General features: G+C 37.7%; 4 protein-coding genes across 11 annotated transcripts; 2 read left to right on the plus strand and 2 right to left on the minus strand.

Annotated features, from left to right (window-relative positions):
• Positions 1 to 3595: 3595 nt before the first annotated feature.
• RAB5A (RAB5A, member RAS oncogene family) lies at positions 3596 to 25015 on the plus strand. 2 transcript variants are annotated; one of them, XM_025165194.2, is made up of 7 exons: positions 3596 to 3823; positions 8143 to 8235; positions 13999 to 14250; positions 18469 to 18620; positions 19805 to 19927; positions 21833 to 21926; positions 23539 to 25015. In XM_025165194.2, the coding sequence occupies exons 3-7, from the start codon at positions 14088 to 14090 to the stop codon at positions 23655 to 23657; spliced, it is 651 nt and encodes a 216-aa protein (XP_025020962.1). In that variant the 5' UTR covers positions 3596 to 3823; positions 8143 to 8235; positions 13999 to 14087; the 3' UTR covers positions 23658 to 25015. The 2 variants fall into 2 exon arrangements, with proteins under 2 accessions (XP_025020962.1, XP_007425904.1); XM_007425842.3 differs by lacking the exon at positions 8143 to 8235 and having other exon boundaries at positions 3597 to 3823.
• A 61-nt stretch (positions 25016 to 25076) lies between these two features.
• PP2D1 (protein phosphatase 2C like domain containing 1) lies at positions 25077 to 33335 on the minus strand. Its single transcript, XM_025165198.2, has 2 exons — positions 28605 to 33335; positions 25077 to 25975 (listed from the first exon to the last, which is right to left on the minus strand). Exons 1-2 carry the CDS (start codon positions 30028 to 30030, stop codon positions 25077 to 25079), a joined length of 2325 nt encoding a protein of 774 aa, XP_025020966.1. The 5' UTR covers positions 30031 to 33335.
• A 7692-nt stretch (positions 33336 to 41027) lies between these two features.
• On the plus strand, positions 41028 to 110720 carry KAT2B (lysine acetyltransferase 2B). Of its 7 annotated transcripts, none has more exons than XR_015797890.1 (18): positions 41028 to 41899; positions 54018 to 54144; positions 55352 to 55497; positions 55675 to 55764; positions 57360 to 57541; positions 60558 to 60749; positions 73527 to 73633; positions 81505 to 81630; positions 83321 to 83457; positions 85365 to 85576; positions 87981 to 88107; positions 90176 to 90286; positions 91005 to 91148; positions 94021 to 94135; positions 94628 to 94664; positions 106196 to 106256; positions 107512 to 107671; positions 110602 to 110720. XR_015797890.1 is itself a non-coding variant. In XM_088150771.1 (18 exons), exons 1-18 carry the CDS (start codon positions 41552 to 41554, stop codon positions 95932 to 95934), a joined length of 2544 nt encoding a protein of 847 aa, XP_088006897.1. In that variant the 5' UTR covers positions 41028 to 41551; the 3' UTR covers positions 95935 to 96319. The 7 variants fall into 7 exon arrangements, 5 of the variants coding, with proteins under 5 accessions (XP_088006897.1, XP_088006898.1, XP_088006900.1 ...); XM_088150771.1 differs by lacking the exons at positions 106196 to 106256; positions 107512 to 107671; positions 110602 to 110720 and adding exons at positions 94871 to 94934; positions 95015 to 95099; positions 95741 to 96319; XM_088150772.1 differs by lacking the exons at positions 106196 to 106256; positions 107512 to 107671; positions 110602 to 110720 and adding exons at positions 94871 to 94934; positions 95015 to 95099; positions 95741 to 96319 and having other exon boundaries at positions 85368 to 85576.
• Positions 98894 to 110689, minus strand: SGO1 (shugoshin 1). The gene is made up of 9 exons (XM_025165195.2): positions 110551 to 110689; positions 109070 to 109219; positions 108791 to 108987; positions 108409 to 108513; positions 107484 to 107551; positions 105328 to 105476; positions 101030 to 101857; positions 100361 to 100538; positions 98894 to 100199 (listed from the first exon to the last, which is right to left on the minus strand). Exons 2-9 carry the CDS (start codon positions 109209 to 109211, stop codon positions 100058 to 100060), a joined length of 1809 nt encoding a protein of 602 aa, XP_025020963.2. The 5' UTR covers positions 109212 to 109219; positions 110551 to 110689; the 3' UTR covers positions 98894 to 100057.
• Positions 110721 to 144179: the final 33459 nt, after the last annotated feature.

A 144179-nucleotide genomic window follows, 5' to 3' on the forward strand; every position in this document is an offset into this window, starting at 1 on the left:
TCCCTTGATAGAGATTAGTCAACTGTTGAGTCTTAAGGATTTTGAAGTCCTTGGGGTTCTCTGAGCTTGGTTGTTTTCTTGCAAACGTTTCGTTACCTGGCTAGCTAACATCTTAAGTGCTAGAGTGGAATGGGGTTTGCTCTCTGTTTATATACTGTGGCATGCCCTGCCAGTTCTCTTCTATTGGTCTTAAGGACTTATCCACATCCCCTACATATCCCAGTATTGAGATGGCCTGCTTACCATTTCTTGAGGACATGTCCTTACAATAGAGACTCCTTCTTGGTGCTAGCCTGCTACTCAGGCAGGCTACAGCCAAATCAGGGCAATCTATCAGGAAGTTATGTTTTCCACTGGAACATGGAACAAACCCTCCACTGTGTGAACAATGGCCTGCAGAGCTGTAACTGACTTGCTGCTTTCTCCCATCTTAATGCAGGGCTCTGCATCTTGGTCATTTCTATTCTGGCTGCTGGAAAGAGCAGATCCACTCCTGATCCCTATGTTCTTTTGGGTTGGGGAATATCAACCTTCTTTCCCTTTGGTAAATTCCTTGCCAAGAAAGCAGCACTACAAGCTCACAAGTAACAGCAATGACACTGCCACTCTCCAGATAGCTGCCCTGATCCACAAAACTCAATGTTACCCACCAGAACACAAGACACCCAAGGCCATGCTGCTGCCCATGCACTGTGAACCAATGGAGAAAAGAGCAAAGGGCAGCAACAGCAAGTAATGGGACCCCCCCCCCCAAAAGCATCAGGGCTCATTTCAGTTACTGAGGTTGACAATTAAAGGAATCTTATAGTGAGGAATCAATAGCTACTTTGCTGACCCCGTACCTTTTCTGTTCTTCCTTCCAACATGCCATCTGTTGAAGGACTCCTGCCCTAACTTAACCCACTCAGAAAGAAGTCACAGTAAGAAGGATGTTGCGGGGACAGCAGTTTTCCAGCCAACATACCTTCCTCCAATCTTGAGGAAGAAAGCAATAATCAGGGGTATGTGAATCAACCATTAATGCCTCACAAGTATTTAAATCAAAGACCAGTTATCTCTTTCAACTAAATAATACTATAATTCTGTTTCTGTAATATTCTGGAGATAGAAACAGTCTGAGACCAAACTAAAAGAGAGGAAGAGGGAGAAATAAGGGAAACTGGCTTGCTTTCAATAAAGGATGTGAAGATAATGGCAGCCCTGTTGCAAATTAGTTGTAGAAACAGTGTCTATTGGTGTGAATGTGAATTATGAACCTCAGTCTCTATCCTTGTAAATTTTAGAGCTTCCAGACATGGGCTGCAAAAATAAAGAAGACTTCACTACCTCTTCATTTCCATCTATTGGTTGTCCAAAGTTCTGCAGCTGAGATCAGACAGCTCTCAAATATTGTAAAATTCCCATAACTGTTTTCTAAGGGAAATGAGACTGCTTTGAGAACTGACATGATATGGCAGAAGTTAAGCAAGCTGGATGTCAAAACAAACCATGAATATTACCAAGAAGAGAAGAGTAGCCAAAGCTAAGAAAGATGAAAATCTTAACAAAGTGTTTCAAAAAGCTGTTAAAAGAGACAAGAAAAATCTGTAAAGACATCAGAGATAGAAACTCAGATTAGGGTGCACTGTTGAGAGACCAAAGGGACAGATTGGGGAGAAATCATCCTAGAGAAGATTTATCTCTGTAGTCACTAACAGTCAACACTGACTTAATGGCATATAATCAAATAATTATGACATCAATGTTACTACAACATGAATAGAGCAAGATGCCAATCTACTATTATCACAAAAGCTACCTCATATTATTGTTATTTACAGGAAGTACTGCATGATCTTGATCATTTGTTTGAGCTCCTTTCCTCTTCAAAGTTTTATGTAATAGTTATCTTCATTTTAAATAAATAGCACAAAATATATGTAGCATACTGCCTGAATACTGCAAAATGAAGTATAAATTTGCTTCTGAATATCTGAAATATTTGTAAATATATTATGTGAAACACAGATTCTCCTCCCCCGATTATGTTGCCTTTAAAGTTAAAGTGTTTAAAAATAAGGTATGGCATCAACTACATACAAGGGGAGGGATTTGAATCATGAATAAACTTTTATATCTATTTAAACATGCTTTGTATTACCAAATGTAATATAGATACTTCCAAATAACTTGTCAAAAGCAACAGAATAAATCAGTTTTAGAAAAGAAAACAAGGATATTCTGACTTGAGAAGGCATCACTAAATATGCAGTCCAATGTGTTTCAGTATTACCAGCATTGGCAGACTTTAGGCTTATGCAAATTCTATTGTATTTATTTATGTACTGTATTTACACTGGTAGTTCTTGAGTTTCCCCAGTCCAGTAAAAAAGGCAGAGACTGTGATTTTTTTTTTTTTTTTAATGACCAAAATCCTTGCTGATATTTTGAGAATTAGTTGATTTGGTCTGATTCTATATACTCCTGACCCATCCTAGTGACTGCAATTTTGGTATGACATGGAACATATAATCTTGAGTGCTAACTAGTATAACTTGTTAGGCAAATCTCTAGGGATCTGCATTCATCAACAAATGTTTTCTCTTGTTTTAAATCAGTTGCATCACTAGAGTCCTCTGTGCCATGCACTATGAAAACATGACATTGACTATTGTGTTTTGTCTCTTCCATCCTTCCCTCCGTTCTCCCTCTCCTTTTATTTTTGGTTTTCCTGAGGGAATTAGTCCAAAATACCCTGTATTACATAGCACAGTCAGTCTGTCCATTACCAATGCCCTTGTGTTTGAAAGTCTGCAAAACGGATACACTACGTCAGTAGAGGTACGCAACTTCTAATCTGAGCTTGTACTAAGTGGTCACGTGATTGGTAACTTTATAACACAAATACTTTAATAAGCCCCATGGAACATCATCCCCCTGGATCCTAATGGCCTTACACAAGGCCGACATGATTGTGACACCAGGCATGGGGATCTGGATGCATAGCGGAGCCTATGCAGTGGTTCTGTTGAGTGTGGATTGTTTTTAGACTCTAGCTGTAGATTTTGTTAATTCATTTGTATTGGTTATATACATTTTTTATTGGTTTGACTGAATTGTTCTTTGTATTTTTAAATTGTTGTAAGCTGCCCAGCATTGTTGTTGTTATTATCATTATGTATTAAACTTGTAAGCTGCCCAACTCCCAACGACTCTGGGCGGCTCACAACAATCAAATAAATTACAATAATCTTGTTACCTTGAATATCTCACGCAGTTGAGATGGGCGGCTATATAAATCAAATCAAATCAAATCATCAATAAATAAGAGCCTAGCTTTGAATGTCAGTGGTGAAGTATGGAGTGAAGGCTCGGAGTGGAAATTTTGCGCCAGCTCCGCTGGTCGCATCTGACACTACAACAGGACACACAACCACAACCGATTCTTGGCGATTCCTCTCGCTTCCCACAATTCCCAGCGCGAGTCGGCTGCTCCACAGAAAACGCCCTTAGCTAAGGTCTCGATCTGTAACAACGGCCTGACTAGCACGTGACTGTCTAAAGCGGAAGTGGTATGAGACGAGTGCGGTGACGTGGCAAGAGGCGGTGGCACGGCCAGAGGAAGTTGCGTGTTTGTGTTTTGGTCCGGGAGTAGAAGGAGGAGGAAAAGACGGAAGTTGGAGGCCGCGTTCACCCCATCGTGAAACACGGAAGAGCCTCTGTTCCTTGTCCCCTGTGCCATAAACCGCAGGACCAGGCGTTTGGCGGCATCCTTTCTTTTCTCAAGGATTCGTTCGCGGGGAACGGAAGTGGCGAAGAGGCCCCGGTTTTCCGTCACAGCCAGGTAACGATACATCAAAGCCGGACCTAATGGGGGAGGGGTACAGGCCGGGCTCGAACAAAACGGGTAGGCGCCTGCGCTGCACGCGCTTCCCCCCCCCACTTTTTTTTTGAGCTGCGTCCACAACGCCTCGAATCGGCGTGGAAGTGGAAGGAGATGCGGCAGAGACGGAGAAGTGAGCCGTTTTCCCTTTCACCCTCAAAATGGCGCCCCCAATTCTCCCACTTCCTCTTATTCCTGGGGCAGGGCCGCTGAACAACTGGAGAAATACACGGAGAACGTCGATGTCGTGGGGCAGAGGGGATTTTGGAATGCAGGGAGGGCATCTTTTCGAAGAGGGGATGAAACACGGAAGCCAAGGAAAGCGACGGCCTCTGTTTATCTTGGGGTTCCCAAAATGTAATTTTCTTTCTTTGATGAGGGAGGTTAGAAGGGCTGTAGGTATGCAGAATACCCTAAAGGAAAAAGCATTATTCATGAGCTTAGGCTTCCTACATTTGCAGCAAGGATGTACTAAATGTGACATGGAATTATACACAGGTAGAGAGGTAGCACAAGAATGTTGCTTGCCGACTCGACATGCGCGTTGATGTGTTTTTTTCCCCATCTAATTGCCCTGTGGAACTGATCTGAGATTCAGATGATTGGAAATGGAAGATTTATTTAGTTCTTTAAAAATATATATACTGATGCTTTCATTGGTCGTCTCTAATTGCTTGTGCATTGCTGGTAACTTCTGTAGTAGATTAGAAGATGAATGCTTTAACTTCTACAATATATATGCATGAATACTGGTTTCAGATTATCTTTCTACATCTCAGGTGATACTATATTGTATTTCTGTTTAAAACAGGCAAATTGGTATTTTGATTCAGGCAGTTAAAATGCATTGAATTCTGTTTTAAATTCTTTAAATTCTTATTATTATGACTGCCTACCTAATTATTAATCAGTAGGTTTTTTAGTTGTATAAACAAGTAATTTTCAGGAACATAATTGTAAACTGTAGTACCATTCAAAACAACTTCACTGATTTTTTGGAGAGAATATATCTTCTGAATGCCCCAAGACTTCCATTATTTTTGAAATAATTTGTGTTTGAACCTGAAAATTTGGTCTCATAGAATAATACAAATCATATTTATTTTATTCTAAAGTAGAATGTGTGTTTACATATTGTATATATGCATATTGTAATTGTCTCTTTTTGGTTTGCTTGAATACTTGGTTTTGCTATTTTGTTGTTTTGTATTAATGGAGTAAAATTTACTATAAATCAGGAGAGGGATCCTCTGTTCTATTAATAGAATTATGTTAACATTTTGTAAAATGATCTTGAACATTTATTTAGGAGTAAAATGAGTACGTTACATGTTCATTCATTTTTACAACCTAGGTAATGTTATATTCCAAACATTTTAAAATAGTAATCTCATTTTTATTCAGTACTACAGTTTGTGGGGCTTGCACCTTAATAAAATATTAGATGTTAGAAATTAAGTTTGAAATAAGTGGTTCTAAAAATAGGTGCTTTTAGACACAGTATGATTTGTTTCTAAGTAAAAACAGTTGAATAGTGCTCATGGGAATACTTTCCAGTGAATAAAAGAAGAAACAATTGCTGAGTAAAGATAGGGAGGTATCCAGTTAATTTCTCTTTTCAGGTGAATGGCTGGTATCCATATAGTGGCTGATACAGGAGCTGTTTTAAAATAAAAGTCCCCATTTATTTTAAAATCTGCTGCGCAATGCTTCAAGATTTGGGTGCATTGAGGTAAAATGAGAGAGAAGACCTGTTGAAATGTGTTCATGCACAGGATGGTCCTTATTGTGTTGGTATTTGTGTGCCAATCTTGAAATTACAGCACCCCTTTCTGACATAAATTCATGTATTATTTTTTCACATAAGAACTTATTTGATAGATGTTGTAATTGAAAAGCACCTTAAATTATGTTGATTTGATATATCTTATGATACATCAGTCAACTAAATGTCTAAGTCTCATTCTTAAAATATTTATACTTGATATGGTCAATAGACTAAATCAATAAAGTTGAAAGTTGAAGTTCTTAAAATGTTATATTTCAAAATCAAATTAATAGTATATAAAAATAAATGATTTTGATAAGGTATAAGAGTCTTGGGGCACTTTACAATTTAAAGTGCCACACATCTTTTATGATATTGTTCTGTCCTCAGGTTATATGAAATTAGGCACAAAAAATGCTGCACATCTGGAAATTCAGGTTTTATTTAGGATACTTAATATCCTGATACTTAAGTATCCTAAATAAAATTAAATTTAAAATAATTAAAATGTACAATAATATTTAAATTCTACTTTAATATTTGTATCTCATTAGATATTGGTTAGGATCGGTTTTCTATTGATTTCCCAAGAGTCTGCTTTTTTACCTCAAAGTTTTCATAATCTTAATTTACTTTATTAAATTAAGTAGGTTTTGTAGTTTATTAATACTTACTTAACCTTTTCCCCACGGTACAACTAAGGCAATTTATACATATTCTAGTTTCTTTCACTTTCCCTACTTTTATTTCTGGATTATCAACAAGAGAACATGAAAAGATAGGAGAGAAGTCTCAATTTTTCCTTTCTATGAAGAATGAAAACTCAGGCAAAATACCAGAGTAGATGACATTGATAGTTGTGCTTGTTCTGTTCTAGTTTATAACCCACAATGAAATTGGTTCTAAGTAGCTTTTGGGGTGGAGGAGCGGGGAGAGGCTAGTGAAACTGTAAGTACAGTATATTTGAGAGTGGCACTTACTAGCATAAATGAATGGAATTAAATTATCTGTTGTATGCATTTAATGATGGTACAACTGTGCTTCTTTAAATTCTAAAGGAGAACTTTGTGAATGTGCTCAATATCTAGACTAAACAATTTGTAACCTCCAGAATACCCAGTACAACTTTATAATGTCTGTTATAAGTAGTAGTAATTTTAAAAACTGTCTTTTCCTCATTTATACTTCTTTATTTTTTGTTTCCAAGTGAAATTTGCACATGCAAACATTTGACATAGAAATATATTTAAAATAATTCCTAATGATCTTGATATAGCTGCAGTTGTCCATTAGAAATGCATACCCCTAGAATAGCTGTGTTTGCTTGAATAAGTGTAATCTCATGGGAACATTGAACAACTTTTTTAAGAAGCTGACTCTTAAAGTAGCAGGATCTTTTTTTCAGGCAAAGAGGTTCTGTCTTTGCACAAGTCACAAAGACATTTTACTCTATAGTTTCAGTGAAAAAAGTAGCAATTGCATTTTGTTCGATGACGCTTGAGTATAATTAATTTATATTAGAATAACATCTATATTAATTTCTTAATACTTTTGTTTGTGTTTTAAACCTTACATTTTTGTTTTAAGAAGGCTATGTAAAAAGGAAACTAAACTATATGATTTTAGTTATTCTCCATTTCTCTAGTTTTTAACACAAAGAAGGAATTAGTAAACCAATACTTTTTAAACAGTAGGACCAGCAGGCGTCTTAATGCAAATTTAGAAGCAGAAATAGCAAATCTAAGAATTGTCTTTTTGTGGTCTGTTCTCAGTGCTGAGGTAGTAATTTAAGAGATCCTTAACTTTCCATAGTAATTTTTAATAGGTTTTGTACAGTAGTACATATATATATTAATGCAGCAGGAATAAAACAATCTGGTCTGTTCAGATATTTATGGATTACTGTTTCTCTTTATAGGAAAATTCTGAGATTCAGAAAACAGTGTAATTCTTTGTAAATTGTAAATGGCCAATACAGTAAGTGGGGAAACAACCAGAGTCATGTTACACCCATACTTGGAGTATCAGTTTCATTTTACCCAGGATACAGAAGGTGGTGTTGAGCTGAGTAAGAACTGATTAATATATAACAGGATGTGAAGTAGTTGATGATCCAATGAAGTACTGAGTAAATCATCTGACTACTAAGCAGCTAAATTGGATTTGTAATGCAGTATACATGTTTACTTACAGATAAATTCCACAATATTCCATGATCTTATCTTTGAAGTGCACTTAGGATTGAGCCTTAGTGCCAAACTATGGTCTAATATTAAATATGTGATCATGATAATCATATATTTTTAAAGGCAACCAGAAATATTTTCAAGCTTAAGATCAAGGGGCAACAGTTTCTTCTGTCTTTCCTCTTCCAAAATATTGCAGCTTGAAACTTCATCTCCTTCAATATGATTTTAAATCTATGAAGTTATAGAATTTCTCTTTAAAAACCTGCCATTAAAAATCCATATGTTAAATGTGATTATTCATTTTTTTCCCACTAATACTTCAGCAAAACATTTTGGAGGAGAGGAAGCTAACACATCCAGATTATAGTTATCTTGCTCACTTGCTATTATGGAATGGAGGGAGATCTGGGGACAAGGTAGGCATCAAAATAATAATTTTTAAAACAAAATGAAAACTAGAGTAACTTAGGAAGTTACATTTTATTTATTTCAGGAGTGTCTTGGATTTTAGAGTGTATGATATGGGATTGCAGTTTCAAGTCAGAGCATCTTTGCTTGATTTTCAGAGCTACAAAGAGGCTGGTATGAAGACTCAGTGTGGTGTAGTGGTCAAGGTGTTGGACTAGAACTGGGGAGAGGAAGTTTTGAGTTCACCCTCAGCTATGGAAACTCACCAGGTGACTTTTGGTTAGCAGTGCTCTTAGCCCAGTCTATCTTACTGGAGATTTTGTAGGAATAAAATGCAAAAAGATCCAACATAAACTACCTTAAGTATCTGGGGGAAAAGTGGGATATAAATCTAACGAATTATAATTTAGATTTAGATTTTTTAATCCCATTTTTATTATTTTTATAAATAACTCAAGGCGAACATACCTAATATTCCTTCCTCCTCCTATTTTCCCCACAGGAACCGTATGAGGTGGGTTGGGCTAAGAGAGAGTGACTGGCCCAAAGTCATCCAGTTGGCTTTCATGCCTAAGGGGGGACTGGAACTCACAGTCTCCTGGTTTCTAGCCTGCTGCCTTAACCACTAAGCCAAACTGGCTATTTATTCAAATTCATGGGAATTTGAGATCAATGAAAACTAGCGTTTTCCTTAAGATTTTACATAGGCTTCATTGGAATCCAGATACTCTAGGCCAGGCTTGCACAACTTGTAGAAGGGAAAGGACCACATCGATACCTTAAAAATAATTGTGGGCCACAAAGGAACAGCTGGCAAGCCAATCAGTTGTTTGGCAGCTGGAGGTAGCGCTGGAATGGGCAGTGTTGGTGAGGCTTGGAGGCACTTGGCAATGTATCTTTTGGGGCAGAGGTGGCTGCTAAAAACTAGGCAGTGGTGATGTTTGGCAGCAGTGGATTTGTTAAGTTTTCAAAAAATGCTGGTGGGCTGCACAAAGCTGCTTGGCAGGCCCCTTGTGCCTATTGTAGAACATCAAGTTAAATACACAATGGTTTGAGTTAATTACACAATACTGCTTATACGTTATTATACAATAATACTGTTCTGGCTTACATACAAATTCGAGTTAAGGACAGACCTTGGGAATGACCTGTATAAGGTTATGACTGCTCCTTTTTGAACCTATTATAATAATAGTTAACATGGTTGCCTTTGAATCATCCTCAACTCCTAGTGACTGCCTGGACTTGTCCCTACAGTTTTGAACTTATTCTTAAACTGGAGACTACCTGTATGTTTTCAGCAGTAGACCACACTGGGAGAATATTCAGTTGTAGTAGTGCTATAGTCAATTTACTGATAGTATGAATTTGTGATAATATACAGTAGTCCTCGACTTACGATCACAATTGGGACCGGAATTTCTGTTGCTAAGTGATGCGGTTGTAAAGTGAGATGTCAGATGACTGCATTGATTAGCGATGGCAATCCTGGTACTCCCCATTGACGTCGTTAAGTGAATTCCACCAATCATTAGCCGAGGACCCACCCCAATCCAAGCCATTCTGGGCTTGGTCCCTCCTAGTGTTGAGCCTCAGTAAGGTAAGGGTTGCCTCCAACTCCCCCCACCCACCTATCTCCTCCCATCTCTGCCCTTTTGGCTGCCCCGCACCCTGCCTCGCAAGGCAGCAAGCAGCCCCAGAACCATGTGGCTCTGCGGCTGCTTGCCATGCTGTGACTCAGGAGCTTCTTGGCCCTCCTTCCCCCTTTGCTTGTGCACATGCGCCAATGTCTTCCTTTGCTTGCTCACATGCATCATGCCGTTCTTCACTTGCATGCACCAGCACCCTCTTTTCCCCTTTGCTCACTTGCATGTATGCACTGTACCTTCCTTCCCTCCTTTGCTTGCTTGAGGACTCTCCAGGGGTTCTTTGGCACATGCTCTGCAGCCCACATTGGAAACTGCTGGCCATTTGTGAGGCTTTCTCCTTCCTCCTGGAAAGAATAAAGGGGGTGTGGTGTATGCAAGCGAAGGGGGAAGGAGGGTGCTGGTGCTTGCAAGTGAGCAAAGAAGGAGGATGCTGGTGTGTGTGAGCAAGGGAAGGAGGGCACCGGTTCATGCAAGCAAGCAAAGGGGGAAGGAGGATATAGTGCGTGCAAATGAAGAAAGGCCAGGGTGGGTGGGAAAGACTTACTCGAGTGACTTGCAACCTCCCCTGCCGGCTTCTCCATTGACTTTGCTTGTGGGAGACTGGTAGGGAAGGTTGCAAATGGCGATCAAATGATTGCGGGGTGCTTGGAACCAGTCGTAAGTACAAATGGGTCACCAACTGCCCAGATCACAATCATGTGACTGCAGGGGCACTTCAGCGGCCCTAACTTCGGAGACCAGTCATAAGTCCATTTTTTCAGCACTGTCATAACTTCGAATGGTTGTTGAACAAAGCTGAACAAATGGTTGTAATTTGAAGACTACCTGTATATGGAAACAGGCCCTGAGCAAGGCAGTACTGTTGAATCAACTTGCCAGGAGACCTGAAAAATGTTATTGCTTAGGAAGTTCAGTTGAACTGCACATTTCAGTGTGGAAAGAGGATTAGTTTGAAATCTGTATTTTTTCAGTTCATATTTTCCACATGTTCTAAAAATTATGTTTCCTCTGCTTGGAAGTTTCTTGGAACATGGTTCTCTTTCTGAGAATTGGTAAAATTTCGCTTCTGTTTGTGATATTGTATTGAAAATAATATAAAGAATGTAATTTATTCAGATGACTGTATTTTATAACTTAAGAACTCAGGTGATCATTGAAGACAAACACATGTATCCTTGTGAACTGAAAGCCATCCTTGTCCTTTGTACTGTATACTGGGTAGTGAGGGAAAGTCAGAATAAAGCCTAAATTTGGTATCAGGTTACATTTAATTGAAATGATGTTTAGTTAATAAGATTATTCTCCATTGATGTATTTACTAATCTTCCCATTCTGTTACATTAAAAATTGCCATTTGTAACAATGTTTGGTGTTTCTAGTGTGCTGCTCACAGCAATTTCACTATTTATTTAACCAATTTTTATAGCTGCCCATCTCACCACAGGCAAGTCTGGGCTGTGTACAACAAAGCTAAAAATAGTCAAATACATTAAAAATATTTTTTAAAAATAATAAAACAGAATAAAAGGATGCAAAAATAAGGGAGCCACCTCACTATGTGTGTCAACTATACATAATGATTAGAAATGTGAAAAAATAAAGATGTTGAGTAATATGAAGGGAAATGAAAAGCAGTCAGTCCTAAATGGAGAAAGGAATGTAGGTAGTGGGATCTGTCTTTAAGATTGTGTTATCAACCTCATTCTCTTCTCAGCTACAAAGTTATGAGGAAAAGTAGGTGTTATTTAGGCACTAAATTACCAAGAAGCATGGAGCACTTTAGCATTGGATTGAAGACACAAACCAATGCTCTTTTTAAATGTAAATTCAGCCAGTCCTCATTTAGCAACTGCAGTCCATTCCAGCAAAATAATCGCTAAGTGAACCACGTGACAGAGAGAGAGAAATGCTGTGAAGAGCACTGGTTGTTGCCATCTCTTTCAGATAAAGTTCTCTTGTGCAGTAGTGCCAGAGTTACTCTCACTCTAGTGTTTGTTGTTGTCAGGTGTAGAAATTTGGTTATAAGTATGCACATTGGTCAGAAAATTTTTTACTACTGTTTACTACTGTTTATTACCGTAGTGTTTGTGAACAGTTGCTGAGGTAGCCACTAAATGAGGACTGGCTGTATTGCTGGAGTCAGCTTTGGCCACTACACTGGTGAGACATCTGGATTACTAATGCAGGGCTAAAGCCATATTTCTCCTCCACTGTTTTCAGTTCTAGACTTAATCCTGACTTAGATTAGCGGATTTAAAATGGATGTGGTTGTGATAATCACAAGATTTAGTGTGGTTAAATTACCATAGCTAGCTGAGTATTTCCCCTCTCTTTAAAAATGTTCACGGCTACATACTTTACAGATCTTCATGATAGAATTTTGTGAAATGAGGGACTCAAGGGATTTCCTCTGTATAAGGGTAGTAAAAGTGTTAATCATAAAAAAGATGATGGTAGTTTCTGAAATAGGGAAACAATTACTTGGACCTTTCAGTTCTAACATTTCTGCTTGCTTGTTATTGACTTTATTAACGTTTTGTAAGGCTTTCAGTATAAACAGATTGTGATTAGCAAAGCATTACCATACAGAGATGAATTATTTTGCATTGGGTAATATAGTATTTCTAGGGTCTCTAATGTTAATACTTTGGAGGATATTCTTGGAAATACATTCCAGTATCTGGTTACATTTCCCTGTCCCTGTTTTATATATAAATGTGATTTGCTGTAACTCATTGTTGGTTTATCAGCTATCCAATACATATATGGAATCCAGGGAGAGGCAGTACTAGTAATTTCTTTTTGTGAAAGGGCAGAAGGGATGTTTATTTAAATGTGGTTGCAGTGGAACCTGGGGTGGGAGGTTACCCACTCACTTATCTATCAACTTTAAGGAGAACAAACACTGATTGTTTGAAGGTTTTTTGTACTCAGCTGTTGGCCTGTTTCAAGGCGGTAAGTGTGAGCAATAAATAGTGTTCTCTTTGAGGTCCAGACTTGTAAACATATACAGATGACTATGCTTTTTAATATCAGGGAAAAACATGCATATAATGAAGACAATATGGATTGCTCTTGGATATATTATAAGCTTTGAGAAAGATTGGTGAATATAGGTCTGGACAGGATCTCCTTCTGTATCAATGTGCAGAAATTTAACTATAAGTAAAACTTTATATAGCTTTCCCCCATACTTTTTTTGAAATCATTTTTGGAGTTACTGCAGAACACAGAGAAGACATCATATAGTCATGGATGTGGAGGTCCATCAGGTGAATGGTAGAGAACTAACAGACAAACCCATTCTGTATATGCACTTTGCCCAAGAAGTTATAGGTGCATCCCTGCTGCACACCATTTTCATTGATCTGAGAAATGTATTCTCATGTATCTGAAGAGTTTGAACTCCACCTTCCTTTTTTTTCCTTGCCTATTAACTTATTTTATTTCTGCATTTTTTGTTCTTCAAATCTGTGGTGCTGGGCATTGCAGTGGAACATCCTGAAGGCACTTAGCTCAGTGCTTTCTCAAGTGTTCCAGATGTCAGGGCCAGCTTTGTCTTTATCATATCCAAAGGGGTTAAAGGGAAAGAACATGGTTTAACAGGCCAATGTCAGGGGCACATGAGATTTATAAGGAAGGAACACAGGACAGATAGGCAAAGTCTAACCCAGTGTTGAAAATAGCAATACTGGATCCAACAAGTCCAAAGGTTTAGATGTTGAGTGTTGTAAAAGATCAGATCACATTCAGAAGTATGGTTGAATTAATCAAAATCCTGGGTAGTTTTGCTTTCAACAAGAACACGCAGAAGAGAAATCAAAATCCAGTCTGAAGTTCAGAGAACCGAGCTAGGTTCATCTGCTAATCTATTTTTAATAATGACTGTTTGTCTGCTAGTCATTTTTAATAATGACTTTTTATATATTTATTGTTTTAATTAATTGTTGTACGCTGACCAGAGTCACTTTTTGTGAGATGGGTGGCCGTATAAATTTGATAAATAAATCAAATATAAGTATAATGCTTTGAAAACCAAGGCACCTTATAAAGATAATTATAAATTTTGTATGACTGTGCCCAAGATCTTTTCTAAAATGTGAATGCTATTTTATATTACAGGCTGCCTTGAAGTGAAGGCACATTGAGATTCACATCCTGGAATCTTCTTTTTAAGAATCTGAAACAAGGGACTCCTTTCTAGTTTGGACATGGCCAACCGAGGAGCAACTAGACCCAATGGGCCCAATGCTGGGAATAAAATATGTCAGTTCAAGTTAGTTCTTCTTGGTGAATCTGCAGTTGGCAAATCAAGTCTGGTGCTTCGCTTTGTAAAAGGCCAGTTTCATGAGTTCCAAGAGAGTACAATTGGAGGTGAGAAATGTTACAATTTCAAGTTTAATGCTTTATGCTTTTGAATCAGTAGTGTAAAGGTAAACAAATTATGGCTTAATTGCATCAATTTCTGTAGGCAGTCTCTCCTTTGCCTGACCCTTTCCCACTACCAGTCTAATCACATTGTTCTTGATGTGTAGAAGAGCAAACAGCATACTCTCTTGAAATCTCTTCCTCTCCAATCTCTGTGCTCTGGGGGGGGGGAGTTGAAGCGCCCCTGTGGTTGTAGGTGCAGGCAAGCTGCCAAAAGCCTGAATTTTGATCACATGATGTGGAGGCACTGCAATAGCCATAACTTTGGGGACGTTTTATTCAGTGCCACTGTAACTTTGAATGGTCACTGAATGAATAGCCATTAAGTGAGCAATACTTGTATTTAGTATGCCACCATAGAGGAGGCTCTGTCTCATATGATGTACTTTGATTAATGATAGGAAAATCAGACTGGCTTAATCTTTCAGAGGAGACAAACTACTAGGTTATGGCAGGATTTCTTAAAAGTGGATACATGACATTATGACTATCATAATCTATCCTCTTTAATAAAGATAGGGATTAGCTACTTCCTGAGCCCATCAGGAAGTGAAAGGCAAAAGTGATTTGCAAGTTGCTGCAAGTGGAATCAGTCCAATCTGTGCTTCTGTTAACATGCTTTTGGATCAGAATGGCATAAAACTGGGGAGAAGGCATGCAACAGTGATATTGTTCATGAGAAAATTAACATGCTGTCTGTTCAGGGCATTACTGTTACCACTGTGTAATAGCTGCAGGGAGAGGTCCTGGAACAGTGTCTAGGTGTATTATGGATACCATCCAAGGAAAGATGTTGTCTACAACTGTAGGTTGAGGCACAATTTCAGTGCCTAAAACATGCTAGCTAGCTTACATTAGCAGCTTAATGCTTTTGATTCTAACTAGCAAATGAGTCCCTGTGTCATCTTTGCAGTAACCTTAAGCAATATATTGATGTTAATTCATGATTCCATGGTTGGGAGTCACTGTGTAGTCCATCAGTGTTGTGCACCAATACCTATCGCTGGTAAGAACCAGAAGTCTTTCTTTGGCCATGATGGTGGATGAGCATGTACGAAGGAAGTAGGGCAAAACCTATGTTGCTTCCCCCATTGTAGATGTACAACAGTGATTATCAACACTTGTAATCAATAACCATGTTATGTAATGTAATACAGAATGTTAAATTCCTTTTTACACACACACACACACACACACGGCTGTTATTAATGTCCTTGGGTTTTTCCAACTCTCTCCCCTCCATCCAAAATGCTTCTTCATGGATCAAGCACATGTTTAGGTTTCATTATTCCATTCAGGGACAGTTTGTTCATGAACTGTTTTGTACATCCTTAGTAATTGATGAAATTCAAATGATTTGACATATTTAATGAACAGATTGCCCTTTCTTTTTGAATAACAGTATTGTGTGATCAAAACACTAGTGTTTAATACACAGACCTATGATTATGTAGAGGAAGAAAGCAGTTACTTTCCCAATTTTGGGTTGGCATCAAGGGGTGGGTGGCAACATTTAACATTCAGCCTTTCTTCATGAACTGAAATCTTTTTTTATTAAACCAGTTTTAACACTAAATGGGTGTTGCAGATATCCTGCAAACAAGGAATTGGATCCCTTGAACCTTAAGATCTGATCTAGCTGAGGGCAATACACTGGCTATATATGTAATAGTGGAATGAAAACATACAATCTGTTACTCTAGGACATTGCCAAAGACCTACCATGGTGAAGATTGTCCTGTGAGTTATCAGCCAGTAATCTTTGTATGTGGTAACCAATAAAGTTAGGGCTACCAGATGTGAGCTGCAAAAAACTGGGCAACCAGTAGATGGCAGCAAAGAGATTAATTTTTTTAATATAATTTTTATTAAAGTTTACAGATACAGTGGTACCTCGGTTCACGAACTTAATTAGTTCCACGACTCTGGTCGAGACCCAAATTGGTCGCGACCCGAATCGAATTTTCCCATAAGGTTCAATGTAAATACGGTTAATCTGTTCTGACCCCTCTGAATTTGGTCGCCAACTGATTTTTGGTCGTGTCCCGAATCAAATTTCCCCACAAGGTTCAATGTAATTACGGTTAATCCGTTCTGAACCATATGTTTTTTTTTTTTTAAACCGCAAAAATATGAAACAAAATACAGCACGAAGAGAGAGAACGCTAACCTTGCTCGATGCGACTTCTGGCATGGAGGACAGGAAGGCGGGTGGGGAGGCGGTTATTGCTTGGAGGGAGAGTCCCCCTCCCTACAGGAAGCTGCGACCACGTGTCACAGGAAGGAAAATGGCCGCGGATCCTGTTCATCACCCGATCCAGTGTTCGCGAACGGAGGCAAAATTTTGCAAACAGAGCTGTTCATGAACTGAATTGTTCATGAACAGAAGCGTTCGTGAACCGAGGTACCACTTTAAACCACGAGGTAGTTTAAAGATAAACTAATACAAACTAAGGAAAATATAAAAGAAAAAAGTGCAGAGAAAAAAAATAAAAAATAGTAAATAGTAAAAAAAAAAAGGGAAAAGAAAGGAGTTATATAAAGAAATTACTTCCCCTTCATCAAGACAAGTACAATTTCAGAACCTATCACCTTCTCTAATATTATAACAAAAGATCTCTTCCCATATCTCATCTCTTATCTATAAACAGATTTTAAAGTCATGCAGTTCTAATCAGCAAAAGTCCATTAAGCGTTACCAGAAATAACAACATATATATTTTAACCTTAATCAAATAAGTCAACTTTGTATTCCTTTCCTTTACATTTAACACATAGCTTATCATTTCTGTATCTCTTTGCTGCCATCTTGTGGTCATGCAGACATTTGCAATCTACATCTGATTGTCCTAAAAAAAGTTGAGGTCAACTTTGTCCCAGAATAGAAGCCTATGCACAGTATAGTGTGGATGTTGTTTATTTCAGTTTCCTGGGTCTTCCCAGTTATGTCTGTTGCATTAGATGCTGCTGATGTAAGCTGAAAAAGAAATACATCAATGTTTGGGTTCGCACAATCTGCTAGATCATATCACTTGCTTCAGATTTTTTGCAATAGAAAACACAACATAGACAATGTGGTTTGTAAATCATGATTCAGAACTCCAGTTTATTCAATGACCTATGGGCAAAATAATAATAATTTATTAAATTTATATGCCGCCTGAACTCCCAGCAACTGTCGTAGAGCACTGTGTGCAAGGAAAGCATGTTAAATGTAAACTAGACCACAGTGATGTATTATTGGAATAATGCTCAAATAAAGTTCTACATACATCCTGCTCTTTATGTTCCAAATTTATAAAACCATTGGATCTAATTTGTTCTTTCCCAGGAATATGAAGTTGGCCCGATAGACTTTATCACTTACGATACAGCTCAGAATTAAAGCTTGTTCTCATTTGTTTTATACTGTTATTTCTTTCTTTGTAACATATTGCACAGCTGTAGCAATCTATTACCTCTACCTTGTTTTGGTTCTACTTGTTCTTCCCAGAATACCATATACCTGGGTATAATAATTTTTTCTCTGCACTGAAATCATGTGAAATCAAGAAAGAAATAATTCGCAGTAATAACTAAGAAACTAGAAAAATGAAGTTGGAATTGATAATTTTAAAAACCTGGGACACAGCAAAGTGTCTCATAGGAAGTAAGGAAATAATATAGAACAAAGACCAGCTTTCCTTCCGAAAAAAGGTAAAGTCTTCTTTTAAGTCAAGCTCAGTGCCTGGTGATTACATAGGCAAGATATTAAATGAATCTTCCCCAGTCTGGTAACCTTCAAATATGTGGGAATGCAGATCTTATCATTAATCACCTATGTCCCTTATAGTTTGGATTTAGGTAAGTGAAATCAGCACAAGGTTAGGGAAAATAGATTAAACAGAGTTCTACTTTGCTATATGAGATTGTCTTTTTGTATTTAAATATTATTCATTGAAATTTAGCATTTTAAAAGTTATGAGTTGAATTTGGACTTGGCCTTACACTATATACGCTGATATCAATAGTCAACTCTAAAATACAGCCCTGTGTCTATAACCCACTAAAATAAAGCATTGTTATTATCATAGAATTTTTAATGGATTGTGGCAGGAAAGAGTGTTCTAAGCTAATGGGACCCATGGAGAATCCCAATTTCTGTTCCTTTCTCTTTTTCTTTAGCTGCTTTTTTAACGCAAACTGTATGTCTTGATGATACAACGGTAAAATTTGAAATTTGGGATACAGCTGGTCAAGAACGATACCACAGTTTGGCACCAATGTATTACAGAGGAGCACAGGCAGCTATAGTTGTATATGATATTACCAATGAGGTAGGTAAAGTTAATGTGATAGTTGGAATCTTGGTTCTAAATAGAAAATGTTGATATAGTATTCATTTATAAAATATAAATGAGTATTTTTCTTTTTGCATCGGAACAAATAAGTATTTTTGCCCTACTTTTAACATTTAATGACAGTTGTTCAATAACTTACATTACATTATATTACATTACATTACATTATATTAGTTATTAATTACTTACATTCAAACAATTTAGGATGCCACAATAGAGAATTTTGCCTCTCTTCTCTGCCACTTCCTAAGTATTCAATGTTTCAAATGTAGAATAGATTGTAGGAAATCATCATGTGTTATATATTGCCCCTAAAATTGCTGCTGTTTTTCAGTTTTAAAGCAGTTTGCATTGTATGCTCCTAAATTCTCTGGTCAAAATATTGCAAAGCTCTATTTTATAGCATAGAACATGAAATTGTCCTAGTGTGGTTTTGAACAGCCCGAGTTCTTCACTGGGTGAAAAACATTGCTCTCTGTTATAAGGCTATAGCACAAAAAATACATTTTGAATTTTTTTCCTTCAAAATTCATTAAGACAATTTTATATTTTTTTTATAATATAATTTCTACATCTTTTGTGGGTTCTTGCCATGTTTCCTTGTTCAACATTTTATTCTTGTGTCCATTTTATGTTAAGGTAATGAGAGAACATCTACGTTATGTCTTGTTCTTTCCATGCTTTGCTTCAAGATATTAGAAGAATTCTCAAAACACATGAGTCTGCATTTATTATAGAATAAACTTTTTATGGATTGTAGTCTATTTCATCACATGTATGGAGAATAAGATAAGAGTTTATATACACAAGATATGGTGGAGTGAAATATTAAAAATTGTCAAAGAAAATGTAGGAGTGGTAGACTGTGATAAGCCTTATAGATAGCGACTATTTGCAAAACATTTTCCTTTGCCTATTAGAGGCAAATGACTTGGCTATTTTATAGATTAGTTTGTAACCCTAAAAAAATCTCCATTGATGTTAAGAGTTTTGTAGCAGTTTACAGTTATAGGAGTTCGTGAAATTAGAAGTTTATGTAACAAAAACGGAGACAAAATTGTTAAAACGTAGTTTTTGGCATTGGATATCCAGCCATATACTTTTATTGACATCTTGTAAAATGGAAAAATAAATGAGTTTTCTCTTTAAATGCTTGACAGGAATCCTTTGCAAGAGCAAAAAACTGGGTAAAAGAACTTCAGAGGCAAGCAAGTCCCAACATTGTAATAGCTTTAGCAGGAAATAAGGCTGATCTAGCTAACAAAAGGGCTGTAGATTTTCAGGTAAGTTTCAGCTCTAATATTTGATCTGAAATTGTAGTTTTGCTGAAATAATATATAGAAATGTAAAACACTATAGTCATATTATTACTCTGGGAGGATTCTGCTAGTTAGATCTTTATTTTGTGATTCATATTGTGACTATTTTTAAGCCATCACTCACCTTCAAAAACATCTAAATCCATTTACCAATGTAAAAATAAAATCTGGAATGGCAATGGCTGGGAAGCAACTGATTGTAATTATTTATGCCATCAGAGTAGTATAAAAAGAACTTTCAGTTCTCCCCCCCCCCTTATTAAACAGTGTAGTCATATTTGTTACATTAATTGCAATTGATTAGAGCTGTCGGATGAAATTGAAGATTATAGCTAATGTTATGCTATCATTACATAATTCTAAAGAGAAAGCTAAAAAAAATGTAGTCTTAGATGCTGTCAGAAGTTCTCTGCCTACGTATACACTATGTTGGTTTACCTAACATGTATTAGTTAATATGTTTGAATAAATAGAATGTTGCATTTGGACTATGGAGGCCATAATTTAAATTGTCACGCAGTCTTGGATTACATGGGATGATTTTGGCCAATCCGTAAACCACTTAACAGGCTTATTGCAAGATGAAATATGAGAAAATATATGCATACTTTTTCAACCGACAGGCAGAGATTTTATTGGTGATAGCTATGGATAAAGATAGGACCAATCAGGAATTTTGAGGGCCCTAAATAGTGCAACTCTTTGCACATAAACACTGTTAGTGAAAGCATCTGATGTAAAAGGGTGGATTGAATTGGAAATAAAAATTAATAAAAATAAAAATAAATTGTGCTTGTCAAAGTTTTTAGCAAAGCACACACTTTCTTCAAGCCTATTAGCATTTATATTGCATTCCCTTTAAAGTAAGGGTATAACTTACTGCTAAGAGAATCATCAGCAATAGGTACATATAAATGCTAATCTGAGTATATCACAAATTTATAATATTTTACACAATTTTTTGGTTCTTAGCTATTACTGTCACCAGAGGTTCAGTTGTATTCATTCTACAGTATTTTCAAAAATTAAGACCTTAAATGTCACGGTTCCTTGGTATTTAGGTGTAGTGGGATTTTTTACCTATTTGGAGACTGTTATTTCTTGCCTTCTGTCCCATTCCTATTTGAAGGCTCATAAATCAGAACCGTGACTTCAAGTTTGCAGAAATTCCTATGAAACAGAGGATAGTTATGATAGGTGTGTTATATTTAGCATAAACATGTTTATCATTACAGTATATTTTAGCAAGCACCAACCCAAATAGTATGTAAAGTGCATTGAAGATTTAGAGATGAGTTCTGAGCCTAAAGGTAAACATAAACAAGCCCTTGAGTTGATCTTGATTCCTGATAACTTGTCAACAACGCAGAAATCATTTGTTATTCCCTTCTTCCAGAATATTTTTTTAATTTCTAAGTCTAGCCTGAAAACTAACTCTAAATAAATTCTGTAAAGGCAGGCCTGTAACCATGTCTGTAACTTCTAACAATTTCCCTTGTTAGCACTTGTGTCTTCTAATAGGTATAATTCTCTAATTAGAATCTAATTTTCTTTTTCCTTTAATCACCAACTTTCAGATTGTACCTTTAGAATAGTGAGCATTTATAGGTCCTGAGAAGAAATCATTCAGCAGCCTCATATTTCGTTTCTATTTCACCCAGTTAAAATAGTGCTTTCTTAGCTAATTTCTATGCATTTTTGTTCATTTGGTGCCACTGCATACCTTTAAAAATATTAGCTTTAGATCTGACTAAACTAGACAAATTAAAATTTGATCTTTAAAACACTGTTCTACCTCCAGACACTACTAACATTTTATATAACACAGATTTACCCCAAGAAAAATAAATGGGCATTTTATATTTACAGGAAGCACAGTCTTATGCAGATGACAACAGTTTATTGTTCATGGAAACATCAGCTAAAACATCAATGAATGTAAATGAAATATTCATGGCAATTGGTAAGTGAACTATTACTTAAAGGAACAGTTCAAAAACCTTTTTGTGACACACATTTAAGAGACAGCATTCACCAAAATCATCAGAATACAGTGGTAAATGGACAGCCTGAGCTCTCATTTCTGCTTGATAGTAATAATTTGCCATTCTTACTCATAAAATGTAAAGCAGGTTTCTATACTTTGCAGCTATTCACAAATTGATAATCTCTTTAAAATGTATTCATGGAATGTAGAACATTGAAATAAAGAGTAGATTAGCAAAGATAAAGTTCATTTTGAACACATAACTTGATTTATCTTTAATGAAGCACTTTTGTTTCTAGGTAAAAAATAAAATATTTTCTGATAAAAATGGCGGCAGTTTATGGCCCAATAAATCATGACAGGTTTAGGAAAACTGAGATTTATTAGAGCACATGATTAATAAATGTATTAAATAAGTGAGATCTGAAGGCTGTTATACATGTGGAATGGAATCCAAGGTTAGCTGTACATAGAATGAGCTGTACATAGAATTAAGTAAAGCCTTAATCTGGTGTATCCTATTTATTAGGCCTATTGAGATGAGCCAATTCAAATATGAATAACCCCAAATCCAAAGATATTTAATTCCAATATCTGAGAATATGTGTTAGCTCAATCTTTATTTATTGTGACAAATTCAACTCATTCCAATAATGTTTATTGTGTTTTGTTCAGTTGATTGAAGCTATATCGTGTTTGCTATTACGTTCAGTTGACGTTTTCTTTCATTCTGTTAAGTAAGTAAGGGCCTGTTGGAAAGCATTCCAGCAAAGTGTTTACTTTAAAACTTGCCCCAAGTGGTCTTTGCTGTGTGTACTTCAAAAGCAGTGCAATCCTATATTATTAAGAGTTAGAAAAGAAAATTAGATCTAAAAGTAACCCCAAAAGTTAAGAATTTATGAAGCAGAGAAATTAATTTGAATGGGATTTAAACCAAGCATAAACTATTATTTTATTCCCATGAAACAGTGTTAATTTATTTTCCACTTTTGCAGCATTATTCTGCTATGTTTCTAGGGATCTCAGCAGTTTATGTAGAAAGAGTGACTCATTTAACACATTGTGCTAAGCCATGATTTTTTTCAACATAGTTTTTTAAACAAGCCACAATGAATCATAATGGGCAAGTTTGATACATACAGGCAAGCCATATTGAAATAGTTTCATAATCTTTCAGGATCACTGCCAGCTTAATGTCTGAATGATATTTTGATTCCAGATCTTCTCAGGTCTCTTTCAATATTTTAAGCACTGTTCTGTACTGATTATAGCAATGTTTGTTTTTGTAAGCAGACCATAAGGATTTTTTAGGATCTTTTGAAGAAGGAATTAATGTGTGTTGCCTGCAAAAATAAATATGGTGTGAAATATATGGTATAGTTGTTAGAGTTAGCTGCCGGTAGAGCCAAGTTAAAGCAAGGCATTCTCCAGAAGCATTACGTGAGGACCAGTGAACCTCATCAATTTATGTGGAAGGTTAGGCAGAAGAAAAAATGTTGAATATGCTATACAGTTCTGTTAGCTATGAATATACACAGGAAATGCTTATTTAAAAAAAAATACTATTTTTGCTATCTTTTTTTTATAGCTAAAAAGTTGCCGAAGAACGAACCACAGAATGCAGGAGCTATCAGTGGTAGAGGAAGAGGAGGAGTAGATCTTACTGAACCAACACAACCAACTAAGAGTCAATGTTGTAGCAACTAAACTTTCAGCTGCTTTAAACTGTCTTGAATATTCTTCCGCTTCCTAACTTGTTAATAACAATGGAATTTGGAGTGTTTAACCTGGCCCAATACAGCTTCCAAAATCGAAGAGACTTATGAAATAGTTGTTTCTAATACAGAATGATTTTGTCCTAATTTTTAATAACATGCATGTATCACTGGCTGTTATGTTTCAACAACGGGGTGGGGTGGGGAAGGAAGCTGGATAAACCTGCTTCAATTGAGAGGTTTATAACTGGATCACATGTCATTAGGAATAGAGACTGAACTACTCCATGGATCTGCAGCTAACCAGTTAGTTCCTCAAGTGTTGGATATTGGTTACTGTTAAAAGTGTAATGAATAGAATTTGGATTCTCCATTTGTGGTATGGCAAAAAAAAAAAAAAACCCTAATACACCTTCTGAATTTCCTATAAGCTTATTCACAGTATTTATGCAAAATGTTTATGTGGGTAACTACCATTTAAATATACATTCCACAGTTTCATAATTTAAGTGAAATATGTGCAACATTAACAATTTTATTGATCCTGTGCTTGCAAAACAATTGGTTTTCTTTAGTTGTTACACTATATATAAATTTGTCAAAACCCAGTTTAAAATAAAAAAAAATCAAGCTTCACACATCTTTTCCTGCTTATAAAAGGTCACAACCAATGAATTCAACTTCTAATGCAACAAAACATCTTTCCTAACAAACTGTTGAGACATATCTTACAAAAACTAGGTAGCTGATTTTGATTTTAATCAGTGTTGACCATTAACACAATTACCTTTTCCCTAAGGATAAAATTGGTCAGAGCACTAACAATTATGTACATTCAACTTGATTTTAAATTGGGATGTTAATGTACTGTAAATAGGGTACTGCATTGTAGTCTACATCTGTTTAATACTCTGTACTATTTAAGAGTTGCTTAAAAGTATACAATATGTACAGTTACTTTAAAGAGCTAACATTTTGTTTTCCCCAGATTGTGAGGGGAATTAAGTTCTTCCTTCATGGCTAGAACAGTAATAAATGATGCTCCTGTACCTGTAACATAAGTACTACTGTCTGTCTGTAATGAATTCTGCAACGTTGTTTTCCAAAGTCCATTTTATTTTGATCTGTCCAGTATATTGCACTAATTCTTTAGTTATTTTCATTATATGAAATCTACCAAGTGTCAGAAAAGATGATTTAATCTATTTAAATGTTGAACTGCTAGCAAAAACTTACATGTGCAGATGTAAATTTGCAGTAATTTGGGCTTAGCAAGGAAAATGACAGTTCACCAGTGTTTAGTTTTATATTGAGGTGCTCAGGTTTGAATAAAGTGGTATAAAAAGGAAATCATAGTAATCATTTTTTTAAAATAAGTGTTTATTTTTTGTGTATTTTGTCAGTTTCTTACTCAGTTTTCTCCCATAAGCACACCATAAGTGCTAAAAGTGGGTATGTTATCACATCCATTTAAGAGAGCTAGCAGAACAGAAACATTATTTCTAGAACCTGCTTTAAGAGCAGCTTTTACTAGGTGTTTAGTAATATACTTTGCTGCAAGACTATAAAATGTCCTAGAATCTGTTTCTGAATCTTCAGATATCTGTAAAAATTCATGACTTTCAGATAACAATTCCTCTGCATTTTTTTCTTTTTGAGCTGCTTCAGTGTCTGCTGGAGTGTTTTCTTTTGAAGATGTAGCAACACTAAAAGGTGGTTCTAAAAAGTTTTCTGATATTTGCTCTTCTGTAGAAATAGTACAACAACTTGACTGAAATACTACTTTCTCTTCTGTGCCATTGTTAATTGGGAGCCTCAACTGAAAACTTCGTTCAGTTTCCTCTTTGTTGTCTAAATCTGGTTCAGGAAAAAAATCGCGATTCCTATACCATGAATAGAATTGATCTTCTAACTCTGAAGCTTTGGGTATATAACTTTTCATCAATTGGGCATGTTGATATTTTGCCAAATAAGCAGAAAACAAAGTTAATGTTAATACCACAACCTCACTTTTATCCAAAACTTCCCAAAGCCCATTAGTTGCTATAATAAGAAATTGACATGAGTTATCAACAGAGAAAGAGATTGTATGTGGTACGGGAATAACTCTTTTCTTCACCTTCGGGTTTCCATGATGGCCAAGGCCACGAGTATTCTTTATTAGTCCTTCTATTAGTCCTTTAGGCTCATTACTGCTGAGAGATCCACCATTCTGAAGAACACGTGTCCTTTCCTCTCTACAGTAAGTGGAGTGTTCTTTAGTAAGCCAATAGCTCTTTCCATTTTTGCATAAAACTGCATGAACATTACCTAAAATTTAAAAAATTCATTGTATAATTTTGAAGACAATTTATCCAAGAGATTGATTTCAAGTATTGCTTTTACTGTACCAATTATCTCTGTAATAGCACAGATAATGCCTTTCCACATCTGTGATAAGGCATCATTTTGGGCATAGCAGTATAGATATGTAACAATCTGAATAACGGTACTCTAGTGCTAAACAGTTTTGTGTTTGGGTTCATGTCTTCAATAACATCCTCCGTGGTTCCAAGTCAAATGCTGATTTTTAAAAGCCGTTTAACGTGTTTTCTAAAAGTTTGCAATAGACTCTAAGAAAATGTGTGGTTGCTGTTGAAAAGGGTGTCATGCAAAGGATCTTTGTTTATATGAGGAAATGTAGTTTGCCAACAGGACTGGAACAAAAATAGGGCCACTAAGAGGAGGGTGAAGTATCAGCATGCTTCAGTGAGTCACTGAGGTGTATAAATACAAAGCTACATAATACTACAATGGTTGGCAGTACAATAAATTTACATTAAAAAAAAACAAACTAAGCCTGATTAGCGCCCTGTTTTGAAAAGCCAGAGAACACTAGGGAGAAAGCAACAAAGAAAAGCAGAGGTGGAGGGGACAGGTCCTTCAGCCCTTATAATTTAGTATCTTGATACAGAACAGTGACTCAAACTTGGCAACTCCACATATCTTAGTTGCCGTGTTTGAGAAACACTGATATAGAACAACCTTTGATGTCAGATATTTTGGAGCTGCAACTCCCCAAATTCTCAGGCAGTTTAGGCAACACGTTAGATCAGTGTTTCTGGCTGGGGAATTCTGGGAGTTGAAGTCCACACATCTTAAAGTTGTCAAGGGTGAGAAACACTGCACTAGATGGTACCTGGGTGGGGAAACTTTATCTTCCTTAGTATGACTACTACTAAGATACTACTGTGCCGTGAAATTCTCTGCTCTGAGACAGTGCTGGGTAAGATGAGCATACATTACTCTGTTGTCAGTTATGCTGCATAATGCTTATCTGGCTAGTGTTTCTCAAATACTATTGTGCCCCAAATAAGCAAAACTTAAACTTGTGCATAAAGTGAAAGAAAAATGCTTTGGTTTGAATCCAGGACAAATTGTGTTCCAGAAGTTCTGTTGAACGGTTTTAGCTCAGCTTGTGATTCAAAAGAAATAAAGCTTAAAGTGTTTTGGTTGTCCCAGGCTTTGATCAAAATAAAACCTCAAGGAATCCCAGAGTGATTTGACAAGGCAAGCATGACAAGGCAGATGGGTATCACCCGTTTCAACAGTTTGCAGTGCAGTATATCTCACCAGCTTGACTGCCCACCTGATCTTCCCAGCCGCTGGTGACTATACTGTCCTGCACATCTGTTATTTATTGTGACGTAAAGAACAGGCTCCTAGCATGATTTATCCCAGTGGCCCCCTGCTCTGATTTTCCCAGTGCTTCCCCTCTGTTGCTGCTGCCTTTTCTTCCTACTCTTACCCCAGCCACAAACCACTTCTGCGTGGGACAGCTGTTTTTTGTTCTATGTACAAACCAAAACACTCAGGCCCAGACAACCTAAAAACACCTGTTCTGAGCACCAGATGGCTCCAGCATGGAATGTTTTGCACATCCTTATTCAAAACATAGCTGGTGCTTAATACGGCAGATAAAAGTATTTGAAACATAATGTGCCCCAGGTGCTGAAACGTAGCAATCTTTCAACAAAATATGCTCAGAGCTTAGCAGGTAGGGCCAATTGGATCCCAATTTTTAAAGTTTTTACAACAAAAATGATAGCAAATATTAATTTACTACTGTCACATATCCCACTGCAATCCAATGACTCTTGGCAGGATGTAAAGCATTGCAAGAGTAATAGATGGTACATAGAAGGTACAGCCAATTCAACAACCCAGGTAAGCAAGATGGAAAATTCGTGGGGGCATCTGATTGAAAAGCAATATTTCAGTTAGAGCTTGAAGGGGGTGTCTTTCCTACCAGATTTGCCTATGTTCACATTCAAGTTCAAATATTTATTTTTATATTTCAAATTTGTCACTGCCCATCTCACCACAGAGCGACTCTGGGTGGTTTATTACAACTTGCCTAAGTTTTTCTGTTTAAAATCCTGTCTCTATCCTGGGCAACAAGGTCTTTATAACCACACATATGGTAGGGTTATATTGATTTCCATTTTTTTAAAAGATATTTTTACCAAATCCTTGTTTTCTGATGGCTCAATTTTCCAAAAACACCTTTGGCTAATACACTGCCAGTCTGATTTAAGGTAAATATGATTCATTACAGTTTAACTGGGATCACTAATCAAGTTATGATTTGCCCAGACCGAAGAGTTAGTTGTCATATGATGTAATTGAACTGAGCTGGTAATATATATTTGGAAAAAGATACCCTCATAGATTAAATCTACCCTCATAGATTAAAATACTAGGGAAATTCTGCTGAAAAATTCAGATTGGAACAATATATACAATAAATTACTATTCTAGAATTATTCCCTATTGTATTCTATGAATATTTCACCTGCTAAAAGTCCAATACAGAATTCAGGGGTTAACAATTGTGTACCACCCAGAGAAAAAAATGGGAGAGAGAGGGGTAACACAACATCCTGGATTTTATACATACCAATGTTAGCGATATGCATTAGTCCAACAATTTCATCTGAATTCTGATTGTCTTCAATCCAGCCTGCTTCCTGGATCTCATCTTTACTGTTTGCCAGCTGCTCACTATCTTCTGGCTCTATGATGCTCTTTTTCATTCCATAATTTATTCTTCTAAGTAGCTCTTCTTGTGGATGTCCTATGAGAGAACCTGCCTCTTGTTCTGTGCCATTCTGTTCTTTCCCGTAATCCATTCTTGCAAGTGGCTCTTCTTGGTGCTGTTCTGTAACTGAGCCTTCCTCTTGTTCTGGGCTGTTCTGTTCCTTTCCATCACTTACTCTTCCAAGAGGCTGATCTTCCTGCTGTTCCATAATTTTGCCTGCTTCTTGCTCTGTGATGCTTCTTGTCTTTATTCTGTTTGTTTCAGACAGACCCTCCTCATGTTGCATGAAGTTCTGCTCCTCATTATCATTTATTGTTTCAACTGCTTCTTTCCCTTCTTGGTTTTGTTTTATGTTGCTTACCGTTTCTACTAAACATATGGCAGTTGTACAGCTACTCCAGCGAACTCTGGAAATTTCACTTCGTCCAAGACGTAAAAGCCTGTCCATTCTCCAAAAAGCTTTTGCGCATGCTCTGTGAATCCATTCATACTTGTTTGGCTGTGATTCTTGGCTTCTGACTCTTGTAATAGCAAACATTTTCTCCCTTATTTTATAATCTGTCTTGAAGATAGTGCGAAAAGAATGAAGCATCTTTTTTTCAGCATCACTAATTTGATAGGAGGGATCACTATGAGAAAGCTGGTCAAGAAGTAGAAGAGGAAGCTCATCTGAAGTTAACTGAGCAGCAGAAATTCCATTGCTTCCATCAAAGAGTCCAAGTAAGCAAGTATCTTTCCTGTGCCCATAATTATCTAATACAGTAAATACATCTTCCAAATCTGTGTGCCAAACAGCATTTTTGTCTTGACAAATTGCTATGGCTTTAATCAGTGGATTGCTTACTTCTTTAATATACACTGAACTTTGAGCAACATTATTGATGCAAAAGTATGGAGCAATTTTGATGCTCTCCTTAAGAAGATCAACTGAACAACCAATCTTTTCTATCTCTCGTTCAGGATATTGGGCAGTTTTTCGCAGTCTTAAAATGAGTTGCTTCCTCTGAAGGACAATTTTTTTAATATCTATAGCCTCCATCCATGGACACTGATAATCCAGCACAGCTTGAGCTTGATGGACTTTTTTGTGATGAAAAAGTTGGCTAATGTATACCATTTCTTCACAAATAGAGCATGGAATTCTAATGTCTAGGCTTTCAATTTTCTTCAAATCAGTGTAAACCATCTTTGTTAAATCTTGCTCCTCTTTGCAAGTTTCAACGTTCTGTAGTTCTTGCTCCTCTTTGCAAGTTTCAGAGTTTTGTACTTCTGTTTGGTATGTCATTCTATGGGGGAGAGATAAATAAAATGTGTTTTAGTTATAATTATAAAACAAAGTTAAAAAATATAGGCTGGGATCCAAGAAGTCTCAAAACTAGTTCTCAAACACAGGGAAGTTTCAAAGAAGTCTCACATAGATGAGGCAGGGAAGAAATGTATTGAAAGGGGCTGGGGACCCCCCAAATTCTAAGTCTATTTTCTTGTAACTGAAAACAGCCATTTAGATTACAGCTCCTATTTTATATACCTTTGGCAATCTATTGTGGATTCCAGAGTAATTATGAGTAACTCATACAACTTTGTTATTATATATAGTGAATTGTCACAGAATACTGCAAAACATAACTTCAGATACATGTGCTCAAGATTAACCTTTTACCTATTCTTAAACACTTTGTATATAGCTCATAAAAATGTATAGACTTGATCTGCAAATGCAGAGAAAGGATTTTTTTAAATAATGTATTATTATTGTAATTTAGGAAAAAAAACTGATACAAATACACATCCTTACAGCTCTTATAATACACAATGCCAGTTTAGTGTATTTTGAAAAAATATGTGATTTGGTGATTTTTTTTTTTTTAAATCTCAGGTTGAAATGGGATTATGACTTTCAAGATTTGTTCCATTCTACAATAAATTAATTTCCAGTATTGTTGAGCTTTGCAATATTGATACCATATATTGCATGGAAGAAAGATCCATTCTGTTAATTGCATTTCCAACATTTTGAGGGAAAGGAGTCACTCCTTTTAGTATACATGATTGAGGTAATGTACCAGTGATGAAACATCTTATAGCAGTTATCTCTAAGTATAATGTTTGAGGTGAATTTAATATTCTTTTTCTATTGAAATTCCCACTGTTCCATTTCTATAATTGCATTGAAATTTTACATCAGCTTAATCATGCAGGTTTTAACTTGTAAAGGATCTGAATTGTATTTCACTAATTGATTACCAATGGGCCCAGCTGGTCAGCGAAAGAACAACAAAAACTTTTCTGAAAGATTGGAAACATTATATGGAATTTTACCGGAAGAAGAAAGAAATGAAATGATGATTTATGGATTTGAAGATTAAGAAAGACAACTTCTGAGGACAGCATGGCAGACTGAAGACAGCTCCACTTTTGTGGAGCTGATGGCCACAGTGAAAAGAGGAGCTAGTGAAGAGGTGGCTCCTCGGAATCCCTCTCTGGATTAAGGAGAGGGCAAGGATTGCCCACAAGTTAGCTCCAAACAGAATCTCCCTGCGAAGAGATTGTAAAATAGTGATCTCTAGCAAGTTTGAGAATTCTGGGAGCTGAGGGAAAAACATACTGTCTAAGCTGCAGTTTGGCACCCCTTAAAGTGACACTGGGTTCACCTTCTTCCTTTCTTAAGTACTTTAGGAAGCGGCTTTTTACTGATTTCTTAGAAGTTAAGAACCTTCCGAAGGGCAAGTTTTATTACGCCGGGAGAATCTCCTTCAACCCTAGATGAAAGAAGCTTTATGTAAGTGTAAGGATTAAAAAGAAAAGGTTTACTTTTTGGAAACAGCAGGAGGAAGATGAGAATGTGGATTTTGGACAATTAAGGGGCTAAATGGACTTGAAAGAATATTTCCTGTGGGGTGTTTAAAAATTTATGAAAGAATATATGAGGTTTCTGAAATTAATTGTAAGAAATCTTCCCATGGGAAAGTTTTGTTGACTGGAAAATAAATAGACGATAAGAGGGGACTTGAAAGTTGTCTAAAGGGAACCAGAGAGAACAAACAATTACAATTAAAGGAGAAGAAACCTATTAATACAATGGAGCATATTATTTGACTATAGAAGAAATTAAGGCTGTTTGGGAACAATGTATGCAGAAATTATTTACAAGATTGTCTGATACCATAACAGAGGATATAGATTAACAACAGATTTTATTGGACAAACAGAGATTGAGGCTGATTTGAATGTGGATTTAGAGTTTTTAAAAATGCTGGATTATAAAAGTGATATGGAAAAAGATGCTGTGGATTTGAAAATGGACTTAAAAATGCCAGAGTATAAGAGTGATATGGAGAAAGATGTCAGAATGGATTTACAAATGAAACCAGCTGATGTTATAATAATTAAAGGGGATATACAAATAATAAATTAGAAGAGTGACTTGGAAAGCCTTCTTATTTGGGAATTTCAAGAGGAATGTGTTAAACCAATGAAGCTGTTTCTGAGAGGAGACAAAGAGAAACTACTGAAGTTGTTCCTGAAAGGAGACAAAAAGAACATGATAAAAAAATCAACCTGTGGGACACTATTTGACAGGATTAAAGATTCAACTTTTTAAAAGTAAACAAAAGGTTTACAAAGTGGACTTATTTGACTATGGTTAAAATATATGCTATGGTTTCTGGTAGCTATCAATGGGACTTCTTTTCAGCCAGGATTGAATGAAGAGGTTTTAAGGATTTGTTTATAAGTGGGGAGAGATTTATTTTGCTTTATTTCTTAGAGAAGAAAGGTTAAAATATATGCTATTATTTTTGATAGCTCTTAATAGACTTTTGCTGATTAGGATTGGATGATGAATTTTTATACTTTTATTATTTATAAGCGATGAGTTAGGGGAAGAACAGATCTTTTTTATTTTTTCTTTATTGAAATACTAGAGAAGGTGTTAAGTTACTGAAATTGTTTATACAGTGGAACCTCGGGTTACGAACGCTTCTGTTCACGAACTTTTCGGGTGACGACCAGCTCCGGCCGCAAAATTTTGCTTCGGTTCACGAACTCCGCCTCAGGTCACGAACAGGATCCGTGGCCATTTTCCCTCCCGTGACACGGTCCGCGGCCATTTTCCCGTCCGTGACACGTCCACAGCCATTTTTCCGCCCCTGACACGTGGTCCGCGGCCATTTTTCTGCCCCTGACACGTGGTCCGTGGCCATTTTCCGCCCGACACGTGGTCGTAGGGAGAGGGGACTCTCCCTCCAAGCAATAGCCGCTTCCCTGTCCTCCACGCCAGAACGGATTAACGGTAATTACATTGAACCTTATGGGAAAATTTGCTTCGGGTTGCGACCAATTCGGGTCGCGACCAGAGTCACGGAACGAATTAACTTCATAAACCGAGGTTCCACTGTACTTGTCCGGAGGGAGGGGGAGTCATCTTTTATATATTCTCTTTTTCTTTTTTTCTATCTCTTTGCATTTCTGTTTTTCTTTACTTTTTATATTTTCTTTACTTTGTATTAGTCTTTTATCTTTATATTTGTAAACTCTAATAAAATTATTATTAAAAAAAGATTTAAGAAATTAAAAAAAGAAAAATGTGAATTAAATGGGGGGCTGAAGGGACTTGTATAACATGTAAGAGGGAGGAGGGATAATATGATTATAATTATCTGTTCAAAACAAGGTTGGAACTTATTCAAATATTCTTTAACTTTAGTTTCTTTTTCTTTTTTATTTCTTGCACTTTTTTCTTTCTCTTTTTCTTTCTTTCCTTTTTTTTCTTTCAATTTGTCTTTTATTCTATGAAAAAATTATTTAAATATAAATAAAAATATATATCAAGGGGCCCAGCAAATGTTAAGTATTATAGGTTATAAGATTTTCAAATTCAGTCAAATGCCTCAGTAGTTCCCCTTGTTTCTGTAATTCTCTTGTTGCCATGCTTTTTATTTGAATATTGGAATCAAGTAAGTGTGGAAGAGCACTGTGTAACAAAAGACTCAAGATATCTTAATTTTGTCCTATTAATAATAAAATCTTGTAATCTAAACAGATTGTTGTCTCTAAATTGAGCAAATTTCTTCATAACAAAAGTTGACATTCAGCAAGGAAGCAAGAGGAGGGAAGTGTGTACTTATTGTTTTTTCCAAATTTATCCCAGATGTTCAATAAATTGCTTAATATTGGATAGTCTGTAAAAATTGTTTATTTCTCTATATATGGACCCAAATGTATCAATGTAATCCCTGTGGAAGATCTACCCCTCATAGAGAAGGGTCTCCTCCTCCCTAATAAACTGTGATGACCCTTTCCAGGAAATGAAGCTTTCACAGAAAGTGACAAGTGCTCAATGATTCTGCAGTATGATGGTTAGTGATCAGGATCTTGCATTTAGCCATTTAAGCTCCAGATTCTCTTGACTAGATAAAACTGCACTTGGCTCCATGCCAGCAAATCAGGATTCTTACCCATTCAAACTTTGAGAATAGGCTGAGATTGTTTCAGCCCCAAACCTCCAACCAGATTACAATTTCCTCTTTGTTATGATGGTTACTGATCAGGTGTTATTGAGATACCATTTCTCATGCTTAGTTCACTTTGTCCCTGTGTAGCTAAGGATAATTGATAGGAGAATGGTGAGGTGTCATTTATTCATTCTGAAAATGTTCTAGAACCTCCTATGCTATATTGTTAAGTTACTTTCAAACATCTGACAAAAGTAGCAAGTCACTAACTCAGTGATGGCTGGTATGGTTTATGCATGGATGAAGGGATTGCCCCCTAACTCTATATTTCTTTTGTCTAAATAAGCATTCAAATATACTCAGTTCTTATTTAAGCAGTGGTTATATGTTTTTATTAGCTATGGCAATTGCTAAATTAGAAGCACCATGTTTGCATATCACAGCTTCTACAATTCTAAATTCTACAAGTGAATTATTGAGTGAAGAAAATTATTATTGTAATTTATGTGTTATTATTATTGCTACTATTAAAGTCTGTCATAACTCTGTTGCCAGCCAATGTCATGTGGTAACCTCCAATTATAATATTGTAAGAGAGAAAAGGGCATGTCTCATCTATTCTTAGTTGTCTCATCATATTATCATCTGGTCTTAAAGTAGTCTTCCTCAAACTCAAACTATCTAGATATATTGGTTCGAAACTCCAAATTCCTAGTTGGTTGAGATAATGGCAGTTGAACTATCACATATCTGAAGTACATTAGGAAGCAGAAGGCTACCTTAAGAAATGGGTAATTAGGGTGTTTAAGCTGCTTGCATAATTTTAAGTTCTACTCTTTCAGAAAAAACAAGCAGATCTGTAAAAAGTTCTTCAGGTGTAGCCACATCATACATTTGCCTAAAGATATTACAAAACTTTCTCTTGAATATTCACTTTTCTACCTAACAATTCTTAGGATTGATTCCCCCCTCCCCCACCACCCCCATGGTCACAACACATTGATTTGATATTTTCAGTGGATTATTTATTGTAACCTCAACATTTTATCCTCAGTGCTGGATATATTCAAAATCTAGGAAGTTTGTTTTGTTGTGTTTTTTGCTTAATTCCTATTTGCTAACTTGCTGCCCAGCTATTCAATTTGCAATAATCCCTTTGAAGTTTTCATGATCCTCAGTGCTATGAGTTTCATCTGCAGTGTTCTTGAATACAAACCCTTGAAAGATTGAAGCCCAAAATTTTATATATTTCATGGAGAAATCATCTAAAAATCTAATTAGGTAGAATTCAGAATCCATATATGTATGCTTGTACTTCACATTAGGATCATGGACAGTCCACACTCTGAATTTAAAGCATTTTTGGATGTTTTCAGTGTTTGTAATTATTTAAAATAAAGCACAGGAGCATGATACTTGAAATTTATTCTTGAGACTGAAATGTAAAAAGATGTTAACTAAATTCTGGGAGACAATAAAAGTCTAACTGTTAACTAGTTGCACAATCTACATTTTTCAAAGTCTTTATTTACTGCTGAACAATATCGTACATCACCACAAAAGTAAAATTTGTGCCCAATGAGAATCAGTGTGTGGCAACATCTGAGATTTCCTATCCACAGTCCTAGAACCAAAAAAAAAAAGGCTTTCATCATATAGAGAAGATACCAATGTCAACGGTCTCATCAAAGCTTTGTTTAGGAATCGATAATTAATGGCCTGACCTTGGACTAGTTAGCTGTTGTATGTGCTAACAGAGATTAAAATGCCCAACCTCCTGACTCAGTAATTTAAGATAGCTATTTCAGGAAGATCATGCAAGACAGTGGCCTTATGGAATGTTTCCCTTACTTTCTAGTATGGGAAAACCTAAGCATTATGCTCTATATGTTTCTAAATTATTAGCAGTAAAACAAGTTACCATAAAAGCCATACTCTTATCCTCAAAAATTAATGTAGTTAGAACAGCATCAGTATGTTATATTATACAATGCACTGAATCAAGGATGTACTCAAGTGTTATTTAGTGTGCAAGTACTACTGAGTCTAGCACACAAGATTAAAAATAAAATAAACAGGCAAAACATCAAAAGAAAATAAAAAGTCCATTAAAAAGGTGGGGCACCACTATTTTTATAGTGCAATAGAATTTGTGGTTTGGTTGCTTTTATACTAACACAATCACTCTCCTGAACAATCTTAACAGCTTCTCTTACAAAATTAAAATAAAGAGTAGTAGTTAGGAGAAATAATTTTGTACCAGTTGAGCAGATTAATATCAAAGCAGAACTCTTTAATAAAAGACAGATACTATTTGCAAACAGAGCAGAACTGTTTACTTTAGACCTTAAAATACAGTGTTAAGAAATGATCAATACTGTAATCCTATATCTGTCTGTTTAAAAGTAAACCATTCAGAAGGGATTACTCTTGACTAACTGGGAATACCATTGTATCGTAAATTGTTTTTGCTTTGCATACAGGGAGAAGGTTAGAATATTAAGAATCAGAATATTGAGTATAATTAACTTTCCTTTTTCAATATGATCAGGGGAAAGAGCCTTTAGGGCATCTCTCAGGTAATAATACAATAAAGTTTAATTACATTTAGACATCATGCTAGGCCCATGGTTTGCTGAGCAAGCCACAATTACTAATTTCAATTTCAACAAACTATCAAAAAACAGGTTATGATTTTTTTTAAAAATAAACAAAGGCTAGGTTTATACATTGCACTAAGGCAAGACCAAACAAAATTCATTGTGGCTAAAAGACACCTTGGGGATAATCCCTTTAATTGAAACTTGGCTTGACATGGAGATAAAGCATATCATACTGTATGAAGAGTTGTGGAATGTGGTGCCTAATAGAACACAGAAAATTACACCTTAAAAAGCAGATGTGCAAAGACTTATTCTGGACCAAAAGATGTACTTCATTATAAAGGACTCATTACTTTAATTCTATGTATGAAAGAAGGATATCCTCTTAAAATGTGCTTGCCCTTTGCCGTCTTTAAAGTATTTGAATTATATTTTAATTTATTAGAAGCCATCTTAGTTAATTGAAAGGATTTTTAAAGCAATTGACTTAGCTGATTAAACACTCTTGTCCTGGAGAAAATGAGGAACAAACATGAAAACCCAATAGGCAACAGACAAAATATTAATATAAGTTGGTTGTTTTTAAATAGAACAGCACTGATACTATTTAAGAAGCATGAAAAAAACATTAAAAAAACAATAATTAAGCCGGGGCAGTTTTATAAACTAGATGAAAAATGCATTGGTGCTAGATCTTCTTGGTGGAAAATTGGCTAAAACTATTATATTCTTAATCTGTGTTTTTGCTACAGAAGTACAGGGAAAAATAGTTATGAAATAGGAATTTTTGAAGATAGAAAATTATGCGGACTTATGGCTCAGATGGGGGGGGGGCAAAGGGGAATCAAGCTTACAAATCATGCAAAGGGGCCCAGTGTGAGTGTCGAAAATCACCCAATGAACTTTCAAGGCAACTTGAGAGTCAAACCCAGGTTGCTACATCAAATAAAATGTATTTCAATCCAGTTTGAGCCAGAGTTTTCACCTTGTATGTAAGGTCTCTGTATGTGATAATGCCCATATAATACACATTTAGAAGCTCAGTTGAATCCTTTTAAAAGATCCTGATTTCAATCTTGATTTACACAAGAATAAAAAGTGATATAGTTCAGTGTTACCTCAAAATACTGTTTTAAAAAATAAATCTGCTGAAATCTACTCTTTATTTCTGGTTTGTCTTATCCACTGTCATAGGAATGTATGTTCACCTTTTGGCATACAAAAGCCTATCCAATGAGATTGATTCTGTAAATCTTCCCTATTTGCTTTTTTTCTGCTAAGGTGTTCGGCCTATATCCCTCTGACCATCCAATTACTGTACAGCTTTCTTGAATTTATGCTTTTCACTCAGTGAAAATCTGTAAATCAGTACCTTAAGCTTCTAGAAAGTCGTATGTTCTTTGGAATTCCTTTCTCTGATACTGTTGTACATTAATACTGGACTAGTAGTTAAGTCCAGTGTTTACAATTATTACTATAGTAACCGTATCCTTAGCCACTGAGATATTGTTCTGATTTGTCTGTTATGTAGCAAGGCTAAAATTGGTGCTTCCTGTTTTGTTTTGGGCTTCTGCATTTCTGTGTTTCTTAGAGAATATAAATCCAAATCAAGAAATATCCTTGATTATTTGAACTTGAGATATGATTAGCTAGTATCTTATGCTATATTGCTTCATGAACAGATTCTGCTGCTAAATGCACAACAAATGAAAGCTTAGAAATAAAATCCATCCACAAGTTTGGTTTGTCTTGATTTTCAGCATAAACATATTGCAGCAATCTGGTCATTACTAAAAGTATTTGTGTTAATAAGATATATTACATCCAGCTTAAACCATTCTTTGAGGAGATCAATTAACATCAGTGGAATGTCAAAGGGCTTACAACTGCCAAATGTGTTGATTAAAGTGTTGGATTTACACTGGGGAGACTGAGGTTCAGGTCCCTACTCAATCACTGAGTTTAGTAAGCAATTTGAGCCAATCGCTTTCTAGTCGAGTCACCAGGAGACAATACTGACTTGAAGATGCATGGCACGCACACAAATTAGGGTTGTGGTGAGGAAAAATTAAGCACCATGTTAGTGGCTTAGAGTTGTCTCTTTCTCTCTCTCTCAAAAAAGATGGCATAAAGATGCAAAAATAAGTATGATTAAGGTTTGTATTCAACACACTATGTGTTTCATATTAGATCACAGCAAAAATCTTCTCTTTTATAGCTTTAGCTATAAAAATGTCATTTTCTCCTCCCCTCCCATTGAGTAAATTATTTACTATAGACACAACACAGTGTACAGGTAGTCCATGGGTTAAGAACACCTGGGTTACAGATGACCCATAGTTAAGAACAGAGTCTATTGTAGCAAAATTCAACTTAAATACATGATTTGAGTTCGTTACACAATACTACTTACGCAGTATTATACAATAATGCTCTTCAGCTTACATACAAATTCCAGTTAAAGACAGACCTTGGGAATGACCTGGATAAGGTTGTGACTGCTGCTTTTTGAATCTATTACACTAATAGTTAAAATGGTTGCCTTTGAGTCATCCTCAACTCCTAGGGACTGCCTGGACTAGTCCCTACAGGTTTGTTGGCAAGATTTTTACAGTGGTTTGCCCTTGTCTTCTTCCAAGGGCTGAGAGTAAGTGACTGGCCCAAAGTGATAGAGTTGGCTTTAATGCCTATGCAGGACTAGACTTTACAATCTTCAGCTTTCTAGCCCAGTACCTAAAATGCAATTCAAAGGGCTGGAGTTCACTTTTAGGAATGTTTGCTCTGGTACCAACCTGTCTTTTGTTATTGGAGACAAAGTGGGTGGCAACCCAAAAAAAGAGCTTTCCAGTTGTACCATCTCTTAGGATTATTTTTTCAATTTTGACAAATACTGCAATCTTTTGGTCTCATATGGAGGCTTTTTGATAGCATTATTTTTAAGTATTATAGTTGACTACATTTAATTTACATATACAAAAATATTTACTTTTTGTAAATTGCCTTGGAAGTGTTAAAATATGCTATAGAAATTTTTAAATAAACAATACAAGACACATTTTTCTGTTACAACCATATTCTTTTTTTATATAAACTTTATTAAAATTCTACACATAAAATAAGCATTAGAAACATATACAGAAACATAAACCTGCAAATACAAAACTAAACATATAACTTAAAAAACATATACAGCTATTCTAAAATGAATTACAAGGCCATCCTACTCTAGACCTATTTTCAGCCAATGTAAAGCCTGTCTCTTCAGGGCCTACAATTACAGTCTTGGGGCACCTTGAAGCCTGTTTTGACATAAGCCATCACAGACCAAAGTTTATTGCTGCATGGATTATCATCTGGAAAGTACACATACCACTGGTATGGCATAGGGCAATATAAAACAATGAAGCAAAAAGTCAGTGAAATGGACCATCAACAAACAGGAGCTAGTTTAGTTCTAATCTCAATGCCATCTCCTCCAGCAATTCAATGCAGGGAATGGCAACCTTTTTGTTAGCTGGGGAGCTGGTGCTTTTTCCAACACACCTCCTTCTCTCCCTCTCCCTCCCTCCTGATTTTAAGAAAGTTCGTCTGGAAGAATGGAAAGCAACGAGGCTTTCCATTACCAGCTACCAGTTTTCCCTCCTTACAATTTTAACTTCTTTAATCCAAGCCAAGGTAGTAATGCTGTTGAAGCTCCCCCAGGGTGCCTCTTCAACATTTACCTTCCACGGGTCTGCGAGCTCGCTTTCTAACATAACTTTTTCGAAAATTAATGAAGGAAGCACATGGATTTCCTTTTATCCTACAAACATTGCTCTTCAGAAGCAAGGGAAGGGCGGCGAGATAACTCGTGTAGGCGGCAGCGTACGCTCGGCTGTGGCCACTACAATACTTGGGCGCGCGCCCGAGGGTGGAAACGTGCGCGAGACAGCTGTCCATCACCCGAAGGCCTCAGCCAAGCGCTCCGGAGGCTCCATTAAATCTGCTGCGGGCGAGAATCGCCCCTCAGGCCTTCTACTTTTTGAGGAAGTGGCGCGCGTCGAGGGAACTTCTCACTTTCGTTTCCGAGTGGTAGTTTGTTTACACAGCGAACACCCGTGCACGCACGAGCTCTGAGAGCTGGTAGAATGCTGGAAATTTATTGCAGCATAAGCTGGTGTCTTACGGCACATCTACAGTACTCGTCTTCACAATACCAGAAGAGTTATTTCCTGACAAATCTGTAATGGAGGGGCTTTCGCAAACCCGACTCCCCACCCCGTCTTCATACCGCAGTCCTCCGCAAGACAACCTCTGGGCACGGATGCGGCGAGCAGGGCACAGAGAAGTACGACGCCCGGCCTGGGGCGCAAAATGGGCTCTCGACGATTACATGGCCGCGAATGTGCTGCTGAGCGAGGACAGAGGCGCCGCTCTGCCACTGTTTTAGCTCCTAGGCGAGGGAGGCCCAGGCCGTGTCGGCAGCAGGACCTTTCCGCCAAGAGCGACAACCACGCCAAGCTCCCAACAACATGTCCGTCTTTCTCCCCCTGCTGTTTCCTTAACGGGCGCCTCCGCCTTCTCTTCTTTTCCCCAGCAGGACCCGCCCGCGGTGCGGCCTGTCCCCTCCCTCCTTGGGAGCAGCCGGCGGCTGCAAAGCGGAGAAAGGGGAGGGTCCAGAGCGCTCGACGGGCGTGCTGAGCCGGGCACGGAGCAAAGCTGGCGTCGGTCACAACAGACCCGAGCCTCCCGCCATCCGCGCTGCTGCGGCATGTCTGAGGCTGGCGCGGCCGGGCTTGGAGCTACCGCTGCAGCCGCAGCTGCCGCGGCAGCAGGAGCCAGCCTTGGGGGCAACGGCGGCGGTGGCGGCGCCGGAGCGCTGCAGCAGGGCTCCCCGGCCGCTGGAGGGTTGCCTGCTTGTGGACCCGCCCGAGCTGTTATCGCTGCAGCCGCAGCTGCTACCGCTGAGAGCCCTGCAGGAGGAGGCAGTGGAGGTGGTAGTAGTAGCAACGGCGGCGGGGGGCTCGGCTCGGCTCGTATCGCGGGGAAGAAGGCACAGCTCCGCTCCGCACCCCGCGCCAAGAAGCTAGAGAAGCTGGGAGTTTACTCTGCCTGCAAGGTACCCAGCCGGCCCAGGGGTTGGGGAGATAAAACAGACAAGATGAAGGGATTGCACCGACGTCCAGCACAGAGGTCGCCGCACTTGCTGTTGTCCTTAGGGGGCGCCCAAAGATGTTGCTGTTGCAGTTTGCAGTTGCCGTCAGAAGGGGAGGTGCGGGAGTGGTTCGCTGGGCTGCAGCCGGCGCTTTTAGAAAGCGGAACAAATAGGCCCTGAAACGGAACGGCTGGGCCGGTGGTCTGTTTGAGGGTACGCGTGTGCCCTTTCTCGTTGGCCTTCCTATTTGTGTTGAGCGTGGCAACTGTTTTCTCATCGGAAAAGTAGTGATTTGCTTGCTTACTCCTGTGTTTATAGAGAGCAATTAATTCTGATTAATTATTTCTCTTTGCACATATCCATGGTTTTAATTTGCGTTACAAATGTAGTGGTTTTAGTTCTGTTGGATCAGTTAGAATTCTATGTACGAAATACTACATACGCTTTAAAAATATCAGATGTCAAATATCGAATTGCTTGAAAATGGAACTCTCCTGGAAATTGTGGTTGTGTGGAACAACTGTGAATATTTAGGGTAAAAACTTTTTTAGTGTTGGTCTTGGTCAGATCTTCACTAGATCTTAACTTCATTTGTCCCAACTCTGGGATGATGATGCAAAACATGCTAAAATCTAGTCCCTATTAACAATTGTCAGAGATCAGTTCTCCCCTTTCTCTCCTTCATTCAACTGCTTAGTGGGACACCTTTAATTGCCTCTGGAATCTCTACACAGCAGTATTTTTCAGTTTACCTTTCTTTGTCTTTGTTTTGCTTTTTGGTCTTTACTTTGCAAAGCTTAGCTCAGTTTCTCCACTGGAATCATTTGTCATCATTCCATGTGACTCATTTCTGTTCTGCTGCCCTTGAATAGGTTTACCCAACCTGGTGTCCTCCAACCTATGAGCTCTGATCATTGCAGTCGTGGTGAAATTGCAGTCCAACAAATCTGCAAGGCACCAGGCTAGGGAATGGGTCACCTGTTCTGCTCTGTTTTGTGTCTTTAACACTCTGGTGATTGCTTTCAGAGTTGTTTCCTCTTTGTGTCTACTAGCTTGCAATCCCATCACCAGTCTGATAATTTTTTTCAAGTTTCGGGTCCATCCTTTAACATGCACATTCCTAGTGTGTGATGTTTTGAAAGAAGTGTTTTTAGCCACTAGAACACAGAAGTGTGCACAGAAAGAGGGAGTGTTTGACCAGCTCTGCTCAAGTTCTTTGCAGTAGTAAGAAAATTGTTTTGGCAGCAGTCATAAAAAGATACACCCCTGAGACAAAGCAGAACATCAGTGCAAAGTAACACAGAGAGACAAGAAAACTCAAGCCCAGCAGGCTATGCCAGCTTTTGTTTTCATTGTGTTATTTGCTTGGTAAAATGCTGCTGCAACTGCTTCTCATGTAAACATAAAATTAGGCACAGAACCAAAGTCTGCTTTTAGCAGCCACTGTATTTGTTAAGAGATAAACAATCCTGCTTTTTGTTTTTTTGCAGCAGGGGGAGGTTTGCGAGGAAGCGATTCCAGCACTCCCTATCCAGTTATGTGTAGTGCCAATGAATGTGAGAGAGGAGGAGAGTAAAGGAGATGCTTCGATTGGAGACAAGCACTTATAACTCCTCCTGCTCACCCACCTCCTTCTTTCTGCCAAATCTTGGCAACAGAGCCTTTGTTTTGACAGGATGGCAGCAGAAGGAGGTGGAGATTGTGGCTTGTTCCTTCTGCAGCCTATGGCTGACAAGCACTCTGACACACACACACACACACACACACAAGTGGATTACCAATTGTGTGAGGTTAGAAAGAGCTCAGCAGCCTGGAATCACATTGAAGGGATTATTTTCTCTGTTTATATCAATGTTATTACTGCAAAAGGAAGCTAGGTCAAATAAATAAAGCCATACAGAGCTTTATTTATCCTATTATAGATTTCAAGAAATTTTGCTCATTGTGTGCATTCTTCCGTTTTCCCATTTTAATCTTATAGTAACCATGTAATGTGGGCCTGAGTAGTGGTGACAGGCGTAATATCATCCAGACAGCTCAGTGTTGTGTGGGGATTTGAATTTTTATCTTCTGAGGCCCTAGTTTTGCACTCTTATATTCCTTGTCTTTGAACAGATTTTATGCTTTTATATATTTTTATTTCAAAAATGCATAAAATAGCATTAAAAGATGAACACAGCCTCAAAAGTGGTAAATGTAACAAGAAAAAATAAAAATGGTCTAGAAACTAAAATAAATAGAATTTTGACCATGTTGCTGAAAAAGTCTTATTTCTAGTAAAAAAAAAAAAAAGACAATGCTGACAAACCTTACATATCAACAACACACATGTACTGCTGCAAATCAGGGAAGATTTTTCGTTCCTATGTTGTATTATTCGTTTAACCAACTTTGTGACTGGAAAATTCACAATTGTTGATATTTTGATAGATTCCAAATACTAGGGATATAGCCAAGAAGAAGAAAATATGTGTCATCAATCCTCTTGATATCATTCTAAAATGCAACAAAAATAGGAGAAGACCAGTCCATATAGGTTTATGTTTCAAGTCCTGAGTTAATCTCGAACAGCAGAGTGATTGTAACTAATCTTTACTGAACATTCTAAGAGGCATCCTGTATGCCCAGAGCAAATTATTGTATTAACCTCTTTTTAAAATCATAGGAAATTAATTTCACATTGCTTAATCCAACCCACCAGTGGTTTACCAAGATAGAGCATCCAAGCTCATTATTCCAAGGTCGCATAAAAAGCTAATATCAATTTCACCAGTTTCCTTCAACTGTCTAAAGAAGAGCCTCTGTCTTAGAAAAAAGAGATAATTCCCCTAAAACCTTTCACTGTTGTGGAACAATAGAAGTAGCAAGCACATCTGGTCAAGTAAACTAACAAATGATTAAATTGAACATACTGCCAAGGAACACTCGGGTCACAATAACAATGTATGGATGAAACATACTTTTGTAAATACATCATTTTTTTTGGAAATAAGATTACCAGCAGTTCTTGCAGTATAATGGAAAGAACATAAGTTGGCAGTATTAATATTAATAGAATCAACTCAGTTGCTTGCTTGCTGACTGCTATGTAGGCGTAATCACATGAACTTGAATGAACATAAAAATATTTATAACCTTGCTAAGCAGTAAATGTCACTAAATTATTCAAGCAAGAATAGAAAAAAAATAATTCAGTTATTGTCCATTAGGCTTTTAATAAAGAAACAGAATGAACAAAGCTGTCACATTTTTGTATGTTTCATTACAGAATAAAAGACTCAATGAGTTCTTAAAATCAAAGCTTTAACAATTAATATTAATATATAGCACATACTAAAAGCTGAAAACTCTTTTCATGAATAATTCCTAGAACTTTTTCACGCTTTATGTGGCAACAAACTCTCTAGGGTCCGGTTCAGACAATCACATTAATAATACTCTGGATGTTGGGTCCTTGACATGGGGCTGTGGGCCCCACTGGGCCTGCCAGTATTTCCCTTGACACCTTCCAGGTTCTCTGCCTCACCTGATTTCATTTTATTCTTAAAAATAAATTTAATTTTAAATAAAGTGTCTGGGGAAGTTGTAAACAGGAAGTTGAATGCTTGATTGTATTACATTTAAACTAACCTATAATCTTTCTTATTTCTAAATTCAGGTCAGTTTAAATTAGTCAAACAGTAATTAGAAACAGGGATGCTGCATTATACCAAGTCCATCTAGTTTATTGGTCCTCCTAGATTAATACATGTCTGCACCAATCTTTCCCAATTAATGTTTTCCAGATATTCTGGATTACTGTTCTCAGCATTTCTGGCCATTGTCCATAGTGACCTGTGATTGCTAGTAGCAGTTCAAAGCATTTTAAGAATACCAGTCTGGTGATTGCTGATCTACATGGATTCTTTATGGCTCTGCATAAAGATAGGCAACATTTTCTAAATCTACCTGAAGATAGCAAGTATTGAATAGGAATATTTTGCATTGATCTTTTTCTGATATCAACTAGTTTATAAACCATATGTTTAGCCAAAATTTCTCAAGATCAGATGCAACTCAAAATTCTAGTTTTCAAAGTAGTTAAATGTAGAAAACTGTGGTTTATCCTGACTCTTAATTAAAATAGGATTAAATTATAGTTTTTTAACCAATTAATTAGGATAAATTACAATTTTATGAGTTTGTACATAACAGAGAACTTCTTATGAATCAGTGGAAGAGGAGTGGAAAGGGTGTTTATATAAAGTAGTCTTACTATGGCTTTGCGTGATTACCTAGTTAGGAATAGGCAAATTCCTAATGTTTTAATTATAATTCCCTCAATTCCTTACGTTTGACCATGCTGCTTGAAACTGATGGTGACTGAAGTAAAAAATAATTGTAGGGCACCAGATTGTCTACTCCCAATTTAGATAATTAAGCATAATTTGGTGGTTTTCAGATTATGAGCCACAGTCACATAACGAATTTCTCTTTTGTATATATATTCCAACAGAAACTAAAATTGTCACAAAATTTTCTTGATTTTACTCATGCATAGATAGTCCTCGACTTACAACCACAATTGGGACCAGAATTTCCATTGCTAAGCAATGCGGTTGTAAAACGAGAGGTTACATGACTGCATTGCCTAGTGTCAGGTTCAGCCCAAGAACAACAGCGAGACAGTCCAGAATCAGTTCAGCTCCTTTATTAGCTTACACCTAATAGACAGAATCTTGCCAGACTAACTCTGATCCCCAACAACAGCAACTATAACCATGATGCCCTTAGGGAGGGGCCAGTCTCCTTCTCTTGACTTTCCCACACTCTGACTGGGGGCTGAGGAGGTGCTTTCCCTGGAACCTCTCTTCCCTCTCCTGGTAACCTGGAAGCTCCATTCTAGAATCCTCCCCACTCATGTCTTCCATCGCATCTAGTGACAGCAATCCCGGCACTTCCCATTGCTGTTATTAAGCAAATTCCATCAGCTTAATTAAAATAGGATTAAATTATAGTTTTTTAACCAATTAATTAGGATAAATTACAATTTTATGAGTTTGTACATAACAGAGAACTTATGAATCAGTGGAAGAGGACTACCCCAATGCATGCCATTCTGGGCTTGGTCCCTCCCAGCCTTGAGTCTCAGTAAGGTAAGGGACTGACTCCAATTCCCCCCACCTGCCTGTCTCCCCCCTCATCTCTGCCCTTTTGGCCTCCCTGCACCCTGTCTTGTGGGGCATCAAGCAGCCCCAGAACCACACATCTCTGGGGCTGCTTGGCCCTCCTTCCCCATTCACTTGCATGCATGTACCTCACTCTCCTTTGCCTTGCACACGCCGCTCCCTCCTTTGCCTAGCATGCATCTGTGCCCTCCTTCTTCATTTGCTTGCTTACGTGCACCAGCGCCCTTGTTTGCTTGATCGCATGCACCATAACCTCCTTCCCTCCACTTATTCGAGGACTCTCCAGGGGTGCTTCCAGGCACTGAAGGACTCTCCAGGGGTGCTTCTAGCATGCGCTCTGCAGCTCATGTTGGAAGCTGCCGGCTGTTCCTGAGGCTTTCTCCTTCCTCCTGCAAAGCCCCAGAGCTGCAGTGCAGAGCAAAGGGGCGTGGTGTGTGCAAGTGAGTGAAGGAGGGATGATGGATGCAGTGTGAGCGAAGGTGGGAAGGAGAGTGTGGTACATGTGAGCAAAGAAAGTCCGGGGTGGGTTGGGGAGACTTACCTGAGCAACTTGCGACTTCCCCTGCCGGCTTCTCCTTTGACTTTGCTTGTGGGAAGCTGGCAGGGAAGGTTGCAAATGGTAATCACATGATTGCTGGGTGCTTGGCAATTGGTTGTAAGTGCGAACAGGTTGCCAAGCGCCCAGATCACGATTATATGACTGCAAGGGTGCTGCAATGGCCGTAACTTCGGGGACTAGTTGTAAGTTCATTTTTTCAGCACCATCGTCACTTCAATCACTGAACAAATGGTCATAACTTGAGGACTACCATTTTTAAAAATAGATATATATTTTATGCTGATGAAGAAGATCTATTTTACAAGATTTTGTTTCAAACTCACTCCCCTGACTTAAATGCCACTTTGGTGTTGTCTCACTAAGTCATTTTAAAATGTACTAGGTTTTGAGCAATGTAGCTAGCAATTTGGCCCCTAATTTGGGCAATGTATCAAGCAATATGGTTCCTAATTCTGTGTTTTCAGAATTCGATTCACAGCTTGCTGGACCAAAGCCAATATGTTAATACCATGCATTCTAATTATTAACCCTTTATTGTACAATATTGATTTAAAGAATCAGCAGTAAATAAAATGTGGCAACTGTATAGATTAATCATGACAATCTTTGAGATCAGTAATTTAAATATAATTTACAACTGATGCTCTAAATTAAAAGAAAATAACAGCATAAAATGTTGATCATGAACAAATCTATAGTAATTTATGTTTCAGCATGACTAGTCATAACAGTCTCATTGATAAGCATTTCAGTTTAGAGAATGGAGGATACAAAGTTTACATAATGATATTGAAGTTACCAACTACATTATAAAAAACAAGAATATGCTCGATAGTAGATTTTATTCTGGTTACGATGTGGAGAACGCTCCGGTGTTTACCATATCCACTGGTGAGTGACATGTAAGTTTAAAATGGAGTAGCTAGAGGTGACATTTTAGGGTGGGAAGACCCAGATTCAAATTCTCTGCTTTGAATCTCAGCCAGCTATTATCTGTCAGCCTAATCTATATCACAAGTTTAATACAAGAATTGCATGCACAAGTTGGTGTGTATATACAGTATATATACAGGCACACAAACATAGATATATAGGTATAGATACAAATGTCTGATAATGCTGTTCCTAACTAATATGTACTAGGAATTTACAGAGTGTAAAATGATGAACTAAAATATGACATAATTTTCAAAATGATTTCCAGTCATTCTAACATATGCTTTTGTGTTCGTCCATATGTAACTTTGACAATATGTCTGTGAATACCTAATTATTCCATAATTGCTGATGGAAAAATAAAAAAATAATTTTAAAAACAAATGTTAAGACCTAGCTACTCCTTCCCTAGCAACTGTAGATAACATTAGAAACTAACGCTATTGAAAGATAGTACATTAACATAGTGGTAATACAGGGATAGCTAAATAAGGTGTGTGTGTATGTGTGTGTCTTCACTCTTTTTTAATCCATAACTGTCCCATCAAGTGCAGTATCACAGCATTTCTAAATTACTGTTGCTGGCTTGTTTGGTTTACCAGTTTGAGAAGATTTTCAGTTATAAAATTTCCAATTCAGAATGAAAGCAGCTACCCAATATTAAAAATTATGGTTGTGTTCCATTAAGTATTTATAACACACAAAATTTAGAATACTGAATGAAGCTTGATTTAGTAAGAGTTTGGTTTTTGCTTTATTAATCTACATTAATGTCTATGTCTTACAGCACAATAGGAAGGCCAAAGATGAAAACCTTTGATATAGGCACCAGCACCCCTCAAAAAATTTGCACTGAATTGAAATTTATAATGTGATGGAAGAGGACATTTGTTAAGTATTTGGGGAACAGTCATATTCTGTATTTATTTTAATCACAGTGAAATGTAAATGCAATTGAATTAATTTTCAATTTAATTTTTATTATGGCCCTGCCTACCTTTTGAAGAACACATTGTCCCAGCATGCCCCTGCAAGGCCAAATGTAATAGAAATGGGAACCTGACATTTCAGGGCCATATGTATCCTCTAAACTTCCTTGTTTTTGACCCATGGAATCCTCTTTAATTACTTTTGCTAAAAATTGGTAGTTTGGTTGGCCACCACTGTGAGAAGGAAATGCATGCTATGGTGTAAACCCTAAAATAAACTTAACAGGTTTTTTTTTAAACCTTCTAATCTGTTATTAGGAAAAAGAAAGGAAAAAGGGGGAATATTTATTTATTATCTTGGACAGGACTGTAGATGATTTATAGTTTGATCAAATAATAAAAGACGAAAGATTTATATGATCTGAAGAGAAACCAGAGTAGAAATAAAATAAATAAATAAATAACACATTCAACCCCCTTAGCTCATCCATATACACAATAGAAATGTATTTGCTTTGCATCATTATGTCCACTGAAACTTTTGTCCCCTAAATAACTGCAATCCCTGACCATCAAAAGATTGCCTAACATCATCCTTTTGTGTAACATGGCTGTGGACAGGTTACTTTCTGCTGTATCTCAAGGAATTTAAATAGCTTTTTAAACCTTGTTTTGTGTGGTCCTCAAATTTATTGTCTGTATTAGATGGAATACGAAGAAAAGCACTTTGCTATGATATCGTATATGGCTGAACATATCAAATAATATATCAGGAATAGACTTAAGATTGATAAATTCCATTGTGAGATGAATGGTTTGGATAGAAAAGATTTCTGAATCCAGGCTGTTTAATGATAGCAATAATAAAATCTCTTCCCCTTTATATTAATCAAGATTAGGAAAAATGGATTTTTCCTAATGAAAGAATTGTGAAAGTATAAAAAAATAAGAATTAAATACTTATACAGGAAAAAAAATATGTAGAACAAACATCCAGAGATTAGATGTTCTCATGCAGAGGACACTTTATGTTTCTGAATTACTATTTTGCAACTGTGCCAACTAGAAGTTTCCAATAAACTACAACCTGATTTTTTTTCTGTCCATGATCTAGTTCTACAGTTTGCTACAGTCTACAGGCTAATTAACCTGGAACAGTTAGGTATAATAGCTTTTCATAAAACTGGAAACTAAACTGGATTTAAACCAAGCCTTTTGGTGTAGTGAAATTTGCAATCTGAATTCTGATGGACAAACAATGCATTACTCTTAATATATGACTGCAGCCCAAAGATATTGTGTTCGGTTCCTCTGTTATTTATTTCTTATTTGTCTGTTATTTGTGCTGTCTGTTCCAAGACACTATCTTACTTGCTTCCTAATATGCTCACAATGCTTTTACAAGATAATTTCATGCATCCCTTTCTAATTAAAAGAACAGTGGCATTTTATTAAAACCCCAAAGAAAAAAACAGAAAAGACTCAGAGTGCTCAATGGGATGTCATTTAAGCTTCTGAAGAGTAAAGTGCTCACTGTTGAGTGGAAAATATATTAGTTGCTGGAGTGAATAATGAAAGGGGTACATTTCAGGAAGATTGTTGTGTTTGAAGGTTACTTGCTCCCTTTGAAGAAAGTTTGAAAACTTTTCCATTAATTAATGAGAGGTGATGTGAACATAGTGCCAACCCTTTAAAATAAGTGCATTAGCTCCCAGTTGTTTTCAAATACAGTTCAAAGTACTTTAAATGACCTGGATCTGCACTACATTTAAGTTCATAAGCTTCCCTTTGTCCTGAAGTTGGCAAAAAAAGTTCTTACTCTGCCTGATCTGTTATTTAAAAAGAATCTAGAAATAAAGCTGGGTGCATTAAAAATGCAGCCAGGTTTTTTTAAACTTTCTCTGTGCCTGTAGGAGGAGGGTTGGTATTCATTTTTGACAGTTGAGCACTGGCAATAACAATATTGCTATATCTGTTTGTTTTCATCTCTTTAATTATTGTGCAATACTACATTTTTATGTAGGTACTTGGTCTTCATAGTTTACAGATTATGGGATAATTATGCTACAAAGGGTTTTTCATATCTGGATAAAATTGTGTGTCTATGCCTCATAGAGACTTCTAATTTGTTTTTAGCAGCAATAGATTGTTTATAAACCTTGAAAGTCATACTCTCCAATTTTTTCTAACAAACATTCATACTTGGGAAGAGCAAGCAGTTTTGTGGGCAGACTGTTCACCTAGAAGGCAGATAAATACAGTGGAACCTCGGTTTACGAACTTAATTCGTTCCATGACTCTGGCTGCAACCCGAATTGGTCGCAACCTGAAGGAAATTTCCCCATAAGGTTCAATGTAATTATTGTTAATCCGTTCTGGTGTGGAGGACAGGGAGGCAGCTGTTGCTTGGAGGGAGAGTCCCCCTCCCTACGACCATGTGTCAGGGGTGGAAAATGGCCACAGACCACGTGGCAGGGGCGGAAAAATGGCCGCGGACCACGTGTCGGGCGGAAAAATGGCCGCGGACCACGTGTCGGGGCAGAAAATGGCCGTGGACCACGTGTCAGGGGCGGAAAAATGGCCGCGGACCATGTCACGGGAGGGAAGATGGCAGCGTATCCTGCTCGTACCCCGAGGCGGAGTTCGCAAACCGAGGTAAATTTTTGCCACCGGAGCTGGTCGTAACCTGAAAAGTTCGTTAACAGGCGTTTGTAACCCGAGGTACCACTGTATTTGAACTCATTATATTTGCCAAAGTTATCAAGGTACACTTGCAAGTGGGGGGGGGAGAAAACTACTGCATTAGTATAATTCCCAGATGTGTTCTGTTCTGGAAAGCTGCCATTGCAGGTGCTCTTTAGTAACAACGTCTAAACTGGGTGACAAGAAAATAAAAATTGGAGGTCAGGAACAGTACCTGATTTCTTAAAATGAGAACTATTTATCTTCCCTCATTCATAGAATTTTATAAGGTTCAGACATTTTTTTTCAACTTGACATCCTCCTGTTTTCCTGCTTCTCTTTTGTCTTTTTTATCTGTCCTACATCGCCCCAAATCCAGATGGAATTTGGATTACAGATGGAAAAAAAGAGGGATTGGCTGTGCATTGTCATTTGATGATAGGATTGGGAGACTTCCATCTGGGAGAAACCAGGAAAATGTTTGTTCTGAGGCTGAATAATACTATGTTAAAAATATAGTACTTAGTTATTGCTGTAATGAAATTAGCAGATGCAAAAGCACTACTGGAAAACATCAAATTCTGCATGTAATTTATATGTTTTATTAGTAAAATATACTGAATTAGTTTTGTATGTTTTATATATTTATTATAGAGATAATCATGATGGAATTCAAGTTAAAATTCAAGGACTAATGCTAACAATTATGGAGACTGCCATATTGAGAGTGAAGGGGAATTTCCAATAGAAATTTACAGTATTTCAGTGACTATATCATTCAAGAAAAACAGTGACTTTTAACATTCATATTAGGTTGGCTTTTCCAATCTGGTGCTCTTTGGTTATATTGGGGCTTCAACTCTATAAAGGGTTATACATTGGGAAAGACTTTTATAGATGAGTAGTTAAATGAACTAGCCCACTTATTAAGGTAGAGATTGTAGTTTTTGGGTTATTAGAATAAAACTTTGAAAAACAAGGTTATTCTTTTCATTATTATTTCATCATGATTCAGATAATTTGGTGTACATCTCTGAAAGACTGTTCCTTTTGTGTAATACTCATAATAATATGCATGTGTGGGCAGCTTTTCAGGTCTTTGTGATTAAATCTGTCCAAACTAATATGGTGAATTGTCCAGAATTACAGGGTTTGTAATCCAAAACATCTGCAGGGCATTGCAGGGCCTCTCAATTATGTAATGTATATATGTCTGTAATGGGTTAGATTTAGAGTAGCCATTTTCTGAGTAGGAGAGCTGCAATCCAGCTGACACACTTACTTTTGGGTGGGGTAGGGAGGGAATTCTCACTCCAGCCTTTAATATCTTCACCCTTAGTAGTCAGAGGGATTTACAACACTTTGAATTGGGGTGAGAGAGGCTGCAAAGAGACTCAGAGAGTCTCTTTGTCCTATGAACTGGAACATAATGAGTGAAAGTTGAGTTTCAGGTCTCTGAATCCCACCCAGTTTCAGAATTAGTATGTGTATGTTTATGGGTATATATACATACATATTCATTGGTGGTAAGATAAAATAAGCAATGAGAGAAAGAAACATCTGGTTCTTCAAAATGAGAGTACTTTATCATATTTCATTCCTCACATTTTATGTGCTCCAAACATTATCATCTTTCCCCCAAACCCTCTTTAGAGTCAGCTCACCATGATTATAAAACAAAAGTAAATAGTGCTATTATTGAATTATAAACACTCCACTATCATGTTTTTAGAAATGTACGAATAATTTATATTATTCGAATTTGTATAATTTCTATCTGTCTTCTATCCCTGTTTTTTAAATTATAGGCAGAGGATTCTTGTAAATGTAATGGCTGGAAAAACCCTAACCCACCTCCTACTCCACCCAGGGTAGATCTGCAGCAGGCTGTTGTGAGCCTTACTGAACCATGTCGTAGTTGTAATCATGCACTAGGTAAGGTTCATACTCCTTTTAAAAAATACTTTTGTGAGTATTATAGCATGCAGAAGGGTTACCCAAACTGTGAGGTGAGGTCACTTGGCTTGTAAACCTTATCAAAAATAGAGTAAAGCCTGGACAAGGGGCTGTGTAACTAGCATTCTATTGCACATCATGCTTTAATAAGATAAGATTCACAGCTTGTCACATATGAAAGTGGCTAGTGACATTCGTTATAATACAAGGCCATTGAAACAATTGATTTTAATTATATTTAGCTTTGCAAGGACAAAAAGACTTTGATGCTTTTACAAGCAAAAAATCTCTTGACAACTTCTGCTTTAAGGCAAAAAGATAAACTACTGAAGATAGGAACTCGTGCCAGAAGAATCTTCAGAGTTCAAACTGTGTTATTAAAATGACAGCCTAACCAATTTCCTAATTAGCATCCTGCTGTTACAGGATTATAACTGTCATTTATTAAGCTTTTAAGGCAGGAGCATTATTTTGTTTAAGTTATCAGGGACATAGTTTATATTAGTAAATATTTCCCCTCCCCCCCAAATTGAATGAGATATTAATAAACAACACTGGCATTCTTAAAAAACCCTGGTAAAATTTAGTAGAATTTTTCATTCCAAAATTTTCCTAGAGACTACGGATCCTTGGTTAGTATCTGAAATAAAATTGTATCAGAGGAGGGAGTATGTAAGAAATTTTAGATTATCAGAATCATTTAAGGCAGATGAAGTAGCTTTCTAAACTGTTAACCAAAACTTTCTCCTAGTAGCAGGCATGCCTGCATTATGTTATATAATAAAAGATCAATTCCTTATCACACTATTATAAACTTGATTCAGTATAGTAGTAGAACAGTGTTTGCTCCTACAAATAAATCTTTCATTAACCAAACAGGAAGAAAATCTGAAATAATGGTTCAGATAATTGTAAACAGCCTGTTCTGTGGAAAAGAATGTGTTGGTAATTTTCAGAGCCTGAACAGGCTTTACCAAATGTTAGTTCCAGTGTGGTATAAGTAAGTTTGACTATTGCTAATTTAAGATTGGCATTGTGTTGTTATGCTCCTCAAACCTATAATTTCCCCCAGCTGAATTGAAGCCTATACTTATAAAGAAGGCACCAGGTCAGGAATGACTGCATTATGTATTTCCAGTAGCTTGACGTTTTCCTTGAAAGTCTTTGATTTCCTTGTTTGTTTTAGCCGCTCATGTTTCCCATTTGGAGAATGTCTCAGAAGAAGAAATGAACAGGTTGTTGGGAATTGTGTTGGATGTTGAGTATCTCTTCACCTGTGTTCACAAAGAAGAAGATGCAGATACCAAGCAGGTTTATTTCTACTTATTCAAGGTAAATTGAATACTGCTCTGCTTAGAAAATACATTGTAAGTTGCAATGATGACCACAAATGCAGTCATTCTAGCCACACAGACATCTTATGTTAGGCAGATACAAATGTTAAAAAAAAATAAAGAAGTGTATGAAATTCTCATGTTTCATTATTCCTTTTCAACTTCTTTTCAACAGCTTTTGAGGAAGTGTATATTACAGATGGGGAAACCTGTTGTAGAAGGATCTTTGGAAAGTCCCCCATTTGAGAAACCTAGTATTGAACAGGTAAAGTACATACATAGGCATCTCTTAGTATAAGTTTACTTTTATCTAATCGTTCTTTAAAAAATAGATAAGAGTCTTTGGCAATACAAAAATATGATTTCTTATGTTGGCCAGGAAAGAAAGCTGTCAACATAAAGGTTCACATTAGAATAGTGTTCTCCTTTTCTTATGCCAGTACGCATTGTAAATCTGTTGCATGTATTTCAGAATTCAACTTGCACTTTCATCTGTATGTATAATGATTATCTTTAGTTTAAGTAGTACTCTTCTTAATGTATTCTTTTGTACATGTCTGCAGAGAGGCCTTTGTTTTTTAGTTCAGTGCCCCTGGAAATTGGATGGAAAAAGCATCTTGTAAATTGGAAAATCCACCATTAGCAATACAAAAGAGGATGTTTAAAAGGAATCCAGTAGATGATACAATTTGTATCACTACAAGACCCTAGGTAGGTAGCTGATATTTTTAGAAACTAAGGTCCTGATTCAGGAAGGTAACTATTGTTATTAGCTGTTATTAATATATAAGCATTTGTTGAATATTAAGCATATAAATACGCTTACTATGCTAGAATGAGGTGTAAAATTGTATAGGAATATTGATTATTTCAAGCACCCATTTGTGTTTGAGAAGATTCATAATGTCTTCCAGCATGAACAAATATGAATATATAGATTAATTATGTCAGATTATTTTGACCAAAGCTATCTTGGCAAATGCAGTTTGGATTCATATATGAAACTGGAGCTTTCCTGGTATTTATTACAGACAGGGAAGATTCACTAAAATGCTCTGACATGGACAGTAGTGGGAGCTACAGGTACATAGGAGTATTTGAATTGCAGTGATTAAATTAGATCTCCCCTCCCCTCCCCGTACTTCTCTAGACGTTCAAGTGAAGGGAACATTGATTGGAAGGGAGAGCTTAAAACTTTGGATGCAATAATAGAAACTACGTTTACTTACAGACTTAGCTGCTGACTCCAGAGTTACTAGATTTAAATACTATGGGGTATGTTTTGTAAAATTGGATATGTGATAAGAGCACCACAGCCTTTGGATGCTAATACTATCTTAAAAAACAACTGAAAAGCATTCCTGAACATCACTGCTTATTATACAGAAATTGCCTACCTGATTATTGATCTTTGGTTTGTATACCAACATAAAATCACTGTCAGTTATTATGGTCTAAAGTTCATATCTTAGCATATATTGTGAACTAATTAGTGATATGCCATGCTGACTAGCCAAACTATATATTATAAAGGGTGATTTATACCCTTTATAATATTATAAAGTATAGTATATTATAGTATTTATAATATTATGAAGTATAGTATATTATAGTATTTTAAATACTATAACAATTTATAATTTATAAATATTATAAAATTTATCTCTTTTGTAAGAAAATAAATAACAGAAGGTATTTCCAACAGCATTCATGCCTTAAAAATGAAATATGAACCAGACCTAAGCTAGTCAGTAAAGATACAGTGAAATTTTCCATAGAAAATATTTGTTAGGAACCTATTTCTCCAAAGATTTTATATCAGGTTTTCACAACTCCTCTCCTTTCTGTTTCTTCTTTAAGGGAGTTAATAATTTTGTGCAATACAAATTTAGTCACCTACCATCAAAAGAGAGACAAACAATAGTAGAATTGGCTAAAATGTTTCTAAATCGCATCAATTACTGGCACTTGGAAACACCTTCTCAGTGGCGACTAAGGTCACCTAATGATGACATTGCTGGCTATAAAGTAAACTACACAAGGTAACAATATCTTTTTTAGGTTTTTACTTATGTCTTGAGATAGTTCATAGTAGATAGCAGGTGCCAATGGCTCCTTGCCATATCATGGGATGCAGAAGGTAAACACCCTGTAATAAAATGTGTGTGCCTTTAGATGGTGACTTTAGAATGAATAAACTATGCGGAGATCATGTCTCTTAGTAGATTTAAACCATAATTGATAAAAGCAGAACACTTACATTCAGATACCGTGTGACTCTGATAAATAGAAACTAGGAAATATCAGGACATAAATGGACATAGGATATTGCTCCATTTCTGCCAACTGAAGATCTAGCTTTTAACTAAACCAGAAAGTCTAATGACACATTCTTCATCAAATGGCAGTTAGCAGTTATTTTCTTTCTTTCTTTCTTTCTTTCTTTCTTTCTTTCTTTCTTTCTTTCTTTCTTTCTTTCTTTCTTTCTTTCTTTCTTTCTTTCTTTCTTTCTTTCTTTCTCACATTTATATAGCTGCCCATCTCAATACATAATTCTGGGTGGCTCAGAAACAGTTAAAAACAATATAAAACCATCAAAACAATACAACAGTTTAAAACAATAACAGCCATATAAAACCATATAAAAACCATATCACAAAATTCATAGTTGAGGTGAGCACATCCATCCATTACACAGCCATTGCACAGACTGTCATGTTCCTTGGTCCCCATACCTGTTGGCAGAACCATGTTTTTAGGGCCTTGTGAAAAGCCAGTGGGATTGGGGCCACTCTGATCTCCACGGGAATGATGTTCCACAGGGCAGGAGCCACGACAGAAAAGGCTCTCTTCCTGGACACCACCAGATAACACTCCTTAGCTGATGGGACCCAGACCATGCCTCCTGCCAGACATGATGGAATGTGTAGATGTAATTGGAGAGAGGAAGTCTCTCAGAAAACCTGGTCCTATGCCATGAAGGGCTTTATAGATCACCACCAGTACCTTGAATTGCACCAGGAAGCAAATTGGCAACCCATGCAGCCCATGGAGCAGAGGTGTAATATGCCGATTGAGGGGTGCACATAACTGCTTGTGCAGCCATATTTTGCACCAACTGAAGTTTCTGAATACTCTTCAAAGGCAGCCCCACGCCTTTGTATAATCCATACAAGAAGTGACCAACGCTTGAGTGGCAGTGAGCAGGGCCTTCCAGTCCAAGAACTGGTGCAACTGGCACACAACTTGTAGTTGAACAAAGGATCTCCTGGCACAGCTACTGCCTGTTCCTTGAACATGAGCCATGACTCCAGAAGGACCCCCAAATTGTGCACAGGTTCTGTTTTGAGCAGTGCAACCCCATCCAGAATGAGATGGAAAGTCCCCAGAACCAGGGGGCCCCAATACTCAAAGCCACTCAGTCTTGCTTGAGTTAAGCTGAAGCCTTCCCCCACAGACTCCAGACACCAAGACAGGACCTCCGCAGCATCACTTAATTGGAAATGTAAAGCTGGATATCAACATACTGATAGTACTTTACCCTGTGCTATTGGATAACTTCAACCAGTGGCTTCATGCAGATTTTAAAAGGAAGCAGAGAAAGTACCAAACCCTGTGGCACCCCACAAAGCAAGGGCTGAGAATGGGGCCTTTCCTCTCTGATCATCACCTACTGGAACCAGCCCTGGAGGGAGTAAGAGAACCAACGCAGTATAGTGCTGCCTGCTCCCAACCTCTGGAGCTGATCCAGAAGGATACAATGGTCAGTGGTATTGAAATCCACAAAAAGAACAAGAGTAAGGATGGATGTATCCAAAAGTGCAACGAGTGCTGTTTCAATCCCATTCCAAGGCCTGAATCCTGACTGAAGGTGGTCCAGATAATCTGTTTCCTTCAGGATCCTCATAAGCTGCTGTGTGACCACAACCTAAAAAGGGAAGGTTGGAGATTGGATGGAAATTGTCCAGAACTGTTGGGTCTAGTGATGGCTTCTTGAGGAGGGGGGTGAATCATCAGCTCTTTAAGAGGAGGTGGGGCAACTCCCTCAAAGAAGAATTTTCCACTGCCAGCACCCAAGCACACATCACATCCTGGGAAGCCTTAGCCAGCAGGATGGGCATGGATTTAATATACAGGTGGCTGTGATGGAATGGAATTATGAAGGCCAGGCTCAGGGAGATAAACATTTTCTTAGCTCCCCAGAACAGCATGGGAGGAACAAGAGGATGAGACTGGCACCTCCCTGAGGAATTCAAACTGTTGTGGCTGGCTGACTTTGGGAGCTGGGGTTTGAGTCTGGGAAGATTGATGTCAGGCCTAGCCCAAGGAACTCCAAGAGACAATGCCAATTCAGTCCAGCTATGTTTATTAGCTACAACCTCTAGCAAGAATCTTCCCAGACTAAAACATTAGCAACAGTGGTCAAAAGCCTGGGCATCTGAAGGTGTGCTGACTGGGAAATGGGGTAGAGCCCAGATGACCAGAATCTGGAGCCAGGGCAGCCCCCTGTCTCCTACCATACCTACCCTATCCATCACCACTGAGATGTTCTGACCCAACCCTAGACACCCAGAAACCTCTTCTTTCCTCTACCTTTACTGGCTGGCCCCATAAGTGAAGGACCCCCATGCGATCACTCATATACCTAACATATCCCTGGGAGGGTAACTGGGTCCTTGGAGCACTTCAGCTCACACTCTGAGTGCCCCAATATTCCCAATGGCTTCCCAGCTCAAACAACAACCAGTCCCCATCATGCACCCCCAGCCAGACTCCTCTCACAAGCCTGGCAGGGAATCTGGTTTATAATCTATTACAATCTGGTTCATCTAGTAGATATTAAGGAATCTTCTAAGCTATACAAATCTGCAGAATGTAATTGTGTTCTGTAATTCAGTTCGTTACAACATACAGAATAAATATTTGGAAGATCATTAAATGATCTGCTTGTTTAGAAGATTCGGTAAAACGTTCTGTAAACAGTTATTATGTGAGTTTGATTGAAATGCATTGCATAGTAGTTTGGGTTGAGTTTGTATTTTGTTTTTTCCTTTGCAGGTGGTTGTGTTACTGCAACGTCCCCCAATTTTGTGACAGTCTACCTCAATACGAAACCACACAAATTTTTGGGAGAACCCTGCTGCGTTCAGTCTTTACCGTTATGAGACGGCAACTTCTTGAACATGCAAGACAGGAAAAAGACAAACTTCCTCTTGAGAAACGAACTCTAATCCTAACACATTTTCCCAAGTAATTTCTTTTAAAAATTATCAACTTTCTGATTAATTTGAAAACTACATACTCCTCTTCTATAGAGTTACCAGGTTTGGGCTGCAAAATTCCAGAGGATTACTTGATGGTAAATAGAAATATAGAAAACTCTTGGTTATTGTCTAGTGCTGTCCAGAGTTTTGCAGTCCAGATCTGGTAGCTTTGTTCTTTCAGTATGATCGCTGACCTGTTACTGAAATAGTCTCTCCTTACTGCAAAGTCTGAAGGGAAATATACCAGATTTTACTTAACATGGAGAGCTGGATCAAAATAAACTGCCTTTAACAAAGAGTTAAATCATTATAGAATGGCTCTGGAAGAATATCCTCTGTTAAACTCTTCCAGAACTATTCTGTAGTGATTTAATTCTTCATTCCTGCTAATTTTATAAAATTATAACTCCTCGTACTAAGCCATAATGTAGTTGCTTGGTTTTGGCTTAACACACTGTTTGAACTCAGCTAACTCTGGGTTTTTTCAGTAAGCTGTGGCTTACTATGAAGTGTGAAGTTTGTCATGCTTTAGTATGATCCACAGTTACATATCTTTACCAAAGGAATTTAAATTCTTGCTATCCTGTACTTGGATCTGAAACACCAGAAATCTGCTTCTCTTGGTATTGCCTGAAGCTATCAGAAGAACTCCATATCTGTAAATGAATGCTGTGGATTCAGAGCTTCTAAATGTAAATTCTCATAAGTGGGGAAAAAAGGCTGTTCCATAGACAAGTTGATCAAAAAAACCCAAGATGGCAGAAGCATCATCATGATGCAAGCCCCCTTCCTCACCCCCTTTGTACATGCATGTGAAGCTTTTTTTTTTTTTAACCCCTCCTGGTAGAACCCAGTGCCAGTCAATATCTTGATCTGAGGTACGCATTTGCTTAGGAGTTAGTCTGATTTACCTCACTGCTACTTACATCTGAGTAAATATGTACAGAGTAGCAGAGCACTGTTGGAGTGTTTGTAGTTTATCCAGGCAAAATTACTCAGGATAAAAAGTTTAGCATCAGCCACTTAGGTAGGGTTAATTTTGCTGCAAAGGCAGTTTGCTGTTCTAAGTTCTAATTTATGTCAGGATATTTTATATAAACATGTAAGTCAATGCAGCAGAAAGAATCTCTTATATGTGAAGTAATGTACCAGCCTGCCTGTGTATTAAGAATTACAGGTAGTCTTTTCAAAGCATCTACCAATCAGTAGATCAATTACAGTTTAATCTAGATTCAACTAATTAATTGTTAAAAAAAAACCTTTAATGTACCTAAAATTTTCATATCCAATGATAAAAATTGACTTGGGCTGGGATCCTGTGTTTTTGCATTTCAATAGAAGACTTTCTGATCACAGAAGAATTGTTTTTGAAAATATTTTTCAGAATATGAATCTTTCCATCAAAGATTCCATTCACAAAGCATCTTAAAATCCACTGAGCAGCCTTTGGCAAAATGGTAGTTTTCATAAGACAAATTAAAGGTCTGAAATAATACAAATTTGTGAATACCCAAATATAGATCTTTAGACAAAAATTAAAAAATTAAGACAGAGTGGCTTACTTAGACTTGCTGCTCTTAAAATTAATAGGGAAGCAAGTTGGGGATACAAGATAGGTACCAGATCTGGGCTGCAAAAACCCAGACAGCCACAGTAAAAGGATACAGAAAACTCAAGTTATAGTAATAATTACTTATTAAATTTACTGTATATGCCACCTGACTCCTAGTGAGGCACTATGGCGTGGTTGTGGGGCTTGCATGCTCTGAGGAGGATGAGCGCTATGCCAGAGGTCAACCTACTGGACAGGTATCAGAGGATCCAGACGAAGAGTGCCTCTCCCATAAACAATATGGTGAGAAGAAACTTACAGAAACCTATACCAGATTGGTCATTGCCCGGGTCAACAAGGGCCACACTAGGTGTTGGAGTTCTTGGACATCTGTGACAGGTGAGCTACAGAACTCAGGACTGTTGGCTGAGCAACCAGGGCCAGCAGCTGCAGGATTATTGGAAGAAAAGTTGCTTACCTGTCACAAATACATGAAGACTGAAAACAAAGAAATAATCTGTATTACAAATCAAGAGGATAACTGAGAAGAATGTACCAGTTCTGGAAAGAACAACCAGAATCACAAATATCAGAATAGAGGCTAGCAGATCAACACCAATTTATAATACAAAATAAAGTATTCACAGAAGGAGAATTGCAAAGGTCTACCCAGGGCAAAGAAATCAGAGCCTTTCCAGAAGTAATTCAGACAGAGGCCAACCAAGGGGAGTGGGCAGTAGAGGAAGTCAGCATCACTATTGAATTGTTTTAATTCCCAAACCAGACACCCTCTCTCCTGCCTTCTCCTCAAAAAGAACAAAGTCCTCTAACTGAAAAACAAGAGGAACTAAAACAAAGAATAACTGAGCATCTAGAACAGCACAAAAAGAACAGAATAAAGTTGCCTGCATTGAAGCTTGTTACAAAAAACCCAGCTAGGACAAGTATTAAAAGTTGCCAGTACTGTGATATCAAATCTAAGCACCAGGTCACTGCAAGAAACAACTAATGTACAGCACAGCTGCAGTTATAACTGAATACCTTGGATGCAAAATCAACAAACGAGAAAAAAAACCAAACAGTGCATTACCAAAATGGAAGATCAGGTTAGAAAATAAGATCAGCATGCTAAGATCAGATGCAAGCAAGCTAGAACAGATGAAAAAAAAGCTGAAGAACAAGAAGACCAAAGACTACCTGATCAAGAAATATCACCTAGAAACAAGGAAGATCAAGGAAGCACTGGAAATAATAAAGCAGCAAATAACAGCCATAGCCAAGAAAATCAGCAAAGCTTGAATTGCATGCTACAGGTGGAATCTCCAATTTCAGTCAAATCAGAAACGTTTCCACCAATCCGTCAATAGAGGAACTACAATGAACCAGCCAACACCTGACAAAAGAAACAGTGCAGTTCTGGGTGCAGCTATGAGACAACCTAAAGAAATACAACAAGAATGTAGCTTGGATAAAGGAGGCGGATAAGGAAACAAAAGCTGAAATGAAAGAACTTGTAGTAACAACAGAAATGATGGAGAAAAGGGCAAGGAAGATCAAGAATTGGTCAGCACCAAGTGAAAATGAATTGGATGGTTTTTGGTTGAAACATTGACTAGTTTGTACCCACTCATTGCCAAGAATACTTCAAGGAGGTAAAATTGAAGATTGGTTAACATCTTTCAAAACCTTCTTGATAATGAAAGATCCAACAAAAGGGGCAGCACTAGGCAACTACAGGCCAATTACCTGCTTACCAACAAGTTTCAAATTGCTAACTGGTGTGGTAGCTGTTGCAGTCCAACAGCATCTAGTTGAAAACAAGGTCTTTCCATCTGAGCAGAAAGGAAACCGCCCAAACAGCAGAGGAACAAAAGATCAACTCCCAATTGACAAGATGATTTTGGAAAACTGTAAGAAAAGGAAGAACAACTTGAATGTAGCTTGGATTGATTACAAGAAGGCATTCACCTTCTTACCTCCCTACCACATGACTGGATAATCAAGTGCCTAGAAGTAACAAGTCAGTAGAAACATCAGAAGCTTTGTGTGAAGATCGGTGGCACAATGGAAGACACAGTTGCTGGTCAATGGTGATAGGCTGGGAGAGAGAGGAAACATCAAGAGAAGAATCTTTCAAGGAGACTCACTATCACCACTACTGTTTGTCATTGCATCAATTCCTCTGTCAGTAATACTGAACAAGTCAGGCCACGGCTATCAAACATCAAAAACACCATCTGAAATAGAATCACTGCTCAACACTGTCCAAATATACAGGCAAGATATTGCAATGAGTTTGGACTGAGCAAATGTGCCACCTTTAACATCAACGGGAAAAATAGTGAAAATTGAATGAATCAAGAAGCCCAATGGAAATAACATCAAGAGTTTGGATGAAGATCACTAGAAATACCTGGGTATCCTTCAGGCTGACAACATCAAGCACACTGAAGTCAAGATTAGTAGTGAATACATCAGAAGAGTGAAGATCTTAAAGTCCAAACTCAGTGATAGAAATGCCATCAAGGCGATTAACACCTGGGCAATTCTAGTCATTAGATATACAACTGGAATAGTGGACTGGATTCAAGCTGAACTAAAAGCCCTGGATAGGAGGATCAGAAAAATAATGACAATGAATCATGCCTTTCATTCGTGCAGCGATGTTGACAGACTCTACTTACCAGGGAGCATAGGTGGGCGTGGAATGTTATAAGTACACCAGCCAGTTGAAGAAGAAAAAAGGGCATTGGAGGAATATCTGAAGGACAATGAAGAAGATACACTGAAGCTAGTACACCATAATGGTGTATTGAATGCCAGAGACCAAACTGGCCTATAAGAAAGACCAAATGAAGAGAAGAAAAGAGACATGGCAAGGAAAAGTATTACATGGCCAGTACACAAAAAACTAGCAGGCAAAGCAGATGACAAGACCTGGCAATGGCTAAGAGCAGGAAAGTTGAAGAAAGAGACAGAGGGGCTAATTCTGGCTGCACAAGACCAAGCCTTAAGAACAAATGCATATAAAGTCAGAATTGAGAAGACAGCAACAGACAGCAAATGCCGTTTCTGCAAAGAAGCTGAAGAAACAGTGGACCACCTAGTTAGCCACTGCAAGAAGATCGCACAGACTGACTACAAACAACAGCATGACAAAGTAGCAACAGTGGTACATTGGAATATCTGCAAAAAATACCATTTGCCTGAAGCAAGAACTGGTGGGACCACAAAACAGACAAAGGAATAGAAAATGAAGAAGCTACAGTGCTCTGGGACTTTAGAATTCAAACAGAAGCACCTGCCACACAACACCCCAGACTTAACAATTGCTGATAAGAAAGACAAAAAAGTCTGGATAGTGGACATTGCAATATCTGGAGATAGCAGAATAGAAGAGAAAGAACTGGAGGAAATCACAAAATATAAAGACCTGCAAATAGAAGTAGAACAACTCTGGCAAAAGAAAGGAAAGATAGTACCAATGGTAATAGGCGCATTGGGTTACCAAAACATCTGGAGCACCACTTGAAGGCCATCAACATTGACAAAATCACCATCAGTCAATTGCAAAAGGCAGCTGTACTTGGAACAGCTTACCTCCTGCAACGATACCTTTAACACCATCAAACATCTGCCTATCCCAGGTCCTTGGGAAGGACTCAATAGGTAGATAAAAATGCCAAACCCAGTCTAAGCGTCTGGCTGACTGTGCGACCAGCAATAATAATTTATTAAATTTATATGCTGCCCGACTCCTAGCGGCTCTGGGCAGTCTTAATGTTATCAGGAGATTTAGGTATACATACTGTTTTCTGTTGGGAAACAGAATTTGTTGTGGATCTGATTAGTCAGACTAAACTGGAGGAGGATGGCTTGACAGGTTCTGACTTTGCAACTTAGGAGCCAGTGGGGTATCAGATATCTGCAAATGAGGCTTGGAAAGACCTGTTGGAGGATGAACCTGCAAACATGGAGCAGTCAGGTAATCACTTACCTGTTATAGGAGCAAGCAGCAGGTTAAGTCACCTGACCTAGAACCTGGCTTACTGAATAATTACTGCTTTATTTGGTTCTACAAGGATTTTATGGGTGAAACAGCAATATTTTCAGGAAGGATCACCGTTCGGGAGGGTAATGAGTCCACTTCTCCCTGATACTTTGGTTTCCGGGGCAGCATGATTTCTCTCATTCTGGGTGCTTGGAATGTACCACCTTGAAGTTAATCCAGAAAAAGAACAGTGGCCAATGAAGCTACTACTGATTCAGCTCATTTGCGAGTACTCCAGATAGTGGTGGTCATTCCATATTTCTGTGGGATTTTGTGCTCCTTCTAGAAGGTATCTCTAAGTCTCAAAAGCCACTTTGGTGGCTAATTTCTTATCACAGATGGAACAGTGTTGTTAGTTTTCTAAAATAATAGGCACAAGGGTATAAAGTATGGCAATTTTCTGCAGCTTGCAGCAGAATGCCCCCCGTTGTAGCATCTGAAGCATCTGTTTCAGTTAGAAATGATTGGATACTGCAGGATAGGGTGAATAGATAAAACTTTCTTTAGCTTTTCAAAAGCTTTTTGAGCCAGTGTGTCCCAAATAAATAGTGTTTGCTTATGCAGTAGATTAAAGGGGCTCTGAGCTCAGCAAAACTTGGAATGAAGGAGCAATAATAGTTTACAAAAACCCCTAGCCTCTGAAGGCTCTTGACTTTTTGGGGAGGTTGCCAGATTGAATAGCTTCTACTTGGTTAGGATCTATCTGGATCTGTTTTGGTGAGATACAATATCCCGGAAAATTTGAGAAGGTGCTTCAGATTCACATTTCTCCAACTTAACATGGAGGTGATGTTCTTGGAGGTGCTGCAAGACTATTCATACATGAATTTCATATTCTGTAGAGGAAGATAAATGGATTAGAATGTCATCAGGATAGAATATAATAAACGGATTCATAAAGTCCTGGAAGATGCTGTTCATCAGATGCTGGAAGACTACAGGTGCACAGCATAAGCTAGATAGCATTACTTTGTATTAAAAGTGATTGTCCTGGGTGTGGACAGAAATTTTTCATTCATCACCACCTTAGATGTAGAGCAAATTGTAAGTACCACAGAGGCTCAATTTAGTGAAGATGCATGTCTTTTGCAAATGCTCCAAACATTAAGTGATTGCGGCAGAGAATATCTGTTCCAGATGGTGATCTGGTTGACAGCCTGGCAGTTGTTGCAATTTCACAATCCCCATAGTTTATTTTTTTACAAACAGAACATGGGCAGGAGCAGGTGAAGTAGAGGGATGGATGAATTATCTGTTAAGGTTCTTGCTGATAAAGTCGTAAAAGCCCCAGTTCCAGCTCCAAAAGGGGTAGCTCTGCCCAACTGGGCAGGGATCAGGTCATGGGGCAATTATAAGGCCAATTAGATGGTAGCCTCCTGCTTGCTGAAATCTAGCAGGTTAGCATACTAATCAGGGGTGGTGAGCTCTCTCCACCTACATCAGCTGCAGGATGTGCAACTGGTATATGCCCTACACAATTAAGGGAGTGAAACTTAGGGTTGCCTTTGGTCAAATGATGTGGGTCACGGGTTTGTACCTAGGCAAGACCTAGGGCCACAGGAAAATGTGAGACAGGAAGAATTTGAGGTTTTCCAGTGCTTTGGCAACTCCATTTCAACTAATTCTAACCCAGGCTATAGGTCCAATAACACAGGACTATCAGTGGATTCCACTGGGAATGGAGCTGTACTGGACATTAGGGAATTTTGTGGGTCTCTTTGAAGTACTGGTCCATGAATTGATGGTGGCTCCAAAATCAATTATGGCCTGGGATCATAAGATTGAGAAACCAGAGATCTGGACTATCACCAGTACTACCAGATGTTTGCTGAGCATTGGTTCAAGAGCTGGGACTACATAGACGGTCTTGTAGTCCTGGTTCAGGAGCCACTCTTAACCAGGGGCTATCCATTTTCCTGGTGCAGAAGAGTGTGGCTTGGCTGGATATTTACTGTGGTCTCCACGGTACAAGTATACATCAGGGTGCTTTCTGATGTTTTAGGCATTTGGGGCTTGAGGCCATGTTGTAAGTGACTGGATGGAAAAGTGCTTGTCATTGGTCCAGATGCCCATGAATTTGCAAGCACAGATGAATTAAGTCTTGCAAAGTGGAAGGACATTCCACTCTGGCTACCTTACCCAGGATGCCCTCTGCGAGCCCCTCCTGGAACTGGGTCCATCTGAGCAGCCTCATTCTACTCTAGTTCTTGTGGCAAGAACCTGAGTCAATCACATATTCAGCCACTGATCAGCCTTCTAGCCATAGTTCTCTAATGTGAATGCTTGCTATGGTGGATTTAGTGGGATCTTCAAACATGAACATGAAATGCTTGATAAACTCACTATGAAGGGAGTAGCCCATTTAGCAGCTGAGCCTGAAAACAAGTTGATATGAACCTGACTTTAAACTGGTCTGTATAGAAATCTGCAGGACAAGGGGTCACATTCAGTTCCCCAAAGCAGGAGCCTTCAAATTTCTCAGGTGCTGAGACAGGATATTTAGGAAATGGTATTGCCATCTGTATTGGCAGTTGTGCCAGTTGAGTTTTCAGTTACTCATTTTTAGTTAGCAACTGCTCCATAATGTTGGTTAGAGTTGAGGGACTTTTTATGTGGGGTTGGCAAACAATCAGTCCTGTGCCAGCAATTACAAGTACAGGAGGTCATACTTGGATCAGAGTTCTTTATGGCAGCTGTAAATCTTACCACAGTGCAGAAATGTTAAGAGTTCAGGAAAAACAAACAAGATTACTTCAGAGGCAGAAGTTCCATGCAGACAAGCCCAAGATTCAAAGTTGAGAGTAGTCTTGTACCAATCCAAAGAACAGAAACAGCACATTCAAAAAGTCATATTCAAGATTGGAAAGTTGTTTGCCAACACAAATTTGATTCCTAAGCCCTTTTTTTATAGCATTGACTTGGATGAGCCTGTTTTCCTGTGTCACCTCTTTAAAAGGAACCTTACTGAACATCTGTTTTACTCACTTGATCTTTCTGTATATATAAGGGCTTAGGATCTTTTTCTGCTCAAATTGACCCCTAAATCAGCTGACTTATCTCTGTGTTTTTGCAACTGATGTCTAAGATTTACAGATTCATCTTCTAACAGGTTCTGCTCCTTAGCTTTGTCTCTAGATATCTGAGAGCCTACCAGCTCCTGAGTTGCAAAGTCAGAACCTCTCAAGCCTTTGCTCTTTCAATTCAGAGTCTGACTCATCAGACAGGCCCATAACAAATTGCTCTGGCTAGCCAACACCATCCTCCTGTCCTTCAGATTTGTTGAACTCCAGCTTCTATGGGCTGCAGTTCCCAGAATTCCCAACTAGCATGGCAGAACCAACACTTTTGGAAGGCATGAGGTTGGAGTAAGGCTGAGCCACATGGTTAATGACTGTGCTAAATGGTTAGTTTCATCAGGCAGTTAGTCACATGACTCATGCAATATTAAGGAATCTAATACCTCTTCCTTGGAACAATAGCTTTGTATGTCAAACGTTGTTCAAATTTGGTTTGTTCATATTTGTCTTTTTTCTTGAGCTATGTCTCTTAGCAAGAATGTTCAGGGTGCAATAAGAAAGTTGATATCCTGGAACAACAATCTTTGACACAATGGCCATTTTCTGGATATATGCAAAAAAATTAGCACCATCCTATATAGGTTTATTTAAAACTGACCAATTGAGTTCATTGGATCTTCTTTCAAGGACAGTAGCTTTAGCACTATCAGCCTTAAAATATAAAGCATGCATAATGCATAATTAGAATCAAATCAGTAGATCACTTCCTTGTGTGTAGGATTGCAGTCTTACAATGAAATGTCATAGTTGTGTTGCTCAAAAGTAGGTTGCATCATGTTTAGTGGGTTTAATTCCCAGAATAATATACATAGCTAATATACATATCATTCCAGCTAAATGGGAGCTTTTGAGTGGGAGGCATCAGCTCAATATAAGAAGAAAAATAAATATGCCTATAAAATATATATGTATATATGTATGTATATGTATATATGTATATAACATATACAATGGATGTAATTGATCCATTACACATTTTTAATATTTATTCTTGCAGCAATTAATGTTGTTATTCTGGGGCTGCTTTAACTAAAGTGGCTGGCTTTGTTGGTGGAACTGCCATTTAGAATTCTGGGTGGGTTCTTATTTTTCAAAGCAGAGTCTTCAACAGACACCAAGGAAGGAAGGAAACAGGCATGCCTTAAAGTGTCAAGGTGCAATATCGCTTTAAAAAGTTGGAAGTTTTAAATATCACTTTAAAACGTTGGAAAAGTAATTGGCACCATTTTGGTATGTCAGAGGAAGCTCAGCCAGTCTCCAAAATGGTTTTGTTACTTGTTGTGGCCTGCGATATCAGCTAATATTTGTTTTCAGAGCTTGTTAAGATTAGAAAACCAAAAACAAAGGTTTCAGGATAAGCTTCAGTTTATGGTTTGTTTGTTTATTTGCAAAAGTGGTTTTCTTTCTGGTTCCTGAAGTATTATAATTCTTCCAGATTTTGCCATTTCTTTGCTGGTATCATTCCTCTGGGGATTTACTCTGGATTGTTTGATGTAGCTTAATATGTCTTAGCCATCTTGTTGCATTCCTGTAGAGGAAAAATGCATGGATATCTTTTAAAATACTTCTGTATGAAACAATAATGTTGAACTGTTTAGTAATTTTGGCTATGAAATTTGTAGTTGTAATTTATTTCTCTACCTCCTTTGTCCCAAACTAAAATTCATGAAACTCTAAGCAAATACTTAAGCAATAAAATACAACTTACAGAGATTTGCCCTAAGTTATTAAGTTGTTTAATAATGTCTTTGAAGAAAACAAATATCCTTAAAACTCAGACAAATACTGTGCTGAAAAGCAAAATCTAATGGTTTATTGAACTTCCACTAGGACTGCTTTGCTGCCATCTACTGATCCTCTGGATGTCTGCACCACAAATATATAGCCTCAACTTCCATTCATCTCTGAGAAGAGTAACCATATTCCCCAGGTCATTGGCCCCTTAGGCCACCACCACCTAATCAGTAGTTGCTTATAAAAATTTCTAAGCATGGGGATTGGTCAGGTGCAAAAAAACCTTATGGTTCCAAAGGCAGTCCCTTTCATCTGTCACATATGAATGCACTGAAAATGTAACATTATAGTGTAATTGTGCTCATAACCTTCAATAAAGACACCTTCATCCCACAGTGGATTGGTTTGGGCTGATAATATATATTCACATTGATTGATTGATTGATTGATTGATTGATTGATTGATTGATTATGTGCCATCAAATCAGTGTCAACTCTTAGCATAGATAGATTTTCTCCATGATGATCTGTCCCTGACCTGGTGTTTCAGGTCCTCCAGTGGGGTACCTATCACCACTGTGAGCTCATTCACCTTGCTGCTACTCATTTGCTGCTGCTTTCCTTCTGCCTTGCTCAGCATTAGAGCCTTCTCTAGAGAGCTAGGTCTTTGCAAGATAAGTAGGATAATTTGAGCCTGGTCATTTGTGCCTCAAGTGAGAACTCTGACTTGATTTGTTTGATGATCTATCTATTCGTTTGTTTTCTTGCCTGTCCATGTTATTCTTAGGAGTTTTCTCCAACACCAAATTTCAAAAGCATCAATACTCTTTCTGTCCTGCTTCTTCAAAGTTGAACATTTGCTTCCATAGTGTCACAGGGAATACCATTGCTTGCACTATTCTGATCTTTCTAGATTCTGATCTACCTTTCTAGATAGACACATCACAGCATCTGTTCCTTATACTCCTTCCATCTTTGTTTGATCTTCTTTGAATTGGTTACTATCTGTCCATTGGTGTCTTTTAGCATACCAGTTCAAGGTTGGAGCACCCGCCTACCATGATGAGGCAGGACAGCAGGACTTGGTGGGGAGAATATATTCACATATAATACTGTATGTATATGTATATACATGCACACACACACATATATACACACATACACATACATAACATATTTATCTCTTCCTTTTAAAGTCTCTGCATTACTCAAATCAAATCTTTATTATGGTCTATGGGCCAGAAAGCACAACAATAAAATACATAGACCGGTAATTATTAATAAAACTTAAGCCTTAAAAAAAATTCAATAACATTACATAAAGTGCATTATTATAGTAACTGGAGGACAAATAGCAGTGGCAATCACCAACGTTTGTCCTAAACTTCAACCGTAGGTAGGACGGATACAACAAATGATAGCACAAAATCGGGCAACCTGGAAAGATATGTCAGGGTCCTGGTCAGATAAAAACAGTGACAGACATTGTCCTCTCTACCAGGCTGCTTCTTTAAAATGGGATAGATATATATCTTCCTTGATTCCCTCTAGAGAGAGCAGCAAAGGAGTATTTGGCTTAGGGATTCCACAGAACCATCTCCGCATAGAGATGAGCACTGCTGAAAAGGAAACCCCACCTAACTGCAGAGGGTAGAGCATCCAGCCTAGCCAAGGTGAAAACCTGACAAAATTTCAGAATTAGAATTGAAGAGAGAGAAGATGGTGGCACACACCCATTTGAGAAGAATCTATAACTCTAGGGTTGGATAATAGGCTTAAACTGATTTAAAAATCAATATCCCAGATACGTTGTTTAAGATGATTCCTGACATTTTCAAGCTGTAATAGACATTATTCAGGGCAGCTTACAACAAGTAAAAGTAGTAAGGCTGGTCTATCCACTTTTTATATGTAGCAGTTATGTAATTTCAGTCTAGCGTTTGGATCCTAGAATGCCCACAACTTTGGAATCATCATTATCAGCGTAGATAATTCATAAAAAATACTCCAAATAACCCACCATGAATTGCTACATGTTGCTAACATGGGGAAAACAAAAATAGCGATCTTCCCCCCAAAAAAGGAAAAAAATAGCAAAACTAATAAAATAACTCGACTTTTTTAATACATTAAAGTACTTCAGAGAATAATTTCAAATCAGTACTGTATTCTTTCATGGTTTTCATGTTTTAATCATTAAAAAAAAATAAGCTATTTTGACTATACCATGTTACGTTATAGAATATTTTCAGCTTTATCTTTCTGCAGTGATATTTGTAATAGAACAAGACATAGTTCTCTTGGTAGATTACTTCTATATGTTAATATTGCTTTGACTTCTGTGTTAAGGTTCCTGTCCATGTTGGAGGAAGAGGTGTACAGTCAAAGTTCTCCTATCTGGGATCCAGATTTCATAACTTCCTCTTCTCGAAGCAGCCAACTAGGCATCCAAACAGGTAAATGAAATATAATGCAGAACAAGATGTGGGCCAAAATAGATGTTACAGGTAGTCCTTGACTTACGACCATTCGTTCAGCAACTATTCAAAGTTAAAATGGCGCTGACCTGTGCCTGAAGTTACAACCGTTGCAGTGCTCCCATGGTCACATGATCAAAATTCTGGTGCTCGGCAGCCCACCTGCACTTAGGACCGCAGGGGTGCTTCAACTCCCCCCACCCACCTATCTCCCCCCTCATCTCTGCCCTTTTCGCCGCCCTGCACCTTGCCTTGTGGAGTGGCAAGCAGCCCCAGAACCGCGCTGACCTTATAAAGCTGCGCTGACTTCGGAGAGTCTTCAGAAAGGCAGCTTAACTTTCCGAAGGCTCAGGGAGCCACATGTAGGAAAAGTTCACCAGAGGTTCTGGGTCCGAAAAGGAGACAGCAAAAACAGCAAGGTGCTTCTGCTTCTGCCGCAAGGGTTGAGCGCAAAAGGAGAAAGGTCAGCGCAGGGAACTGGGAGAAAAAGCTGGGTGAATGAATGCTTCCTGTGGTGGCTTGGGGTGGCCAGGCTGGGGCAGCTGCAGCTTCCTGGGGTGTCTGCAGCTTCATGCTGTACTGTGGCTCAGGGGCTGCTTGTCACCCTGCAAGGCAGGATGCAGGGCAGCCAAAAGGGCAGAGATCAGGGAGAAGGGAGTTGGAGTGCAGTCCCTTACCTTACTGAGGCTCAAGGCTGGGAGAAACCAAGCCCAGAATGGCTTGGATTGGGGTGGATCCTTGGCTAATGGCCGGTGGAATTCGCTTAACAACGGCAATGGGAAGTGCCAAGATTGCAGTCACTAAGCAATGTGGTCACATGACATCTTGCTTTACAACCGCATTGCTTAACAATGGAAATTCCACTCCCAATTGTGGTTGCAAGTTGAGAACTCTCTGTGTGTGAATGAATGCAGTTAACTTTATTCTCACTAGAAGGGCAGTTTTATGCCACTTATAAATGCACAAATGTTGTCTTCTAAATTAAACTGAATGTAATTTACACAGGCCTTTACAGTTATGATTCTTCTTTTTGCTGTAATTTTGTCTAGATAAAATTTTGTGGAATAGTTCTTGTTTAATGACAAACAGACAGGAGAAGGTGTAACTAGATTTTTATTTAAAACATTTCTAAAGAAGCAGAGAAATATTTAATTGAATTTATAAAATGCCAATACAAGAGAATATATGGAGCTGCATTTTGAACTGTGGGTTCTTGGTTCTCTGAGCTTGGTGTTTTCTTGCAGATGGTTTACTACCAGGTTAGGTAACATCAGTCTGAAGAAAAGTAGGATTTGTTGTTTATAGGTAGTAGCTTGCCTTGCCAGTCTTGGTAGGGATATGGCTTCCTCCTCAGTGGTTCCTTGATCAGAGTATTGTTTCCTCCCTGATAGTTTATTTGGTGCTGTTTTCTATATCTGGATGTTGGCTGCTGGAGAAGATGTGTTCTAGGCTAATTGTTTCCCTTCTAGGCTTTTGATTGTGTTTTTTAAATGATATGTAAATGGGGTTTGTGTCTGCGTGTCTTTTGATGGCTCATTTGGGCGAGTGCCAAGCTTCCAGGAATTCCCTAGCATTTTTTGATTTGGCTTGATCTATAATGTTAACAGTTTCCCAGTTGAAACTGTAGTTGAGTCTGTCCATGGCGTCACGTCTTCTGACTGCCAGTTGATGTTCATAGATGCAGTCTGCTAGTCTTTTGTCTGCCCTACATAGTGGCTGTTAAAATCCTTACTTTCTGTGTTGCAGATGACTGTTATTTTGGCTGTTGGGTCTTATGGTTTGGTTAAGATATTTTGGAGGAATTTTGTTGCTTAGTGTGATACAGTGATGCTGAGTAGTTGTAGTAGTCTGTTCATTGTCTCAGATGTTTTTGATATTTGGGAGCATTATCCTTTTTGTAGGCTGTAATAGTTGGGCAATGTAGTTAGGCACTTTTTGAAGAAGTTGCTGGGTATCTGTTGTGTTGGAAGATGTTTTATAGATTATCTGTTTCCCCTTTTTGGTATTCTGGGTTACTGCAGTAAGTTTGTGGTTGTCTGAATAAAGCTCTTATGCAGCTCCCCTTGTGGGTGGTTGGGTTGTTGTTTTGATAGTGAAGGACTAATGTGAGTTGTTTTTCAATAAATGTGGGTCTCTAATTTGCCATTGTTTCCTCTGCTGCTGCTGATATCCAGGAAGGGTAGTGTACTGCTTTCTTCTTCTTTTGTAAACTTTATTCCTTTAAACATGTTGTTCATTGTCTCATGTATCCGCCCATCTCCCCCACAATAGGGGACTCTGGGCAGCTTACAAAGACATTAAAACTATAAATATATATAAAATACATAATATATATAAAATTAAAACAATACTAAAAAAGGAAAAATCCAAGAAGATGGAAAATTGGGCCGGGGATAGCCGGCCACTATGGGGCTAGCCATCTCCCTGCTTGAGATATTCCCACCCCAGGCCAAGTGACAGAGCCAGGTCTTCAAGGTCCTTCGGAAGGTCAGGAGTGAGGGGGCCAATCACATCTCCGGGGGCAGAATGTTCCAAAGAGCGGGGGCTACCGCAGAGAAGGCCCGCCTTCTGGACCCCGCTAGACGAAGTTCTTTTACTGAGGGGGTCCGAAGCATGCCCTCTCTGTGTGATCGGGTGGGACAGGTTGAAGTCATAGGGGAGAGGCGGTCCCTTAGGTAACCTGGTCCCATGCCATGTAGGGCTTTAAAGGTAATAACCAACACCTTGAATTGGACCCGGAAGCAAACTGGTACCCAATGCAGCTCGCGGAGCAATGGTGTTACATGGGCCCTTCTTGGGGCTCCAAAAATAGCCCGCGCGGCTGCATTCTGGACCAGCTGTAGCTTCTGGGTAGTCTTCAAGGGTAGCCCCATGTAGAGCGCATTGCAGTAGTCAATCTGGGAGATAACAAGGGCATGAGTGACTGTTCGAAGGGCATCCCGATCCAGGAAAGGGCGTAACTGATGCACAACCTGAAGTTGTGCAAAGGCCCTCCTTGCCACGGCTGCCACCTGTTCTTCAAGCAGGAGCCGTAAGTCTAGGAGGACCCCCAGATTACGTACTGGGTCTGTCTGGAGTAGTGCCACCCCATCAAGCACCACAGATGACAAAGTCCCGGATACAGAGGAGCCATTAACCCACAGCCACTCCATCTTACCAGGGTTCAGCCAAAGCCTATTGCTCCCCATCCAGACCCTTACAGCCTCCAGGCACCAAGAAGGGGCGGCCACAGCATCACTTACTTCACCAGGGATGGAGATGTATAATTGCGTATCATCAGCGTACTGATGATACCTCATCCCATGGTGACGGATGATCTCACCCAGCAGCTTCATGTAGATGCTGAAAAGGAGTGGAGAGAGAACCGAACCCTGCGGCACCCCACAAAGGAGGGGCCGAGGATGGGACCTCTCGCTCCCTATTAACACCGATTGGGATCGGCCCTGAAGAAAGGAGGTGAACCAGTACAATACTGTGCTGCCCACCTTCAATTCCCTGAGACGTCCCAACAGGATACCGTGGTCAATGGTATCGAAAGCCGCTGAGAGATCAAGGAGAGCAAGGATGGTCGCACTTCCACCATCCCGCTCCCGCCAGAGATCATTCATAAGTGCGACTAATGCCGTTTCCGTTCCATAGCCGGGCCTGAAACCTGACTGGAAGGGGTCCAGATAATCCGTTTCCTCCAGGACCCTTTGGAGCTGTGAAGCCACCACTTTCTCAACCACCTTCCCCAGAAAGGGGAGGTGGGAAACTGGACGAAAATTGTCCAGTACGGTGGGATCCAGGGAGGGTTTCTTGAGGAGGGGGTGCACCAATGCCTCCTTAAAGGCAGCCAGAAACACTCCCTCCTGCAAGGATGTAGTAACCATCGCCTGGATCCAACTACATGTCACCTCCCAAGCTGCTTTCACCAGCCAGGAGGGGCATGGGTCAAGATGGCAAGTGGTGGCCTTCACAGTCCCCAGGACCCTGTCCACTTCCTCAGGAGCAACAGGATCAAACTGTTCCCAGATAACTGGGTAAGAACGGTCTCCCGGTATCTCCCCAGACCCTGGCCCACGCTCAGAGTCTAACTCGGAATGAATCCGAGTGACTTTGTCCTGCAGATGCCCTGAAAATTCCTCCGCACGGCCCTGCAAATGAACCCCCACATCCCCCTTGCCAAGGAGAGACCTAGTGATCCTAAACAGGGCCGCCGGGCGGCATTCTGCGGACGCGATAAGAGCGGAAAAATATTGACGCTTTGCCACCCTTATTGCCACAGCGTAGGCCTCAACAGCGGCTCTAACCTGTGTTCGGTTGGATTCAGTCTTTGCCTTTTTCCAGCGGCGCTCTAGACGTCTCTTAACCCTCTTCAGCACCCTCAACTCCTCCGTAAACCACGGGGAGTGTCGGGGCCGATATGGCAAGAGAGGCCGCATAGGCGCGATCCTGTCCAAATTGTTCCTTTTTTGTTATGACAAAGGTGTCATTTAAGATAAGCAAGAAGCAGCATCAGGTAAACAATCAGGGAGGAAACAGTAACAGACACAAGGAACCATCAAGAAGGAAGCCACACCTCCACTGAGATTGATAGGGCAAGCTACTGTATATAAACAGCCATCAAACCCCACTCTCCCTTGCACTGATGAGGTTACCTAGCCTGATAATGAAATATTTGCAAGAAAACAACCAAGCTCACAGAGCACCAAGAACCTAACAATTTACAAAATATAATAGTTGGCCTGACAAACTACTGGAAGCTGCTATGATGACTCCTTTTAAATAAGCAACCATTTGTTAATACTAATACTTAACAGTATGTAAAATTTATGTAACAGTTCCCTTAAGACCTTGATTCACTGTATTGTGATTCTGTCTGTAATTCTTCAGTTCAGAGCTTCACTTGCTTTCATTAGGATAATTATCAAATATTTGGATTGTGCCAGATTAATTCAAGGCATGACATCTGGAAAACGGCAAAATTCAAAATGAAAACTGAACTAACTTAAAAAGATAGAATTGAAAGACTTTAAAAAAAAGCCATTTCTAAATTGTAGATATGGGTAAGTGGGATGGTATCCAGTAAACATATTCATTCAGATTGGCTGAAAAGCCTGTTCACCTAGAGGAATCAAGCATATTGATGCTAGATATTGAAATCACTATGGATTGGATTCTGGACAAAACCACTAGACAGGTGTCTCTACTGTAGTCTTCTTCAGCAGTACTGGGCAGATAGACTAGAGGCCTGATTTGTTAGATAGCCCTTTTATGGGGGAAGGTCACCTCTCAACATATTTGTTGTTGTTTAGTCGTTAAGTCGTGTCCGACTCTTCGTGACCCCATGAACCATATTGCGCCAGGCCTTCCTGTCCTTCACTGCCTCCCTGAGTTTGCTCAGTTTCATGCTCATTGCTTCAGTGATGCTATCTAACCATCTCATCCTCTGCCGTCCTCTTCTCCTTTTGCCTTCTGCCTTCAATCTTTCCCAGCATCAGGGTCTTCTCCAAAGAGATCTCTCTTCGCATTAGGTGGCCAAAATATCTGAGCTTGAGCTTCATTATCGATCCTTCCAATGAGCAATCAGGGTTGATTTCCTTTAAGATTGACTGGTTTGACCTCCTAGCAGTCCAGGGAACTCTTAAGAGTCTTCTCCAGCACCACAGTTCAAAGGCATCAATTCTTCGGCGCTCGGCCTTTTTTATGGTCCAGCTCTCACAGCCATACATTACTACTGGAAAAACCATAGCTTTGACTATGCGGATCTTTGTCGGCAAGGTGACGTCTCTGCTTTTTAATATGCTATCTAGGCTTGCCATAGCTTTCCTCCCAAGGAGCAAGCGTCTTTTAATTTCATGGCTGCAGTCTCCGTCTGCGGTGATCTTGGAGCCCAAATAAATGAAGTCTGTTACTGCTTCCATTTCTACCCCTTCTATTTGCCAGGAATTGATGGGTCCAGATGCCATGATCTTAGTTTTTTTAATGTTGAGTTTCAAGCCAGCTTTTGCACTCTCCTCTTTCACCCTCATCAAGAGGCTCTTTAGTTCTTCTTCACTTTCTGCCATTAGGGTGGTATCGTCCGCATATCTGAGGTTGTTGATGATTCTCCCTGCAATCTTAATTCCGGCTTGTGATTCTTCCAGCCTGGCATTTCTCATGATGTACTCTGCATATAGGTTAAATAAGCAGGGTGACAGTATACAGCCTTGTCGTACACCTTTCCCTATTTTGAACCAATCGGTTGTTCCGTGACCGGTTCTAACTGTTGCTTCTTGGCCCGCATACAGATTTCTCAGGAGACAGGTAAGGTGGTCTGGTATTCCCATCTCTTTAAGAATTTGCCACAGTTTGTTGTGATCCACACAATCAAAGGCTTTTGCATAGTCAATGAAGCAGAAGTAGATATTTTTCTGGAACTCTCGTGCTTTCTCCATGATCCAGCGAATGTTGGCGATTTGATCTCTAGTTCCTCTGCCTCTTCGAAACCCAGCTTGTACATCCGGTAGTTCTCGGTTCATATATTGCTGAAGCCTAGCTTGTAGGATTTTGAGCATAACCTTGCTAGCATGTGAAATGAGTGCAATTGTGCGATAGTTTGAGCATTCTTTGGCGTTGCCCTTCTTTGGAATTGGAATGTAAACTGACCTTTTCCAATCCCGTGGCCACTGTTGCGTTTTCCAAACTTGCTGGCATATTGAGTGCAGCACTTTAACACCATCATCTTTTAGTATTTTAAATAACTCAGCTGGAATCCTGTCATCTCCACTAGCTTTGTTGTTAGCAATGCTTCCTAAGGCCCACTTGACTTCACTCTCTAGGATGTCTGGCTCAAGGTCAGTGATCACACCAGCGTGGACATCAGGGACATTAAGATCTTTCTTGTATAGTTCTTCTGTGTATTCTTGCCACCTCTTCTTAATCTCTTCTGCTTCTGTTAGGTCCCTGCCTTTTTGTCCTTTATCATGCCCATCTTTGCACTAAACGTTCCTTTCATATCTCCAATTTTCTTGAAGAGATCTCTAGTCTTCCCCATTCTATTGTTTTCCTCAATTTCTTTGCATTGTTCATTTAAGAAGGCCTTCTTATCTCTCCTGGCTATTCTCTGGAAATCTGCATTCAGCTGCTTATATCTTTCCCTTTCACCCTTGCTTTTCGCATTCCTTCTTTCCACAGCTATTTGTAAAGCCTCATCAGACAGCCATTTTGCTTTCTTGCATTTCTTTTTCTTTGGGATGGTTTTAGTTGCTGCCTCCTGTACAATGTTACGGACCTCCGTCCATAGTTCTTCAGGCACTCTGTCTACCAAATCTAATCCTCTAAATCTATTCATCACCTTCACTGTGTACTCACAAGGAATATGATCTAAGTCATACCTGAGTGGTCTAGTGGTTTTCCCTACATTTTTCAATTTAAGCCTAAATTTTGCAGTAAGCAGCTCATGATCTGAGCCACAGTCAGCTCCTGGTCTTGTTTTTGCTGTCTGTATAGAGCTTCTCCATCTTTGGCTGCAAAGTATATAATCAATCTGGTTTCGGTATTGACCATCTGGTGATGTCCATGTGTAGAGTCGTCTCTTGTGTTGTTGGAAAAGAGTGTTTGCTATGACTATATATATATCTTACAAAAAAATATTCAGATTTTGAGATTTCTGGTTAATATTTTCAGATAGAAGACCCAGGAATTATTTTGCCTGAGATCTTACTTTAAAAGGACTGCTAATCAGGATATCCCATACTGATGGCTGGTTAGACTCATACTTGGATTATTGTTATATGTATCATTCTGTGAAATTATTTGATGCTGCATCAGCACTGGATTTCGATTTTGAATGCCTTAACTCTGTCCCTCTTTCTCTGTGATCTTAGTTATTACCCGTCCTCCTGTGGTGAGATCTGTTTCATACAGTTCAAGTCCCTCATCTTTAGAACAACCCAGTGGAGGAACTATGAGTCCTGCTTGCAAGGCTGCTTCTGGCCTGGACCCAAACCTAGGTAATGTAAATAGCAAAGGACTTTTATCTGTTTTGCTTACTTTAAGCATTATGGATTTTTGTGCAAAATCAACTTCAGTAAAATACAAAGTGAATAAGAATAGAGCTGTGGAAGGCTGTTCCCCATATTGCTATGTCAATAAGAGTTGGTGGTAACAAACTACTTACAGAATTCCTATAGATGAATGAGGTATAGAGTTAGGATGAAGCAATTATAAATGCCTTAGGGATTGTGCAGAACAGCTTCTTACATTGCCTTCAGGAAGAGCTATAGCTTACTTACATATGGAAACAGGTCAGCTATCAAGTTAAAGCTAGGACAGCAATACCATACTGAAATATCTTAAATAGATTAATATACTAGAGAATAGTGTTTACCAGAATTATGGGATAACCAGGAAAATACTAATGCAGACAAGATCACATTGCGCGTAACTGATAAATTACTATCTCCTAGAAGAAAACAAATATCAGTTTAGTTTTCTAACTAAATAAGAATGCTAGATAAAATGATTACAAGCCATACTGAGGACCGGTAATTCCATGGAATAACTGATGTTTTGTAAGTGGGAAATTATTACAATCCACTATCTGTATGTTAAGATGAATGATAATTATGATATTGTTTTGTTATCCTCTGAAGAGCTTTAGTGGATTGGATTCCAGATTCAGTTATACTTAACAGTAGCTTCTTGAAATCAGCAAGATTTCAGTTTACCGTGTCTAACTTCAGTCTCATTGATTTCAGTCAGTCTGCATATATCTGTATTAAAAGCCCTCTTATATAGGTATCTAAAATGAAAAAAAAAAAAGCCTTTCCCCAGATATGCATATTTTAGTCCTAGAACTAGACTGGCTTAAATCAGGCACTGTGTTGCTAGTATTAAATCTCCCCATCCTTAACAATAACTCAAAAGGGCCTGCTGAGTACTCCCTATACAAGCTTAGAGGTGTATGAAAGGCTACAGATCTTTGTTGTGGCCCCCATGCTCTGGAACTTCCTACCCCAGAGGTTTGTTTAGCCCCCTCCCAGCCTTTTGTATAGGTAGTCCTTGACTTACGACCATAATAAGGACTGGAAAATTAATCATTAAGCGGTGTGGTCGTTAAGCAAGACATCACGTGACTGCACCTGATTTTACGACATTTTTTGCAATGTTCATTAAGCGAATCAGTGTGGTTGTTAAGTAAATCACACGGTTCCCCATTGATTTTGCTTGTCGGAAGCTGGCTGGGAAGGTCACAAATGGCAATCACATGACCCCAGGATGCTGTAACCATCATAAATACATGCCGGTTGCCAAGCACCCAAATTTTGATCATGTGACCACAGAGATACTGCAATGGTCATAAATGTGAGAACTGGTCATAAGTCATTTTTTTCAGTGCTGTTGTAACTTCAAATAGTCGCTAAATGAATGGTTGTAAGTTGAGGACTACCTGTAATATGTTAAGGATTGAACACTGATTAGATGGTAAATACACCTGACTTCTGGGTAGCTTTTACCTATGTCATAAAAAGTTGTTGGATGTAATTTGTTTGCTACTGAAGTTCATAGTTTATTTATCAACAATCAATCGTTTTTCACAGCAATGAGTAATGTAATTTGACATTTTCTGTTCTGATAATGTAGAACATTTGGCTTTAGTTTGTTGTTAAGTAATTCTTTTGTTGCAACTTCATTATTCAGGAGAAAAAAGAAAAATTAATGAATGTTATTCTGTGGAGAGTGCTAAGAAACCAAGGGTTGTAGGAGATATTCCTGTTGAACTGATCAATGAAGTGATGTCAACTATTACAGATCCAGCAGCAATGCTTGGTCCAGAGGTGAGAAATGTACCTTTCAGAATTAATTAATGTAAAATATGAGGATAGCACATTATTAATTAATTAATTAATTAACTTATTAAATTTATATGCCATCCATCTACTACAGGTTATCAGTAGGTTTATTGTCATACTGAGATACTCTTTTTAATTTCAAGAGTATTGGGACTGATTTTCATTTGAAGACAATTTTTCACTATTAATACAAACCACATAATTCTACATAAGTAGGTGCCTCATATTGCTGGGACTTCAGTTCCAAGAATTCCCACCCAATATGACTATTGCTAAGAATTTTGGGAGTATACCTATCTGGAAGCTTCACAAATTGGGAAGGCGGTGCTAAGCAATGTCCATGTAATGTCATTAAAAAAAACTTATTTATTGAAATTAATAAAATGCATCAAGCTGCGAGTACATATACAACATATAGGTACTGTACATATACATTAGACAATGACAAGTTGAAAAATAATTTTTAAGTTTAAGCGTTTTTTTTTAATGGCATAGCTGGCATGCAGTTAGTTTAATTCATACATTTTGTCTTCTTGGATAAGACTCAGTTTTAGGATTTTTTTTTAATGTACTCATATTTAGAAGGGGAGTTGTCCATATGGATTGTATTGTATCTGCAATCATATGAAGAAAATTACTCAAAGTCCCATCTCAAGCAAATGTTGTTTTTCATGAATTTAGAGTAATTTGTTAGATTTATTTAATTTATAGGCTGCCCAATTCCTAAATGATTCTGAGTGGCTTGCAACTAAAAAGCCAGCATATAATAAAAGAGTACCAGAAGAGCAAAATACAAAAACAGAAAAAAATCAGACCAAATTAAAACAAAACAAAAAGGGGCTCCACACCCTGTCCCCAAGGCCTATAAGTTGTCCTGTAGTATGGCTCATCATCTATACTGATTGCCATTAGTTTGCCCTGACGATTTGTGGGTATCAAATGGTCCTCTTCATTTCTTTGGTTTTTTTCTCCTCTTTTCTCCCCCATCTCCATTCATCATCTTCCATTCAGCATAGTTAAGCATTTTTCTTTACCTGTAGTCTTTTGTCACATTTCTGCTGAAAACCTGCTCCCTAATTGTGGATTATAGAAGGAGGAGGAATATCTGAAGACATGTAGACAGTGGATCATGATGTTTACCTACCGCTTCTAGGCATTATCAAGAAATGGAGAGAAAATATGACTGCTTGGCTCCTGTTTGCCTTTCACACTCCCATGTACCCATCACTAGATCTCTGTGTCCTAGTGACCTTCAAGAGATAGCAGAGTTGTAAGAAAGGAGGAAGGGACAGAATTTATGTGTTTGGCATTTTTGTATGAAGGTAGTCCTAGAAGGCATGACTTGGGTAGTTCGGTTAGTTCTCTCCACCTTTAGAACATCTCTCCATGTCATAATCATTAACATTTTATGGTCGATACTAAGTAATTCAGTGGTGTTCTTTCAAATGCAAAACAAACAACTGATTGCTGGATATTTAATACTAGTGAATGTATTTAAGGACACACATAATATTGAATGATTTTTTTTTTACTTTTGAAATAGGAGTTATATGAGCTTTTTCATTATTTTTTTTAAGTATTAGATGTAAGCTGATGGACAGAAATATTCCTTTCTATAGCAACAGCTTATAATGGTTTTTTAAAACATTTTTCACATGGTAAACGTGTAGCCAAATAACAATTATTAAATATTTAGTCTGAATTGCTTAATATTTTTCAGACATATTACTTATTCAGTCAGAGATGCAACCTTAAACAGAAGTATGTGCCATCAAAATGGGGAAGATTTTCAAGTCTATTTACTGACATATGTCTTGACTATATGCGAAAAGAAAAAAATAAGGATCCTCAAATAAATACTGAATCGTTTTTTCATTGTTCCTTTCATAAAGCAGACTAATTTTCTATCTGCACACTCGGCCCGGGATGAAGCTGCAAGATTGGAAGAGCGTAGGGGAGTGATTGAATTTCATGTGGTTGGAAATTCCTTAAATCAAAAACCAAATAAAAAGATCATGATGTGGCTGGTTGGCTTACAGAATGTATTCTCACATCAGTTACCTAGAATGCCAAAAGAGTATATTACTCGTCTAGTTTTTGATCCGTGAGTATCATCTCTCTTTTTCTTCCCAAAGGGAAAGGTAGAACAAAAAAAGGAATAATATTTATTGAATGGGTTCGTTTTTAGAAGCTGAAAGCAACCTTTTAAATCCACAGTCTGTGGGTTTGAGACTTGGAACAACAACAGTAACAAAAAGGAAGCTGAAAAATTGTTGTAATTTATGGCATTCTTTGTGAGAATTCTCACAAAGTTTGGGGAAGTTAAAAAGATGGGACTAAACATCAGGATTTGCATTCACTGGAAGGTTTGCTCCAAATAATGAGAAATAGGCAATAGTTAACCTTTCCAAGATGGAGACCATTTATCATTGGAACAGGAAGGAGGACAATTTTGACACTTCTTGCTCCCCTCCAAAACATTCTTTAGAAGGCTGGTGTGGGAGTTGCAGGTGAAGGTGCCTTCTATCATGAGAAAGACACCAACTGGTAGTAATATGACTTGAAACATCATGAAGATAATTGTTTTTGCAGTTATAAATTTATTCAGTAGAAAATTTGTGTAGAAAAGATTGGCAACGAAGGAGACCTGACAGAGTCTAATTCAATCAGTTCAGGCAATATTTGATTGAAACTAATTCAGTCAGGAAGAGGGATTCTTCCCTCTTCTGGCAAACTACCAGAAGTCTAGGAAAACCGCTACCCCCACCCCCCAATCAAGTACCAATTCAAGCCTGGGAAGAGTATTTTAGAGGATTGTACATGGGCCCTGCTAGTAACATAAATGAGAGTGAGATCGACCTGGACTAAGTTCAGAATTGGCCCTCTGTCTCTGTGCAAGAGATAACCCGATTGAATCCCTTAACAAAGCTCCAGGTGTTGTGTTTTGCCTGAAATAATTAAAAAGAATCCCAGCTGGTGGCGCCTCTGCTAGCATCCCTATTTACATTCATAGATCAAACTGGTTATGTTCCAAAAGATTGGGGGCTGGCAACAATAGTCCCAATTTATGAAAAGGGCAGTAAGAATGATCCATGCAATTACAGGCCTATCAACCTTTTGAGTGTTGTTAGCAAATTATATGCTAAACATTTAAATCACAAGCTCCAAGACTGGATAGAGACAGAGGGCATAATCCAAGATGAGCAGGCAGGATTCAGAGGTCAACAGTAGACCACATTCTGGTGCTCTACCATCTTGTACAAAAATACACTCATAAAAAGAAATCATCCCTCTTCGTGGCCTGTCTAGATTTTAAACATGCCTTTGACTCAATTTCCAGGAATGCCTTTTGGGAAAAATTTAAAAAAACAACTATTGTCAGGTACCTCCTCTTTCTGATATAGAACTTATACTCCAGCACTACTTTAAGAGTGAGATGCAATTCCCAAGGGTCCCTCTTGGGCACAGGAAGTGTTCAGAAAAGAGTGCGAAGGAGATGTATTCCTGCCCCTTCTCTTTTCAGCTTGTACATCAGTTCAGTGGTAGGCCTTCATAATCCAGAATTTCCACGGACCTAAACTAGCACGGTGCAAAATCCCTATACCCCTCTAGGGTGCTGCTGCTGCCATAATTTCACAAACTCCTGTAGGGCTAAAAAGCAATAGCAGCAATATTTTGGTACTGCGGACAAAATCATCTGGTTCTTAATTTTGATAAATCTAAAATTCTGGTCTTTGCTAAGAGAGCCACCCAACAATCCTGGAGAATAGAAGGGCACAAATTAGAACAGGTTACTGCATTTAAATATCTTGGGGTGGTTTTCCACCTGGAACACGCACCAGAATCACATAGTGCAGCTAGGTCTAAGCGCTTTTTTTATACAAGCAGAGGGCAATTAATCCCCGTGGCATTAAAATTTTTTGAGGCCAAACCACTGGCCCAAATCCTTTATGGGACACAAGTTGGAATTTATGTGAAGAAGGATACACTGGAAACACTGCAAACAAAATTTTTGAGATCAATTCTTGCTGCACCCAATGGAACAGCAAACACCCAGTTAAGGCTTGAGACAGGAATCTCAGTAAGGGCTTGGCGGAGAATGATAAACTATTGGTTGAAAATCCAATTCTTTCCAGTCAGACTGACTCCTTTAGTTTTACTAGACAATTTTCCTTCTCCTTGGAAACAAGCTATAGAGCAGGAGTTGGCATTATATGGGCTTATTCAGTAAAGCTATTTCCATCTGAAGAAATGAGTTATTCCAATAAAATAAGTTGGGATAGAAGGTAATCATTTGAAAGGGAATCTGGAAAATGCAATCAAAATATTTTATGTTGACAAACTACCAGTTTTCTGGGCACTTTCTTCCTCTTTAGAAAATCAAATCAAATCTAGCATCAAATCTATGCAAAAGTGCTTTTATATATAATTGCTCTGACTATGAAGGCACCAGTGGTGCCCACCATTAGTGGGTATATCATTCATATGACAAATGTATGTAACTACAGGAAACACAAGACCCTTGCATTAATAAAGGATGGTCGTGTGATTGGTGGTATCTGTTTCCGGATGTTCCCATCTCAAGGATTTACGGAAATAGTTTTCTGTGCTGTGACTTCTAATGAACAAGTCAAGGTAAAACCAATATTAGTGGCATTATAAGACAAATGTATTATACAATATGCAGGTATAATTGGATTTTGTGTGGCTCCATAGTCCTGAACTTGATCAAATGGAGAAAATATTCTTCTGCCCAAAGTGCATTGTATTCTTCCACAGAAGGCTCACTACTAAAATTAATTGCATCCAGATGCAGAACAGAATTCTTACTGTAAGTGTAGAATGATTGCTATATTGAAAACCACCTGAAAATATAGTTCATTAGAAGTAATATTCATTGCATTTTTGTCACAATTTTGTCACTTTCATGAGTGCAGTCTGCTTTTTAAAAAGAAACCAGAAGGCTGAGTAAACACATGCCAAAGTAGCATTCTCTTGTGATTTATTGTACTTACCACAATTCACAGAGGAAATTATACTTTCTTTGTCAGTCAGTGATGAATGGAATATCTGTATAAATCTTCCATCTTATTTCCAGTTCAGTCCCAATGCAAATAACAAAGGAGGAAATATGGTAAACGGAGCTAGGTAGGAAAACAGTGTGCCAGTTAGAGAAATTTTTATCTTTGCTGATTGTGATTGAAGTATATCTGAAGTCACAACCTATTGCAAGGAGGGTGGGTAGCATTATAATGTAAATTATAATGCTGGAAAATATCTGGTGACAACAGACAATAACTGTTCCCCGACTTTTAGCATCTTTCTATAATAACGGAATGGTAAAACATTTAGCTCTATCTGGAAGATATGCAATGACTACTGATCATTCAAAAAGTGCTGTACGTTCAAAGGGTAGAACATCTAATAATTAAATAATAAATCTGGAATGAACCTTAATGATGATCTACCCTTACTCATTGTAGGAAACTGTTATATCCTGAAATGGTATATCTGATTTTCTCCTATGCTAGTTGCTTAATCAGCAACCTAACCAAACAGAACGAACAAGCAAACTTAACCTCAACAGTAGACTAAGTCTGATGCCTCAGCAATCTAAGCAAATAGCAAATAGCAAAAAGTCCAAAATCGAAGAGAGGAAAGCTTTGATCTAAAGCAGGTGAACTGATGAAACTTACACACATGGATACGCAAAAACTAGCGATACAGGAAAGAAAAAAAACATGGGGGGAAATGTAACACCAACCCTAAGAATAGGTTGAATCAAGTATTTCAACAAAGGTAGAAGAAAAAAGCCAAAAGCAAACACAGGTGGGGAAATCCTTCCACTAAGTTACAAAGTGAGCTCAAATATAGATCCACCATTTGTCTGCAGGTTCCCTTATTCAGTCTCTCTTGGGAAAGATGCTAGTTATAACTTCCTGCTCTGGTTAGATTGCGGAGTTATAACTAGTTACATAACTCCGCAATAGTTATAACTATAGTTATAATAGTTATAACTTCCTGCTCTGGTTAGGCTGCGGAATATTACTTTGAAAGTAGTTTTTGGAAGCAGGATTTAACATGACCCATGTAATTGGAAAAGAAAGCTTTGTAACCAGTCTTTCTGTCAGTAGACCAAAATTCTGTTCTCACACACAGTTCTTAGGGACCCACAGTATTTCTGTACAGATAGTCCTGGACTTATGACCATTTGTTTAACAACCATTAAAAGTTACAACAGTGCTGAAAAAGTGACTTACAACCAGTCCTTGCACTTATGACTGTCACAGCATCCCTGTGGTCACATGATTAAAATTAGGGCGCTTAGCAACCAGCATGTAGTCACTTTGTGTGAGATGGGCGGCTATATAAATATGATAGATAAATAAACAAATACATTTACGATAGTTGCCGCATCCCAGGGTCACATGAGAGCCATTTGCGACCTTCCCAGGGAGCCTCTGACAAGCAAGGTCAATGGGGGAAGCCAGATTTGCTTAACGATAGCAGCAAAAAAGGTGGTGAAATCGGGGGCGACTCAATTAATGACCGCATTGCTTAGTGATGGAAGTTCCGGTCCCAGTTGTGGTTGCAAGTCAAGGAGTACCTGTATTTAAATTGTTTTATTATTGCAAACTCCAAGCGGCAAAGTTTTAATACATTGCAATCCTCAATTGATAAACTCATCATAATTCCTTTGCAGGGTTATGGAACACACTTAATGAATCATCTGAAAGAGTATCATATTAAGCATAATATTCTCAACTTCCTTACATATGCTGATGAATATGCAATTGGCTACTTCAAGAAACAAGTAAGTAGAACTTTGGGGACCATTTTCAATCTGCAGCAAAATGAAAGTTGAATAACTGTTAGAAACATACAGAAGACTTTTAGAGTGATCTTGCTATCTGAGGGAAAAATATAACTCTTCTTTGAATTTGAAGACTATTGTTTATAAACACCAGACCTCTTAAAAGAAAGTCTTCCGGCATTTTAGGCTAATCGGTTTTATTATCATATAAGCCTTCATTATTGTATAAGCTGAAAGATTAATCTTTAAGATGCCACATTTTCTTTTTGCTACAAAAGATGAACTGGGCCACTAAAAAAACTAAAGTTGTTTGGTTTTGTATTTTGGGAAATCTGTATGTTCTGGCTGTTTCTTTGAAATGACAGTTCATTCCTGGGTTGTTTTTTCTACTGCTGTTATGTGACTCCTCTATATAATATATTTTTCTCCCTCTTTCTGTTTTTGAGAGCTTCTTGACAGTTGCTACAGGAGTTGTAATTATCTTTGTAATAGTAACCACTGATGAATTACATGGTGATCTTCAAAAAAATTATATTGTGTATCCTGTTTCTATGATGCATAGTGTGATTTTGTCATGAACTTAAAATTAAGGGTGGTGGTGACTGATCTCTGGTTGCAGAATTGCAGCTTCAAAGTACATGAAGGAAAATATCACTAATGTAAAAAGTCACAATGGCTTCAGTAAGCAAGTAAAAGTAAATTGGTTCTTTTTCCTTAGGGATTTTCAAAAGATATTAAAGTACCAAAAGCAAAATATGTAGGCTATATCAAGGACTATGAAGGAGCAACTTTAATGGGGTGTGAATTGAATCCAAGGATTCCTTACACTGAATTTTCAGTCATCATTAAGAAACAAAAAGAGGTAAAAAGTGGTTTTTTTAAAAAGCATACGCTAATCAAGTGTTGTTTTTAATCAATTCATTAACACCTGCAAAGTTTCTCAAGAATAAGGATTATTGTACAACATTATATTTTTCTTCCAGGGACCCAGTACAAAATGATACTGTGTTTTTTTATGGGTGTGGAAAATTTCTTCTGAAGGAAATTCACTGGCTTGAAACAAAAGTAGAAGGATGACTGTATTTTCCACTTGTCTGTTTCATGAGTGTCAGTTGTAAAACAGAACATTTAATAACACCACAATGGATTTTTTAGTATAGCTTGGATATCATTACAGGTAGTCCTTATTTAGTGACTGCCTTGGACAGCAACCATTTGCAGTTACAGTGGTGATGAAAAAATAACTTTTGCGACCAGTGCCCGCATTTATGACCTTCACAGCATCTCTCTCTCTCTCTCTCTCTCTCATTCTCTCTCATCACACATTTGTCATTACAGTTAGTACGTGCTGTCTTCTGTCTGACACGTTTTTTTCCTTTTCCTCCACCTTGCAAAGTGGAGAGATTGCCTAAAGACATTATCTCTTCCTGAGCCGCTTTTGTCCTCAGTGCAGCACATCCCTAAAAAGTGCTAACCACAAGTTAACAAGTTCAGCTCTTTGACCTTAATTAGTTGATTAGAATCCTTTGGCTGACTTGTGCTGCTGCCTAATCCTGACAAGAGCTTAGTTAATTTGAAGGCTTTTTTTGCCTCCTAAGCAGTGTGTCACTCACAGCCACGAGTGTGCTAGATGAACAACTGGCAATAAGCGCATTCCTTTCTATATGTATTCTGTATTGTGTGTCTGCTTACTCTCTTGTAATTCCTTTTTCTCCAATGAATATAAGTACAAACTCTCTTCTTGCTAATTATCCCAGCACTGGGGTGAGCATTCCAAAGGGCAGGAAGTGGGGAAAAGGGCTATAAGATTTGCCTTTTTACTGAGTTCCCTTGTGAATCAAATTCTGGAACCCTTCCCCTGTTTGAGCTCACCTGGCTGTTTGGGGTTGTATCTTTCTGATGCTGGAAAGCAAATTTATTGTATGCTGCCCAGAATCACTTCATGTGAAGTGGGCTGTTATATAAATTTGACAAATAAAAATAAATAAAAGGAAAGCTGAAGTAAAATCATAAGAACAGTCATGGTCACATGATTTTTCTCTTAGCGACTGCTTTGTTTAACAACTGAGTTGCCGGTCCCAATTGCGGTCGCTAAACGAAGGCTACCTGTATATAAATGAAGAATTCTCTTCAGTGGTGGAGGAAGAGTAGATCACCAACTTGGATGAGGGAAACCAGTTCTGAATCCTGTCTCCCTATCAGTGACTTTGACCAACTGTTTTTGAAGCTGGGAAGTCATAATGTCAGTGCCATGAAGGCTAAGCAGAGAATGAGAAAGGAGAAACCTTGAATGTGAGAAATCCAAAGCTGCCAAGCCCTGCAAGGCTGGCAAATTTAGGGAACAAGAACTGCTTGGATTTCTGTAGATATTTGTTGCTAGTAGGGTAATGTAATTGAATCTTGAAAGGTGCCAAAGCAATTTTACACAACTTAAACTAGCATAATTAAGCTGGAATTAGTCTCTTATTTTGCCCTCTCCTGGACTCAGGAATCTTTTCTGTAAAAGCTGTACTTCCTATATTGGCCTTTCTCCCTCCTCTGTATTCTCAGAATCTGTTAGACATTCCATCATACTGCTGCCTTCTTCACTCTCCCCCCCTGCCATAGAAAGTATGGAAAGCAACCCCTCCCCCCCCAAAATGGGTAGGCATCTCCTCAAGATCAAGAGACAAGTCTGAAATAGAAGGTCCAAAGAAACAGTAATGTGCCCTGCTTTCCCTGGTAAGACATGTAAGGTATGGTGGGGTGAGCATGGAGACCTCTTCTTCCTGGTGATCAAAGCCTGGTGCATTCAGGGGGACAAGGATTGTCTGGAAATTTCATATGGAGCTGATGAACAAGTTGGGGCATGTGTACTGTCATGAGGAATGCAGAGAGTTGTTATATGCAAGTTCTGCAAATGACAATGTCAGGTCAATTGTCCTGTTGACAGGATACATGGCCACACAAATTTATTTCTATCACAGCATTAGTTCTTTCCTGTCAACCTACTTGTGATGAGACAATGACAAATGAATATGAATATGCAGTAATTGAAAGAGGGTTTCCAGAACCTGGATTAAATTGAGAGGCATGATCTGAGATCACATGACCAGAAATGTGGTCTAGAAACAACAGTTGCTTTTTATGTTGAATAAAATGAACTCTCTTGGTAAATAGATCCACTACCACTAGAATACCATTTTAATTTCATATTATGAATATTTTGTTTTTTATTGTATTGTTGATTTCCATATGATATTGTTAACTGCTGAGAGTTCGAGGATAGCTGTGGGAATAAATCAATTACAAATTATTATCATTATAATGGAAGAAATGCAACCTGTGTATATATGTTATATGCTCACTTACTTACATGCTAAGTAAATAATTACCCATGTTGTGGATCCAACTGTAAGTATGGGCAACTGACCATGCATGACAGTGGCATCCCTCAGTATTATTATCAATGAAAGAGGCAAATTGGATAAATATTGTGCTGCAGATGAGTTGCACGTGCATTTAATAACGTTAGGCAGATGACTTACAAACCTCAATATCTTAGATATTTATATATTTCAGATCCATATGCCTTCATTCCCCTCTGAATATTCAGTTTTTACTGAACATTGGCTTGTTCATTGTCTCAGTTTTAAAATAGCTACCGAGAAGTATGAAACTGTTCAAAAATTAATCTCATTTAAATGAATCTGATTGCTTTTTACAGTTCTGTTTTTGTGCTATCTTTGTTCCAGATCATTAAAAAATTGATTGAAAGGAAACAAGCACAGATTCAGAAAGTTTATCCTGGCCTTTCTTGCTTCAAAGACGGAGTACGACAGATACCCATAGAAAGTATTCCTGGAATTAGTATGTATCCTGTCCTGGTAGCTGTTTAATTACACTTGCCAAGGTTTTTATAATGTTTATCACCTTTGGCAAATATTGATTGGGTTAATTTAATTTTAAGATACTGGATTCTCTTCTCCAGAAATGAGGTGCTTCTAGGTTATTTATAACATTTATTTTAATGACAATTAACTTATATATTTTAATTGTGTATCGTGGCATGGTTCTTTATTTTCTTGTTAATAGCCATTAGAAATAATACGCAGATAATTACTATTATTTTTACAGTATTTTGGGAATTAAAAATAAGAACTGATTGATGACTGAATTCTGATGCTTTCTTGACTGATTTGTATGCAAATATTAATTGTTGAAGATTTGTTCTTTTTTAAGATACTCAGATATATTTGAGCATTAGCTTATCCTCTAAAGCAGAGTATATGGATTTAAGACTACGTGTTATAACTTACCACTTTTAATTTGCCTTTTGCTTTAATTTTGTTCGTTGCATAGGAGAGACTGGCTGGAAACCAAGCAGTAAAGAGAAGGGGTAAGTGTTGTTTGAGCAAGATAAATTAATTAAAACCCTTTCAAATTGAGTACTGATATGTTCCTTAAAAATAATTGCATCTTTATTTCTAACAGAAGAATAAGAACATTTTAGTCATTAACAGTTTGCAATTGGTGGATTGTTGGCTTTTTAAAAGAACACTGTACAAACCATACATTTTAATCTTGCCTGCATTTTGTTTTAAGTAAAGAACCCAAAGATCCAGATCAACTTTACAGCACACTAAAAAACATTCTACAACAGGTCAAGGTATGTTTTATTTTATTTTTGTAAATCTCATGAAATGTTTTGTGATATAGAACATTGATCAGTAATACTTTTTTTCCTAGAGCCACCAAAATGCTTGGCCTTTCATGGAACCAGTGAAGAGAACAGAAGCTCCTGGATATTATGAAGTTATAAGGTTCCCTATGGGTAATGCCATTAGCTTTTTAAAAATAAGGCCTCTAAAGGGAAATATGTTTTTAAATATGGAACTATAATATTGTGCTGTTCTATAAACTTTGCACAACTGTCAGAGAGTATTATTATTATTATTTTTGCAGTGCAGTGCAGTGATAGTAATATCTACATAAGAAACATGTATGTAGGATAATTATCTTGAAGCATCTTGTGTAGGAGCTCATGCAAGAGATTTTTCTGTGTTTGGGGTTTACCTCTGTCATCAGCACTCATCTGTTCATTCAGAAATAGACTGTTTATAAGCAGGAGAGACTTCTGTTTACAGAAAGCTGTTTTTGCCCAAACTATAATTTAGAGGCAGCATTCTCCTCCACAATCAGATCATTTTTACCCACCACTCCTAAAAACAACAGAATAGCTGCTCACATTCATTTTCTGCAAATGGATGGCAGATTCATTATAATTTATGAAGAATGATGGTTCAACTGCAAATAATGGATAAAGTGTTACACACACACACACACACTGATCTTATGTAGCACTGAAATAACTGAAGTCTCAGTGAACAGCCATTTTTTTTCACTAAAGAAGGGAGGGGGACGCATAGAGCCAAATGATATTCTAGTAATAAGATGATGTTTATTCTTACACAGACCTGAAAACTATGAGTGAACGATTGAAGAACAGGTACTACGTATCTAAGAAATTATTCATGGCAGATATGCAGCGAGTGTTTACTAACTGCAAAGAGTACAACCCACCTGAAAGTGAATATTACAAATGTGCCAATATACTGGAGAAATTCTTCTACACAAAAATTAAAGAAGCTGGATTAATTGACAAATAATTTTCTTCTCATGCAATTAAGATGCCTAATTTCACAGCAGAATATGCAGTTCTTTCATTAGATTTGAAACTTGTGTTTATAAAAAAAAACTTTCTTAACTAGCACTTTTAAACATGTAATATAGAAGAGTTTATTTTATTAAAGTATTTTTAAATGTACACTTGCATGCCCTTTTGCAGTGTATTCAATTTTTATTAGATGTATTGCACAAACTGTTTGGAGATTTGGAAAGGGTAAATTTCCAAGCAGTGAATGTTTAAGCTTAATGTATCAGATTGAAAAATGGCTTTTTATTTTTACAGCGAAGATGTTAATGAAGGGGGATATATATATATATATATATATATATATATATATATATATATATATATATATATAAATTAAACATTCAACTAAGAAGAAGGTGCTATGAGAGAGAAAGAATTACTTTAAGCTATAAAAATGGAATTCCCTTATTAGGTGCAAGTTAAAATTCCTCTATGAATTTGGTTCTTAATATTTGCATTTCAAGAAAATGTAGCATCATTCTGACTTAGGTCAAGTTCTGAAAAGGACCTCAAAGTCTGTGCTAGCTCCAAACTGTTGCTTAGTCTTTTGGTAGAGTCAATAAATTTAAAACAATACTATTTCTACTATTGAACCCAATCTAGCAATAGCTTTGTCTTTATAGATTTGTACGGACCTTTATGCATGAAAGCCATTTTGCCCTCAAAAGTACAATAGGTGCTGCATTAATGGGTGGAATGGACAAGAGATTGGATTTTCATACAGGGCTTAGCCCTGAGTATATTGCATGTTAATTGATGCACATACACCTAAAGCATACATCCGTGAAGAATGTGCATTTAACTGCACACTGTGTTCAGTAGTACAGGTAGTCCTCGACTTACGACCATCATTGGGCCTGGAATTTCCATCACTAAGCCATGTGATCGTAAAGCAAGATGTAACATGAGTGCATTGCTTAGCGATGGCAGTCCCGGGGCTCCCCATTGCTGCTGTTTAGCAAATTCCACCAGTTAACCAAGGACCCACCCCAATCCAAGCCATTCCAGGCTTGGTCCCTCCAGGCCTTGAGACTCAGTAAGGTAAGGGACTGCCTCCAACTCCTCCCACCCACCTATCTCCCCCCCATCTCTGCCTTTTTGGCTGCCCTGCACCCTGCTTTACAGGGCAGCAAGCAAGCCCAGAATTGCACAGCTCAGGTGCTGCTTGCCATGCTGCAGCTCAGGGGCTTCTTGGCTCTCCTTCCCCCTTTGCTCACTCACACACACTGCACCCTCCTTCCCTTTGTTTGCTCACACACCAGCACCCTCCTCACTTTGTTTGCATGCACCAGTGCCATCCTTCCCCCTTAGCTGGCTTGCATGTGCCAGCTCCTTCCTTCCCTCGCTTGAGGAATCTTCAGGGGCACTTCCAGTGCTGAAGGAGCACTCCAAAGACACGGAAGGGCTGTCCAAGGGCGCTCCTGGTGTGCGTTCATGAGGCTTCCTCCTTCCTCTTGCAAAGCCTTTCTCCTGCAAAGCCCAAGCTGCAGCACAGCACAAAGAGGCCCAGGTGCGTGAGTGGACACAGTGCACGCATGCAAACAAAGGGGGAGGATGGTGTGATGCATGCGAGCAAAGAAAGGCCGAGGTGGGTGGGGGAGACTTACCCAACTGACTTGCAGCCTCCCCTGACGGCTTCCCCATTGACTTTGCTTGTGGGAAGCTGGCAGGGAAGGTTGCAAATGGCAATCATGTGATCATACAGGGTGCTTAGCAGTTGGTTGTAAGTGTGGATTGCCAGGTGCCCAGATCTCAATCACGTCACCGTGGGGGAGCTGCAGTGGCCATAACTTAGGGACCAGTCGTAAGTCCATTTTTCCAGCACCATCATAACTTCAGTCGCTGAACAAATGGTCCTAACTCGAGGACTACTTGTACCTGATTGATAGGAAACTACATCTAATCTTAATGTAGATGGAGTATCTTTCCCACTTAAACAGGTGCTGATATACCCAAGTTTTTCTCACAGCTATTTGCACATTGTAAAGTGGTAGTAGACTTAAACATACTTAGAATATATGCCCTGAAACCTGAAGTGATAACTAACAAGGTTCACCGATTTTAGTGGTCAGCTCAGAGCTCAACTGCATCCAGCCCAATGCCATGTTACCTACAACTTGCTTTGCATTTGGCCATAGGTGACACAATTTTATAAAAGCAGTTTTTAGTATATTCTTCTCCCATTGTTAACATGTATTAACTTCCACACGGACTGATACTATACTAGTCTTTTTTTTATTAAAACTCTAACAAAAAAGTTCCTAGAATTTTATTATTAATCCCACATATTTTTGAGCTGTTTCCTACATTATATGTAAGAAATAAACTTCATTTGATGTGATTAGTTTTTAGGGAAGCCATACTCATTAACCACTCAGTTTCTACAGTGTATCTCACAACACTGGAGGGGAAAGTAAGATATCCCTAGTATATATATTGAAAATTTACTGAAGTCTCATATTGTCTGTTAATGCTGAAATATTTCACTAGTAAACTGTTGTAGAAAGTAAAGTACATTACAAAAGGAGGAGTTTTTGGCACAATGCCTGTAGTAATGTTTATTCTGATTAGATGAGCCTTCCTAGAAGGAAATGGTACAAAATAGACAAAATGGTAATATAGAAATGCCTTAGTGCTTTATATAAATCAGAATGGGCTTTGTATTTAAGGTACAATGATGCAACTTTGTTTTAGAATATTTAAATAGTAATTTTCAAGTATTTTGTAAACTGGGCCAACAGAATCACCTCTAAAGCTTGATATCCTGTGAAAGTGTTATTTTCAAAGATTCTTATTGTCTTGAAATTAGAGTCTCTTCTATATTGAGAACATTTTGGTTTCTAATTTAAAGATTATTTTCATAGATATTGTGCAATAAAGTTATATACAGTACGTGTTTTAAATACTTTAACTGAAATTTTACATTTGTAAAATTATTTATTGTACTGGTATAAAATGGTTTTAAATTATATGTATAATATTGATCTTGTGTGCTATTTTGTAATTTGCATATAAAAATACCAGACATACTCATTGTTTGTGAGCACCTCTCATTTCATGAAGTGGAATATAAGTGTGCTATGGCACATTCAGGTAATAAGAACCGGAACTCACTGTGCAATAGCAAATCCTATGGAATTGCATGTTCTACTTTTCCTGTGGATTAATATGAGTTTTCAAATAAAATCAGAACACATTATTTATTTATGATTTTCACATTCTCCCGTAAAACATCTCAGAAAAACTAGTTAAACAATTGATACCATAGGCTTGCAATCTAAAGACACACAAAAAAAGGAAAAAGCAATTTAGGATGTAACTTTTAGTTAAAGTTCTTGTAATAAAATTAGAGTTCACAAAGGTTCCTGCTTTTCATTCTTTTTGCTGCAAGTGCCATCAGAAGACTGATAGTTGCTTTAAAGTAACTGTGAATAAAAATACTGGCATATAACTTGAGATGCATCACAAAAGGCTATCTCACAATATGGAAGTTGGACAGCTGTGAAATATAAGCCAAATAAGTAAACCATATTTACCCAGAACCCCTACAGAGTTCACTGGTGTTTATTTCTAAATATGTACAAGACTACAGATTGAGATTATTTATAAAATATTAGAACAATTGCAAGAAAATGGAGGTTGAAAACACTGCTAGAATTGCTAATTAAGCCAAATCAAAGTTATTAAACATTTTACTATAAATGCCACATAAGTAAATAATAGTTCAGAAGACAACTACAAAGTTTAACTTTATTTTTAATGAAAGGCTCTACTTTTAAAATTAGCTGCATCTGATACCAAGTAAATAATAATCTGCATTTCAAACCAATTATTTTCTTGTGTTCAGGAGGGAAAAGTAACTCCCACTAAAATGATAATAGGTTATTTACAACTATCTAAATATATCTATAAATTAAACAGGAAGGCAATGTATGTGTGTTGTGAAATATTATCAAAGTATTCATAAATCTAAACTAGAAAATCATATACAAAAATTTCACCTTCAGAATTTTGGTTAATATACTTTTTCAGCGTAATAAAAATGACAAGCTAAATGTGCTCCAATAAAAAGTTTCTTAATGACAACCAACAAATGCTTCATTGTATCTGGACAGCAACTTTTTATTAAGAGATTTGGATTTGGTGCCCTTTTTCTCTTTGAAAATGGGAGAATCCAGGAAGCTAGTATCTGTAAAAGGGTCTCCTCTTCTGAGTTTCCTATCAAAACAAATTAGCAAAGTATTTTATTAAAATACATAAATTGAAACAATTCAAATTATACCAAAATATTTGAAATTAATGTAGTTCTTACAGTTGAAAGAACTACGATAAGACTATGTAATTGACTTTTGAGAGAATCCAGAAACAAAGATACTCACCCGCTGAGACTTGGCTCCTTATAACTCACATAACTAGTACTTCTACGTCTTTGGTGAGAAGTATCTTTTACTGCAGTACTGAAGGCTGGGTGAGAAATTCTTGTTTGGTAAGAAGTTGATACAACATTGGTAATATCACTGAGATGGTGATGTTTTTGAAGTGCCTCACGTGGTTCATCTGTTGAAAGAATGTATTGTCACTTTCTTTTAATTTGTTACCATTATTATTCACCCCCAGTTCACGCAATGGTAATCTGAAGGAAACTTTCATTCAACTTTAAAATGCCAATATATTACTGAATAAAACCAATATTTAGTTCTTCCCAAATTATGACCACTATAGTTTGTTCATTTAAAAGAAAAGTTCAATGCTTTTTTTGGTTATCTCCAAAGTATGTGCAGTTTTATAATCCTAGGTAACAAGGGCTAGAGCAGGGAAATAATGCACTTGTGCATATTTATAAAAAATATTTAAAAATCTTTTAAAAAAACATTAGGAAACAAAGCATGAACATTTAAGAGAATCTGCACTTATGTACTGTTTTTGACTGCAATACTGGAGATTTAAAACCATAGTCTAATCTTCTAAAGTAGTTCATTTCTATACCGATCAACATACACGTTTTTCAAAGTACAGTAAATATGACCTTCAAGCAACAATTTTCTTACCCAGATGAGATTCAGGTGTTCTGGTATTCCTTAGTTTCCCCTCAGCATTTCTATCATGTTGCTCACACATAATTCTCTTTGATCGTGGCCTTGTGCATACTGGGATTACATCTGTTCCAGTGTTTAAAGTTTCCTTGGATTTTGATTTTTTTGAGTAAGGCACATAGAGACTGTCATTAGGATCCTCTTCTGAAACAGATGATTCACCACTACAGATTTCTGCTTCTTCTGTATAATGTCCATCCTCAACATGTTCATTTTGTTTGTTTTGCCGGAAAGGTGTTCTATGAACAGACTCCTCACATACAAAATCATAAGCATCATTGGAACTAATGTATGTATCTGCTTTTTGTTTAGAACCAGTCTGCTTATTGCCGTGTTTGCCTTTTTTGGAACTTACCCTGTGCACATTTCTTGTGGTTACCAATTTTCTCTTCTGACCCTTCTCTTTCTGAGTCTTCAAGCCACCAATATTACTGAAATTACTTTGTTCTAAAAAGGCTGTGGCATTTGATTCAATTTGCATATCTGATTCTCTTTTATCTGTGTTTATGCCATGCTTGTCCTCCTGACTAATAGATATTTCATCACATTTTTCATTATTGTTCCTTGTCTTAGACAAAGTTTTGTCTTCTTTGCCAAGATCAGCACTGAACTCTGGAATGCCAACATCTGATACAAAGAGTTCATTTGGGGGATTAATTCTTAAATAACGACGACGGGTAGACACATTTCTAGGTACAGAATAACCAATTTGCCTGTCTTCATCAACTGAAATAATTCCGCTTCCAGAGTCTAGATGATCTTCACAAGAATAATTCTGGCAACCTGAGAATTTAAAATATGCATCAATGACAAGCAAAGCTATATTTAAAGAGAACTAATTTACTATTTATACAGTAAATGTACAGATTTATTAAACCAGATGTTTCCACAATGAATAACAAGTTCTGCTATCTTGGAAACAGTAAATATAGTTCATAAAATTGATTATATGGAAAGGTTATAATGAAATAATATAATCCTAATAAAATTCTTCTAATCAAATGATACATGGGTTACTTACAATTAAATATATTGTTTATTCAACTTCTACCATCCCTTTATACTAGCAAGACAGCTATTAGAATGTTATAAAACAAAAACAGATTCTAAAAGGTTAAAAATTTAAATTAAAGCTAACATTTCAAATGCTAGGAAAAGAGATGGGTCTTTAAAAATTGTTCAAATACCAAAACTGTGGGCCACATATAACTCCCAAGCAAGTGCATTCCATGATCTGGAACCAGCCCAGGAGGCAACACTCTCCTACTTGCCAGAAAAGACAGGCTTCTGGTAATGGGGCATCTTCAAAAGGGCCTGCCCTACTTACAATTAAATATATTGTTTAATACCCAAAGAGATACACCATGACAGAGGCACTTTTGATTGTCTTTGGAGTCTTTTAAGGTTTAAAAGTTAACAGCATCTTAAACTGTACCTAGCAAGCAGTTGGCAACTAGTCCACATTTTTCAGTATAGGCATCATGGTACCATTTAACAGTCTAGCTGCCATGTTATGCACCAAGTCCAACTTACAGGCATTTTTCAAGGGAAACCTCACATATAGCATATTGCAATAGTCAGGATAAGAAAACCAAGACACACATAATTTGTCAAAACTGACTGGCTCGTAAAAAGTCCCTGAGCACAGCCTTAATCGTGCATAGCCATCACCTGCTAGTTCAGTGACAGCTGAGGATCAAGAAGCATTCCGATTGTGGACCTGCTCTTTGCGGGGGTATATATCTCCATCCCAAACAGGCTAAACATCAATTCCATAGCATTTTCTTCTTGTCTGGATTTAAATTTTATCTTATTAGTCGTCATCCTGCCCGCTATGAAATTTAGGCAAGAGTATTAATCACTTCCTTGGGTTTACTACTGGATATCATCAGTATGCTGATGGAACTCCACTCCAAATCACCTTACCCAGCAGTTGCAGATGAACAGAGGCAGGACAAGACAGGACTTGTGGTTCTACAAGGAATTAATACACCAATATACTATATACTTGGAATAGATCAAAAGTAGTATTTTGGATAGATCTTAAATACAGGCAGTTATTACAAAAAAGGTAGAAGCTTGACTCCTTATAGCCCCATCCATATAACTTTCTTGGCAACAGTACGGAAGTGATTTGCCACTGTCTTCTTCCAGAATGTTTTTGGAATTCCTAGTCTAGGTTACAACTCTGATATTTTTGGTCTCCCATCTTAGTACTAACTGTGCCTGACCCAAGCCCAAACAAGTTGCTGCTACCTGTTTAGGGACTTGTTAATAATTTGTCTATCACTGTAGGCAAACATTGTTACCTTGGGCTTTTGCAGAAATGCAAGATGGCATACCTGAATTAAGAGAAAACTTAACTGAATTTGTAACAAAATAAATTCAGTTGTAATAAATAGTGGTAGGTATAGGGTTCAATTTTTATCAAAGAGAAAACATAGTGTAAAGCATTATATAAAGTTGGTAGGATGAAAAAAGAACCACTATTTAAAAGTTACAATACAGAGATATTCAAAACAATTATACAAATATAATTAACTATGAGACAGTATAAACATCTTGCTAATATATGTATTGTATATCATTACCAGATTCCCGACTTTTTACTAGATGCCATATTTTCCTATTTTGACTGCACCCCTCTCTCAATAAACAGGACTGAAAAGGAATTTCAATTATGGCTATCAGATAAGATAAAGATTTCAGCTTTATCATTGGGTATATATTTTAAACTTCTACTTCCTTATGGAATTCAGATGATTGAGTTAAAAAACTACTATGGGCAGAATTAACTATTTTCTATGTGGCACTTTTGATAATGTGGCAGAGGGTAGGTTCCTTTATTAGTCAAAGTTCTATAGTTCCAGCACTAAAAGTTACAAGGCATATTTGGAAAATGCTGAACACAAATACAATTTTATCCTTATCCACTAAAATCACATTTTGGAACAATCCAGTTTGAAAATTGCAGGTACATCTTTTTGGGAGGGAGTAACTTGTGGGCAAATAGAAATAGCAATAATTTAGATCAGGTAGTTGTAGGAACTGTTTGGTGTTGTGGTTAAGGCACCAGGCTAAAAACCAGGAGACTCTGAGTTCTAATCCTGCCCTAGGAAGAAATCCACCTGGGTAACCTTGAGCCAGTCACTCCCCCTCAGCCCTAGGAAACAGGCAATGGCAAATCACTTCCAAAAAATAGCCAAGAAAACTACAGGGACTAGTCCAGGCAGTCAACAGACTCAACACTGACTTGAAGGCACCAAAATAATAAAAAAAAAGTGCTCAAAAATACAGGATTCCAGTACATTCAATTCTGTACAATTTGAACTTTAAAATAGACAAATTAGCAACATCTAAAACGTCTAAATTATCATTTGTTCAGAAATACATTTTGGACATTTTAAACCTACAGAAAATTAAAGACTTTTATAATGGATATAAGTCATCTGCAATAAGCAGTTAGAATGTTCCATACTGACAAACCAATAAGGGTCTTAAAGAACATTAAGCATGTTTCTTAGCATCTTTAAATGAGATTAATTCCACAAACTACCACTTTTTTCCATATTTACTGGACATCACAGAGAACATAAGTTATCAAACTCTTTATCCTGGAAAAGTAAAATGATTGTGGGGACACATGTATCTATGATATGGGTTTGCTCTGTGGTCCCAGTTTAATACTGATATAGTTTTGAGAAAAATAATAACGTGACTGTGATTTCTGAACTAAATTTCGGAATGTATGAACTCATGAACTATGAATCTATCAAACACTAGGCTTAGCAAAAAATTTTGTAATGATTCAAAGACTGCACTTCCCTAGATTAATTACATGTACTTACTTTCTATTTTTTATTTGGCCCTCTATTGATGAAAGACTGATCAATATGATTCTGTTTGGCCAAAGTTTAATCCTGTATTAAAAAACTGAGCTTGCTGCAAGTATAATTTTTTTGCACTGAAAATAGGACAGATCCACTTCCTAGTCAGGTCTGGCATCACTTTACTTTTCTAGAATCCTAATAGCTATTTTTGATATAACTCAAACTTAATATTTTACTCCTTCCTTTTCATTATCATATTGTAATTTACTTTTAAAATTTCAGTTTCAAAATTATAGTTTGAGCCTCTTCAAACTTTAAGAATTATTCCTGAGTAAACAGGCAGATGATTAACCTGCAATTTACACAAACTGATAGGTAAAGCTTTCACCTGAGTTTTACAAACTTAATTTTGGTATTACCCACCTGTATCTGTCTGAGATGCTGGAGGTATATTCTCAGTGCTGTCATAGAAATTTGATATAGAATCTGAGTCAGTTCTATTCACTTTATCTTGCATTTCATCTTTATCTTCTTTACTTACTTCTACAGCAAGAACGTGTCTTAGAAGTGTCCTATGAAAGATAGTTGGTATGGACTGAATTAAAGATATATATATTAAAACAGGCTTTTCCACAGGAGCACCATGTATTAAATTTCTTCATTTTTCTAACACTGCTTCTTAAGTTAAATTTGAATATTTCAAATTTCAGGAACATGTATTTAAAAAGATGAAATAAAAAAGAGTAGTTAGTTTCTCATCAAATGTAACTTATACTTTCATGCAATTTCTAATGCAAAAAAATCTCCTTACTGAGTTCCAATATTATACAGCCTTGTAAAATGCAAGTGGTTCATAGTCTCTGGTGAATTTTTTGTAATACTTAGAAGATAAGATTCTAGGATATGCCTAAATTCATAGCTGCATTAAAAATGAATCAAAATTAATGAAGTAAAAATTATCCCTTTTTAATAGTTGAAATGTTTATAGCCAATATTGCAATATTTGTGTTCTTGCATAGATCTTAGAATATTTTAGTCATTTTTAATTTTTAGAATTTGTATTTTATAGTTCTTGTGATCCTGCACAGATTCATGGGATAGTGCCAATGCACAAAATGGCTGCTGAACTCTAAACCATGGGAATACAGTAATACCTCAGTTCACAAATGCTTCTGTTCACGAACAGCAGCGTTCGCAAAATTTTGCTTCCATTCGCGAACTCTGCATCGGGTGTCGAACATGACCCGTGGTCATCTTCCCTGCTCTGACATGTGGTTGTGGCTTCCTCTAGGTGAGGTTGCGGTCGCAGACAGACACTTGCTGTGAAGCTTTTTGGTGTCACCTCAAGCAAGGTTAGTGTTCTCTCTCTTCATACTGTACTATACTGTACTTTGTTTCATATTTTTGTGGGTTTAAAAAAAAATACATATGGTTCAGAACGGATTAACCTTATTTACACTGAACCTTATGGGAAAATTTGATTCGGTTGGCGACCAATTCGGTTGGCAACCACGTTTGTAGGGGTCAGAACGGATTAACCTTATTTACATTGAACATTATGGGGAAATTTGATTCGGCCCGCAACCAATTCGGCTTGCGACCAGAATAGTGGAACGAATTAAGTTCGTGAACCAAGGCACCACTGTACTTTCAAGGTTGTCCTTATTAAATCTGTTATTCAACAAATCTTGATTCTGATACATCAAGCTAGTACAGGGAGAGATCTAAAGATGAGAGTTCCTAGAATTAATCCTCTTCCCCAGTTTAAGGATACCAACATCACAATTCAGACTTCTTCTATCATATTACGTTTGAAGAAAAATGTACTTTTAATATATATGTGGCATAATGTACCTTATAAATATGGTTATAAATACATTTGATAATTAAAACAAAACCCCTTTTATGTAATATAATGCTTTGTTATTTTTTCCCCTAGAATAATAAAAATTAAAGTTAGTTTTTTACTGTCTTAATCTCTGTTAATTAACACAAACCCCCTATTTTTCCTTTTGGATTATACATTCAAATAAACTGAAAACATTCAATTACCTTCTGTCTATTTCCAAATACTGTTAGTTTGTGGAATTTATTTCTTATATTTCTTTAGGGCCTGGGTATTTTTGATACTACTTATTCTATATAGATTCTGATCATTCATTCCAAGGACAAATAATGCCTGCTGAAGGTGCTCAACTATTAAGAGGTGTTACAGGCAAGCCCCCCATCCCCTGGCTCACAAAACAGATGTTCTGTGCAGGAGCTCCCTTTCTCTGGATCCGCTTGTACTTCTTGCCTGTACACATCATACCACACCCCTGGTAGGGTTGTTCTTACTCTCCTGGCCTTCTGGAAGTTGTTAACAACTTGACTAATACAGAAAGTATTTAAGACTTGAGTGATATAGAATAGTAGTATAATTATAACTTTTATTATACTTTTATATTATGTTTGTTATTATTGGATTCACTGCTGCTATTGCTTTTGTACACTGCTTAAATTAGCCTTGAATAAAGCAGTTTATAAATTCACAAAATAGATTTTGAAAAGCAATTACTAAATACATGAAGTATACTTACAAAAAATCATGTTTTTTTAAACTTCCAGGAGCACATTCCTCAAGTTCAGAGGTATACTGAATTGTATCCTATAGAAATTAAAGACGTGTTGAAAAAATTATTGGACATCCATAATGGAATCAGATATCTGAAAAATATGCATAGGAGAATGGTTCCCAGCGGCAGCTTGTAAATGTATTTACTGGAAGGTAATAAGACTTCTGCCACTGTATAGTCATTAAGAGGAATTAACACCATAGTAGAACATGATGTTATAACATGGGCACTTGTAACACGGTCCTAGCCATATGCTCAATGGTTGTAAAAACAGAAGCTCCCTGTGCAGTTCCCATGTTACAAATCATTCAGCAAGCCTCATGTTTTTAATGCTGAATTAATGCCTTCAGATAAGAACACTGGATTTCTCATTTACACATCTTCATTGTACTTTATGATCATCCACTAGCATTTTTAGGAGCTTGTTTTCTACCTTATTGCTAACTGTAGTATCAGATAATGAAAATATTAAAAATATATCCCATATTATCATATTTAGTTTTTATTGCTAGTACTTCACTTTTGCAAAAAATGTATAAAGAAAATAGGAAGAGAAGCACAAGGTTTGTAGAAGGTAGGAGAGTTGTCCTACTTGAAGTCCAAAAGGATTTAAGCAATTAAATGTAAAACATTTACTAAGACAATCTGTTACTGAAACTTAGTCAATACAGCTCTGCAACATTCAGATGCCAGAAAAGGCTATCTAGAGTTTTATGGAGATAGTTCAACCTTGAATGTTTGAATATCGTTTCAGGTTTAGAGTATTTCGTAGATCCCAGTAAGTCAAGAACTCTGACTTGTATCAACAAGTATTTTCAAGTAGTCTGAATTGATAGTTCAAATCTACAGACTACAAATGCACATACAAACAGGAGGGTAAAAGACTTACAAAATCAGCAGTGGAGACATCATTTATGGGATCAAGAATATTTGCTGCATTGAGTAGGTCTTGAACAACTTTGGAAATAATCTTCTTCACTATCATGAATCTATTCTGATTGAAAACAAAATAAAATAGCTGTAGAAAGGCATTTCATAAAAAATCTGTTAGCATTCTTAAGTTGAATGAGCTTTAGACATAAAAGTAAACAAAAATAATAGTATAGTGTTTATTATATAAAATATCTACTATTACAACTTACTAGGGAAGCTGCACTAATACATGGCACCAACTATAATCAATATGACTGGAAATTGATTAAAAACAATGATAGCAATATAATTTTAAAATTATTAAGTATACTTATATAAAACCATGTTACAACAAATACCTCAGCATGTTCTTTTTCTTGCTGTAATTTAAGCCTTCTTTGTAGGACATAAACCTGAAACTTCAAGCTTTGATATTCTTTCTTTAAATGCAGTATAATATCTTGTGCTTCCCTCATTTTACTCTTCTCTTCTTCTAAAGCCAAAGCCAAAGCATGATTATTTGCTTGGAAACTTTTCAGCTGTGCCGACGAATTATCTAGAAAAGATGGATAATTTTAACTTCCAAAATTCTATTTGGGGGTGGGGGGGAGAGAGAGAGAGAATATTAAAATGCTTACCTACAATTTTACTCTTAATAGGTAAAACCTGGTTTGCTTTACCCAGCCTTGCCCATTTTTTATTTCTCTTTTCTTTCATTCGTTCTTTTATATCCTCCAAACTGTCCTTAAATGACTTTTTCAAACATCTTTCTCTAGCCATATTTCACCCTAAAAAATACAGAAACTGTTGTATTTAGACATATTTAAAATGTTACCACTAAAATAAATTGCTGTATTTATTCATTTATAATACCTACATTTTACAGCAATGAAGTATTTTTTACTTTTATGCTTGAGAAAAACCCTATTTAGCATCTTAAAATACTTCTGAGAAATCTCTTCATGAAAGTTTGTTCAACAAGACTTAACAATAAAAAATCTATTTAAAGTTAAAATTTGAAAAATACTGTACAAATTGATTATAATTTGTAGTCTTAGATATTTTCGTATCCATAGCCTCTTTAAGGTGATGGCTAACACAAAGCATTTCTTTAAGCCAACATATTAATATAACCCCATTTAGAAATTGGCAAATTATTCCATTATCAACTGCTAGACACAAATTTCATGACCAGGACGCTGCTTGAATTCTGCAAGAATGTTCTATCAGCTTGTTAATTCCACAGACTGACAATTAGGAATAGAGTTGGACGGTATATTATCAACACAACACAATAAAAATATTGCTGCTTATATAATATAAAAGAACATTAGGCACCAACTGTATCCATGTGGCTCATTTCATTTGAAAGATAAAAAACTGTTTTAGTTTTTCTTATGAATATGCCTTAATATTGCTTTTTCCCCCTTATGATGTTCATAGCACTAGATCTTTACATAGATCAGATGACTGTATCAGGTATGACATGGGAATATTTTGTGACTACTAACAGTCAAGCAAAAGTGCAGTCACTTGTGCAGGTGAATGAAAACAAACCTCAGGTTTCTAGATTTCTTAAAGTAGAGAAACTATCAAATGTAAGTACACTTTTGATACACTAAGACAGCTTGATTTCGTCAGGCACAAAATTGAGTAAAAGCTTCCTTATTTTCAGAAAAAGAACTTCATGGAGAAGGAATTATATCTTTAATCGAGTGACTTCTGCAATAATTTAGGTACACAGCAAAAATCCATAATGCAAATTCATAATCTGAACTGTATTATCTGAAGCACACGATATGAAGTTATATAAATACCACAAAGCTGTAAACTAAAATACACACTTCCCTGTGAGAACCCCCCATTCAATGCAAAGGAGCTTATTTCTAAATTGGCATGCTTGGGATTGCGTTTGGCTATAGTCCCACTGAATTAAACGGGTTTAAAGAAGCAGGTTTGGCTGCGCAAGGAAAGAGTTCTAGGGAAAAACCCGAGTTATTTTAAGCCCTGCTCTCTCAGGAACAGGACGGGATGTTTCTCTATCATCCATGTCCATGCCCTTCCGACTGGGCCCCTCGCAACCACCGCCCGCAAGTCGAGGAACCGCCCGCGACCTTACGGGAATCGAACCCGACTAAGCACCCTTAGCCGGCTCGTTTTCTTCCTCCAGGAGCCTCTTTCTTCACTTCAGGGAAACGCGGGGACGCCGCGGCCGTTAGCTCCCGGCCACTGTTTTCAACTTGCTCGCTGCCCACCACAGCTTCGCTTCCCGCTTGTTCGAAAGTCTCCGCTGCCTGCTCTGATTGGCTGTCCCGGCGCAATTGGAACGAGACGGCGCATGCGCTCTCTCTTGCCCTCCGCCTTTGTTTCCTGATCTATAGATTGAATTTCTCGAAGCTCCTTCCTCTTTTGCTTGTGTTCGCCAAAGCTTTTGACCTTTCTAGCTTTCCGTCTCAGCATCCCTTCACGCGGCATTGGGTTTGGTGTGTAAATAGTTACCTGGCTGTAGCCGAAGGTGCAAGTGGAGGTCGTCCGTGGGATTGTCCAGAGCTGCATTTTCTTCACTGGGTTATTAAATGAGGTACTTCGGTAACAGTGCACTTTCTGCAATAGATTCAGGGCAGATACTCTGAAAAAGATTTCGCGCTTTTTATACTAAAAACACGCATATCTGTTTTCCCCCCCCTCCCTTTTCTCAAAGTTGGAATGAATAGGAAAAATGTTTCCCAGCTCCCTCCCCAAGCCTGCATGCAGCAATCAATTTCCAGCATTTGCTTCTGAGATACCACTAAAGAGCAAACGTCAAGGTTAAGTCAGGCAGCCTTAAGGTTGCAGACTTTGCAAATTTAGGTGAAGGCCATGTTGGATCCCTTTAAACCGGATGCTTTATCTCAAGATCACTGTTAGTTATAGTACCAAAATAAAGGGATCCATGGCTCGGAATACAATACAAACAACACGGTGAATCTGAAATCTCAGATGAAATATGGTCAGCGGAGTTAAAAATGGTAGTGCTACCTGGAATTTTAGGCTTCATTATTAGCTTTTTAATAAAGGTGATATTAGCATTTTAGCATGGCATCCATGCTTCCTTTTGAAATTCAGGAAATCATGTTTTCTTTTTAATCAAAGCCATTTCTTCTTTTGATATGCCAGAACTAGCCTTTCCAGCAACTTAACAACGGGGAGCATGTTCTGGAAGTCCTTGAATACACTTGCAAGTATTAAGAAAGATACAAACTCATGGAATGTTATTTAGGACCGACGTTTTCTATTGTTTAGTTCTCACATCTGATGTCTCTTATTATTTGATTTGTTGCTTTCTGACACATCACATATACCAAATTTATGTATCATTTGTTTCTGTACCCTATATAAAGACTGGAGCCCCCCTTAATAAATGCTTTTCTCTTTGCCTGAAGTACTTGTGGTTTATCCTGTCAGGAGGGGTGAAAAAGCCACTTTGCAAAGTTAGTTTCTCTCTCAAATTCAGGGAAATAGGTTCCATTAGCTCCACACCAAACTTGGGGTGCCTGAGTCTCTAGGCAACAGTGACAAGTGTATTTTCATCACTTAAATGTTTCTTTCTCAGTGTGTCATGTGAACATAGTAATGTCTGGTACTTTTATCTTTTTGTGAGGCTGTGGCTAGCCATCCTTCTGATAACAGGAAAGCACATGAAAATATTTACTTTTGTTTTTTCTGTTATTTTCTCTAAGGCATATTTTGATTTCCCTTTTTAAAATAAGCATTTCAGAATCACAATAAATTATACAGTAAACTGTAAAACCATACTGTGATTTACCACAGTAAAACTATTTTGTTTTGCCTTAAAATATTATTCATGCCCAGTTGTTGCCATTTATAAATCATTGTTCATGTTTAACAGGCAAATCTTAGAGGCAGGGCTAAATCCAGTTTCCACTTCTCTGTGACCAAAGGAAACTTCCCAGAAATCAGTTTCCTATCATTTTAAGGTGAGACACACAAAAACTATATTATAGGATGTAAACTAGGGAGGGTTCTGCTGCTGTGCCATTGGGACAGATTTGCACATTTTGCAAATGAAGTGGCTCAGATTCATCAAATCATGATTCTTTAAAGGCAGGAACTGAAGTGGTGAGTGGGGGATTATCTTGTACTCTGGTCTGGTATTTGTCCAGATCTGTGGACTGTGATGGTTGAGTTCTGATATGAACTTTATCCATTTCTTGAATCCATGTCCTTCTTGGCTCCTTTAGATGGTCAAGAAAAGGTCAGTAGCTGGATCTGAAAAGCTGTCCATACCTCTTTAGCATGCTTGAAAGAGGCAGTGGCCTCTTTCATGAAGAGGTCCTCCCAGAGACTGTTTTGGACAACCATCACTCTTTCTCCAATCTTTGTTTTTTAGAAAAGGTTGTAGAAAAGGTGATGGGAATTTAATTAGCCACATAACCTTAACCCTAAACAGTTTATGTAGATTCCTTTCAGTCAGAGTTCAGGCATAGGCATGGGATGGAAATGTCATTGGTTCAGACCTAGGTGGGTAAAGCATGCTCTTTCAGATTCTAGTTGAACTCTCAGTGGTATTTAGTAACCACTGACCATGATATTCTGGACTGCCTGCAAAGGTTAGGGGTTGGGGACACTGTTCTGCAAAAGTTTCAGTTCTTTCTAAGGAGGAAGCACTGGTCAGTAATGGCAGGCAGAGAGAGGTTGGCCTGGCTGGGATTCATACAGTGGGGCAAAAAAGTATTTAGTCAGCCACCAATTGTGCAAGTTCTCCCACTTAAAAAGATGAGAGAGGCCTGTAATTTTCATCATAGATATACCTCAACTATGAGAGAAAATGGGGAAAAAAATCCAGAAAATCACATTGTCTGATTTTTAAAGAATTCATTTGCAAATCACGGTGGAAAATAAGTATTTGGTGAATATCAAAAGTTCATCTCAGTACTTTGTTATATATATATCCTTTGTTGGCAATGACAGAGGTCAAACGTTTTCTGTAAGTCTTCACAAGGTTTTCACACACTGTTGCTGGTATTTTGGCCCATTCCTCCATGCAGATCTCCTCTAGAACAGTGATGTTTTGGGGCTGTCGCTGGGCAACACGGACTTTCAACTCCCTCCAAAGGTTTTCCATGGGGTTGAGATCTGGAGACTGGCTAGGCCACTCCAGGACCTTGAAATGCTTCTTACGAAGCCACTCCTTCGTTGCCCGGGCGGTGTGTTTGGGATCATTGTCATGCTGAAAGACCCAGCCACGTTTCATCTTCAGTGCCCTTGCTGATGGAAGGAGGTGTTCACTCAAAATCTCACGATACATGGCCCCATTCATTCTTTCCTTTACACGGATCAGTCATCCTGGTCCCTTTGCAGAAAAACAGCCCCAAAGCATGATATTTTCACCCCCATGCTTCACAGTAGGTATGGTGTTCTTTGGATGCAACTCAGCATTCTCTCTCCTCCAAACACGACGAGCTGAGTTTAGACCAAAACGTTCTACTTTGGTTTCATCTGACCATATGACATTCTCCCAATCCTCTTCTGGATCATCCAAATGCTCTCTAGCAAACTTCAGACGGGCCCGGACATGTACTGGGCAGGGGGACACATCTGGCACTGCAGGATTTGAGTCCCTGGCAGCATAGTGTGTTACTGATGGTAGCCTTTGTTACTTTGGTCCCAGCTCTCTGCAGGTCATTCACTAGGTCCCCCTGTGTGGTTCTGGGATTTTTGCTCACCATTCTTGTGATCATTTTGACCCCACGGGGTGAGATCTTGCACGGAGCCCCAGATCGAGGGAGATGATCAGTGGTCTTATATGTCTTCCATTTTCTAATTATTGCTCCCACAGTTGATTTCTTCACACCAAGCTGCTTGCCTATTGCAGATTCAGTCTTCCCAGCCTGGTTCAGGTCTACAATTTTGTTTCTGGTGTCCTTCAACAGCTCTCTGGTCTTGGCCATAGTGGAGTTTGGAGTGTGACTGTTTGAGGTTGTGGACAGGTGTCTTTTATACTGATAACAAGGTCAAACAGGTGCCATTACTACAGGTAACGAGCGGAGGACAGAGGAGCCTCTTAAAGAAGTAGTTACAGGTCTGTGAGAGCCAGACATCTTGCTTGTTTGTAGGTGACCAAAACTTATTTTCCACCATGATTTGCAAATAAATTCTTTAAAAATCAGACAATATGATTTTCTGGATTTTTTCCCCCATTTTGTCTCTCATAGTTGAGGTATACCTATGATGAAAATTACAGGCCTCTCTCATCTTTTTAAGTGGGAAAACTTGCACAATTGGTGGCTGACTAAATACTTTTTTGCCCCACTGTATGTGGGGTGCCATAGTATTTGGTCATCACACCCTGTTCCTTAACATCTACATGAAACTGCTGGAAGAAAAAGATCTGTCAGTTTGGCGTGATCAGTATGCTGATGATACCCATTTATATGTCTTTATCTGGACTGAGCTGAAGATGTAGAAGTTTGGACCATATATCATGCTCTGCAAGGCTGACAAGAAGTGCTTGGCTTTCTGGAAATATCTTTATTACAGGTACAAATTACAGAAAGTTGAAAGCCTGTAAATGCACTTTTGCTGTTCAACTTACATCTAGTGTAATTAAGGGGAAGTTACTCTGCATCTCTTTTTCATGCTACCCCCAGGATCTGTTAGACATTACATCACACTTGATATCTAAAGGTTGTAGGAATTTGGATGGGACAGGCTGAAAATGAATCTTACCAAGATGAAATTGCTATTTGTACAAAAACCGACTGGCTCTCTGCTTGCTCTGGTCATAACTTGGGATCATTTCCCCTGAAGAAGTAGGTATGTGACTTAGGAGTCCTCTGGGCTCATAGTTGGGCCCAAGTACCTTCATGACTCTCTTCCATATGGAAGTGGGCTGTCTTGTATGCTCACCCTGAGTGGGGATGTTAAGCCTTCTCACGTATGTAAAATGAGAAGGATAGAGGCTTGGCAATAATGTTTTTCTGTGGCACCCTCCATCTTGTAGAATAGCATCCCTCTAGAAGACTATTTGGCATTATTCTGGAAGGCTGTCAAAAATAACTTTTTCATAGGGCCTTTGAGGTAGAATTATTGCTGCTAACTCCAATCAATTGGCACCTATGGTTGCTATGTATTATTGTCTTCTTGATTATTGTTTTATTTGAATATTTTATCTTTGCAATGTTATTGTATTTTAGTTTTACCTGGTGATAAGTCACCATGAGTTCTAACTTGGCAGCATACAAATATAATAATTAATAAAGCTTTAAAAAGTAAAATAAAGATGACCTTATGTTCAGCTCAATTTCTGGTCATTACATCCATGCAGTTTCCATGGCAGTGTTACAAAAGTTGTTTGCCATTGATTCTTCTTGATTTTCTTTTTTATTCCATGGGTGAGCCAATAGCATTGGCACTCTCAGCCGCCATCCAAAGTGCCAACCAGGATTGACCTAAATCAGCTAGGGTTTAGGTGCTACCACTTGCTGAGACAAAATAGACTTTAAAAATGCAAAGAACACAAACTATTCTGCTTAAATAGGTTAGTACACTCAAATTCTGACAGGGCTCTAACTTTGTGTGAGCAGGCCTCATGGCTTGCACATTCATCTGTATTGCTGTTAAAAGTGGCTCCTGTTTTGTCCCGGCTTGCCCAGGCAAAGTGAGTAGAAAAGCCTGCCATAAATTTTGAAAGAAAGTTGCACATTTCGTTCTAATCATCTATAAAACCATCCCCGGCACAGCAGCTTTATTTATTACTTATTATTTATTGCTTGTTATTTGTTTATTATTTATATTTATTCTTAAGGGGGGGTTACAAAAATTCATTTATTGTTTTGAGTGGGCCACAGTATCACAAAGTTTGAGAATCTTCCCCATCCCATAAAGCATGATTCACAAATTATAATTGCTGGGTGCCAACAAAATGCAAAGTTGAAACCAAACACATTATGTTACAGTTAGTCTAATAAAGCCTTTTTAGGACACATGGATGCAGTTTCTGTTGGTAATACTTAGACTTGGTTCAGGGAGATGAGTGTATAAGCTGTGTTAAGATAAATCCTAAATTAAATTTGTATGCTGTTGATACAATTCATTCAATAGATGATGAACTCCACTGATAGAACTTTGTTGATGGAAAGAGACATGCAATTCATCCTCTTGCAGCCCTTAAGCATCTTCGGAATCCATTCCAGAATGTCACACAGAATGTGCCCCAGGAGATTTTGACAGTACTTGAGAGACTATGGAGAAGGCATTAGATTTTCTTTGGAAATACAGTGTGGCATTTGATTTGACTAGGAAATGGTTCAAAGTGTCCCCTTGCTATGGACTAGATTTGGTTTGATCAATATTTTTCAGTCTTTTTATTTATTTTTTATTCGATAAGTGATACCTTGTTCAAATTATTCAAATATTAGAATGCTACATCACTGTTGCGAGCATGAACTAAATAACAGTAATAGTGTAATAATTTCTATTGCCAAAATATTCTGTGCCAGCCTGAGCCTACAGGATAATATAGAAACTGAAATACTTCCTACAGTTTGTCTTTTTTTTTTTTTAATTCCCAAAATCTAATTCAGCACAAATTGAAATGTAAAAGTAATCAACTCAAGGGTGAAAATACCAATCTTTGAAGCTGAGAGATGAGGCACCATACCATGGACATAATCAACTGCGAACAAAGGCAATCAATGAAGGAAAGTCAGGTCTATTGAAATCCATAGTCCTGGTTTAAACAGAAAACGATTATAGCAGTGCTGAATTTCCGTTGCTGCGGTTATCAAAATGTCTGGGTCATGGTTGACTGCTTTTGAAATGCTTGTCTTCAAGAAGCTCAGCACAAAGTCAAAAAGAATTGACAGGTTCAACAGACATTTGATTCTGGTACCTTTTAATAATGTGCGTTTTACAAGATGAAATTATAATTTGAATGTACGAGATTATATGAAAAGAAAGGGGATAGAAGAAAAATCTTTCCTGAAGCCTGATTGATCAAGCCCTAGTGGATGTCAGTGTCTCTTTCCCCATCTTGTTGCTTCAAATTTACAAAAGTATACAGGTACATTCCGGTGACATGGTATAGCTACGCTAGGAGATATTAACATTATCTATAGTTGTGGTATTCCATCTAGATGTTATATTGAAGAAAATGAGGAAAGGAAAATAAGGCCAAGGTTATATATAGTTTTTACTGACGTATTGGCCATGAGGACTATAAATATTTTGGCAGAAAACTGATAATAAAATAAAATAATAAAATAATAATTCAATATAATTTCAAGCTCATTATAATATGATCAAAACATTTATTTTTTGTTTATTTATTTATATTCATTTATCCAAAACGGGTTGTTTTTATTTATTTATTTGTCACATTTATATAGTTGTCTATCTCCCACAAAGCAACTCTGGGCAGCATGCAACAATAAAATACAACAGCAAATAGATTAAAAAAACCCAATCATTATAAAAAGATAAAAAGTAATTATTAAAATAAAAATATTATCAACAATTTTAAAATATACAAACCCCACGGAGAGAGCAGAATACCAATCAGTGGAGCCATCTAAAAATGTGTCTGGATCCTAAAGAACTCCAGGCCTGATGACATAACCAGGTCTTGAGAGACTTCCTAAACCAGCGTTTCTCAACTTTGGCAACTTTAAGATGTCTGGACTTCAATTCCCAGAATTCCCCAGCCAGCTTGCTGGGGAATTCTGGGAGTTGAAGTCCAGACATTTTAAAGTTGCTGACGTTGAGAAACATTTGCCTTAAACGATAGCAGGGAAGGAGCAAACCTAACTCAGGAGGGAGGTTGTACCACAAGGAGGGAGCCACGGCAGAGAAGGCCCGCCTCCTGGGACCCACCAAATGCAAGTCCCTGGCTGATGGAACCCATAGCATACCTCCCCTGCCAGATCTAATGAGATGGGCTGATGTAATTGGGGAGAGGTGGTCTCTCAGATAACCCGGTGGTCCCTCAGATAAAATTTTCGTACAGTTTAACTAAATATATCATGTACTATTGATTATTCATTCAAAACAACTTTTTAGAAAGCAATTAAAAATGATAAAACTCTTCAACATGAAACCCTATATGTTTCTCCTAGATTCAGTGAGGAGAGGACATATATTTTATCTGAAACGGTCACATTCAAACATATTTGTTTGATCTTGCTTACGGAACAGTACTTTTTAAAAAGGTCACTTGGTGGAGCTAGATTATTCTCTAAATGAAAGGTCTGAATGTAAAAGAGACTGCCTTAAAGGCTGACAGTTTGGTGAGAAGGATTTCACAGCTAATTACAAAGATGATGTTCAGAAATAATTCAGTGACAACTACTTTTCCTTGGAGTGGGTGCAGGATAGGCTGATCCCCCAATGTAAAGATAGTGCCACAGCCTGTCATTAGCCATTTCTCTGGTGCTTCAAAACTGAAGAAAGCAAAATCTATCTCAGTATCTAAGTATCTAAGTATCTATCTATGCCAAGTATCTAAGGCAGTGTTGTCCAAACTTGGCCACTTTAAGATGAGTGGACTTCAACTTGGACAACTGATCTAAGGGGTTTTCAGTTCTATGTGTCTGTACATAAGGTGTTTGTTTTTGCTTTAATGCACTTGCATAATATTAAAATCCGTGTAGACAGTCTTTCAGTTAAAAGACAGAATATACAGTACACAGTAAAAAAAGAACATTCAAAATATTTAGAACAGAGAATGTACTTGTTATTCATTCTTCTCACCCACAGACACACTAGTTAGATGAAACGTTTCCATTTCACTAGTAGAAAAAATATAGGGTGCTCCTCTGTCAATATATTCATTATTCTGAGACTTCCAGCTTGCCAAGACTTACTGTCTAGCAGGACATTATACTACTCTACCATACTTTCTATGTGCTTTATGCCAGAGATGAGACTGGAAACAGGGTTTTTCAACCAACTAACGACTTCCCAGATCTCTTCCTGCAGCGATGGTTGTAGCAGATACTGTAGATCAGTGTTTCTCAACCTTGGCAACTTTAAGATGTGTGGACTTCAGCTGGCTGGGGAATTCTGGGAATCGAAGTCCACACATCTTAAAGCTGCCAAGGTTGAGAAACACTGATATAGGTCATGCCATTTGCCATTGCACTATACCAGTTTTCAGGTCAGGACTTACTCCCTTGTGATCCATGGGAGGGTGACAAGGGAGGAGCAGGGAAGCAAATAACAAAACATATGTAACGATGTGTGTGTGTGTTGTGTGCGTGTGTATTGACTTATATACTTGCATTAGACATCAGGATGCAAATACATAATATGTATGGGTTATCATTTTAGCATCACTAAAATTTACTGTTGACGCTGCTGATTATCCCATTAACTTTAATATCAAATATAAATTAACATTGATAAAGATTATCCCAACCCTATATAATATTTTAGGGGTGAAGATATATTATCCAGGTGTCTGTCAAGTAAGATGGAATACATTTGGGAAACCTAAATACAGTGGGGCAAAAAAGTATTTAGTCAGCCACCAATTGTGCAAGTTCTCCCACTTAAAAAGATGAGAGAGGCCTGTAATTTTCATCATAGGTATACCTCAACTATGAGAGACAAAATGGGGGGAAAAATCCAGAAAATCACATTGTCTGATTTTTAAAGAATTTATTTGCAAATCATGGTGGAAAATAAGTATTTGGTCACCTACAAACAAGCAAGATGTCTGGCTCTCACAGACCTGTAACTACTTCTTTAAGAGACTCCTCGGTCCTCCACTCGTTACCTGTAGTAATGGCACCTGTTTGACCTTGATATCAGTATAAAAGATACCTGTCCACAACCTCAAACAGTCACACTCCAAACTCCACTATGGCCAAGACTAAAGAGCTGTCAAAGGACACCAAAAACAAAATTGTAGACCTGCATCACGGTGGGAAGACTGAATCTGGAATAGGCAAGCAGCTTGGTGTGAAGAAATCAACTGTGTGAGCAATAATTAGAAAATGGAAGACATATAAGACCACTGATCATCTCCCTTGATCTGGGGCTCCATGCAAGATCTCACCCTGTGGGGTCAAAATGATCACAAGAATGGTGAGCAAAAATCCCAGAACCACATGGGGGGACCTAGTGAATGACCTGCAGAGAGCTGGGACCAAAGTAACAAAGGCTACCATCAGTAACACACTATGCTGCCAGGGACTCAAATCCTGCAGTGCCAGACGTGTCCCCCTGCTTAAGCCAGTACATGTCCAGGCCTGTCTGAAGTTTGCTAGAGAGCATTTGGATGATCCAGAAGTAGATTGGGAGAATGTCATATGGACAGATGAAACCAAAGTAGAACGTTTTGGTCTAAACTCAACTCGTGTTTGGAGAAGAGAGAATGCTGAGTTGCATCCAAAGAACACCATATCTACTGTGAAGCATGGGGGTGGAAACATCATGCTTTGGGGCTGTTTTTCTGCAAAGGGACCAGGACTGATCCGTGTAAAGGAAAGAATGAATGGGGCCATGTATTGTGAGATTTTGAGTGAACACCTCCTTCCATCAGCAAGGGCATTGAAGATGAAACGTGGCTGGGTCTTTCAGCATGACAATGATCCCAAACACACCGCCCAGGCAATGAAGGAGTGGCTTCGTAAGAAGCATTTCAAGGTCCTGGAGTGGCCTAGCCAGTCTCCAGATCTCAACCCCATGGAAAACCTTTGGAGGGAGTTGAAAGTCCGTGTTGCCCAGCGACAGCCCCAAAACATCACTGTTCTAGAGGAGATCTGCATGGAGGAATGGGCCAAAATACCAGCAACAGTGTGTGAAAACCTTGTGAAGACTTACAGAAAACGTTTGACCTCTGTCATTGCCAACAAAGGATATATATATAACAAAGTACTGAGATGAACTTTTGATATTCACCAAATACTTATTTTCCACCGTGATTTGCAAATGAATTCTTTAAAAATCAGACAATGTGATTTTCTGGATTTTCCCCCCATTTTGTCTCTCATAGTTGAGGTATACCTATGATGAAAATTACAGGCCTCTCTCATCTTTTTAAGTGGGAGAACTTGCACAATTGGTGGCTGACTAAATACTTTTTTGCCCCACTGTATATTATTCTGTAATGAAGGAAAAATGGGATATAAAATTAGTAAATATTTTTAAAATACTTATTTTCATGGCAATTTTATTAAATTCTTTTATGTCTAGGCTTAAAAAAACCCCACTTCCATATATGATGGATCAGGCATTGGCATACAGGGACTCAGAGTGGGCTACTGATCATATGTTGTGGAGTGGTCCAAATGCTATTTTAGTATAAAGGAGGTCTATTTAGATTCCAGCTTTCCTATTTGTATATTGTTTCTACTGTGAATACTTGTGGAAATGTGGTTGTCAAATCAGTGTGTTGTAGGTCGTTTCTACTGGTCTTAAAGATGAATTAGGGTGGCCTCTAATCCTGTTTACTGAAGATATCCACTAACAGAGTGAGAGACGGGGTAGATTTCTGCTTGTAAAATAGATTCTTCTGCTTCGTGCATCTCCCACAAGAACTATTCCTTTATTCTCCAATCCATTTTCACTGATTTGAATGCTTTTGCCAACTTGTCTCTTATTTAAATTCCAAATCACCATTTAAACTGGACCTGTACTGTTGAATCAAATAGGAAATTAGAAACTGGACGATAATAGCTAACATCAGTTTTGAGGTTATACAGCTGAGAAAGGAAGTTCAATTAACTTGAAAATCAACATTCTGCAACCATGTTTTACTTTAATCATTGTATTTAGATGTGTGTCTATATTCATTCATTCTGTGTGTGTGAGAAGTTGCTTGTTACATGGAAAAAAAAGATAATTTCATGGCCTATGCCAGTTCAGGTAATGAGTGCTTTGTTCAGTAGGTGGATAGAATTTAAAGGGTTACTCGAGAGACTCTCTCTCCTGGTTGTTTCTACCCATCCAGTCTGGTTGGGCAGGATGGCCATATTTCAGGTCCCATCGCCTAAGGAATGCCAGTTGGCAGGGCCCAGAAGGCATGCATTTTCTGCTGTGGGGTCTGCCCTATGGAACATTCTCCCTCTGGAGATTAAGATGGTCCTGACACTGCTGTTAGGTGAAATAATTGCAGGAAACTTTCCTTTCAACCCTAAAGACCTGGTTCTGTGCCCAGGCCTGAGGCCCCGAGTGGGTGAAGGGACCCATCTGCTGTCTGTATTAGCATTTGTTGACCGTTATTTCCCTGGCTGCTAAGCATTGTGATTTTTATATTTATCACTGTAGTTGTTTTTATTTTTATTTAATATAAAAGCTACCTCGAATCACTTGTTGAGATGGGAGGGGGGCTAAAAAATTGATCAAATAAATAAATAAATGCAAAGGAAAGTGTCTTTGATTAGGGTGACATATAAATCTTGTGAAATAAAGTTAACCATATTTCTTTGCAATGAAGGAATGGACAACTTTCAGCAGCTGAGCCTCCACTTTCCTAAATTCTTGTTTTGGCAGTGAAGGATCTGGTGAACAGGGTGGTGATGTAATGGCAACATTAGAGTAGGAGAGGAAAGAATTGAACTTTATTTTTGAAATATAAAAAATGACTCCTGTTATTCTGTCCATATTTCATATTATTTAGACTTCACTTCTGAATTTTTTGCTACATTTGTTCTGGTTTCTCCTTGTTTCATAGCACCTGAACTGTGACCACCTGCATGATAAACAGATATGACTCTTGTCAGCTACAATACTTTAAAAATGAATGGTACTTCAAGAAAGAAAAGTTATATTGCTGTTGGAATGATAATGTGTGCTGTTTCTATCTTTTTTACTTGCTCAGACTGAATATTTTTTAAAAAGCTTTGATTTAATAATAGCACTCTAATTGGAGTACCTACATGTCCTCATTTCATGTGACACTTTAAGTGACTTATGAGTATAAGGAGTCAAACTGTTCCTTTCCTTTTTAGGTTCTTGCCACAGTTTTTTGTCATATACAAATGTTACCTGTTCTTGCAGTCTCCATCTAGTTTAAAAGGTAGATACAGTTAATCAATCAGTAAATCCCTAGTCTCTGTAAATTCATTCAGCTCCAGATGTAGGTCAATTAAATTTGGCACTTGGGTAGTTTGCAGAAGAACATCTATGCATGCACAAATTAATCAAATCTATTTTGAAAGGATTTGTGCTGCAAAGCTTTTGAGTACACTGTTATCTTGACCTCAAGTGAAGCTTCTTAAAATTGCAGTTACCTTGCAAAAAAATTATTCAAAATTATATGCTGTTGTTTCTAATAGAAGGTTATAAGTGTTGAGTGATTTTAAAAAAGGCCTGGGCTGTACCTTGAATGAAAAAAAACTCCAAGTACATACCCCAACTAAATGTGAATGGCTCCTCCTTTCCTCCAAATAATTCAGCATCCATGTTTTTTGCCCTCCTCATTTGGTTTCTACAACAAACCTGGGGGATAATTTAGGCTGAGTGCTGATGAATGGCCTACTGAACTTGGCTGAGTGAATATCTGTGTGTGGTTTTGCTCACTACTACAACTATCTCAGCTGAAATAAAAATAAGTACTTTTCATTTATACTGTTCTACTACTCATTCTATGTACAGAGGTTATGTATACAGGTAGTCCCCAGTTTAAGAATGAGTTCCGTTCCCAAGGTCTGTCCTTAAATTGAATTTGTATGAAAGCTGGAACAATATTATTGTATAATACTATATAAGTATAGTATATAAGTATACTATTATAAGTATATAAGTCAAACCATTGTGTATTTAACTCAAATCATTATGGATTTAATTCAAATTTTGCTACAATAGGCTTCATTCTTAACTATGGGTCATCCTCAAACTGGACGTTCTTAACCCAGGGACTACTTGTATATCTATTATTTTCCCCCCAAAAGACAACCCTAATGTTAGGAGGACATCCTCAAAAAAAGAATAGACAGACAAAAATTCTATGCAATCCTCCTCATAAAATACTTGGAATTGGCAACCTTGGAATTCCTCCCAATAAATATGTGCACACCACACTTTTATGTGCACATGCGCTCACATGCGCTCACATGCATACTACATGCACTCACATTCTCTTTACTCCTTTGGGCAGAAATAGCAAAACAATAAAAGAAGAAGAAAATGGAATGGAGATGGGCTAAAGAAAGGAGTAGCTGCACTGAGAGGGAAAGAGAAAGTAGAGGACAAAACTGAACGGAGTTAAACAAATAGGAGAAAGTAACTGGACAGAGAAGGAAAGAAAACAGGAGCTGCATTTAGATATTATTGCAATTCATTAGCAGCAGGGATGAATCCACCTTTTCCAGGTGGCTGGAGAGGATATTCTCCAGAGGCCTCCTCAATAGCGCTAACTGTAGCTATTTTCATTTCTTGCCCATTCATTTGTTTTCAGGAGTATTTTCAGCAACTGCCACTCAACCACTTCCCCTCCTCCAGTTTGCCGGAAGTTATCTGGGAGGATCATCTTCCATCAGATAAATACAGTATGTAGATGGTGAATATAGACTCCTATTAGCAAGGTCTAATTTACAGGGATCATCCTCCTGTCTACACATCAATGGTAGACAGTTCTTTTCCCCCTTAAGGTCACATTCTCTCAGGGATATGATATCTGAAGCTTCATAAGAGTTGACTGAATAGGCTGAAGCAAACAGTGAGCAAGGTCAGAGTCAAAAGTGTTAGGGCCACATTTTTTCTGACACTAACTTGTATTTTTTTCTACTATCCTTCTCTTACTCCTTCTTCTTCATCCTCCTTTTGCCTCCTCTTTTCTCTCTCTTTACAAAGCATGCTTGTGGAAGACTTTCCAAATAAGGGTGAGGAGTGCATGTGGCTCTAGCAGCAGGTTATCAATTCCTACAGAAGCATCCATTTACTCTTCCCAAATTGCAACTTTAAAAGGCAAAAAGTCTGCCCCTTTGTACACTACAATTAACTTGCATTTGAATCTGTATTTTTTTTAATGTCTAGATACTCATAAACTTTACATACTCTGACAAGCTGGACAATATTCACATCTTTTTCTGGGGAAAAATGCTGGTTCTTATTTACAGTGTGAAAGATTTAAATTTGATTGATTAAAATTGTATTTGAAAATTGTTGCACAAACATTGTTTTAGCTGCACCAGGCAGGGTACAGTGAAAGGAAGCTAAGAATGAAAGTACATAGCCATAGAACAGAGCAGTATACATCACAGCAGCAACTGATGTCCTTTCTTCCCATAACAGTTTTTAACAATTACCCTCTAGTTAATAGTTCTTGAGATTCTACCAGTCAAATAACTGTTTATCTGTAAAAGTCTGAAGATGGAGATTTAACTGCTAAAATCATTCGCTTTCATATCGTTCCTTTTCAGATTAGATTTAGAGGCATTGACCATCAAGTCTCAGGAGGTCATGAATAGATGAGGTACTTTCAACTCAAACACTGTTACAATTAATTTACTCCTGCAAATGTGTAAGTAGCTCTGAAGGCCAATAAAGTGTTTCAAGCAACCATAGGAACATTAGTTAGTTTTAATGAGAACATTATTGACTGCCGACACACTGAGGAATATATTAAGACTTTGATTTTGTTACAGTGATTTGTTGCTAGCACACTGGAAATAGAGCAGATAATGCAGAAGGCTAAGTCTTTATTCAGTTTGCTTCATGATCAAGATCTACACTAGATTTGCACCATTAGTCAGACAGTGAGCATCATATCTAATACAATGATCCAGCCAGTTCAGAATTATTCCAGTAGGAGATCAGAAAGCTCAGGCTGATTGGCAATTATTAAGGTAGCAGTTTCCACAGTTGGATGGAATCTGAAGATTCAACCTTTTATATTCCTGACAAGGAGTGAAAGCTTCTGATAGTGATATATGGAAGAGTAGTGCCTTGTCACATCTAATTTGAATGAATTTGGTCCTGTATCTCTTAAGGAATGAGGGTGCTGACCCAGCCATTTTGTGTAAGCAAAATCCTGCATCACATTAGCTGGCTATTGACCATAAGAACAGGAATGGGCATCCTGAAATCCCAAGACTGCTGTGTAGCATGCAAATTCCTTTTTGCCATTCCTAATTTCACTTTGTTCACAGTTGGTTCGCTCAAATGGGCAGCATGGATTTCTACCATTAGGAGGTGGTAAATATACAAAATAGTAAAACTTCAAACATGGGCTACAATTTTTCCCCCAGTCCAGAAAAAACAACAACCTTGGTTCTGCCATTTACATATATGAAGCATCTTTTTGATCTTGCTCTCTAAAGCCCTTGCCTCCTCAAAAATGTTTAGTCCAGTTTCCCAGTATTAAAAGAACAGCCCATCCCTCAGAAGATGAATAGCCAGGAATTCAGTTCACTTCACCTTCGGCCACAAACACATATGCACATTTCATTCATTCCATGCCCTGGAATGAAATATCAGACGATATTTGGAGTATGAGTTCCTTGTCTTCTATCTTTTGCTCCTATACAAGATTATACGCTTTGTTATTTTGCAATCTGGCCTGTTTTCTGTCCTTTCTGGTTATTTCAACTTGGATTTAGAGATCTGTAAAAGATTTCCATTGCCATTGTGGTGGGCAGGCCAGTGGCCTAACAGTTCATATGCATAGGTCTTATCATCAATGTTCTTGGGGGTTAAAGTTCATATTCTGAGTTGTGCTTTGGAGCCAACAGCAATACGACATCCCTTCTAGTTGCCTTATATTCAACTTGTGTCATGCTGAGATTAGGCTTTGTTTGAAAAAGTATAGATATTTTCATAATAGTCATTAATCTACATTTTATTCCACTAAAGTTTTTTTAACTTTATTTCATATTATTTATTCATCTTTTATTTATTTATTTTTATTTATTTATCGAATTGTCACTGCCCATCTGGATGAACAACTCTGGGCGGTTTACAAAATCAATTAAAATTACAAAATTACAATAATAAATAGAAAATAAAAAGATCCAAAATAATTGGCAATCACTCAGAGAGCGTCATCATGTAAAGCATTATACTTTACAGCATAGAAATTTAATAATAATAATAAATAAATAAATAAATAAATAATAAAAATAAATACTTTTACAGTATAGCTATATTTCAGATGTCCTTATCAGTATATATTTTATGACATGCAGTGTTGGGAGGATTCATTTTGACTGGTCTGTTTTAGATTATTGTGGCATATATAAGCACAACTCAGTTGGGGTTTGTCTCCGTCAGTCTTGACTGAGGAGTTGTCCCATTGGATATTTTCTGTATGTCTTTTGTCTATAATTTGTTGTAACTAGGCAACATGATTATTAACCTGCATATAGCATAAGATTTAAGCATAAGGTCTTCTATATTGTTAATCAGTATAATTTTAATAAAATGACCTCTATTGTTTGTTTATGTTTGCATGCATCTTGTTGAATGTATCAACACTCAGCAAATGTATAAATATATTTATTTCCTGAAGCCATGCTTTCTGACCAAGACCATAGCTGATGGGCAGTTAGTAGAGAAACTACTGTTTGAAATTATTTTCAGCATCATGGCTTAAGCAGACTTGCTGGAATGAAGGAGGAAGCCATGTAACTTCCAGGCTTTTCCCAGCAACCCCTTATATCCGTTACAACCAGAAACAAATACTCTCTCTCCTAGCAGTTCATCAGTCAGATGATTGATGGGTTTGCATGGAACATAGAATGGGAATGGCAGTAGCAGAGGTGACTCTGGAGGCTGAATCTGGTCTGCAGGCCACAGGTTGTACATTCATGAAATGGAAGAAAATTTTGTGTAAAACAGAACACAATAGCAGTAGGTTAAGTAGATATGCATATGAATGTAATACAAACTATATTAGTTTAGAGAGCCATCACATTCAACACAGCTCTAACAAATGCATCTTATATGGCAGATCCATGACATTTTGAAGTTCTTCACTAAATGTTTCACCCAGAAATTCAAGATTTTCCACTAAAGAACAGGCTGTTTAACAATAAATAAATAAAGGTATCATTCAGAATATAGGATGAATGTGTGGTTTTCGGTTACCTCTTTGGCATGAGACAAGTAGAATGTTGTAGCCCAATAGCATTTGTTGAAGAAAACAAATACATAAATCACTAAATACATAAGAGATGAATGGGCCAGGATTTCTTTCTTCATGATAATAGTCAGAGCTTGGATTGTAGACCAGTTTGAATTATGGACTAACAGAGGATTCAAGCTGGAAATTAAGACTGTCAAATATTTTTTTATGCAAGATGAACTGTAATTACAAGTGTCTCGTACAAATTTTAAAAAGTAATTTCAAAAAAGGTTATTTAGTTATTTAGTTATTCAGCTGTCTTTTCAAAGCTAGAAAAGCTTAGGTGAAAATGTGTTAGGCAAGGTAATGTCTCTAGATTCAACACAATTCCAGGAAACTGAAAATGGCAGGCATATTACATCTGAACAATGCGTGTACTTTACAAGGCATATTCTTGGATTGGATTCAGTCATGCAGCTGTATACGGAAATGGCTCACTACCAAAATTTAAGTTGGCTACTTAAATTCTCATTTTTCATCTTTTCCCTTTCACTCTATAGTTTTAATTTAAACACATATATTTCATTAATAAGCAGGAAATGTTGCAATCTGAGTAAGAAATTGAGCCTTGATTGCCTCTGTAATATCATTTAGATAGTGCATTAAATATACATAATTATTGCAATATTGTTCGGGCCTGGATATTTTAAGCAATATCTCTGTATTTGAACTAGGAAAACAGATCTTGAAAGCATTTGTCTTGTCTTTGCTAACTATTTTGATGTTAAAGGATTTACCATAAGAGAAGTATGGCTGGACAAAAAACCCCACAAGTATCTAGAACTCATGGTTGTAGAAATATGCTGAATAGATATAGTCTGGTAATGTCTCAAGAAAAAGAATATATTTACATTTTAGTTGTGAATATCAGTATTTCAGTCTTACAATTAATATTTTCGTTCCCATCTGTACCATTTTACTCATTTGGTTCTAGTTTTCATGACCTTTTTGTTGCTATTCTTAACTTGTTACTCTGTGCTTTGCAAAAGCAAAATTCATTCACTCAAAAATGAGCACAATATGATACTTTATCTGCAAATTCTAAATTTGGATAAGGCAATACATAGATGCAGAGCATCCAGTAAACATGACTGGCAGGCTTCCAATGACCATAAGGCTTTTCTGGTTGGTCTTCCTGTTACAGTTGTTTCAAGTACAGCAGATGTTATCAGAACTGGTTTTAGAGACCCAAGGTTATTGTAGAAGGACGCTGCTTGGATTTGTCTCTTCATAACAAGTTTACACACCAGTCGGATTGCGACCCCACAGTTCCAGTAATACAGCTTTCCTCCTTGATGGAGATAGTGTTTTGTTTTGTTTTTAATGGAAATTCAGGTGCTTTTAGTCATGTGTCAAATCCACTTGACAAAATAAATAAAGAACGCAACAAATTTACACTTCTCGGGAAGGTACAAATCCAACAGCATTGGTTTCTCAGCACCTGATGACCTCCTGACCACAAGGGGCAGATGGGTATAGATTGAGAGTTAAGGATTTACTCAGCGTCCCTTTTGTCACTTTCGTTGGTCTTTGTCTAACAGACTGATAATCTCAGATGATTTCCTTCTGCCTTTCTTCCCAGGCATACGCACATGCGTAACACTTGCTCTGTGACTTTTTTCCTGGTAGAATGAAGTTAGCCAATGGCTAAGATTTGACTATCCCTATCATGTAGTTTCTTAAATAAAAATTCTTCTGGTTATTGTTATAAAATCTGCTTCATTAATCATTGCGCAGATTAGATTCCTGTTCTTAGGAGTGCTTACACATGCACACTTCAAGCTCCAATAAAATCATCATGTTAAAGATACATATGCTAAAAGCCCTATCAAAATGACATTTACAGGTATTTATTTAGAGAATTTATATGGCTGCCATCTTAAGCAAATAACTCTAGGCAGCTTACAAACAATACAAAATAGAAAACCATATTATAAAACCAATGTAAAACAAGACATAAAAATACAATTAGAAAATAATCATAGTACAGTTGGTCATGTACTTCATGACCAACTTGCAACATCAAAACACATCAGGCTTGAACAACAACCTGGGCCCAATGCCTGAGGAAAAGGCCAGGTCTTCCTGGCCTTCCAGAGGGCCAATAGAATTGGAATCATCTAGATCTCAGTGGGAAGGCAGGTGCTGTGACAGAGGCGACATGTCTCCTGGGTCTCACTAGATGACATTGTTTCACAGAAGGGACCTGGAACATATGCCCCCTGCTGGATCTGATGGGATGGGCAGAGACCATTGGAGACAGGTGGTCCTGCAAGTAACTTGGCCCTGTGCCAAGCAGGGCTTTAAAGGTGAATTGCCTACTGGGAGCTAGTACAGCTACATTTTGTGGCATAGGTTAACTTATTCCTTTTTAAAATAAGACCAGACCAAAAGGCTGGGCAAAAAAAATCACAATTCATCAATTCTTTTAGCCAAGAGGCTAAAGAGACTACAGTGGAGTCAGCGCCTTGGAACACCATAATCACATTTGGTTCAACACCTTTATTTTTAGGCAGTCCCACCTAGGGCTAAGCAACAGTTCAGTCCAATAACCTATCTGAGTATATTATCACACACCCATCAAAGGCAGTCAAGAGGACCTTTACCTATTTTAGGGCCTCTCACTCAATGATTCATGTAGGGACTGAATCTGCTGACGTGACAGTCAGTGATTCCCAGGCTAGAGAAAACCATTATGTAAACATGTCCAGGCTGCCGTCAGCAGCCACAATAATTGTCTGTCTCTCAGTTCTTTGAAAATGGTTAATTCTAATTAATTTTGAGTCATGGAAAATTATTAAATTGATATTTCAAAATATGACAATGTAGTGTAGTGGTTAAAGTGTTGGACTAGGACCGAGGAGACCTGGGTTCAAGACCACCATCAACCATGAGAATGGATGACTTTGGGCTTGTCACTTTCTCTCAGCGCAACCTACTTCAGTGTTGCAGTTGTGGGGAAAAATTGGAGGAAGGTATGCTACGTATGCCACTATCCAGCTCCTGTCAGGATAGAAATCTAATAAATAAGTAATAAGAATTCTTTCTTAGGCTTGATGAGAAAATGACTGGCTTTTATAAATAATTTAACAAGTAACTATTATGATACTTTTGACAAAGATGGCCCATCTGTGCTACTAATGAAAGAAGTACTATTGTTTGCAGCCTACTAATGATCATAATCTGAAGGCCATTGTCCAAGAAAAGGACATATCAAAATGTTATTTAAAAAGCAGCCATTTCTGTTTGCTAGTATCAGGTTCTGTATATTGTTTCCCTACTTTGGGTATGGCTTAAAGATTACATAGCTGCCATTAGACTCTCCCATATTTGTGTGTCAGTCAATGTAGTGATTTTCTTCTCCAGTAGAAGAAGGTAGGTGAGAAGAGTGTGTTCAGTTAGCCAACAAATTAATAAATATTTTTGGTTAACATATACCACCAAATAAGACTGTCTTACAATTATCAGTAGTTCAAAACAAACCTTACTGGCTACACTTTTTAAAATAAGTTACTGTATATACTTGATTTTCCCTGAGCTATATTTTTCTCAGTGGATTAAGATTACAGTTTTCAGTATAATAAGGACATATGATTGGACTACATGGGAGTGTAGCTCAAATATTTGAAGGACAGTGATTTATCTATTCCTGGGGTAGTAGAAGCTGCCTACTAATTTGAGCAACAGTATTAGACTCCAGTACAATTTAACCTTTCCTTTTCTCCAATTACTTTAACTGAGACACGTTCCCCCGGGCTCATTCTTTTGATTGTCAGTGCTACTCTTCCTCTCTTTCTCATCTATTTCTTCTAAACAGATCATATATTTCAGTAGTTTTATTCCTATCACTGCAGTTATCCCACCATGATTGCATTACACTATGGTGTTCAATGCACTTTCCTATTAAGTGTAGGGCTGAAAATGGAAAAATATCAACCCTTGAATTTTGTTTTAGTTTAAATAAATGAAGCATACAAAATATGAAAAAGGGAGGCAAAAAGTAGATACCCTGGGACTGAACCAGAAACAGATTTAAAAATGTAATAAACTGAGTTCCCCAGATAGCTAAAATGGTACCTTTAAAAATGGTAAATTTGTAGACATATTGAATCAGTTGTTAAGTAGAAATTGAGGTACTTGAGGTAGAAACTAAATTATACAATATCTCATAGCTATTAAAATTATATGGTAGATAATAATATTTTAATAGAAATAAACGCAGGTAATGGGAAAGCAGAAGTTGATCTATGAGTGCTTTCTGCATTATTGATTAAGGACTGAATCTCCTCCTTGCCCTTACCCTGCAACATTTATTTCATGTATGTATTTTCTGTTATAATGACAAAACATGTTTGTCAGATGAGTAACATGCAATACACTTATACTAGAATTAGTGCAGGAAAAAAAATCCTTAAGCATCCCAACGTAAATTTTGGGAACTATTTCTGCTCTAGATAAGAGCAAAACAAAACAGCATGTCAATTAATTTTAAATTAATATTAAATAGCTCTTTCAAATTAGAGTATTGAAATAAAAATATGCATTTTAGCTATCATATACACTCTATGTAAATGTTGGTAATGAAGCTATTAAATAAAACTCCTGCAATTTTATTTTAATAATAGAAATTACTATGTTTTAGAAAGCTGTGATATTTCTTTCTAGCATTTTTAAAGGCAAATTAGATGTGAAGCAACATTAAGAGTTTTTGTTATCTAATGTGCATATGTATGAGTGTCTCTGTGTGTGTGTGTGTATACACATTTACACAGAAACACACATACATACTCCTATATTTCAAACTACACTGGGGAAGGTAATAATTCATTGAAGAGGCTCAGAAGTATGAATATCTTTTCATTCCTGTTCTTCCTGAAAAAAAACCCTAATTTCAGTACAATTTGCTTTATGGAGACATACCCCCTGTGCCCAGACCCTACTTACTTGCCATAAAGAATCCTGTTACAGAAGGAAAAATAGCTTTGCTTTATATAATATCTAAAATTAATCATACCTGTGCACTGATTAATCAACTTCATTGTAATAGAAAAAATTATGCTACCATTGTATTGTTGGTTTATCTGCATTTTTAATGTTTTTATTATTGTTTCCAAATATTATGTTATATATTGATATTTATCATTGTTAGGTGCAGAGTGGGGCATAATTCTCCATGGGTTATATCCATGATGATTTAAATCAGCTAACACTGATCCCATAGAGCAATTCTTCAGAATACTTGAGGTTGTAACTAGAAAGTTGGTGCAGTTGGTTATGGTACAGCCAGATGAATGACCAGTCCATTCTATGTTCATTTTCAAAATAATATTTTAATATTTAAAACTGATCATTTGCATAGTTTTCAACTGTTCAGAATGCATTGGCTATAGTCATCCTTATTTTTTTTTAATATACATGATAATACACTACTATCCCTCATATTGCAGGTGAGAGTCAATATTAAAAAAGGCCACTTAATAAATCTATAACATTGATTTGATTAATTTGATTTGTTAAGTCTATCCAACTCCAAATAGATGCTGGGTGTTTTATAATATATCCAATACTTACGTTTTAAAGCACACAACGAAAACAACATGACAACTAAAACAGCAGCCCAACATTCAGAAAAAATATTCAACAGGGCCTCCACAGGCATGCTAACCCCAGGCCTGGGAACATGAGTGAAAATTGAAGCAGGAACTGCCTGATTCATAGCTCAGTCCCTTATATTAGCCTTCCCCAACATGACATCGCCAGATGTGTTGGGTCTCCCATCAACATTGAAGCTGTTTGCAAATTTTGAGAGATGTGATCACAAACATTGGGAAATACCAAACTAGGGAACGGTGCCCCACATCATCTATTCTTAGCTAAAGCTCTGGACTGTTAAATCTCTGTATGTCTATGTGAGGTGAAGTAGTGTCGGAGCAGTTGTACAGGTTATAGCTTGTAATGTCTTGAACTAATCTCCTCTGGTTGTTATGGATTGGGCTGCAATACATATTTTATATCAGACACAGATAAACCTACAGACATTATGAGTAGTCTACAAGTGAATATGAAAGAATAATTACTGGTGTAAACTATTCACTGTGACTTTGAAGAGCCTAATCAGATTTTTTTCCTCCAAATAAGGGGAGGAAAAACAGGAATAGCAGAAATACACCCTCCAACTCCTTATCAACTTAATGGGAGAGAGGTATTTATAGGTGCATACAAATAAATGTGTCTTTGTTTTTCTCTCTGTTCGATATCTACAATTCAGGTACTGAAGATGGATTGGAATACCTGTTAGTAATCCGAGTACAATTTTAAACTGGTTTTACAGTTGAAATTTAGCAATGCCAGGCTTCTTTGATGTTGCCTTTTGCAGATCCTCTAAATAAGGATTAAAAGAAATTGCTCACAGATTCCTATGGAAGCAGATTTGCTAAATCCAGAGAAATGAACTCTGTCACGGTATGCTGCATCACTGGAAGGAGACTGTTACTGTAGCTTCCATCTTTTTGGCTGAGAAATACACACATACGTAACTTGGTGAGAAATTCCTCTGGAAGTAAAATGTTTCTGAAAGTTGTTTTTCAAGAATCTACACCTAAAAAGGCTGCATCAAGGACTTTATATCATAAAGAAGGACGTCAAGAAAATTGGCTTTTTAGGATTTCTGTGCATTAAGGACAAGTAAAAGCTCTATATGCAAGGGAAATTGCAAATGAAAATGAATCCAGATTTTTAAACTGATCCTTAAAAAATATGCTAAGAAGCACCTATGAATTTATATACTGTCCTATTAATATGGATGGTAGAATTAACTGGATTTATACTAATCTGCACATCCTGGCATATAATCTTGCTTATCAGTTTCAGTAAACTGCAAGGGAAGAAAAGGCAGCTAGTTCCAACTGAACAGTGACCAGCCTGGATGGGCAAGGCTGATCTAGAACTTTAAGTACTTTACTGTCAAAAAACCAACTTTCTGATATTAGGCCATATGAAACTGTCACAAAAGAGAAGGATTCTAGCCCTGACATTTCCTGATGGCAAGGACGATTGAGTTGCTAAATACTAATATACCTCAATTCTTACAATAGGGTCCCAATGTTGATAGGCATTACATCACTGATTTTTGGGAGCAGGACATAGATGTCCTTTTGAAGTTCTCCACCAAATTTTTTTTAAGAGAAATTAGGTAGACTATTTCTTCACATTTTTTCCTGGGAAATGAGAAAATCGTCAACAATTTCTGAAGGCCTGTCTTCCTTTTGGTAGTGACAGTAGTAATATTACTATTAATTACTACTTCACTACTATTACTACTACTAATAAAATAATTTATATGCTATCCAACTCCCAGTGACTCTGGACGGTTTACAAATTGTTTAAAAACAAGAAAAACAACAAAAGACAAAAAAAAAAAAGAATGGTAAAGGTGGTAGGATGACAAAACCGGATGGAAACAAAGGGAAACAGCCCACATAGTCTAAAGGGGGCTTCAATCATCTCATAGCTATGTGAGTACAAGAATGAGGCATTTGACATGAAATAACACTGACAAAAAATTTCAAGAATAAATTATTTTTCATCAAACTGAATGAGAACTGGGAGGAAAAAATATACAAGAATTTCTTTGCTTGATTCTATTGAATACTTTTTGCTTGGGTTAGAGAAAAATAAATGACTATGTTACTATTTACAAATAATATGCTAGTGCAGGGGTTCCCAACCGGGAGTGCCCACACCCCAGGGGGTGCGAGATGGAATTTCAGGGGGTGCGGCAAAGAGTGGCTTGTGTCCCTTAACGATGAGTCACAAGTCATCACTCAGCCAGCTGCCAGTGTGCCTTGAGCACCACATCTTCAAATGTGATATTACTTTTGTAGGGGGCGCAAACATTAATCAAACATTTCCTAGGGGTGTGGGGCATAGAAAAGGTTGGGAACCACTGATCTAGTAGGTTAGTGAAGGATGGAAGCCCCATCCTTGTTTGGCTCCATGAGTTGTTGAGTGCTTGGAGGGGAAACAGAAATGCACAAGGTAGCGTGGTTCCCAAGCTCTGGGCATTGTACCAAAGATTAGAACAGGGTCTTTGAATGTAGAAGCCTTCATGCAACTTAGAACCATGGCTGGGATTCTCATTTGTGAGTGCAGGTAATCCCCAGTTTAAGAACGAGTTCTGTTCCCAAGATTTGTCCTTAGGTCGAATTTGTATGTAAGCCTGAACAGTATTGTATAATACTGTATAAGTAGTATTGTGTAATGAACTCGAACCATCGTGTATTTTACTTGAATCATTGTGTATTTAACTCAAATTTTGCTACAATAGGCTCTATTCTTAAGTATGGGTCATCCTTAAACCAGGCATTCTTAGCCCAGGGACTATCTTACAAGTCCTACCCATGCATAGCCCTGTCAAATATATTTTTATATCCAAGACTGGGAAGATAAATTGTTGTGTTTTTATCTCATGTATAATTGCTTTTCTGAAGTTCATCCCTAGAGGGTGCTATCAGAAAGAGTACAGAAAGGGAAAATGAGAGAAAAACCGTGGAAGGGGAAATATATAACAATAAAGAAACAATCTATTGGTATACAAGTTTTCTCTGTTGTTTCCTTCTTACCAAAAATGTCAGAGAACTGATAATAAATAGTTCTTTCTTCTATTTTCCTAAGATTAAAAATAATTGTAAACCTCTACCATGTGAGATAAGCCATTTTATTTATAATAAATTATAATTTTATTTATATCTTCAATTTTACTCTGAACTATAGCTTTCCTGTCTGAATCTTTAGCCTTGTTAAGCTGCTAGATAAATGTATATATGACATGTCTCCTGTGTTTCATTTTTTTTTATCCCCTGATCATCTCACAGCATGCTGTTTTATTTTGAATGAATTAAAATTTCTTGACATATGGCTATAGATTCATAGATCAGTTTGCATATCTTGAATTAGGTTTGGAATCAGTGAAACAAATACTGAGAAGAACTTAATAAGCTGTTGTCCATGTCCTATCAACAAATATTAATAAGGCAGAGCTAAATGACAACCACTACCATCTTGTTTTCTAATCAGTGAGCCTAGAAATGAGTGGATTAATGAAACCAAGAATAGTTATAAGTCAGTTGGTTATGAGCACATAATCTTCTAAGGTACATACAAGAGAAAACCTGCCCTTATGAAGTATGTATTTGTTCTGCTCAGCTTCTACAATGCAAATAATTAATCAATGTAACTTAATGTTTGTGCTCCATTACATTGTGGCAAAAGCCAGAGCTTTTGTTAGATGGACACCCAAACATATCATTTGCCTGAAGAGTAACATACCTCTCTATAGAGCTCATTGGTTTCTCTACTTTCTAATTCTAAGCTGAATTTCAAGGAACAAATTAGTAAATTTATCATTTTCCCTCTAATAGTGTCATATGGACAGTTTGATGAAATAGCTCATTATAGTCAATGAAGTGAAATATGAGTTCCATCAACACATTTTCATTAAATGGGGTTACTGGAATTAGTTTGCTGCTATCAACTACCATTGGATACAAAAATAAAATTAAGCAGGCTATTAGTAATAAATTCAACTCAACAACTGTCCCAAGTCAGTGCAATCTGCTAAACTCTGCCACTGTAGTCCTAGTCCCTCTTAAACGAAAGAAAGCTGTACTGCAATAGTGCCTAGTATTCTCAGAGAACAACTGCCAATGTGAAACTCAGAAGGCTTACTGTGTGATTAAAAGATCTGTGGATTTTAATAGATTATAGAGAAAAGTTTACAGTAAATGGAGTTCATATTCCTACATCACATGAGCTGTATGTTTAAAGGTTGCATCATGAACTTGCAGTGTAACTTGCCTATCCTAAATTCTCGTTTTGTTTGTAGAATTTGACAATAAAAATACATGTGCATGTTTCCCAACAGCTGACTTTCTAAGTCCCCATAGCAGTAAGTTATTCATGGGCAGTAGAGAATACTGAGGCATACTTTGGTAGATTATTGATCATAGAGCAATGTGCGCATATATACAGTGGTACCTCGGTTCATGAACTTAATTCGTTCCACGACTCTGGTCGCGAACCAAATTGGTCGCGAACCAAATCAAATTTTCCCATAAGGTTCAATGTAAATATGGTTAATCTATTCTGACCCCTACGAATGTGGTCGCCAACCGATTTTGGTCACCAACCAAATCAATTTTCCCATAAGGTTCAATGTAAATACAGTTAATCCGTTCTGAACCATATGTATTTTTTTCTAAACCACAAAAATATGAAACAAAGTACAGTACAGTACAGTATGAAGAGAGAGAACACTAACCTTGCTTAAGGCGACTTCTGGCGTGGAGGACAGGAAGGCGGGTGGGGAGGCGGTTATTGTTTGGAGGGAGAGTCCCCCTCCCTACAGGAAGCCACGACCACATGTCACAGCAGGGAAAATGGCCGCGGGTCGTGTTCGTCACCCGATGCGGAGTTCGCGAACGAAAGCAAAATTTTGCGAACGGTGCTGTTCGTGAACCGAATTGTTCGTGAAGAGAAGCATTCGTGAACCGAGGTATTACTGTACCAACTTAGGTTCTTAAGAGCAGGGGGTATTCTTTGTTAGCCCTATCACCCCTCTAAATGATATCCTATTCCACTCCTTTTAAAAAGAAAATTTGAGAAAGGCGAAGCGTGTGTTCTTTTTCAGAGGGTGTCCACCAACAGCTTAATCCTGTTGGATCCTGAGAGCCTGCTTATGCCTATTCTTCAAGGGATACATCTTTGCTCTGAGTTCTTGACACAAACTGACAGCTTTATGCTGTAATGTAGGATCAAATTTGGGTCATTGGAGAAGAAGACGAGCAGAAAGAGAAATGTAACTCAGTCATTGTAATGGTAGGTGGGAATGACCTTGGGAGACAGGAGGAAGAGCCACAGGCTGGAAAACTGGCACGTAAAAAATTTCTCAGTCCGCAGAAGGACAGGGGTATGGGAAGTATTTCAGAAGAGAACCTTCCTAGTTTTCCAGAGAGTAGAAGGAGAGGAGGGGAAAAATACTTTCAGTCTTGCAAGATTCTGTTAATGTAGCATTACAATAAAAACAGAGTTAGTATTCATAGTTGTGCTTCTTATCTGGACTACCTCAAAGGGCTAACAGGTATTGACCAAGAAGAATAAGCTTGCCTAGCTCTGTACTACTCTTAAAAGTACTGCATCTGCACCAAAGGGCAGGAAAACTACTTGCTAAATAACTTGGTTAGTTATTTAACCAAGCATAAGCTAAGACCAGATGGACTAGTAGTTAAAGAACAAGTAATTTTTGTGCCACGTGAGCACTGCAACAAATGCAGCTTACCACATTTATATCATAGGAAGCAAGTCCACCGCATGCATGTCTTACGTTACTTGATTGGTTGAGAGAAATATATTGCCCATGTGATTCCTTTCCTTATAGCCATTTCATCTTTAATTCAACCTTGAGCAACCCATGGCCTGTGGGTTGTATAGAGTTCCACAGCCCAATTTTGCAGCCATGAGAAGTCCCTCCTAAGATCACACCATTAAAATCTGGTGCCCCAAATGGTAAATTTTATCTGTATAATTTTCTGTCTATTTCCAACTTATGTTTAAAATAGATGCATTATGCTGTGGAGCATAATCACTTGCCTGATTGATTATGGGCCATCAAGTCAGTGTTGACTCTTAGCAACCATGTAAACAGATTTTCTCCATGACAATCTGTCCCTTACTTGGTCTTTCAGGTCTTCCAACGGTGCACTCATTGCCACTGTAACTGAGTCCATCCGCCTTGCTGCTTGTCATCCTCTTCTCTTTCCTTCCACCTTTCTTGGATGCTGGAGCAGATATTAATAATGAGTTATATTTATCCATCGTATTTATTGTTTGGTTACTGACTAGCCAACATTTGAGCACACAGAACAAATGCATAATTTATTTAATTTATCCCAGCAAGCAGAGGTTTTCCCACACGCAGCTTCCTTGGAAGGGTTGCCAAACACAAGTGAAGTAAGATAAAGTACTGTTTTCTGGAATACAGAAATGCAAGTACAGCTTTGATTTTATTTTGAATTTGGCCACAGTAGATTTTTACAGACGTGTGTGATAAAACAGTGATATGTGATCAACCTTTTCCACAATTTTTTCCCTGTGGATTTTCTCTCTTTGTGTGTGCATATTTTAATTGAAACAAAGGGAATTTCTGACTATTAGTTCTAATTTAAGTATTTTTAATGGTACTGAATTACTAGAAACAAGTCTGAAATGGTATTCAACTTGAGGTAGAAATAATTTTATTTTAATTTCCATATCTCATTCTACCAGCTCCGTTAATCACTAATGTGTCCGTGGGACTATACTTTCAAGGATTGTTACTGGATTTTGCAGTGCTGATAGTATTCTTAATACTATCCCCTGCAAAAATTACCCACATTGACATCCAAGTGACCAGCATAAGGTCACCCTTCTATCCTGGAATGTGGCTGGGTGGTTTGCATCCACCAGAGACCCTTGTTTTACTGACTTCCTCTCCCACCATGACATCATATTGATTTAGGAAACATGGACTGCTGAAGAACCGCTACTAAATGGATTCCATTCATTCTCAATTGGGGCAGAACCAGAGGCAAAGCATGGAAGAGTGAAAGGGGGCCTGGGGGTCCTAGTCTCCACTACTCTATGTGCCATATCAAGTCCCTCCCCCCCCACAATCAGGTCATAATCCATGGCAGTGTTAATCCAATTGAACCACTGTGCCCTGTTGATAATAAATGCTTATGTGCTCCTAATGAGACAGAAACCCCATATCAGAGCCTTGTGGGCTGAACTGGAAACTTATGCTGTTGACCTAATACTATTAAATTCAAATACATTTGTAGTCCTGGGAGGGGACCTCAATGATAGATTGGGCCCCAATGACTACATCCTCTACACACAGCACAAATGTCCCCCTCCCAACCCTGAAGTTGACGGATTCCTCCTCACCTGTTGCTCAAAATATCAAAAATCAAACTTTGCAGACTTCTGCCTGCTTCAAATAGCCTTCAGGCTAAATCTCCATATTTTAAATGGTGCCCTTGAAAGTGACCATCCAGCTGAATTCACCTACCTATCTGGCTCCAGAACGAGTGCTATTGATTATATAATTGTCTCTAGGAACCTTCTCTCGTATGCCAAGGCCCTAGAAATTGTGCCTAAGCTTTACCGCAATCATGTCCCAATCCTGCTCCAGTTAAATGTCTTCACTCAAGAAATACATTGAGGACTGCTATCAACCCTTTCTAATGCCAGCAGGAGGAACTTACTGCCAAGCCCAGTGGACCCCTCACCTAAATCAAATGATAACTGAGCTATTGGCCTCAGATCGCCTACAGTGCCTTCAGTCTGCCCTGACATCAACTGAGTCTCCTGATGCACTCTTGGAGGACTATAACACCCTTACCCAAGAGCTCCACCAGCATCTAACCCATAATAACAGTGCACCCTTGAGGCAACAACAGCACCACTCCAAGCCATGATTTGACAAGGACTGTGTTAATGCCAAAAAAGCTCTTACTACCACTTACCAGGCTTATATATCCAAAACTACACTGACAGCTGCACTAGACCTCTTCCAGCAGAAGAGATACTACAAACAACTGCTTGCATGCAAGAAAAAGGAAGCCATGAAGAACAACTGGACATGACTTATTCAGGCAATCAAATCCAATGACTCAGCCTCATTCTGGCATATCATACATGTTCCCAAAGCAATGGTCCATCCATGGTGGACTGTCACATTCCGCCCAGGGCCTTGGGAGGCATACTTTCAGGAACTCTACAGGGGCACATACTACTGGAAAAACCATAGCTTTGACTATGCAGATCTTTGTTGGCAAGGTGACATCTCTGCTTTTTAATATGCTATCTAGGTTTGCCATAGCTTTCCTCGCAAGGAGCAAGTGTCTTTTAATTTCATGGCTGCGGTCTCCGTCTGCGGTGATCTTGGAGCCCAAATAAATGAAGTCTGTTACTGCTTCCATTTCTACCCCTTCTACTTGCCAGGAATTGATGGGCCCAGATGCCATGATCTTAGTTTTTTTAATGTTGAGTTTCAAGCAGCTTTCGCACTCTCCTCTTTCACCCTCATCAAGAGGCTCTTTAGTTCTTCTTCACTTTCTGCCATTAGGGTGGTATCATCTGCATATCGGAAGTTGTTGATGTTTCTCCCTGCAATCTTAATTCCAGCTTGTGATTCTTCCAGCCTGGCACTTCTCATGATGTACTCTGCATATAGGTTAAATAAGCAGGGTGACAGTATACAGCCTTGTCGTACTCCTTTCCCTATTTTGAACCAATCGGTTGTTCCGTGACCAGTTTTAACTGTTGCTTCTTGGCCCGCATACAGATTTCTCAGGAGATAGGTAAGATGGTCTGGTACCCTCATCTCTTTAAGAATTTGCCACAGTTTGTTGTGATCCACACAATCAAAGGCTTTTGCATAGTCAATGAAGCAGAAGTAGATGCCAAATTTTTAGTGCCTTGTGAAAGACCAGCAGGGTCAGGGCAAGTCTGATCTCGGGTGTAGGGGGGGAATGATCTTCCAAAGGGCAATGTCATATGTAGTCCATTCGGGAGAACACAGCACAATGCTATAGTTGTACGATCTCTCTCCGAAGAGAAGAAAATGTATTTATATTACTAAAGTAGGTTCACTCTGTACACTCTCTATTTTAGAAACAATGGGTTGTAAGTCAATATCTTTATCCCAAAGGAGCTTTCCTGTTGCCAGCTGTAGAAATCTGCAGAGCTTTGTCATGATAGCTTATAATCAGGGCCTTTGAGGAGAGACACTAAGAGCAATTACCACGAGCCCTACATCTAGAAGAGGAACTCCTTCAAAGGATATTTCAGGATTCGAAATAATCAGATGTCTGTCTGCCTATCTATCATCTTAAAGCAGTAAAACTAAGCAGTTAAAATATAATTCCAACATGTTCAGTATTTTGGGTTTCTCCATAGACCTAATTTATTGGACCCTATTGTTAAAAAATGGAGGAAAAAAATGCATTGATATAGGATTCAGTTTTAAAAAAACCCTCTGCTTGTCAGGGAACATCCATCTTTGTTAGCATCAACAGATAATCTGAGCATCTATGTGAGAATAAAAATCTTTCTTGGTATGTATTATTTACAGGATTTTTTTTTTTTTTTGTATACTTATACATAAAGGCAAAATCAAAGAAAGTGCCACAACCTCTAATTTTTAACTTTAGATTTGGGTATATTAGGAAACGTACCTGACGTGATATACCAATTCTAAAATATGGAGAGATTGTCATGTTTGAAATCTAAATTAATAAGACTAAAGCATGTAGAAAAAAACAGTGACATGTTAAGGGGGAAAGCATCTTTCAGTCTAATGAGCAGTAACTTATTCATAGGTTTATTTATTAACACTAAAGAAAAGCAAAACCAAAGTGCAATGCCTGATTCTGAGGATCTGGAAAATCTTCCCATAAACTTTCCATAAAGGCATCATTGCTTTAACCTCTATTTAAGCAAACTCCAGTTGTTAGACAGGTCTTACTGCAGGCACATCACAAGTGTGACAAGTGACTTTGGCCTTGTGCCATGCACGTCAATTCATATTAGGCAGCTTGGGTGACAGACAAGAGTGATATAAAATGTCAAAGGAAACACTT

This window comes from Python bivittatus, unplaced genomic scaffold (assembly GCF_059951505.1).
Source record: "Python bivittatus isolate LINGU-HERP-01145 unplaced genomic scaffold, Pbiv_v1 ctg000610_np1212, whole genome shotgun sequence".
NCBI classification, from domain to species: domain Eukaryota; kingdom Metazoa; phylum Chordata; class Lepidosauria; order Squamata; family Pythonidae; genus Python; species Python bivittatus.

Excerpts from the sequence above, each read along its gene's own strand:
- RAB5A (XM_025165194.2), top strand. The coding sequence starts at position 14,088 with ATGGCCAACCGAGGAGCAACTAGACCCAATGGGCCCAATGCTGGGAAT. Across the intron at positions 19,928-21,832 it reads AAAGGGCTGTAGATTTTCAG|GAAGCACAGTCTTATGCAGA; the intron begins GTAAGTTTCAGC and ends TTATATTTACAG. Across the intron at positions 21,927-23,538 it reads TGAAATATTCATGGCAATTG|CTAAAAAGTTGCCGAAGAAC; the intron begins GTAAGTGAACTA and ends TTTTTTTTATAG.
- PP2D1 (XM_025165198.2), bottom strand. The coding sequence starts at position 30,030 with ATGACATACCAAACAGAAGTACAAAACTCTGAAACTTGCAAAGAGGAG. Across the intron at positions 25,976-28,604 it reads AATGCATATCGCTAACATTG|GTAATGTTCATGCAGTTTTA; the intron begins GTATGTATAAAA and ends TTTAAATTTTAG.
- KAT2B (XM_088150771.1), top strand. The coding sequence starts at position 41,552 with ATGTCTGAGGCTGGCGCGGCCGGGCTTGGAGCTACCGCTGCAGCCGCA. Across the intron at positions 73,634-81,504 it reads CCAACTAGGCATCCAAACAG|TTATTACCCGTCCTCCTGTG; the intron begins GTAAATGAAATA and ends CTGTGATCTTAG. Across the intron at positions 94,136-94,627 it reads AGAAAGTATTCCTGGAATTA|GAGAGACTGGCTGGAAACCA; the intron begins GTATGTATCCTG and ends TTCGTTGCATAG.
- SGO1 (XM_025165195.2), bottom strand. The coding sequence starts at position 109,211 with ATGGCTAGAGAAAGATGTTTGAAAAAGTCATTTAAGGACAGTTTGGAG. Across the intron at positions 107,552-108,408 it reads ATGTCTCCACTGCTGATTTT|GATACAATTCAGTATACCTC; the intron begins GTAAGTCTTTTA and ends TAATTTCTATAG. Across the intron at positions 100,200-100,360 it reads AAGGAGCCAAGTCTCAGCGG|GAAACTCAGAAGAGGAGACC; the intron begins GTGAGTATCTTT and ends TTGTTTTGATAG.